The sequence below is a fragment of the Coregonus clupeaformis genome, chromosome 15 (assembly GCF_020615455.1).
Source record: "Coregonus clupeaformis isolate EN_2021a chromosome 15, ASM2061545v1, whole genome shotgun sequence".
Lineage (NCBI taxonomy): Eukaryota > Metazoa > Chordata > Actinopteri > Salmoniformes > Salmonidae > Coregonus > Coregonus clupeaformis.
In genome coordinates, this window is record NC_059206.1 from 14,217,580 (window position 1) to 14,361,758 (window position 144,179).

General features: G+C 41.9%; 7 protein-coding genes, 1 long non-coding RNA gene and 1 other non-coding gene across 19 annotated transcripts in view; 5 read left to right on the plus strand and 4 right to left on the minus strand.

The window, feature by feature from the left end:
* Positions 1–248: 248 nt before the first annotated feature.
* Positions 249–10,643, minus strand: reep5 (receptor accessory protein 5). Its single transcript, XM_041897395.2, has 5 exons — positions 10,419–10,643; positions 10,017–10,110; positions 8,107–8,245; positions 1,757–1,925; positions 249–630 (listed from the first exon to the last, which is right to left on the minus strand). Exons 1-5 carry the CDS (start codon positions 10,543–10,545, stop codon positions 575–577), a joined length of 585 nt encoding a protein of 194 aa, XP_041753329.1. The 5' UTR covers positions 10,546–10,643; the 3' UTR covers positions 249–574.
* Positions 10,644–14,229: 3,586 nt separating this feature from the next.
* On the plus strand, positions 14,230–25,486 carry dcp2 (decapping mRNA 2). 2 transcript variants are annotated; one of them, XM_041897397.2, is made up of 11 exons: positions 14,230–14,495; positions 15,021–15,172; positions 15,468–15,595; positions 15,725–15,823; positions 15,969–16,121; positions 16,248–16,360; positions 18,100–18,204; positions 18,301–18,427; positions 19,983–20,066; positions 23,780–23,831; positions 24,154–25,486. In XM_041897397.2, the coding sequence occupies exons 1-11, from the start codon at positions 14,443–14,445 to the stop codon at positions 24,294–24,296; spliced, it is 1,209 nt and encodes a 402-aa protein (XP_041753331.1). In that variant the 5' UTR covers positions 14,230–14,442; the 3' UTR covers positions 24,297–25,486. The 2 variants fall into 2 exon arrangements, with proteins under 2 accessions (XP_041753331.1, XP_041753332.1); XM_041897398.1 differs by lacking the exon at positions 19,983–20,066.
* Positions 25,487–41,857: 16,371 nt separating this feature from the next.
* Positions 41,858–41,932, minus strand: trnaa-ugc. Its single transcript has one exon. It is a non-coding gene; the product is annotated as a tRNA-Ala (tRNA).
* A 527-nt stretch (positions 41,933–42,459) lies between these two features.
* ca9 (carbonic anhydrase IX) lies at positions 42,460–64,418 on the plus strand. The gene is made up of 12 exons (XM_041897399.2): positions 42,460–43,111; positions 47,952–47,984; positions 52,343–52,513; positions 52,700–52,842; positions 53,504–53,596; positions 55,462–55,528; positions 57,294–57,451; positions 60,324–60,450; positions 60,896–60,979; positions 62,343–62,357; positions 62,621–62,714; positions 63,192–64,418. Exons 1-12 carry the CDS (start codon positions 42,979–42,981, stop codon positions 63,250–63,252), a joined length of 1,179 nt encoding a protein of 392 aa, XP_041753333.2. The 5' UTR covers positions 42,460–42,978; the 3' UTR covers positions 63,253–64,418.
* LOC123492574 lies at positions 57,556–60,316 on the plus strand. 2 transcript variants are annotated; one of them, XM_045224991.1, is made up of 2 exons: positions 57,556–58,885; positions 58,919–60,316. In XM_045224991.1, exons 1-2 carry the CDS (start codon positions 57,644–57,646, stop codon positions 60,020–60,022), a joined length of 2,346 nt encoding a protein of 781 aa, XP_045080926.1. In that variant the 5' UTR covers positions 57,556–57,643; the 3' UTR covers positions 60,023–60,316. The 2 variants fall into 2 exon arrangements, with proteins under 2 accessions (XP_045080926.1, XP_045080927.1); XM_045224992.1 differs by having other exon boundaries at positions 57,557–58,717; positions 58,784–60,316.
* A 23,045-nt stretch (positions 64,419–87,463) lies between the features above and the next one.
* zgc:114200 (Gamma-secretase subunit Aph-1b-like) lies at positions 87,464–101,536 on the minus strand. The gene is made up of 7 exons (XM_041897400.1): positions 101,012–101,536; positions 100,486–100,656; positions 95,399–95,472; positions 94,050–94,172; positions 92,682–92,809; positions 90,655–90,778; positions 87,464–88,119 (listed from the first exon to the last, which is right to left on the minus strand). Exons 1-7 carry the CDS (start codon positions 101,122–101,124, stop codon positions 88,088–88,090), a joined length of 765 nt encoding a protein of 254 aa, XP_041753334.1. The 5' UTR covers positions 101,125–101,536; the 3' UTR covers positions 87,464–88,087.
* A 3,826-nt stretch (positions 101,537–105,362) lies between these two features.
* On the plus strand, positions 105,363–108,718 carry LOC121581963 (E3 ubiquitin-protein ligase TRIM35). 2 transcript variants are annotated; one of them, XM_041897402.1, is made up of 7 exons: positions 105,363–106,142; positions 106,416–106,511; positions 106,624–106,854; positions 106,974–106,996; positions 107,081–107,199; positions 107,408–108,039; positions 108,077–108,718. In XM_041897402.1, exons 1-6 carry the CDS (start codon positions 105,738–105,740, stop codon positions 108,004–108,006), a joined length of 1,473 nt encoding a protein of 490 aa, XP_041753336.1. In that variant the 5' UTR covers positions 105,363–105,737; the 3' UTR covers positions 108,007–108,039; positions 108,077–108,718. The 2 variants fall into 2 exon arrangements, with proteins under 2 accessions (XP_041753336.1, XP_041753335.1); XM_041897401.2 differs by having other exon boundaries at positions 107,408–108,718.
* A 1,717-nt stretch (positions 108,719–110,435) lies between these two features.
* Positions 110,436–111,977, plus strand: LOC121581966. The gene is made up of 2 exons (XR_006003297.2): positions 110,436–111,864; positions 111,896–111,977. It is a non-coding gene; the product is annotated as an uncharacterized LOC121581966 (long non-coding RNA).
* The window catches only part of tpm2 (tropomyosin 2 (beta)), a 34,780-nt gene continuing 1,483 nt past the window's right edge, over positions 110,883–144,179 (minus strand). The window contains exons 2-9 of one of the 8 annotated variants that reach the window (XM_041897406.1): positions 141,725–141,850; positions 128,325–128,458; positions 127,659–127,776; positions 125,980–126,050; positions 124,215–124,290; positions 122,563–122,625; positions 122,264–122,333; positions 110,883–113,125 (exon numbers count right to left, since the gene is read on the minus strand). In XM_041897406.1, coding sequence (XP_041753340.1) covers positions 113,043–113,125; positions 122,264–122,333; positions 122,563–122,625; positions 124,215–124,290; positions 125,980–126,050; positions 127,659–127,776; positions 128,325–128,458; positions 141,725–141,850 — 741 coding nt within the window. In that variant the 3' untranslated portion in view covers positions 110,883–113,042. Of the gene's footprint in view, positions 113,126–117,790; positions 118,421–122,263; positions 122,334–122,562; positions 122,626–123,532; positions 123,609–124,214; positions 124,291–125,979; positions 126,051–127,658; positions 127,777–128,324; positions 128,459–134,733; positions 135,099–141,724; positions 141,851–144,179 lie in introns of those variants that run through there. The other 7 variants (XM_041897404.2, XM_041897411.1, XM_041897408.1 and 4 more) reach the window with 7 other exon arrangements.

A 144,179-nucleotide genomic window follows, 5' to 3' on the forward strand; every position in this document is an offset into this window, starting at 1 on the left:
TTGTAACAGCAAATCAATACATTTCCATTGAAAGTATGAACAGTAAAGTCCATCTTCTATCAGTATCTTTCTTCTATAAGCAGGCCCCAGTTTACAGTGGAGGTTCAGGTAAGCAATTCAAAACAGTATATCCAGCCAAAGTTAGCTTTTGGTCTAGTACTCTCCGCAAACTCTCTGCCAAAAATAGCATTGTAAAAAAGACCATAGACCATTAATTTGAGTAATGAGGGAAAGAAACAATGGAGAAATAACAGCAAGTTTCTTTTTTATTTGGGTACTTAATGCGTAGCAGGAGGGGAAACATCATCACTGGCTCATTACAGCCTTAAGGTACGCAAACAAGTTAAAGGTTTCAAACGGATTTACATCACTTTTGGATACATGACAATCTATCGCAGTTTTTTTTTTTTTTTTTTACAAACAAAGTGTGCAAGACCAAGATACTATCCTTCAGATAATTTATAAAATAATAAACAATAAAAAAAATCCAAGGCAACATTTATTGAGCTGTGTAACACAGTCCACTCCAGAGATGACGATGCTGTTGAACTTTGAACTTTGACCTCGGGGTGCCTTAGGAGTCCTTCTTCATTCCCTCCTCCCACATTAGGTTCGCAGTCGCTTTCTTCGCTGTGGAGCAAAAACATTACACTTAGATGTAAGAAGCCTACCTCAACAACACTGTCTTCCTATCAAGAGGCCTACCTCAACAACACTGTCTTCCTATCAAGAAGCCTACCTCAACAACACTGTCTTCCTATCAAGAGGCCTACCTCAACAACACTGTCTTCCTATCAAGAAGCCTACCTCAACAACACTGTCTTCCTATCAAGAAGCCTACCTCAACAACACTGTCTTCCTATCAAGAGGCCTACCTCAACAACACTGTCTTCCTATCAAGAGGCCTACCTCAACAACACTGTCTTCCTATCAAGAGGCCTACCTCAACAACACTGTCTTCCTATCAAGAGGCCTACCTCAACAACACTGTCTTCCTATCAAGAAGCCTACCTCAACAACACTGTCTTCCTATCAAGAGGCCTACCTCAACAACACTGTCTTCCTATCAAGAGGCCTACCTCAACAACACTGTCTTCCTATCAAGAGGCCTACCTCAACAACACTGTCTTCCTATCAAGAGGCCTACCTCAACAACACTGTCTTCCTATCAAGAGGCCTACCTCAACAACACTGTCTTCCTATCAAGAGGCCTACCTCAACAACACTGTCTTCCTATCAAGAGGCCTACCTCAACAACACTGTCTTCCTATCAAGAGGCCTACCTCAACAACACTGTCTTCCTATCAAGAAGCCTACCTCAACAACACTGTCTTCCTATCAAGAAGCCTACCTCAACAACACTGTCTTCCTATCAAGAGGCCTACCTCAACATCGTCTGTGTCCGTCTGTCTGTCAGAGAAGCAGTCACACAGACAATTTGACAAAGAAATGAATGGTCAAGACCAGAGCATTCCAATTAATGTGATGCTGACCTAAATTGGACATATCGACAATGGCCATTTAAATCTGTCAATGTGAAATGTAGCAGGTTCACCGTTCCTCAATTATGCAACTAAGAAAACACGTTACATTTCCATAAACTGTCTGAACCCATTACTCAAACCTCTTAGAGCTAAAGGCATCACCCGTCAGCTACTTTTAAAGAGCAGATGCTGCACATTTAATGGAAAGGATAAGATCCAAAGGGCAAAGGCAGAGACGGTTTTAAAAAGGAAACAGATGCCTGTGTTCCTACCTTCATCTTTGAACTTGTCAGCAGCCTCTGCCGCCTTGTCCTTGAGGTCCTTTGCTATATTGTCAATCTTGGTCTCGTGCTTGAGGAAGATGGGGCGGATGATCCGCGTGTATATTTGTATGGAACCATTAGAGGGAGTTGGAGCCATGCACCACACCAAGAAGGCACACTGAGGGAAACAAACAACAGAACGTTCTCTCCCAATGCTTCCAGGAAACACCGTCAAGAATAAAAGCCTCTGAGTAAGTGCTCTATGAAATTACACAAGCTGGCAGGCATGAGCTCAGTTGCCATGGAGATGGGAAGGAAATAAGGCCATCTGCTTCATACCAGCACATGATGGACAGATTAAGGAGGGAGATGAAGTTATTGAATCTAGTCAATATAATGTTTTGATTTAACATGCTTAATACCTTAACAATGATCTACAGTGCCTTCAGAAAGTATTCACACCCCTGGACTTTTTCCACATTTTGTTGTTGTTACAGCCTGAATTAAAAATGGATTAAATTGAGATTGTCACTGGCCTACACACAATACCCCATAACGTCATAGTGGAATTATGTAGAAATGTTTACAAATGAATAAAAAATTAAAAGCTGAAATAAAAGAATTAACAGATTTTGATTATTTGGGTTGAATGCTGTAACACAGAATAAAACAATTAATAAAAGTCCCATGATGGTAGTGACTGCACATTACTGCTTATCACTTATTAACCATCATTTAACCTCCCGAGTGGCGCAGTGGTCTAAGGCTGTGCCACAAGAGATCCTGGTTCGATTCCAGGCTCTGTCGTAGCCGGCCGCGACCGGGAGACCCATGGGGCGGCGCACAATTGGCCCGGCGTCGTCCAGGGTAGGGGAGGGAATGGCCGGCAGGGATGTAGCTCAGTTGATAGAGCATGGCGTTTGCAACGCCAGGGTTGTGTGTTCAACTCCCACGGGGGAATAATACTTCTAAAAAAAAGTATGTGTATGCACTTATTAACTGTAAGCCGCTCTGGATAAGAGCATCTGCTAAATGACTCAAATGTAAAAATGTATTCACATTACTTTATTAAAATATTTCAGTTGTGTATATGACATGTTTTATTTGATGACTTAAAAAAAAAACAATTGTAATTTTTACCCCCTTTTTCATGATTACGATCTTGTCTCATCGCTGAAACTCCCCAACGGACCCTAACCCGGACGACGCCGGGCCAATGGTGCGCCGCCATATGGGACTCCGGTCACGTGACACAGCCTGGGATGGAACCCAATGCAGTGCCTTAGACCGCTGCGCCACTCGGGAGGCCCCTTGACTTTATTACAGCTGAAGTCGGAAGTTTACATACACCTTAGCCAAATACATTTAAACTCAGTTTTTCACAATTCCTGACATTTAATCCCAGTAAAAAATTCCCTGTCTTAGGTCAGTTAGGATCACCACTTTATTTTAAGAATGTGAAATGTCAGAATAATAGTAGAGAGAATGATTTATTTCAGCTTTTATTTCTTTCATCACATTCCCAGTGGGTCAGAAGTTTACATACACTCAATTAGTATTTGGTAGCATTGCCTTTAAATTGTTTAACTTGGGTCAAAGGTTTCGGGTAGCCTTCCACAAGCTTCCCACAATAAGTTGGGTGAATTTTGGCCCATTCCTCCTGACAGAGCTGGTGTAACTGAGTCAGGTTTGTAGGCCTCCTTGCTCGCACACGCCTTTTCAGTTCTGCCCACAAATGTTCTATAGGATTGAGGTCAGGGCTTTGTGATGGCCACTCCAATACCTTGACTTTGTTGTCCTTAAGCCATTTTGCCACAACTTTGGAAATATGCTTGGGGTCATTGTCCATTTAGAAAACCCATTTGCGACCAAGCTTTAACTTCCTGACTGATGTCTTGAGATGTTGCTTCAATATATCCACATCATTTTCCTTCCTCATGATGCCATCTATTTTGTGAAGTGCACCAGTCCCTCCTGCAGCAAAGCACCCCCACAGCATGATGCTGCCACCCCTATGCTTCACGGTTGGGATGGTGTTCTTTGGCTTGCAAGCAACCCCCTTTTTCCTCCAAACATAACAATGGTCATTATGGCCAAACAGTTCTATTTTTGTTTCATCAGACCAGAGGACATTTCTCCAAAAAGTACGATCTTTGTCCCCATGTGCAGTTGCAAACCGTAGTCTGGCTTTATGGCGGTTTTGGAGCAGTGGCTTCTCCTTGCTGAGTGGCCTTTCAGGTTATGTCGATATAGGACTTGTTTTACTGTGGATATAGTTACTTTTGTACCCGTTTCCTCCAGCATCTTCACAGGGTCCTTTTCTGTTGTTCTGGGATTGATTTGCACTTTTCGCACCAAAGTACGTTCATCTCTAGGAGACAGAACGCGTCTCCTTCCTGAGCGGTATGACGGCTGCGTGGTCCCATGGTGTTTATACTTGCGTACTATTGTTTGTACAGATGAACGTGGTACCTTCAGGCATTTGGAAATTGCTCCCAAGGATAAACCAGACCCTACAATTCTTTTTCTGAGGTCTTGGCTGATTTCTTTTGATTTTCCCATGATGTCAAGCAAAGAGGCTCTGAGTCTGAAGGTAGGCCTTAAAATATATCCACAGGTACACCTTCAATTGACTCAAATTATGTCAATTAGCCTATCAGAAGCTTCTAAAGCCATGACATCATTTTCTGGAATTTTCCAAGCTGTTTAAAGGCACAGTCAATTTAGTGTATGTAAACTTCGGACCCACTTGAATTGTGATACAGTGAATTCTAAGTGAAATAATCTGTCTGTAAACAATTGTTGGAAAAATGACTTGTGTCATGCACAAAGTAGATGTCCTAACCGACTTGCCAAAACTATAGTTTGTTAACAAGAAATTTGTGGAGTGGTTGAAAAACAAGTTTTAATGACGCCAACCTAAGTGTATGTAAACTTCCGACTTCAACTGTATTTCATTCCAAGTCATCATCTCATCTCTATAGACTGTCTGACAAAATCACTATTTTGTAGTTCTTCAAACTAAATATGGCACACTTTCATTACTGCTGAACACCAACTATCAATCACTTAGATCAGGGGTGTCAAACGTCCGGCCCGCGGGCCGGATCAGGCCCGCAAACGGGTTTAATCCGGCCCGCGAGATGATTTTGAATAAAAAAAAAAAAATAATAATAATAATAATAATAATTTTGTAAAGTATAAAAATGCGCTGCAATTTTTCAATAAAATAAACTGCTGTTCCAATTGCGTCCACTGGATGGCGCAATAGCAATTGTGTTAAGCAAGCAAACTGTTTATACCCGGGCAGAGCAAGTAGGTCAAGCACGTGCAGCCAATGAGCTACTTTGTTTTGCCCGCGATATTTATTACGGCTTCTACTTTTAACATTATGTGCTTTGGCACCCTCATTGCCCCAATATGTCTCTGTCAAAAAAGAGAAAAGTGGACGCAGAGTGCAGAGTGTTCCAAGAAAAATTGTCATCCTATTTATTCACAGAATTGAATGGGAAAGCTGTATGTTTGGTGTGTTCAGAGCATGTTGCAGTGCTGAAAGAATATAACCTTCGTCGCCACTATGTGAGTCTTCATGCCGACAAATATGACAACTTTCAAGGACAGCGGAGATGAGAGAAGGTGAATGAACTGTTGGCGGGTCTGAAGAAACAGCAGTCTATGTTTACTCACAGCCGAGACATCAGTGACGCTGCAGTGAAAGCTAGCTACCTCATTGCTAATGAAATCGCAGTGGCTTCAAAACCATTTAGTGAGGGTGAATTTGTAAAAACATGCATGATGAAGGCAGCGGAGATTGTGTGCCCTGAAAAGCGGCAGGCTTTTGCAAATATCAGCCTGACAAGAAACACAGTTGCAGACAGGATTTCCGATCTTTCAGTGGATTTGGACAGCCAGTTGAAGCAAAAAGTAAAGTCATTTATTGCGTTTTCGGTTGCAATTGATGAAAGCACGGACATTACAGATGTTGCACAACTGGCCATTTTCATCCGCGGAGTTGATGACACATTGACCGTCACCGAGGAGTTCGTGGAGTTGGTGCCGATGACAGATACAACGACAGCAGCTGATATTTTTACCGCACTCGTCGCGGCGCGCTGGACAGGGTCAGAGTGGACTGGTCCCGCGCTGTCAGCCTGGCTACAGATGGTGCGCCCTCAATGATCGGGAAAAAAGCAGGCGTTGTGACAAAGTTCAGAGAGAAAGTGCAATCTGCAAATGGAGGACGTGATTTTTTGACTTTTCACTGTATTTTGCACCAGGAGGCTTTGTGTTGCAAGTCATTAAAGATGGATAACGTCATGAAGGTGGTCATCCAAACTGTTAATTTCATCCGATCCAGAAGCCTGAATCACTGTCAGTTTGACAGCCTTCTCAGAGAGAAAGACCACATCTATGGCCTGCCATACCACACTGAGGTAAGATGGTTAAGCCGAGGTGCTGTGCTGAGGCGTTTCTTTGATTTACGAGAAGAAATTGAACAGTTCATGGAAGAAAAGGGCAAACCAGTGTTAGAATTTCATTCAGCAGAATGGATGCAGGACCTTGCATTTATGGTGGATGTTACAGAGCACCTGAATAACTTGAACAAACAGCTGCAAAGGCGCAACAAAGTTGTCACGCAGTATTATGACAGCATACGTTCTTTCAAGTTGAAGCTGTCATTGTGGGAGACGCAACTTGCCGGTGGTGATGCCGCTCACTTCCCCTGTCTGAAAAATGTGTGCGCGACCCAACATGTGGCAGACATGAAGCGGTTCAAAGATAAGATAACGGGACTGTTACGGGAGTTTGAGCAATGCTTTCAGATTTATGTTTATATGTTTTTCTGTTGATGTGCTATTGTTTTTATTTTATTTGTATATTTAACCTATTCTTGACTCTGTGGTTCTTGCACTTGTTTGGGGAACAGGATTTCATTATTTTTATCTACATTTCTGCCTGAGAAATGACACCCTGATATAGTTCTGTGATATACTTCTGTGAATCACTGAGGCATTGTGTGTTTGTGTGTTCTTTGTCCTCAGAACTTTCAAATAACTTGAGGTGTTTTATGATTAATAGTGATGTTGTGCTTTTGGACACTGTCCTCAGGCTCCAGCTTTATGTTTATATGTTTTTATGTTGATGTGCTATTGTTTTTAATTGATTTTATTTTATTTGTATATTTAACCTATTCTTGACTCTGTGGTTCTTGCACTTGTTTGGGGAACAGGATTTCATTATTTTTATCTACATTTCTGACTGAGAAATGACACCCTGATATAGTTCTGTGATCTGTGAAACAGTTCTGTTAATCACTGAGGCATTGTGTGTTTGTGTGTTCTTTTTCTTTAGAATTTTCAAATAAACTTGACGTGTTTTATGATTAATAGTGATGTTGTGCTTGTACTATTTTGGACACACTGTCCTCAGGTTCCAGCTTTATGTTGTATGTTGATCGTATTAAAACAAAGAAAACAATCTGAAGTTGTTGTTTTTAAGTTATATATATATATACACACACCATGATTTTTCCGGTCCGGCCCACTTGGGAATAGATTTTCCTCCATGTGGCCCCTGAGCTAAAATGAGTTTGACACCCCTGACTTAGATCATGTATTTTCAGGTAGAGATACCTGATACCGCTCACAATCACGCATTCTTCGGTCTCTTCTGTAGCAGGTGTAAAAGAAACAGACCGGACAAGTAGATTTAGCAATGGATTATGGTCATTGTAGTTAATTACCACGTTTTATGCGCTAAACTATGTAGAATATTGGCCTGTTGATCTGATATAGCTCTGAGAAGAAAAAAAGGAACAAAATGGAATTCTAATTATTGAACAGACATCAGTAAATCAGTTGTTTAAAAAACGAAAAATAACCGAAATTTCGGTTAAATCGCTCAGCAATACAAGATAGTGTTTTATTTTTCATTAATTGTTTTACACATTTTTGCATTTTTCTTCCACTTTGACATTAGAGTATTTTGTGTAGATCGTAGACAAAAAATTACATATCCATTTTAAACCCACTTTGTAACAACAAAATGTGGAAAAAGTCAAGGGGTGTGAATACTTTCTGAAGGCACTGTAAGTGTGATTTATTTTAAGAATTCACACCTTTTGGAGGCTGAAAATATTTTGGCCAATTATTTAATTATGGGGTGTGTTTGGATGTTGGTAACTGTGTGCAGAAGGTTTCACAATAGCAGGACCGTTTGTTTGACAAATGAGGGAATGGTTTATGTACACAGCACATCATGCTCTCAATGTTAATCTCACCAAATAGTATCAAAGATTAGGAAACTGCTGTACTTCAGGACCTTGAGGTCAAGGACAAACAAACACCAGTATGCATTACCTTTCCCATGTAGTAAAATGGGAACCAGGACAGGAAGATGTCGGCAAAGAACTCCGCCACGCTGAACACTCCGTACACCACCCAGTAGGTCAGCCATTTTGTGTCGTCATCTTTGGTTTCACTCTCAATGGCTTTGATCCTGCAATTAATGGACGAGTCCATTTTAGCGATTGGATGCGTAAAAGCATAATGGCAAAGTATTATGCAAGATGACATGAACACACTTAGCAGATTTCATAACACAAACACGGACTCGTATTGATTTTATATTTGGGAAAGAATAGCCAGGCTGTCAAGTTACAGGCTAAAGAAAGAAGAACATAATAGATACCATAAGGCCTGGCAACTAGGTTTCCATGGTAATATTTTGACTCAGGAGTGGGAGTGCAGAGCAAATTGTAAGTCTTGTGTCAACGTTTTGCATGCCAAAGAGTCTGAGTGTTCCATTTAATATTTGAACAGCATTCGCATTGTTTCACTATGTGCTGCTGTTTGTAGACTGATCCATATCTAAATAAGTTATGAATTGAATCAAATAACTTGTTGCATGAGGATAACGCTATACGTCAGAGTTCAATTTAACTTTGTCCAGACACGCAGAGTTAATCACAAGAGGCAACTGTGGTTGGGACCAACTGAAATGACTATGAGTCACTTGTGTTTTGTTTCTGTGGTTAAGCATGGGTATCTCAGGATATTCCTCTCTGTGCTCACTGCTCAGTCTCTTGCAACACTGAACAAGAGCAGTAGCCTCAACAGAATCATGGCTGCTTTGCCCACATTTCGGCCAACATGTCGAATAACTAAAATATTGTCCTCATTGCAGATCCATAGACTGCTGTACGGTAAGTGTGTTTGGGAGGAAATATAATCTCCTCACACTGAGGAGTGATTTGATATAATTCATAGATGAGTTTGATTAGATCATCCACACCAAAAGTGTACAGTCAGTCACATAACAGTCTAAGACCTGTAAACTGGGGGAGGGGTTCTACTAAGCTATGTGGAATTGTTTTAAGAAAGTCATACAAGGATCATTTTGCTATTTGATTTATAATTTTAAAAGAACCCTTAAAGTATCAAAAATGAATAATAACAAAATATTTGATGAATAATTATTTTTGGCCCTACTGCAATTAGCCCATACAAACGCTTTGAATAACAGATTCACTACATGGAACAACAGATAGTTCCCCATAAAATGAAAAAGGAAGTTTGTTCTGAAGTGTCTGTCCTATAGCCCAAACCGTTCGGACGCTACAGGCGATTTTGTGACAGATTTGCAGGATGTCTCACCTTTCACCGCAGATGCGGAAGTGTAACATTGTGCAACAATGCAAAAAAACATCTCTAGCTTAAATTGACAGATTTATATGGAGATTTTTGTATTGCGCTAATTACATTTCCGCGGAGGGGGGTAAGGTGATATCAAATCCACACCCGACCTACAGACAAAATTGTCTACAATTGGACCTTAGTTATTACGTAACAACTTGGAGTAAGAAGATGCTGGCACATTGCTGACTATTTTACCAGTGCCATTCAGAGAATCCTGACTCTCAAGCTAACGGCAAGGTAAACATGTACATTGGTCCCAGACATTATTCCTCAACATGGGCTACTGTAGAACTACATAGGTAACACCCATCAAGCTCCATTTGTTTACAATTATTCACAAACCAAATAGGCTCTCTCCGTGCAAGGTGGGTGATTGATTCCCCGTTGGGCCTTGATTTCTGTTGCCAATGTTGAAATAGCATAGTGATGTTGTGCGTGAGGCACAGGAACGGGGTAGGGCGGGTCAGATATGACGCAATTCATTAAAATTGTTCTGCTGATAACAGGGCAGTAACAATTCACACATTGATTGCTGTCCTAAATGACTCATTAAATAGAAGAAAAAAACTTACGATATGTAGGCTGGATAAGCAAATCCGATGAGGTTACACAGTAGGGAGGCTCCATACCCAATAACCAGGTAAATTGCGAGAAAGACGACGACGGCTGCAAGATAATATCAGTTTATTAGCCTATAGGCTACAGATATGTCATCCATTAATATAAGTGATTGTCTAAATATCATCTAGTAAAAAATAAAATGGGTGTATACTCATAAAACGTATTTTATTGACATAAACAATCAAAACGTCCAATCTATTTGATCAGAATCTTGACTTAATTTGTCAAGAGAACAAACTGTGCCACGACCGATGCAGGCTGCGTTACCAGAACTCTTACAGCATACCCTCATTTTCTTTTCAATAAAAATATCCCTTGTGCTCCCCCCCATCTCATAACAGCAAAATACTTACCAATTGCGATATAGGCCCTGTTTACTCCAGTTTTAGCTTCGATCTTTGCCAATGTATCGGTCATAAGATTCTTTTCATGAAGAAACTTGTCGAATCTTTCTTTTATTTCCTGTACCATGGCTGCCATGATGTTCGTGCTGGTTGACTATGAAGTTGGCTATTGAACTGCGACACCCATGCAACTCTATCCTGCTTCTTCTCGCTGTTCAGACAAAACCAATGGAAGCACACTGAGCGATACGTCACTGCAAGATGTCTGCAGCCACACCCAATACTTTGATGACAATGCTATATTGTATAAAATCAAATTGTATTTGTCACATGCTTCGTAAACAACAGGTGTTGACTAACAGTTAAATGCTTACTTACGGGGCTTTCCAACAATGCAGAGAGAGAGAAAAAATAAATAATATAAAAAATAATAACACGCGCAATAAATACACAATGAGTAACGATAACTTTGCTATATACACGGGGTACCAGTACTGAGTCGATGTGCAGGGGTACGAGGTAACTGAAGTTGATATGTACATATAGGTAGGGATAAAGTCACTTGGCAACAGGGTAGATAGTACACCGTAACAGCAGCTTATGTGATGAGTCAAAAGAGTTAGTGCAAAAAGCGTAAATGAAGATAGTTAAATAGTTAACCGGACTAACTATTTAGTAGTCTTATGGCTTGGGGATAGAAGCTGTTCAGGGTCCTGTTGGTTCCAGACTTGCGGTCGCAGAGAGAACAGGCTTTGACTTGGGTGGCTGCAGTCTTTTACCATTTTTTATATTATATATTTTTCTGTTACAGCCCAGTCACACATATATCTCCTTTATGAAACTTTGAATATGCCTATTAAACAGAACATATTTCATTGCAATGTGCTTTATAGATTTATTGATCCTTTAATGTCATATAACCAAATATTTGTTTTATTTTATTCCTATGCATGGTCATTCAAAAAGGTCAATCCTAGGGTTCACTGATGTTCTGCCATTCAAATCCTAAAAGAGCATCCAACTTTCAAATTACTGTCACAAATGAGAGGTTTATTTTGTATTTTTATTGAATTAAACAACTATTAATATCCACACATGTAGACTTGGGCACTAGACTGAATAAATGATTGTAGCTGTATAATGGTTTGGTGCTGTCACAGGTCGCCAGCCTCTCACAATAGAAGATACAGAATATAATAACTTATAAGGGCACGTATAACAATATTATTACTATAACACATTTATATCTTATTCCTACAATAATCAAATTGTGGCCAATGCTATCGCATGTTATTTTTTGTGATTACTGCTAATGAAAAAGTGTTCTAATGCTACTGGAGGTCCGTGTATAAAATGTAATTGACATAGCTACCCAGGCCTTGCCTTTTCCTCTCTGATACCCAAAGATGTCTAGCTGTCTACATATATATATATATACACACACACACACACACACACACACATATATATATATATATACACACACACACACACACACACACACACACACACATATATATAATAATATAAATATATACACACACACACACACACACATATACATATATTTATTAATAAAAAAAAAAATGTATTTAACAGTAACATGTAAAACACAACAAACAGAACAGCCAGATGGATTACACAAAGAAATAAAAAAATAAATATAAAAAAATAACACAAATCCACATTATATCAAATCAAATACAGACATGTAACAAATACATTTTGACATTTTGTTTTGTATACGTTTTAATAATGCTAAATAGTTTCCCAAATCTGATTAAACAAGTTAAAAAAGGGGCTTTTACTTCATACATTTTGATTTGTGTATGATATACTGACGTTCAATTGTGGAATCAGTGTAGTAAAATAATATGTCAAACTTAGATATTTCAATGGTTGTATGCATTTTGTTGCCAATATATAGTTGTACATCAGTCCAGAACACCTCACTATGTAAACAATTTCAAAATAAGTGCTCAATAGATTCAGTTTCTAGTTCACAAAAACTGCATTCACTAGTAACATCAGGTATATATTTAGAAATCAGGCTATTACACTGGTAGAATCTATGGATAATCTTAAAGATCTCCTTTACTTTATTGGTCACCATAAATTTGTGTGGAGTGAGCCAAGCATGGTGCCAGCTTACATAAAACGATGAAGCCCAATAAAATATAGCAGAAGGAATAGAGTTCCTGTAGAAAATATCCCTTAAAAAAGTATTATTTAATTTCTTATCTAGTAAACCTATGCCATTCACTTGGATATCGCTTACAATAGATGTTCCAAAATATGCATTATTCTGAAGTAAAGATTTTATCCCACTAGGTATAGCTTTTAAAACAGTTTCATATTCCTTGCTTGAAACCTCAAAGTTGTATCTTTCCATAAATTCTCTGTGTAAATAGATTCCCACTAATACTAACTCATTGGCTGACAAGGACAATGTTTTTCGAGAACCAGTTACAGTAAAATAACATCTTGTTTCTATGTAATATCGACCCATTATTCCATATAAAACATTTGAGGTGAAAAGTTGTGTTTATACAGCAAAGCCTAGCACATTAAAGCCTGCTTGTGGAAAGCCGCCAATTACACAGGAAGTTTACCCACAATATAGGGACATTGTAGTAAAAAATTAAGCCCTCCGAGCTTCTGAAAAACAAAATGAGGTATAATATTCCAGAAACTATGAGGATTTTTTAAAAGTACCTTTTAACCCAGTTTACTTTTGATATGTGATTAAAGAGAGTGAAGTCTAAGACATTTAGACCGCCATCACAAACCCTGTTGGTGATAACATCTATTTTTATCTTATGTGGCTTGTTTTTCCATACGAAGTTGTACAATAGCCTATCTAAGGTACAGCAAGTGGATTTGGGGATGTCAATAGATGAAAAAAGATAGGATGCACGAGATAGCCCCTCAGCTTTGGATAAAAGCACCCTCCCTTGAAGACTTAAATCCCTCCCTAACCATGAGGAAAATTTATTTTTGATAGATTCAGTTACATGATTCAAATTAAGATCATTCACAGCCTTAAGATTTTTGGTGATCTTTACACCGAGGTAGGTTACAGTATCTTTTTCAGAGATGTTACAGTCTGCTGGATTGACAGCTCCTTTCAGAACAAACATCTCGCATTTGGAAAGATTTAATACCAAACCTGAGATTTTGGAGAACTGCTTCACAATATCCAATGCTAATCTAGTTTGTGACACATTTTTCAAAAAAGTCAGGTGTCATCCGCCAGTTGGGATATCTTGATCTCTCTGGCCTGGAATGTAATGCCTTCAAATTGACTTTGATAAACTAATGAGCATAAGGTTTGAGAAACTAACAAAAATAAAAAAGGTGAGATTGGACAACCTTGTCATATTCCTTTGTAAATGTTAAACCTTGAGGATGTTCCATGACAGAGTTTGATACAGCTATTGCTACCATTATACAGAGTTATAATAGCGTCAACAAAAAATTACCAAACTTCAAATGCTTAAGACAATCAAGATAAAATTGTGATTTTCGGTATCAAATGCTTTCTGAAAATCCCAAAATAAGTTAACAGGGGAGTCATCCAATAGATCACGCTGTCTACTTTTTAATCTTGCTCGAATATCTTTGCTCACCGTTTCCTTGTTTTGTCAACCAAACTTAATCAATTGAGCTCGAGTTATTCTGCGTCGAGTTATTCTGCGTCTTGATTGGTTAGAATATTTTGACAGGCAATCATTTAGTCTAATAAGATACCACATACACAACTTGGCCAGCCTCCCCTGATATACGATTGGATAATAATATTCCTTCACATCATCAACAGTGTGGCGTTCCTACCTTCCTTTTTCGATTGCACGGTGGTGGAGTTTGTTTTTAGCGAGCTAACTTATATTTATTTGTGTAAGTTTAGGGACATTGGACGAACCTGGCAGATATAGTTAGAATGCATTGATTCGTGATTTGAGAAAATAGTAGCTTTGCGCTGTTTATTTTTCGCCTCATTGTTTCGCGAGTTCGGGATGTTTTTATCCTCGACATGGAGACAAAAAGAGGGGAGATTCCCAACGGCGTATTGGACGACCTCTGCAGGTAAATACCGCGTTAGAAGTGGCTAACTTGTTATCAAATATCACGTTTTGATTTCTTACTAGCACTATGTCCCGAGGAGTGTCTTTGTTGTGCTTGTCGTAACCTTGGTTGTGGATAGCTATCTAGATAGTTTAGTCTGTCTCGAACGACAATGGGGTTGATTAAATGAAAGTGCGTTGCATTAGTGTTCTCAGGGTGTATTAATTCCGGCAATTCTGTTACAAAACGTTTCTCGAACGAAACGGGGAGGGACCTACCTGAATTTGTTCAATAGAAATTCGCGTTTTGTTCTGTTTGCTTCCGTTTGGTTCTTTAACGGTAAACGGTTTCGGTAATGAATACGCCCCGTGGTTGCATACAGAACCTCAGGCTTAGCTACCGTCAATACTATCGGGCTACCGTCATGGTGCCTCATTATACTGTGTCGTAGTTTCATAACGCGACATGGACCACAGTATGTTGTCTAATTAACTATGTCCATGTAGTTCTTCTACTGTACTGATTTGCCTCTTTTCTCTTCCACAGTCGATTCATCCTCCACATCCCTAGTGAAGAGAGGGACAATGCTATCCGCGTGTGCTTCCAGATCGAGCTTGCCCATTGGTTCTACCTGGACTTCTGCATGCAGAATGCACCAGGATTACCTCAGTGCGGGATAAGGGACTTTGCCAAGGCTGATATCCTTACATGATAATAATGACGTGTGAGAGAGGGGGGTGGGGGGTTGTTATCATGTTGTTCTTTTTTCTTTGGTTAGTTAATTCCTGATAAAAAAAAAAAAAAGCTTTTATGACCATAGGCCCACTGTGTGAATGGTTATGTACATGTCATCACCTAACATTTCCTTGTTGAACTCGTAAAGACCACACCACCTTCAATTCAAATAACGTCTTGTGAGGAGCGGTACAAACAACTAAACACAATATTCATTTTTTGCAAATGTTCCTTATATTCTCCTTGACTCCATGCTACTTTTTAATCATTGTCCATTCCTGCTGCCCAATGGGGAGGATGTACAGAAGGTTCTAGAACAGTGGAAGGAATATAAGATGGGTGTTCCAACCTATGGTGCCATTATTCTAGATGAGTCGCTTGACAATGTGAGTATAGGACATACAATATAACACTGGATGTGTGTGGCGATACTTCCCGATAAACATTTCATATGTCTTAAGTTGTGTCACGTTTTTTGTATATCCTTTATAATATTTAATATTTATTCTCTTTAGGCATTGCTGGTTCAGGGCTATTTGGCCAAGTCAGGGTGGGGCTTTCCAAAGGGAAAAGTGAATGAAGATGAGGCTCCCCATGTTTGTGCTGTACGAGAGGTAATTGCCTCTTATCTCCGTTTTATAACTCCTTACAATTCTGATTTGGCAAGTGTAAATATTTGCTCAAGACAGAATGGCTAGATACAATATATGACGTTTCATTCAATAATGCTTTCTCATACCCATGTCTGTATTCTCTTAGGTTATGGAGGAGACGGGTTTCGATATCAAAGATCGCATCTGCAAAGACACGTTCATCGAGCAGAAAATCACTGATCAGTTGGCCCGATTGTACATAATACCTGGGGTACCCAAGGAGACGAAGTTCAACCCCAAAACAAGGAAGGAAATAAGGGTACGGTTACCCCCTTAACTTCCTCATCTTTTGTTCCTATTTACAATTTGTATTTATATAATTGTGTATTTCCAATGCCGATAAAGAGAACAACTAGGACTGGCTGTTGTGCTGTGTTTCTCATAGAACATCGAGTGGTTCCCGATTGAGAAACTACCATGTCACAGGAACGACATGACTCCCAAGTCTAAACTTGGACTCGCCCCCAACAAGTTTTTCATGGCCATTCCTTTTGTCAGGTCAGTGTCTTATTGCTCTTCACACTGATTAAAAATGCCCATTTCTGAAAGACTTGGGTGACAGCAAACCGCATGTGATAAAGAGTATCTAGTCAACAGTGAAATAATCCATAGCGTTGCTTTTTCACTTTTGTCAAATATAACCTGTAATTTCAGTGCAGCATGAATAACAAAATGGTAAAACAATTGCACGTTTAGGTTGTAGCCATAGGCGGCGCCTGAGTTTCTAGTTTGGGGAAGCTAATTTTCACTGTAAAAATTCACCTTCTTAACAAAGCATTCCATGCATCACCTCATTTGCAGACTTATGTAAGGTGGCCTACTATTCCTAATGTGGTGAGTAGATTGAATAGTCATGGTTTAGGCTAATAATATAACTCGATCACTGTTCGCAAAAAAGAAAGTTCATTGCATAGCTGAGCGTGTAGTGGCATAGAGGCTATATCCGATACGTTTCTTCTCCTTTTGCATTGGAAAAATGTGGCCTTTTATATAAACTTATTTCATGCAATTCTACTACACTTTTTAATAGCCTGCAATGGAATTGACAGGGTAGTCTACTCTGCTGATACTGACAAACAGATTTATAATAGGCCTACAGGTAGGGGAGAGACACAGACAATGTGAAGTCCATCTAACCTGGAGGAGGACATATTATTGTCCAAAAACTAACTTTCAAGTGGCACTGACCCAACAATGATAGAGTGAATATGTACACTCACCGGGGACATGACCGATGCTCTCCGCTGGTCCCAATAAGATAGGCATACTGTTGTTCGCTCAAGTAAGTTGAGAATTTTGATAACTAAAAGACAGATTAGTCTTTTCATTGTCTTCTCTTTACAGCAATAGCCATTTGCTTCCCAAAACTATGTTTTCCCGAGATTGTATTTTGAAATATTGCCATATGCCTGACTGGGCCTCTCTACTTTTCACTGACAGTCGAAACTCGACAATCGTCTATTTGGTATTGGCCGCGGGCGCTGACCAAATTGCGCGCTTCTGCCTCCCACGTGGCGCTGCGGTCTAAGGCACTGCATCACAGTGCTAGAGGCGTCACTACAGACCCGGGTCGAGGCGGCGCACAATTGGCCCAGCGTCGTCCGGGTTAGGGGAGGGTTTGGCTGGCCGGGATGTCCTTGTCCCGTCGCATTCTAGCGACTCCTCCTCGGTCGCCAGTTGTACGGTGTTTCCTCCAACACATTGGTGCGGTTGGCTTCCGGGTTAAGCGAGCAGTGTATCAAGAAGCTGTGTGGCTTGGCAGGGTCGTGTTTCTGAAGACGCATGGCTCTCGACCTTCGCCTCTCCCGAGTCCGTACGGGAGTTGCAGCGATGGGACAAGACTGTAACTACCAATTGGATATCACGAAATTGGGGAGAAAAGGGGTTTAAAAAATTGCCCTTCCGACTGTAGGCAATGCGATTGAAAACAGTCTGCAGCTTGTTTTTTTGCAAAGAAGCAAATGATCCTCTGTGGCCAAATCATGCTTTCTGGTGTGGTAGCCTATTTTGAATGATTGTATTTATTTCTGTGAAGACGGGAGTAGGCAATTTGAATCAATTTACTTTAGGGGAAGCTTAGCATCCGCTAACCTAATGGATGCGCCGCCTATAGTTGTAGCGACTTGGACAGTATTATTGTGTAACCTTCTATCCTATGTGTATAAAGCTGACATCAGTTTTTAATACCATTAATAATTCAGTCATTGATTCTAGCATGTCTACTTTGGCCTCCACAGACCACTCCGAGAATGGATTGCCAAGCGTAAAGGAGAGTCTACAGACAGTGATGAGGATTTTGCATCCAACGGCAGCACTCCATGCAAACCTCTGGACAAAGCCCGGTAAGACACTTATGCCCATGCTAAAGACAATTTTATATACATTTGGTGGACAATAAAGCTTTTTGAAAATGAATTGAATAATTTCTTCTTCTCTAGCTCCAAGCATAGGCGGGCCCAGCTGTTGCCTGAGGCGTCTCCAGGAGAGGGCTGGGGGAAGCAGAAGCAACCCAAGCCTCTGGGACAGCTGAGCCAATACGAGCTCTCGGAACTCTTGAAAGCCAAGGTTGGTTGGTCTCTGCTGTTTGAAGGGTCTGTTGGGGGTAGTGCTGAGAGATTGGTGCTTTTTGAGGTCTGTTTAGGTTAGATAATTTAAAAAAATTATCACTGTTTTCGATTTTTGTTTTGATAATAACAAAATAAAAACATTAAATGCATTATGAAGTAATGACATTAAAATTATTTTATTTTTTTGAGCTTTCTAATGGAAATTCCTAAGCAAACAATAGTGAACATTCAATTGCCAAAACAGAGAAAATATTCTGTTGTCTCTGTCAGGTCCACATTGGGTAGACATCAATAGGAAATTACTATGAAATAATACAATATTTCAGTTGATTACATTACTTAGTTTTTACTTGATTACTTTGTTATTTGTCGTTCCTTAAAGTCATAATCTCTGCTCGGGCAGTAACAGGCAGCCAGCCAGACAACGTAATCTGTTATCCCCATACTGTACTGTCTTTAGTCATCCTATTTAGCTAGCCTGCCTAAGTATGCTGCAGAGCTGTCTGACAATCATTTTACTTGTTCTTCAAAGTAGATAAGGCACACTTTCACGAACCGTCTCTGTCCCTCTTGTCATTGTGTTGAGTACATTCCTCTCATGCGCTCTGTGTAACTAACCTAACGTAGCAGGCGTAGCAGTGTATCCGTTCAGAGATCGGTATATATTGACGAGATGCTCACGCGTGCTTAACTCAATTTTTTTCTCAAGTCTCCCATTGACATGAATAAATGACTTATGGGAAAGTCAGTTGCGTGGACTTATCTCAACTCTGAATCTGGCCGTATCAGAAAATGTTACTGCTCAGGTACCCCACACTTGCTTCAGCAGACTCCATAAATTGGATACTTTGGGCAGGTATCCACAGATTTAACTTCAGAGTGCTGAGGCCTACTGCTGCTGACGCATTTAGTTTAGACCAAATACAAGATTTGGGGGGGATAGATGTATGAAATGTCTGTGGTACATCTTCAAAAATACTACAACAGATCAACTATCAAAGGCATGACGAACACTCCGAGAGCATGCAATGCGTTTCAACCTATCCGTCTTCCTCGGGCAAAGCCAGATTCTTTATTTGGAGTGTTTTAATTAATGGCAGAGGCAACATTGAGTGTGTTTTTACTTTGTGCTAGGATACTGTAGCATACCAATATCTCTTAGCCTGAGCAAAACAATGCAGCAATTGTAATCCAGCATCAATTCACTCAACGGCAAAAGGTCTGTTTTTGGTTTGTTTTTTTCTGTCACCAGCAGAGGGCGACGTCGGCTTAGTCTTCCCAATTTGGCCTTATTCAGAATCGGGCCTTGTAGAATGCTAAAATATTTCTGTCTAGCCTGCTATGATTTTTTTTAAATCAAGAATTCCCGCTTTTCTGACAGCACCCTCTAATCAAAACTAACCGACCCCTAAACCAAAATCCAAATTGTCCATGTTGTTTACAAGACACTGCAGTAGTTGAAGTGCATCAGTGGCTTCTCAATATATATATATATATTTTTTGAATGTCCAAAGTATGAGTCCCGGTTCTATGGCACATGCTCCTGTCTGCAGAACCCCAATGTGAAAGTCAATGGGAAGAAGCACCAGGATTCTCCCAACCTGAAGAAAAGGACCAATGGAGTCGGCAACCAGCAGGTGAAACTTGACTTGGCTGAAGCTGTGTGTAAAGCCTCACCATAGTTTGTTAGGTGTGCTTGCTGAAAGCAAAAACAACTACTGAAATCTACTTCTCATTATTTGCTTTTCTCTGCCACCTGTAGCCCCAAAACCGTAACACCAAAACTACTTTAAAACGTCCAGGCTAGCACTAATCCCATGTGGTAGATTTTTTTTTTTTGTATATATACAGTGGGGGGGGTAAAGTATTTAGTCAGCCAACAATTGTGCAAGTTCTCCCACTTAAAAAGATGAGAGAGGCCTGTCATTTTCATCATAGGTACACGTCAACTATGACAGACAAATTGAAAGAAAAAAAATCCAGAAAATCACATTGTAGGATTTAATTAATTTATTTGCAAATTATGGTGGAAAATAAGTATTTGGTCACCTACAAACAAGCAAGATTTCTGGCTCTCACAGACCTGTAACTTCTTCTTTAAGAGGCTCCTCTGTCCTCCACTCGTTACCTGTATTAATGGCACCTGTTTGAACTTGTTATCAGTATAAAAGACACCTGTCCACAACTTCAAACAGTCACACTCCAAACTCCACTATGGCCAAGACCAAAGAGCTGTCAAAGGACACCAGAAACAAAATTGTAGACCTGCACCAGGCTAGGAAGACTGAATCTGCAATAGGTAAGCAGCTTGGTTTGACGAAATCAACTGTGGGAGCAATTATTAGGAAATGGAAGACATACAAGACCACTGATAATCTCCCTCGATCTGGGGCTCCACCCAAGATCTCACCCGTGGGGTCAAAATGATCACAAGAACGGTGAGCAAAAATCCCAGAACCACACGGGGGGACCTAGTGAATGACCTGCAGAGAGCTGGGACCAAAGTAACAAAGCCTACCATCAGTAACACACTACGCCGCCAGGGACTCAAATCCTGCAGTGCCAGACGTGTCTCCCTGCTTAAGCCAGTACATGTCCAGGCCCGTCTGAAGTTTGCTAGAGTGCATTTGGATGATCCAGAAGAGGATTGGGAGAATGTCATATGGTCAGATGAAACCAAAATAGAACTTTTTGATGATAACTCAACTCGTTGTGTTTGGAGGACAAAGAATGCTGAGTTGCATCCAAAGAACACCATACCTACTGTGAAGCATGGGGGTGGAAACATCCATGCTTTGGGGCTGTTTTTCTGCAAAGGGACCAGGACGACTGATCCGTGTAAAGGAAAGAATGAATGGGGCCATGTATCGTGAGATTTTGAGTGAAAACCTCCTTCCATCAGCAAGGGCATTGAATATGAAACGTGGCTGGGTCTTTCAGCATGACAATGATCCCAAACACACCGCCCGGGCAACGATGGAGTGGCTTCGTAAGAAGCATTTCAAGGTCCTGGAGTGGCCTAGCCAGTCTCAGATCTCAACCCCATAGAAAATCTTTGGAGGGAGTTGAAAGTCTGTGTTGCCCAGCGACAGCCCCAAAACATCACTGCTCTAGAGGAGATCTGCATGGAGGAATGGGCCAAAATACCAGCAACAGTGTGTGAAAACCTTGTGAAGACTTACAGAAAACATTTGACCTGTGTCATTGCCAACAAAGGGTATATAACAAAGTATTGAGAAACTTTTGTTATTGACCAAATACTTATTTTCCACCATAATTTGCAAATAAATTCATTAAAAATCCTACAATGTGATTTTCTGGATTTTCTTTTCTCATTTTGTCTGTCATAGTTGACGTGTACCTATGATGAAAATTACAGGCCTCTCATCTTTTTAAGTGGGAGAACTTGCACAATTGGTGGCTGACTAAATACTTTTTTTCCCCACTGTGTGTGTGTGTGTGTGTGTGTGTGTGTGTGTGTATGTGTATATATATATATATATATATATATATATATATATATATATATATATTTTAGTATGATTTCTAACTGACTCAACTTGCATTGCTTGCTAAAAGCTTTTGGATTTTGTGTATACTGTTACCATTAGTAATATTAGAAACTATTACCATTTGTTTTAATTGAAGCCCCATAGGCCATCCATTTTGGATTTGCCACTGGTCTTCAACCGTTTGCGCTACAAACACCAAACTGACGTTGACAAGTGCGGGCCGTCTCAACTTAGATTGCATCAATAAAGCCTTTTATAGCTAGCTACCTTAAGATGAATGCACTAACTGTAAGTTGCTCTGGATAAGAGTGTCTGCTAAAATGACTGTAGATGTAAAACCATACAGCGTCCTGTATCCCCCATGTCAATAGGGGAATGCACACTTCCAAATTCTAAATCACTGGTGCAGAATGTTCAAACAAACATTTTGAGAGCTTAAAACACATTCTATTGCTTCTGATGCAATAGTACTCACACTACCCTACTGTCTAAATCCACTATAATAACGCCATACCTACAAACCACCCCAAAATAGCTCCCTATAACCTCTAGCTTTACCACCACTACATTACTGCTGCAGTCACTACTTCCTTTGTCATGTACCAAACTTGCAATATGCAAAACCTTCTACGCACCCTATAGGAGAAGTGTAGGGAATCGGAACACAACCTCGGTCTCTGTCTCCCTTTCCTCTTGTTGTTTTATGCATTAGACCAGTGTTTCCCAAACCTGTACTCCAGTACCCCTAGCCAGTTCACTTATTGATGTATTCCAGAACTAGCACAGCTGATTTTTAAATGGTCACCATATAATCAAGCCCCTCATTTAAAAAAAATCAGTGGACTGGCTGGGTGTACTCCAGGAGATGTTTATCTGTCCTTTTATAACTAGGTATCAAACTACATTTTACATCTAGATCAACTAGACATCAAACTATAACATACCTAGACCCTCTACACATCTTCATCACAGACCAACTAAACCGCTCCGTAAATAAAACCAACTATACAAACTAGACATCTAACTAGTCTAAAGTATAGACCAGGATCTAGACCAACTAGTCTTAAGATTGTGGCCAACTATAAGAACATGGATTAAGACCAGCTAGATTGTAGAAAGCCTGAATGCCAGTCTTTTCACGCCAACTCTTTGTCACTCATTGTCATGTCACTCAGCTTGACAATAACAGCAGTGAAGTTGGCAAGAGCACAAACAGATCTGGGCCCAGGCTAGATGTAATCTAGACCGATACTAACAGCACATCTAACTAGATCTAATTTCTTGTGGACAGATGCAGGTAACATAAATGGTAGTAGCATCTGTCGAACAGACTGTGGCATGCGACGACTAACGAGGAACTTTGTTCCAGTACGCTGATTTTCCTGTCACTGATTTTGCAGGTGATCGCATCTTTCCAATTTTTAGAAGGGACTTGCCCGAAACTGGCTGATAGTTTCCGTTGAGAGGGGTGGAGACTTCGCTAGTCTCGTTAGTACATTTTCTAACATGTCTCCCCCCAGAACTCAATCGAGCATCTGACACAATTACGCAAGATTTTAGTTCTGGGTGTCCCCAAGATTAAACTAGATCGAAAACAAGTGAACTGGTAATACCTGAAGCAAGTACACACATTTTCTAAAGGTTTTCTAGTTATTACCTAATTTAATACAAATCGGTCTCCCATTTTACATTTTAAATTTCAATTATATTCATGTGTTCAGCTGTTGTTGTTTTTTGCATGATGTTTGATCATAGTCTGTTGATTTTTTTTTTTTTTTTTCATGGACATACTTGTTTTCACTAGCAATGCATTTAAAATGGTAAAACTGTTCTTCCAGAAAGAGGAGAAGAGACTTCAGCCCAGGAGACTACAGGACAACTTCGACACAGGTATTGCACAAAGTGAAGATTAGGAATGAGACAGATTTCGGTAGATATGTAACAGCTTTTAAATGCTGTATGAAGCAACTATACATTCATTTTTTTCAGACACATACTGTTATGGGTCCCTCTTTCACTATAGACACTTTTTAAATAGCTCAGGTGTGGCCGAGACTGCTGGAGACTTCTAACTACCTCAGCCCTACAGTTAACACTAACTGTAGGGCTGGGGGGGGAGAAACTTATGTTGAGATGAACTCTCCCTTTTTAAAGTTGATGTTTTCACTGTCCACTGACCTTTTGAGTAAAACTACTCTCTTTATCTTCGTAGATGCAGCATTGCCATCTGACACGTGCAACTCCACCAATGGGCAGCAGGCGGTCTGTAACGGCAACTGTGAACAGCTCTCCTCCAGGTCCTTCCTCAACTTCAAGTTCGACAGGGAGGCCATCATGAAATGCTTTGACTCCTGAAATAGCCGACGGACACCTTGGTCGTGTTCATTAGGGACCAAAAGGAAGTAAACTAATTGAAACGGAGAGAGCCTATGTGGACTTGTCGATTTTTAAGAAATTAAATGTTTTTGCTTTCCGTTGTATGCCCTAATGAACACGACCCTGGAATGGCAGACTAGCAGATACTTCAGTTCTATGGAACGGCAGCCCCTCAACCTTAGGGTTGAGATGAAGAGAACTGTATATATATATATATGCCTTCTGTCGTAGGTTTAATTTTGTCAAGCACAGAAAGGTTAACTAGTTGCCGCTGTTTGTTTATTCAGAGCTGAATCCTTACTTGAGGATTCTTAGTAACTTGGTTTCGCTTCCAGGAAGTCATGCAGTGATGTCAATGGCAAATAGAGGGAGGAAAGGTTAGTGTTCACAGATCTCTATTTAGGATTCACCCCATATGATCCAGATTTACTAAGCATGTACATCAGGTGCAAAGTTTGTACCTGTATTTTTATAGAGGGAATTAATCACAAAGTAGAGGACGAAAAGGTCAAATACAAGGTTCTGAGAAGAAACACAGTGAAGGTAGATAAAGATAGTGTTTTAACTTTGGGGTTTCATCCCCTGTTGACGTGAACAAAGCATATGTTTAGTAAATCTGGCCAGTGAAGTCGGCGCCATAACTTGCCCAGTTACGTGTTTTTGTGTAATTTAATGGACGACATAGTCCAATTTGGTCAGTTTCACCGCCTTACCAACTGAGCTCCCGATTTTTATATGTTTTAGGGCAGTGGTTCCCAACAAGGGGTACTAAGACCCCTGGGGGGTACTTTAGAAGACTCATGAGACCATAGGCCTACTGGTAAAATGCACATGAGGGGGTACTTCAGGTGGTACTCCGGACAGGGTAAAATTCAGTTGGTGGTACAGTAAACAAAAGGTTGGGAACCGCTGTTTTAGGGTATAGCTGGTGTGAACTGATGTGAGGCTAAGCACAGACTACGGTACGTTGTGCTGCTATGCTTTTATCTCCAAGCAGTGTCAGCTCCAAGTAGACTTGTCCTCCTAACTGTGATTCCAATGGCCGCGTTCCAGGTCAACCTTTTTTGCAGTCGCCCATCTCAGAAGATTGCTATATGATACGAATGTGGTTTCTACAATGTTAATGTGATCTGCGCAGCGCGGCTGCAATAAAGACAACCTGGAACGTGTCCTATGTATTTCTTGTCTGGGGTCTGTAGCTAGCCTGACTTCAGAGGCAGATGGCGGAGTTGTAAGACTCTGAAATGGCTTCTGTTAAGATTCCTCTGTGCAAAACACATCTCTTTCACAACGGGCCTGGTTAACTAAGTATCGTCACCTATTCTACATACGGAATAAGACACCACCTTTTACACTAGGTAACATGAACCGTAAGGGGGATAGAATCCTAAGATAAAACCCAAATAAAAGCAGTATCCTGTGTTTTGTTCAAAGGCTTAGTTAATTTGGCCCAATACGTGTGGTACAAAGCATACTGCTAACATACAACTATGAATAAAATCAATTTACCCTTGAATCGTATACAATATGCTTGTTTGAAGTATTTCAGACCTCTGAATCATAGTACCGTGCTGGCTAGGCTACTATACTCAATGTTTTTGATGTCAGCAAGTCATAGAGCCCCCCACTGTGACTGGAATGTAATGTATGATTGAACTTGCGTGTAGTCAAAGGTAGTTCTTTTAGAGAGCTTAAAGGTAACACTTGACTTAATGCTAAGTAATGCGTTGTGGTTATAATGCATGTAATACTTGTCATAAGCATATATGAAACCCCACTATGTTTTAGTAAGTATCATCTCTTAATGATCCTTAATAAGTCACCGCTATTTTCTGTCTGAAGCATTGGAAGGGCTCATACCTGCTCATACCTGCTTATAACAAGTAACAAAGCGTCATACCTGCTGGCATGAAGTTAGTAGAGCGTTACAAACTGTATAGAGGTGGTTATTCAACAGTACATGAACATGGGCTTCTCGTTCAGGAGGGCGCAACATTACAGAATGTTTACGTAGAAATGTATTGTGTAGAACATACACACTTAATGTAGAATCAAGACTCTTCATCATTACATGCCTACGTTGCAACCCACGGAATCAGCCCCATGATTCAATCTGAGTAGGAGACAGTCTCAACATGAACCTGTTGGAGATGTTAGAAGAAATGCACAGCCCCTCTTAGGAGAAACACTCATTGATCTTGTTCTGGTGGCCCTTGCTAACAGGGAAGTCATTTCCCCGTCTCGGTGGTCGGCACTCTGCACTGATAAAGGCTAATGAGCCCAGGTGTGTTGGGGTGTATTTTTGGATTTCAGCTTTTCCAGCAGCAAGCTCTGAAAATGAATAATTTTATACTGGTCAGAAGTGTCCTGTAGCTTCATCACACTTTTATTGGAATAGCTGCTTTTAAAATGGAGTCTCACTGCTGTCTTACGAATAGCTCAAATAGTAGGCTACTTTCTAGTCCTAGAATTAGTCACTGTGTGAGTCCATAACCACATGCTCTCGTCTGTCTGCTCGAGGCAGTGTTTTGTCTTCTGTCTTACAATAAGTCAAGACATTTTGTGGCCCTTAGCGTTTGAACCATAGTTAACCCATGTGCCTGCTGAGAACAAATGGGATAAGAGTTTTGGTATTAGGTATGGTATGCTGATGAACCCGCGGGACTATGAAAAAGCAGGACTTTCCTCTGATTTAACAGTGTTGTATTCGCTGTGTATGGGTCATTTTCATTTGTCTGTAACACATACCTATGAGATCTGGGGTCTGTTCAGGAGGAATAGAAATGTATTGTGCAGAATGGATACGATGGTCTGTCACAGAATAGAGAACCATGTTAGCTCTATTCGTTACATTTAAATCTGCAACGTTCTGCACTTCCTCTGTTGATTGGAGAATTGCATTAGTGGTGTACACCATTGACTAGCACAGTGGCTTGCGAAAGTATTCACCCCCCTTGGCATTTGTCCTATTTTGTTGCCTTACAACCTGGAATTAAAATGGATTTTTGGGGGGTTTGTATAATTTCATTTACACAACATGCCTACCACTTTGAAGATGCAAAATATTTGTTATTGTGAAACAAACAAGAAATAAGACAAAAAAACAGAAAACTTGAGCATGCATAACTATTCACCCCCCCCAAAGTCAATACTATGTAGAGCCACCTTTTGCAGCAATTACAGCTGCAAGTATCTTGAGGTATGAGCTCCAGCTCCTTCAAGTTGGATGGGTTCCGCTGGTGTACAGCAATCTTTAAGTCATACCACAGATTCTCAATTGGATTGAGGTCTGGGCTTTGACTAGGCCATTCCAAGACATTTAAATGTTTCCCCTTAAACCACTCGAATGTTGCTTTAGCAGTATGCTTAGGGTCATTGTCCTGCTGGAACGTGAACCTCCGTCCCAGTCTCAAATCTCTGGAAGACTGAAACAGGTTTCCCTCAAGAATTTCCCTGTATTTAGCGTCATCCATTATTCCTTCAATTCTGACCAGTTTCCCAGTCCCTGCCGATGAAAAACATCCCCACAGCATGATGCTGCCACCACCATGCTTCACTGTGGGGATGGTGTTCTCGGGGTGATGAGAGGTGTTGGGTTTGCGCCAGACATATCGTTTTCCTTGATGGCCAAAAAGCTCAATTTTAGTCTCATCTGACCAGAGTACCTTCTTCCATATGTTTGGGGAGTCTCCCACATGCCTTTTGGCGAAGACCAAATGTGTTTGCTTAATTATTTTTTTAAGCAAGGGCTTTTTTCTGGCCACTCTTCCGTTAAGCCCAGCTCTGTGGAGTGTACGGCTTAAAGTGGTCCTATGGACAGATACTCCAATCTCCGCTGTGGAGCTTTGCAGCTCCTTCAGGGTTATCTTTGGTCTCTTTGTTGCCTCTCTGGTTAATGCCCTCCTTGCCTGGTCCGTGAGTTTTGGTGGGCGGCCCTCTCTTGGCAGGTTTGTTGTGGTGCCATATTCTTTCCATTTTTAAATAATGGATTTAATGGTGCTCCGTGGGATGTTCAAAGTTTCAGATATTTTTTTATAACCCAACCCTGATCTGTACTTCTCCACAACTTTGTCCCTGACCTGTTTGGAGAGCTCCTTGGTCTTCATGGTGCCGCTTGCTTGGTGGTGCCCCTTGCTTAGTGGTGCCCCTTGCTTAGTGGTGTTGCAGACTCTGGGGCCTTTCAGAACAGGTGTATATATACTGAGATCATGTGACAGATCATATGACACTTCGATTGCACACAGGTGGACTCATGACTGTAAGTCGCTTTGGATAAAAGCGTCTGCTAAATGGCATATTATTATTATTATTTAACTAATTATGTGACTTCTGAAGGTAATTGGTTGCACCAGATCTTATTTAGGGGCTTCATAGCAAAGGGGGTGAATACATATGCACGCACCACTTTTCCGTTATTTATTTATTTGAATTTTTTGAAACAAGTTATTTTTTGAATTTCACTTCACCAATTTGGGCTATTTTGTGTATGTCCATTACATGAAATCCAAATAAAAATCCATTTAAATTACAGGTTGTAATGCAACAAAATAGGAAAAACGCCAAGGGGGATGAATACTTTTGCAAAGCACTGTAAGCAGGACGTCCTCCTTTATCTTCGTGTGTAACTCGTCTTTTCAATGCTTATTGTTATTTTGAGATCATAAGCTTTTATTTTAAATACTGTACTGTAGTTTTTTTAAAGAAAGTTGAATAGTTTTTTGTAAGATGGTCAATTGCAGCTCAATTTCATTTAGAAAATCATTTCTCTCAACCATTCGCTATACTTGATGGGTAACACTTTATTTGAAAGTGTACTTAGTAAGGACTTCATAACACATTCATTTCATAAATGGCTATGTCAACAACCACAATGTTATCTGTTCATTATTTCACAGTAATGTCACTTATACTGTGTTTTATTTACTTGTTATTGTTGACATAAGCATGCACTGCTTATTAATGTTTTATGTATGGGTTATGAAGTCTTTATCAAACACTGTGGAGCCTGTTTTTGCATAAAGTAGATCTGCCAATAGTTTTTACTGAAATTGTGAAGTAAATGCAGTCAGATAATTAAGAAAAGCAGTCCATCATGCTTTTGGTGGGTAAAACATTTCATTTATTGTACAAGTTGCTTGTCTCATCTGTTGTCCCCGGAAGTAATCTCCTCCGACTGTTTTTTGTTATTTTTCATTAAAGACACTGTTCTCTTCAGTCAGAATGACCTCTTTCTTCCCCCCGCCCCCATTAACAACATCTGATGTGTCTGTCAATGGAGCGAAACAACATCAGGCTTTTATAGAGTCTACCTGATCTGATGGGAATCACTTCTCATGTGAAACTGGATAACCTCCTATGTCTCTGTTAGTTTAGAGGATTCAAATGTTGACAATACAATTTTTTGTCAGCATCTTTTTAATTGGTGGTGGACATAGTTTTACTGTATATGCTTTACAGACCCTCCTCTCCACCCTCTCCGAGTTGGGCATCTCCGGCGCGGCTCACTCTTGGATTGCGTCCTACCTGACAGGTCGCTCCTACCAAGTGGCGTGGCAAGAATCTGTCTCCGCACCACGTGCTCTCACCACTGGTGTCCCCCAGGGCTCAGTTCTAGGCACGCTCCTATTCTCGCTATACACCAAGTCACTTGGCTCTGTCATATCCTCACATGGCCTCTCCTATCATTGCTACGCAGACGACACACAACTAATCTTCTCTTTTCCCCCTTCTGATAACCAGGTGGCGAATCGCATCTCTGCATGTCTGGCAGACATATCAGTGTGGATGTCGGATCACCACCTCAAGCTGAACCTCGGCAACGGAGCTGCTCTTCCTCCCAGGGAAGGACTGCCCGTTCCATGATCTTGCCATCACGGTTGACAACTCCGTTGTGTCCTCCTCCCAGAGTGCAAAGAGCCTTGGCGTGACCCTGGACAACACCCTGTCGTTCTCCGCTAACATCAAGGCGGTGACCCGATCCTGTAGGTTCATGCTCTACAACATTCTGAGAGTACGACCCTGCCTTACACAGGAAGCGGCACAGGTCCTAATCCAGGCACTTGTCATCTCCCGTCTGGATTACTGCAACTCGCTGTTGGCTGGGCTCCCTGCCTGTGCCATTAAACCCCTACAACTCATCCAGAATGCCGCAGCCCGTCTGGTGTTCAACCTTCCCAAGTTCTCTCACGTCACCCCGCTCCTCCGCACACTCCACTGGCTTCCAGTTGAAGCTCGCATCTGCTACGAGACCATGGTGCTTGCCTACGGAGCTGTGAGGGGAACGGCACCTCCATACCTTCAGGCTCTGATCAGTCCCTACACCCAAACGAGGGCATTGCGTTCATCCACCTCTGGCCTGCTGACCCCCCTACCTCTGTGGAAGCACAGTTCCCGCTCAGCCCAGTCAAAACTGTTCACTGCTCTGGCACCCCAATGGTGGAACAAGCTCCCTCACGACGCCAGGACAGCGGAGTCACTCACCACCTTCCGGAGACACTTGAAACCCCACCTCTTTAAGGAATACCTGGGATAGGATAAAGTAATCCTTCTACCCCCCCTTACCCCACCCCAAAGAAAGAAAAAAAATAACACATTGTAAAGTGGTTATCCCACTGGCTATAAGGTGAATGCACCAATTTGTAAGTCGCTCTGGATAAGAGCGTCTGCTAAATGACTTAAATGTAAATGTAATATCTACAACATACAGATACAGTACCTTCGGAAAGTATTCAGACCTTTACGTTACAGCCTTTATTTTAAAATGGATTAAATCGTTTTTTCCCCCTCATCAATCTACACACAATACCCCATAATGACAAAACAAAAACAGGGTTTTTAGATTTTTTTGCTAATTTATAACAAAAAAAAAAATAATGATTTACATAAGTATGCAGACCCTTTACTCAGTACTTTGTTGAAGCAGCGACTACAGCCTTGAGTCTTCTTGGGTATGACGCTACAAGCTTGGCACACCTGTATTTGGGGAGTTTCTCCCATTCTTCTCTGCAGATCCTCTCAAGCTCTGTCAGGTTGGATGGGGAGCGTTGCTGCACAGCTATTTTCAAGTCTCTCCAGAGATGTTCGATCGGGTTCAAGTCCGGGCTCTGGCTGGGCCACTCAAGGACATTCAGAGACTTGTCCCGAAGCCACTCCTGCGTTGTCTTGGCTGTGTGCTTAGGGTCGTTGTCCTGTTGGAAGGTGAACCTTTACCCCAGTTTGAGGTCCTGAGCGCTCTGGAGCATGTTTTCATCAAGGATCTCTCTGTACTTTGCGCCGTTCATCTTTCCCTCGATCCTGAAAAGTCTCCCGCCGCTGAAAAACATCCCCACAGCATGATCCTGCCACCACCATGCTTCACCGTAGGGATGGTGCCAGGGTTCCTCCAGACGTGACGCTTGGCATTCAGGCCAAAGAGTTCAATCTTAGTGTCATCAGACCAGAGAATCTTGTTTCGCATGGTCTGAAAGTCTTTAGGTGACTTTTGGCAAACTCCAAGCCTTTTACTGAGGAGTGTCTTCCGTCTGGCCACTCTACCATAAAGGCTTGATTGGTTGAGTGCTGCAGAGATGGTTGTCCTTCTAGAAGGTTCTCCCATCTCCACAGGAGCTCTAGAGCTCTGTCAGAGTCACCCTCGGGTTCTTGGTCACCTCCCTGACCAAGGCCCTTCTCCCCCGATTGCTCAGTTTGGCCGGGCGGCCAGCTCTAGGAAGAGTCTTGGTGGTTCCAAACTTCTTCCATTGAAGAATGATGGAGGGCACTGTATTCTTGGGGACCTTCAATGCTGCAGACATTTTTTGTACCCTTCCCCAGATCTGTGTCTCGACACAATCCTGTCTCGGAGCTCTACGGACAATTCCTTCGACCTCATGGCTTTGTTTTTGCTCTGACATGCGCTGTCAACTGTGGGACGTTTTATAGATAGTCGTGTGCCTTTCCAAATCATGTCCAATCAATTGAATTTACCACAGGTGGACTCCAATCAAGTTGTAGGAACATCTCAAGGATGATCAATGGAAGCAGGATGCACCTGAGCTCAATTTCGAGTCTCATAGCAAAGGGTCTGAATACTTATGTAAATAAGGTATTTCTGTTTTTTATTTTAATAAATGTGCTAAAATTTCTAAAAACCTGTTTTCGCTTACTCATTATGGGGTATTGTGTGTAGATTGCTGAGGATTTTTATTTATTTAATCCATTTTAGAATAAGGCTGTAACGTAACAACATTTGGAAAAGGTCAAGGGGTCTGAATACTTTCCGAAGGCACTGAGACTGCCAAAATAAACTCAAACATAGTGTAACTGTAAGTCGCTCTGGATAAGAGCGTCTGCTAAATGACTAAAATGTAAAATGTAATGTGTCTTTAATAGGGTGTTGGGCCACCACGAGCCGCCAGAACAGCTTTAATGCGTCTTGGCATAAATTCTGCAAGTGTCTGGAACTCTATTGGCGGGATGCAATACCATGTTACAATAAATTCCATCATTTGGTGTTTCGTTGATGGTGGTGGAAAACGCTGTCTCAGGCACCGCTCCAGAATCAATTGGGTTGAGATCTGGTGACTGACACCCACCCTTTAAAACCCCTATGCTCCTTTGAGACCCCTCTTTCAAAGTCACTGATATATCTTCTAGCCATGGTAGCCAAAATAATGGGAAATTGTGCATTTGTATACATGAACCTAAGCATTATGGGATGTTAATATCTTAATTACCTGTGTGGAAGCACCTGCTTTCAATATACATTTACTCAAGTGTTTCCTTTATTTTGGCAGTTACCAGTACATGCACGAGGTAGCCTACACATTAATGATAGAATAACAGTTAACTGCAAAACCCAAGCTGATGTCAACGTTGTGAACAAAGTGCCCCATGGTGGCGGTTGGGTTATGGTATGGGCAGGCATAAGCTACGAACAACGAACACAATTGCCTTTTATCGATTGGCAATTTGAATGCACAGAAATACCGTGACGAGATCCTACGGGCCCATTGTGAGGCCCATTTTTTTTCAAGGTACAGTATCTGTGAACAACAGATGCATATCTGTATTAGCTGCTGTGAGAGTAGAGTTACAGTCCTATCAGGATATGTTGTCTGAAGGAAAACATAACTGCTGATAAGTTCCGATGTAAGCGATGCACAGAGATACACTATATATACAAAAGTATGTGGACACCCCTTCAAATTAGTGGATTTGGCTATTACAGCCACACCGTTGCTGACCGGTGTATAAAATCGAGCACACAGCCATGCAATCTCCATAGACAAACATTGGCAGTAGAATGGCCTTACTGAAGAGCTCAGTGTATTTCAACATGGCACCGTCATAGAATGCCAAATTTCCAACAACAAGTCATTTAGTCAAATTTCTGCCCTGCTAGAGCTGCCCTGGTCAACTGTAAGTGCTGTTATTGTGCAGTGGAAATATCTAGGAGCAACAACGGCTCAGCCGCGAAGTGGTAGTCCACACAAGCTCACAGAACGGAACCGGCGAGTGCTGATGCGCGTAACGCGTAAGAATCGTCTGTCCTCGGTTGCAACATTCACTACCGAGTTCCAAACTGCCTCTGGAAGCAATGTCAGCACAATAACTGTTTGTCGGGAGCTTCATGAAATGGATTTCCATGGCCGAGCAGCCGCACACAAGCTTAAGATCACCATGCGCAATGCCAAGAGTCGGCTAGAGTGGTGTAAAGCTCAACACCATTGAACTCTGGAGCAGTGGAAACGCGTTCTCTGGAGTGATGAATCACGCTTCACCATCTGGCAGTCCGACAGATGAATCTGGGTTTGGCGGATGCCAGGAGAACGCTACCTGCCCCAATGCATAGTGCCAACTGTAAAGTTGCGTGGAGGAGGAATAATTGTCTGGGGCTGTTTTTCATGGTTCGGGCTAGGCAGCTTAGTTCCAGTGAAGGGATACTTAACACTATAGCATACAATGACATTCAAATCAAATCAAACTTCATTTGTCACATGCGCCAAATACAACAGGTGCAGACCTTACCGTGGAATGCTTACTTAAAAGCCCTTAACCAACAATGCAGTTCAAGAAAGAGTTAAGAAAATATTTTCCAAATAAACTAAAGTAAAAAATAAAAAAATAAAAATAACACAATAAAATAACAATAACGAGGCTATATACAGGGGGTACCGAGTCAATGTGCGGGGGTACAGGTTAGTCAAGGTAATTTGTACATGTAGGTAGGGGTAAAGTGACTATACATAGTTAATAGACAGCGGGTAGCAGCAATGTAAATAGTCCGGGTGGCCATTTGATTAATTGTTCAGCAGTCTTATGGCTTGGGGGTAGAAGCTGTTAAGGAGCCTTTTGATCCTAGACTTGGCGCTCTGGTACCACTTGCCGTGCGGTAGCAGAGAGAACAGTCTATGACTGGGTTACTGGTCTTTGACATTCTAGACGATTCTATGCATCCAGCTTTGTGGCAACAGTTTGGGGAAGGCCCTTTCATATTTCAGCATGACAATGTCCCCGTGCACAACGCAAGGTCCATACAGAAATGGTTTGTCAAGATTGGTGTGGAAGAACTTGACTGGCTTACACAGAGCCCTGACCTCAACCCCATCGAACACCTTTGGGATGAATTGGAACGTCGACTGCGAGCCAGGCCTAATCGCCCAACATCAGTGCCCGACATCTACATTTTAAAATTTTAGTCATTTAGCAGACGCTCTTATCCAGAGCGACTTACAGGAGCAATTAGGGTTAGTGGAAAGGCTTCCCAGAAGGGTGGAGGTTGTTATAGCAGCAAAGGGGGGACCAACTCCATATTAATGCCCATGATTTTGGAACGAGCTATTCGATGAGCAGGTGTCCACATACTTTTGTCCATGTAGTGTATCTTGCTCATAGAAATGGAGGCGGCACATGCATTTTGGTATAGAATGTCTATGTTCTGCAATTATCCACAATTGAGCTTAAAGAATAAAGACCTGCGTTCCACTGGTCAACCAACATCACTCCTATAGCAGAGGGTTATTCTAAAGCTAGGCTGTTCCATCCATCACTGGCCAACATCTAGGCTACCTGCTTTAGTCTCAACCGTATGCCAATTCGAGAACAATTAATGAATGTACTTCTACTCACTGTTATCATCCAAAAACCTGTATATGATTCCCCAGGGGGGAAATTGTTTCAATTGAACTGCTTAGTACTTAAACGGCTATTTTTTGGTTGCTTTATTTGGAAAGTTTGAGAGGAACATTTAAACTGAATGCATTTGAATTAAGTCACAAATGCCTTTGTCACTACTTACGTAGGGAGGCCACCTCTTTGCAATCCTACTAAAAAGTATGCTACTCGCCTGAGACATTTATGACAATTATTTAACGTCATTAACCAGCCGCATTGTTGCTCCTGTAAAGGCATTGGGTCGGCTCAGTCAAGCGGAAGCCTTGCACAGTCCACGGGGAATTGGAAAGACAGGAGTTATTCATTAAAACTTCCTTCAGGAAAGCGTGAATTTAATGAGGGATTACAACGGCGAACATAGCTTTTAATCCTATTTATATCAGTGTAAAGCAGTGTCAAGTTACTACTAGAAGTTATGAAATCGGGGCACCAGTCCGTTACTGGACAAAATTGGTCTTCTGAGAATGTTTATCTCCCAGGACAAATTAGCTATCAACAGCTAGCTAGCTAAATGTCCAATCTGTCCCCAAATGAATATAGTTGGTTCTCAGTTGGTTTTGATATTTTAATCTGCCTGTCATGAACGCGTCTGGTGGGGATAGACAAAATGCGGATGCACGTGCGGGGTTGGTCGAATATCAAAAAGTAATTAACTTATTTCCTAACCTGATTTTAATTCAAACCAACTTTAATAAGCTACAAGAAGTCAGGTCTCTAAAACAATCTTAGATAAATACTAATACTAATATTCATTCACAGTAGTTATAGTTGTCCAGGGAGGGGTTTGACTCTGTCTACTTGACCGAGCCTCAGATCAGGTGTGGCTGAGTTAGGTTCTGTTCGTAACTGTCTGTACCTTTGTGCAGTCACAAAACCTCTTTCAATGTTTACATTTTAGTAGACGCTCTTATCCAGAGGGACTTACAGGAACAATTAGGTTTAAGTGCCTTGCTCAAAGGCACGTCAACAGATTTTTCACTTAGTCAGCTCAGAGATTCGAACTAGCAACCTGCCAGTTAATGGCCCAACACTCTTAAACGCTAGGCTACCTGCCGTCCAATGTTCATGTCATTTCCTTGTGGTTCTGTGGATACCAAAATGGACATAGTAATAACAAAGCATAGTGATCAGAGCAGAATTACACAATCATTCATTTATAACGCTGGATATCAGAAATAGTCGTTGGCACTCCATGTGTCCTTAGGAAAAAGAGAATGTAAGGTTTTTTGGAAGTTTCCGTGACTTTTCACTGTAGCAGTCTGGTTCCTGGGTGTCATCCAGGGCCTACAATCTGCACATCTCTTTGTTGTGCAAAAGTTGAATAGTCTTCCATTGAAAGCTACTTCCTTTTTTTATCCAACCAGGCCATTTGGCAACATTCGAATCTCAGTTTAATCTCAGTCTAATCTCCATTTGAATGCGGGGGGGAGAAGGGTTCTCAGCTGGGCGCCTTCCTGGATAAGGTGAAACCATTGAAGTAGAATGGGGTCCTCCTTCCTGGTGGAGAGGTGTCTCCATCTGTGACTTTGGAGATTGGTCGGCCTTCTCCATTTTAGTGTTAATTTGTAGATTGGGAGATGCAGATTGGGAGATGCAGATTGGGAGATGCAGATTGGGAGAAGGTGTCCTTCCTGGCCAGACGGTGTGGACGAGGGCGGTGTCAGAAAGTAAACCACTGGGCACAGACCTCAATTAAATGTCTATTCCACGTTGGTGGCAACAACGTTGATTCAACCAGTGTGTGCCCAGTGGGAAGCTATTGTGTGATGAAGAAACAAAGTATATTGCAAACTCTAAATAACTTTTTTTTCCCCTCACAAGCAGATCCTAGGAAAGCGGTCTAGGTGTCTGGCTGCACCTGTCTAACAAGCCACTAGGGGGGGCTGGTCGCCATTGGGATTCAGGAGGAATACCTGCATTTGTCCAACTCTGCAGCCTCGTGGTTAGAGTGTCCACCATGTGATTGGACCTCTATATCAGGTGGTGTGAAAAGAAGGCCCGGAAAATCGTCAAAGACCCCAACCACCCAAGCCATAGACTATTCTCTCTGCTTCCGCACGGCAAGAGGTACCGGTGCATCAAGTCTGACACCAACAGGCTCTTGAACAGCTTCTATCCCCAAGCAATACGACTGATAAATAGCTAACAAAATAGCTACACGGACCGAGTTCACCTTGTATCTTTATTGACCTTTTATTTCAGTATTTATGCACACTCACAGGGCCCTACACACTCACACACACTGTCACTCCAACACACACACAAACACTCACCCCATCATTTTCTCACACACACATAATATGCACATACATTTATACTGACTCTACACACCCGCACACCCACTCACATACAAGCTGCTGCTACTCTGTGTATCTTATATAATGTTGCCTAGCTCCCTTCATCCAATACATACTGTATCTACCTCCATCACTCCAGTATCCCTGCATATATGGTATTGGAACTGACTTTTTAAATATTTCCTGTATATAGTATACTTACTTTATTACTTTATTGTATATTTCTTATTCTTATTTCTTGTGTTTTTTTTTTTGTTTTTTTTTTTCTATCAATACTTTGTTATTGATTATTGCATTGTTGGGTTTTGAGTTTGCAAGAAAGGCATTTCACCTGTACTTGTGCATGTGACATTAAAACTTGAAACTTGAGTCACACCAAAGACTGTAGAAATGGGACCCGAGGCATCTCTGCTTGGCACTCAGCATTAAGGGAGATGGCTTGGGGGTAAGGCCCTGAGATAGACTGGCGTCCTGTCCAGGTGGTGTAGTCGTACACCAAGCTCCCTCATGCTACAGAAACAAGAGATAGGTTACTGCTCCTATGAGGCAAGGCTACCTACTTACTGCCATTTGACTTCCATGCATCCATTATCAGCTTCCATCATCCAGGGGTGACATTTACATTTACATTTACGTCATTTAGCAGACGCTCTTATCCAGAGCGACTTACAAATTGGTGCATTCCCCCTATAGCCAGTGGGATAACCACTTTACAATTATTATTATTATTATTATTATTATTATTATTATTATTATAATTTTCATTTTTTAGGGGGGGGGAGCCCTAAAAAGGGGGGGGGTAGAAGGATTACTTTATCCTATCCCATGTATTCCTCGTGTTGATCTCCCAAATGCCTGCACACTCAGTGACTCCTCAATACCAATAATTAGGGAGGAATAAGTAGTATTGGCTTTTTATAGATACCTCTCTACACAGATATAAATGTTTTTTTCCCAATGATTTATCGGTCAATACTTTTGAAAACCAGTTTAGAAGTTAATTAATTTGATTGATGAATGCAGCATGCTACCTCTATATATAAGTGCCCAAACAGGAGATTAATATGAACAGCCTCATGTACTGTGATATTGGAGTAGGATCAGTTATCTAAGGAATTAATCTGTATGTGTGATTTATTGAGAGACGTGATCATACCGATCCCCGATGACCTCCAGCTGGAGATAGAGTCTGCTCAAGCCCTCGAGGGCCAGAGTAGGGGGGTGAGGGGCGCTAAAGACATCCCACACCTGGGGATGTCCCACACCTGGTTTCCCAGCTCTAAATCAACGTTACAGTGAAAGTACACGTGCGATATCACCGAAACACACGGTTTTCAGATGTACAGTATCACGTGAATTTTGGGGGGATAAAACATGGTTTTGGATTGTCCTAGACCTAGAGTCATCAAACAGTTACCCATTTGCAATGCACATTATTATTTTATAAAGACACTGTATCTGTCCCTGTCTACCTTATTTTATGACTAGAATTGTCACCTGATCATTCCAATACCGAGGGGATGAATTCCACAGAATAGAGGGTGAATGTGTATTCCACAGAATAGAGGGTGAATGTGTATTCCACAGAATATAGGGTGAATGTGTATTCCACAGAATAGAGGGTGAATGTGTATTCCACAAAATAGAGGGTGGATGTGTATTCCACAGAATAGAGGGTGAATGTGTATTCCACAGAATAGAGTGAATGTGTATTCCACAGAATAGAGTGAATGTGTATTCCACAGAATATAGGGTGAATGTGTATTCCACAGAACAGAGGGTGAATGTGTATTCAACATATTAGAGAGTGAATGTGTATTCCACAGAATAGAGAGTGAATGTGTATTCCACAGAATAGAGGGTGAATGTGTATTCCACAGAATAGAGGGTGAATGTGTATTCCACAGAATAGAGGGTGAATGTGTATTCCACATAATAGTGTTTTCCACAGCATAGAGGGTAAGAATGATTCATTTTCTCTACTGAAATTCCATTACTCAGGCCAGTTGCGAAATGCTAATGTTTACAGAAACTGAGCTACAGGTCCCCTAGCTCAGTTGGTAGAGCATGGCGCTTGCAACGCCAGTCTAACAAAAAAGGAAGTAGCTTTCAATGGAAGACTATTCAACTTTTGCACAACAAAGAGATATGCAGATTGTAGGCCCTGGATGACACCCAGGAACCAGACTGCTACAGTGAAAAGTCACGTAAACTTCCAAAAAACCTTACATTCTCTTTTTCCTAAGGACACATGGAGTGCCAACAAGTATTTCTGATATCCAGCGTTATAAATGAATGATTGTGTAATTCTGCTTTGATCACTATGCTTTGTTATTACTATGTCCATTTTGGTATCCACAGAACCACAAGGAAATGACATGAACATTGGGCGGCAGGTAGCCTAGCGTTTAAGAGTGTTGGGCCATTAACTGGCAGGTTGCTAGTTCGAATCTCTGAGCTGACTAAGTGAAAAATCTGTTGACGTGCCTTTGAGCAAGGCACTTAAACCTAATTGTTCCTGTAAGTCCCTCTGGATAAGAGCGTCTACTAAAATGTAAACATTGAAAGAGGTTTTGTGACTGCACAAAGGTACAGACAGTTACGAACAGAACCTAACTCAGCCACACCTGATCTGAAGCTTGGTCAAGTAGACAGAGTCAAACCCCTCCCTGGACAACTATAACTACTGTGAATGAATATTAGTATTAGTATTTATCTAAGATTGTTTTAGAGACCTGACTTCTTGTAGCTTATTAAAGTTGGTTTGAATTAAAATCAGGTTAGGAAATAAGTTAATTACTAACGGTCACTGTGGGGACGTCTGTAGCCATGAAGTGCTTTGAAAGGCTGGTCATGGCTCACATCAACACAATTATCCCAGAATCCCTAGACCCACTCCAATTTGCATACCGCCCCAACAGATTCACAGATGATGAAATCTCTATTGCACTCCACACTGTCCTTTCCCACCTGGACAAGAGGAACACCTACGTGAGAATGCTATTCATTGACTACAGCTCAGCGTTCAACACCATAGTGTCCTCAAAGCTCATCACTAAGCTCAGGACCCTGGGACTAAACACCTCCCTCTGCAACTGGATCCTGGACTTCCTAATGGGCCGCCCCCAGGTGGTAAGGGTAGGTAACAACACATCTGCCACGCTGATCCTCAACACGGGGGCCCCTCAGGGGTGCGTGCTCAGTCCCCTTCTGTACTCCCTGTTCACCCATGACTGCATGGCCAGGCACGACTCCAACACTATCATTACGTTTGCCGACGACACAACAGTGGTAGGCCTGATCACCGACAATGATGAGACAGCCTATAGGGAGGAGGTCAGAGACCTGGCCGTGTGGTGCCAGGATAACAACCTCTCCCTCAACGTGACCAAGACAAAGGAGATGATTGTGGACTACAGGAAAAAAAAGAGGACTGAGCACGCCCCCATTCTCATCGACGGGGCTGTAGTGGAACAGGTTGAGAGGTTCAAGTTCCTTGGTATCCACATCACCAACGAACTATCATGGTCCAAACACACCAAGACAGTCGTGAAGAGGGCACGACAAAGCCTATTCCCCCTCAGTAGACTGAAAAGATTTGGCATGGGTCCTCAGATCCTAAAAAAGTTATACAGCTGCACCATCGAGAGCATCCTGACTGGTTGCATCACCGCCTGGTATGGCAACTGCTTGGCCTCCAACCGCAAGGCACTACAGAGGGTAGTGAGTACGGCCCAGTACATCACTGGGGCCAAGCTTCCTGCCATCCAGGACCCAGGCGGTGTCAGAGGAAGGCCCTCAAAATTGTCAAAGACTCCAGCCACCCTAGTCATAGACTGTTCTCTCTGCTACCGCACGGCAAGCGGTACCGGAGCACCAAGTCTAGGTCCAAAAGGCTTCTTAACAGCTTCTACCCCCAAGCCATAAGACTCCTGAACAGCTAATCATGGCTACCCGGACTATTTGCATTGTCCCCCCACCCCATCTTTTACGTTGCTGCTACTCTCTGTTTATTATTTTACATTTGAGTCATTTAGCAGACGCTCTTATCCAGAGCGACTTACAGTTAGTGAGTGCATACATTTTTCATACTGGCCCCCGTGGGAATCGAACCCACAACCCTGGCGTTGCAAGCGCCATGCTCTACCAACTGAGCTACAGGAGGCCTATCTATGCATAGTCACTTTAATAACTCTACCTACATGTACATATTACCTCAATTACCTCAACTAACCGGTGCCCCCGCACATTGACTCTGTACCGGTACCGCCTGTATATAGCCTCGCTGCTGTTATTTTATTTTACTGCTGCTCTTTTATCTTTTACTTATCCATTTTTTACTTAACACTTATTTTTCTTAAAACTGCATTCTTGGTTAAGGGCTTGTAAGTAAGCATTTCACTGTAAGTTCTACACCTGTTGTATTTGGCGCATGTGGCAAATACATTTTTATTTTATTTTATTTCTCCTCACTCCATCAAACTCCCCCTCTCACACCTCCTCTGGGTAGTCTTCTGGACTTCGCTCTGTACAGCTATCGGAACTGAGAGATAGAAAAAGAGAAAGTGTGACAAGGCAGGAGATTAGATAGGGGCTGTGTGTGTGTGTGTGTGTGTGTGTGTGTGTGTGTGTGTGTGTGTGTGTGACCGACCGTGCCTGTGTGTGGGTCTAGTCCAGCAGAGAGGGAGGGAGAGAGGTGGGGGAGAACAGGGAATGTACCGGGCACCTTGAGCAGCTCCTGGGTTCCTGATTGGTGGCTGGGCTGTCCTCCGAGTTGCCTTTAAAAAGCCCAGCACAGATGACCTGGCCCTGGATCCAGTAACGGAGAAGTAGAGGAGACACAGGTCAACGAGTGGAGAAAGAGTCTGAAGACTGAAGCTTGGCATATTGAAGACAACCGTACTCCTTCTACCTTATTGCTAAATGTGCTCTGTTGAAACCTGCTCTCTTGCCTAGCTGAAGATTTCTCTACTCAGGACAACATTATTATTGAGTGTTTGGTTGATAACTAGCTGGGTACTGTCTCACTAAAGCCTGTTTGAATGAACACAGACAGACAGTAGACTTCATTACATAGTCTAACTGTAGACTACCTAACAGACAGACAGTAGACTTCATTACATAGTTTAACTGTAGACCTGACAGACCATTTCCAGAGAACTGCCACAGTGCTTGTTTGACACAGGAGATCCTACCAACAATACCTTGACCAGATGATTCTCAAGATCTTCCTCACCCTCCTCTTCCTCCATGGTCTGGTGCTAAATGCATCCTCCTCTTCCTCATCCTCCGAAGAGGAGGATGGCGGGAGCAGTGAGAAGGAGAGCGGGGAGCATCATCCTAAAGGTGAGTGTTGCTACTGCCCTAGCAAGGTGGTGTTATTTCAACTGGTCAGATGGGATGTTTTACGATGTTTGGGGACTAGTAGTGTGATGTGTGTAGTAGTGTGATGTGTGTAGTGTGTAGTAGTGTGATGTGTGTAGTGTGTAGTAGTGTGATGTGTGTAGTGTGTAGTAGTGTGATGTGTTTGGTGCTTCAGAAGACATTGGCTAAGTGTTGAATGGACAGTGGACCTGGTTTCAGTTCCTTCAGACAAGGTCTTTGGTATTGCATCATCGCTTCATTTCGAGATTCATTCATGATTCACTTTTTTATTTGAATACTTGGTTAGATATACATGTATTTTTTTTTTTACAATAATGCTTTTTTATTGTAACATCTCAATGAAGACTGCTACTCAAGTTTGTATTCAAAAGCTAGACTTTCCAGCAATACTTTTCACCTTTATGCAAGTCTTATCAAACTGGTTTTGATTACAGTTAATTAAACAATTTTTTAAACCCAAAACATGTGTTTTAAAGCCTGTAAGAGTGATTAGGCAAAGCTGCGGATGTGTGTGGGTAAGCGTTTTAACACGAGGAAAATAGAGCCAGTGTTTTTCACCACTGTCATAATCACTCCTCCAGATCACTTCAAGTTAATTTCCCAGTGCAGATAAGTCTCCTAAATGTGTCAGACGCAATTACCACCTAGATAAACAAGTCCTTCCTTTAGACTTTGGACAATGGATGAGACATACAGGGACAGGGATAGGTGTATATATTTTGTTATAACCTACAGTATTATCTTAAATTTCAACAAATAGTTTGAGGATATTGTTTATGGCGAGTCATAACCAAGAGTACTATATTCCAACAAGTGACGACTTAGTGCTTCCTAGTTCAATGTCTTTGATTTCAACAGGGGGTAGCCTACACCTGAGATTATAACATTAGGCAATATACAGTATTTAACCATTCTATTGTACCATTTGTTTGATTTAAACTAGTTTTTACTTAACACTTATTTTTCTTAAAACTGCATTGTTGGTTAAGGGCTTGTAAGTAAGCATTTCACTATAAGGTCCACACCTGTTGTGGCAAATAACATTTGATTTGATTTGATATGTTCCATCATGAAAAGGCATACATGATTCATCAAAGTAAGGATTTCAAGATTCAAAATCATATTTTACATTCATTTTTCTCATGGCATGTAAAGTTCAATTGTTGGCTCTTTATGAATATGCCATGGCAGCCCAATTTCTAAATTAAAACGATTTAATATTGTCACTGTAAAACCTATTTCCATCAAGTTGTACTCTACTGACAGCTTACAATTAAGTGCTCGGCCCCAAAGAAAATACCTCAGAAAAAAGTTACCCGAGTAGGATTTTCCTCAGCCGACGGTGTTGGCTTCTGTGGTATTTTGTGGGGGATACGGGCACAGTCACTGGGCTACGTGCTGTATTGGGAGTACTGATAACTAAACTAAAGATATGTTTCATCGTGGCTGTCTCACTCTGTCTTTGACAGGAAATCACAAAGTGGGGACAGCAAGACACGTTCTATACACCATGTCTCCACTCATAAGACTAGTGTTGACACTGTAGACTACACACTTGACTTGGCAGCATCTGGTCCCAAATATTGGATCTAGTCAATATTATACATACGATTTTATACACACGTTTTTGATGTGACTGAGAAAGGTTTTCATGAAGAACAAGACTAAAACTAAAACCTTGTAAAGATTATGGATGAACATTCTCTAACTGGATTTATGAAGCAAAATAGGGATGTCAAAAAGATAGCTGTCCCTAAAGGACATGCTGTGTTTTGCTAAATAGACAGACAATTTGGATAGAACATCCCATGCCTCATGTGAGAGAAAAAAAAGAAACGGTTCAATTCTTTCATACAAATAATCAGACCTTTGAAAATACCTGAAGACAAAAACAAGGAATCCTTTAGCTCTTTTAAAACAAGATTGTTGGCATCGATGGAAGTTGCCCAACAAACTTATTAGGGTTTCAGTGTTTACAAATACCAAAACAGTGAGTGTACTAATCCATATTAAGCACTTGTGAGAACAAGCACATCTTCTGTTTATTTTCACACAGAGACATGCTTCCATGGTGGCTGTTTGAAACTAAATTTGGCTGGTATTTTGAACTGTCTAAAGAAAGGTTAAACATTTACTTTAACACATCCTTGTTATGAATAGGAAGGACTTTTATTTCCAACACTATCTTTCTTTTGATACAATAATCAGATGCAGTGGGATTTGGAAAAGTCGTTTATAGAAAAGTATTTACACCCAATTAAATGTTAACCATTGTAGCCTAACTAATCATTTCCAGAATTACCTTAGTTCATCCACCTTATGGGCAATAAAAAAGTCAAATTACAGCTTACCAAAAATAAAAGCAAATTCATGCTTCTTTACCATCTTTTGGCGTAATAATGCAATTATCTCTGATGAGGTGGACTAATAAGGTCAAATGTATTTGAAATGACTCATAAATACTGACATCAGGATCAGGGTTTTAGTTCTACTGACACACTGTGGAAGAAATGACGTACTAAATGTTAGACTGCACATTCCGAATCACACACACATCACATTCTGCCACAAGACCTGACTGTACGTTTTCCAAGGCACGTAGAGGCCCTGGCCCTGGCAAAAGGTGCAGTGATTCAGAATGTGCAGTCCAGCATTTCATCAGCCAATCCTTCCACCATGTGTCAGACTCAATACCAGTAATACACTCCTGTCTTCTGTGTGGCTACCTACCACAGAAACACACAAACCAATAGCATGGTGGCTGTAGAATTAAAAAGAGGCATCACCAATGTTCGGGTAAAATATTGAATTCATGATTTACTGACCAAGTGTTAAACATGGGGTTCTGCCTGTGGCTTTTCTCAGTGGGTGGTAAGTCAAACAGACAGGTGAATCAACTGAACGTTCCCTCCAAACTTGTTGGCGAGGTTGTTATAGTAAACTAAAACTAGGGGGAAAAAGAGAGTAAACTGAAATGAAAATAAAAAAACTGAAACCTTTTGAGAAAATTATATCAAACTGAAAGTCAACTCAGTCTGGCTGTGTGCAGTGGGTGACTTCTCACCCGTTTCTAAATCAAGTCTGAACACGTCACATCACAGAACTACCGGTTTCTTAAATTAAGGGTCACCTCCCTCCCTAAAGTATGTATTTGACAGACACAGTGACGTTTTCATAGTCCAGTCTCACTGCCAGTTGTTCAATGCATCAAACTTCTCACTAAGATTCCTCAGTCCAGTCCTATGGTCTATTCTTAAAGGGGGATAACTGTATTCCAAATTGGATCATGGTTTTAGTGATGTCAGCATTCTGATGATATCATCATCAGGCATGTCTTTAGGTGATGACATGCTCATAATGGTGAAACTGACAGAGGAGCTATAATGGAGCCCAGTCTGTCCCCTCGGCCTCCCTGGTGGCTCAGGGGCCATGTAACGCAACAATGACCCAGAGTTTTACAATCAGGCTGTTTGGATCCGTCTGCCCTCTTAGGAACCTGGCTCTCTGTCCCATCTGATCCCCCTGAGCAAGGCTTAAGGTGTCCGCGTGTTTCTCAGCCAAAACAGTTCGAAATTATTCGTGCATATATTATGACACTTTGTGAAGTTTTGGTTCGTTTTGGATTCAAAAAATAATAATTCAGGCTGTTCGGGCACACATCCATTTTTCTAGAGGCAAGCTGAAATCGGTAGCCGAAGTCTACGCCCCTTCATCGGTGATTGGTCAACAGTAGGGATTCTTCAATAAAGTATTTGTTGTCATTCAACGAGAGACGATTCGTTTTCATGCAAATTATTTCATTGAGAAATACTGCACCAAACATCCTAGTTAGATGTAAAATTGCGTGACTAAGATCTCCTCTGCAAAAAACGTCAAAATTAATGACAGATTTTTTTAGTTATCTTAGATTAATTCTGACTATTTTAAGGAAAGTGTATACTAGCTACGGCGTCTCAAAATGGACAAACAGTACTATTGCCGCTTTTTTCACGTATTTCAAGTGAAAGTCTTTTAAGGGAGTATGCGAGAACACTCATTCGGTTTTCCGCAAGGCGCCAGACGAGCTGAAGCATTCTGACGCCTTTACTGGCAGGCTGGATAATAGACTCATTCACACAAGGGCATACAGTGGGGATTGATAATGGACACGTTCACACAAGAGCATACAGTGGGGATTGTGTGTGTGGCAAAAAGAGTAAAAGCAAATATCTGAGTCATCCAAAACCAAAGTGCTCAGATACATGGCTCTTTCAACTTGGATTAGAATTTGGCTGCTTCCTGTTAACCATTTAAGGCACCTACACTGATGAAATACATCCTGAATGGTTGACCAGAATTGTATGGTTATGCCTAAATATGTACTTTCGTAAATGTATATGTATTGGGTAAGCCTAACACATAAGAGGGGGTTACAGTTGTTCCATGTCCCAGCCTCATAATCCAAGTAATTTTTTTGATAAATGCATTTGTCAATTTCTGTCTGGTTGCTGCAATAGCCTGATATTGCTTAAGCATAATTTGCAACAAACTTTAATAGACAAAATATGTAAAGATCCGCTATTTGCTCCCACATATCTGATCCTGAGACAACCTGTTGACCTGAAGCTTTAACCACTACCAGACTAAAAAATTTGAATTATTATTCTCTAATAATTTCAATTTTTTTAGAGGCCACTTTTTTAGTAACCAGTACAAATATAAGCTCACAAATTAAAATACACATATTCACACAGCTCATATTATTTTGCTGCCTTTCAATACAAATCACTGATTAATTAATCCTCTTCCCTCCTTTCTGCAGGTGTCCCTCATGGTGGACACTGGGGCTACGAAGGTAAATATACACAACCGTTGGTAGTATGAGAATACAGTTCAAGTCGGAAGTTTACATACACTTAGGTTGGAGTCATTAAAACTCGTTTTTCAACCACTCCACAAATGTCTTGTTAACAAACTATAGTTTTGGCAAGTCGGTTAGGACATCTACTTTGTGCATGACACTAGTAATTTTTCCAACAATTGTTTACAGACAGATTATTTCACTTATAATTCACTGTATCACAATTCAAGTGGGTCAGAAGTTTACATACACTAAATTGACTGTGCCTTTAAACAGCTTGGAAAATTCCAGAAAATGATGTCATGGCTTTAGAAGCTTCTGATAGGCTAATTGACATCATTTGAGTCAATTGAAGGTGTACCTGTGGATATATTTTAAGGCCTACCTTCAAACTCAGAGCCTCTTTGCTTGACATCATGGGAAAATCAAAAGAAATCAGCCAAGACCTCAGAAAAAGAATTGTAGACCTCCACAAGTCTGGTTTATCCTTGGGAGCAATTTCCAAACGTCTGAAGGTACCACGTTCATCTGTACAAACAATAGTACGCAAGTATAAACACCATGGGACCACGCAGTCGTCATACCACTCAGGAAGGTGACGCGTTCTGTCTCCTAGAGATTAACTTACTTTGGTGCGAAAAGTGAAAATCAATCCCAGAACAACAGCAAAGGACCTTGTGAAGATGCTCAGCTCGGCGGAGCAGAATTATGGCGTTGGTGATCGGGAGCTGTTGGCTGTTGTCTGAGCTTTGACGGTGTGGAGACATTGGCTCGAAGGGGTGAAACACCCTTTCCTCGTTTGGACAGACCACCGGAACCTGGAGTACATTCAGGCAGCGAGGAGGCTGAATCCTCGCCAGGCCAGGTGGGCCCTCTTCTTCACCCGGTTTGATTTCACACTCTCATACATTTCGGGTACGAAGAACGTGAAGGCAGACGCACTGTCTCGGCTGTATGACACAGAGGAGACGCCCAGAGACAACACCCCCATACTCCCGGCCTCATGCATTGTGGCGCTGGTAGTATGGGCGATGGACGCAGATATAGCGCAGGCATTACGCACAGATCCATCTCCACCGCAGTGTCCAACTGGGCTGCAGTACGTGCCTGCGCTTATCCGTGATCGTCTGATCTACTGGGCACACACGTCACCCTCCTGTGGTCATCCAGGTATCGGTCGTACAATGCGCTGCCTGACCGAGAAGTACTGGTGGCCTACCTTGGCTAAGGACGTGAGGGTGTATGTCTCCTCCTGCTCAGTGTGCGCCTAGAGTAAGGCACCTAAGCACCTCCCAGCTGGTAAGCTACAACCTTTACCAGTTCCACAACGACCATGGTCTCACCTGAGTATTGATTTTCTCACTGATCTTCCCCCCTCCCAAGGTAACACCACGATCCTGGTCGTTGTGGACCACTTTTCAAAGTCCTGCCGCCTCCTTCCTCTGCCCGGTCTCCCCATGGCCCTACAAACTGCGGAGGCTCTGTTTACTCACGTCTTCCGGCACTACGGGGTACCAGAGGATATAGTGTCCGACCGAGGTCCCCAGTTCACGTCTAGAGTCTGGAAGACGTTCATGGAACGTCTGGGGGTCTCAGTCAGCCTGACCTCTGGTTTTCACCCCGAGAGCAATGGGCAGGTGGAAAGGGTGAATCAAGATGTGGGTAGGTTCCTGCGGACCTACTGTCAGGACCGGCCGGGGGGTGTTCCTGCCATGGGCAGAATATGCTCAGAACTCTCTCCGCCACTCCTCCACTAACCTAACACCCTTCCAATATGTTTTGGGTTACCAACCGGTCCTGGCACCGTGGCACCAGAGCCAGACCGAGGCTCCCGCGGTGGATGACTGGTTTCGGTGTGCGGAGGAGACTTGGGACGCTGCCCACGTTCGCCTCCAGTGCGCTGTGCGTCGTCAGAAGGCCAATGCTGGGAGGCCCCGGTGTTCGTACCGGGGGATCGAGTCTGGCTCTCGACCCGGAATCTGCCCCTCCGCCTGCCCTGCCGGAAGCTGAGCCCGCCGGTTTGTGGGGCCGTTTAAAGTCCTGAGGAGAATAAACGAGGTGACATACAGGTTGTTACTCCCCCTGATTACCGTATTAACCCCTCGTTTCATGTGACTCTCCTCAGGCCGGTGGTAGCTGGTCCGCTCCAGGAGTCTGAGGTACGGGAGGTTCCTCCACCTCCTCTGGACATTGAGGGGGCCCCGGCGTACTCGGTCCATTCCATCCTGGATTCGAGGCGTCGGGTGGGGGGCCTTCAGTATCTCGTGGAGTGGGATGGGTACGGTCCGGAGGAACGGTGCTGGGTCTCAAGGCGGGACATCCTCGATCCCTCCCTGTTGAGGGATTTCCACCGTCGCCATCCAACTCGCCCTGCTCCGGGTCCTCCTGGCCGTCCCCGAGGCCGGGGTCGACGCACTGCTGGAGCCGCGCGGGGGGTACTGTCACGACTTTCGCCGAGGCTGCCCCCCCTCCTGGTTCGGGCAGGCTTCGGCGTTCGTCGTCATCGGAGTACTAGCTACTGCCGATCCCATTCTCATCACTCCACTTGTCGTGTCTTGTCAATCACACACACCTGGTGCTCATTCCCCTAATTAGTATGTGTATAAGTGTTCCCTTTGTTCCCCTTGTCTTTGTGAGTGATTGTTTTGTTGTGAGTGTGTGTAGCTCGGTTGAGCTACATTTCACTGTGTTATTGCCAAGGTGGATGTTTTCCCTTGTACAGTTTTGTTTGACGCTTGGGGCGTTTGATTTATGCAAACGGTTTAAACTCTGGATTCTGGATTTTACCTCCTGCGCCTGACTCCTTCTTTCACACCTCGTCATAGCATCATGAGGAAGGAAAAATATGTGGATATATTGAAGCAACATCTCAAGACATCAGTCAGGAAGTTAAAGCTTGGTCGCAAATGGGTCTTCCAAATGGACAATGACCCCAAGCATACTTCCAAAGTTGTGGCAAAATGGCTTAAGGACAACAAAGTCAAGGTATTAGAGTGGCCATCACAAAGCCCTGACCTCAACCCTATAGAAAATGTGTGGCAGGACTGAAAAAGTGTGTGCGAGCAAGGAGGCCTACAAACCTGACTCAGTTAAATCAGCTCTGTCAGGAGGAATGGGCCAAAATTCACCCAACTTATTGTGGGAAGCTTGTGGAAGGCTACCCGAAACGTTTGACCCAAGTTAAACAATTTAAAGGCAATGCTACCAAATACTAATTGAGTGTATGTAAACTTCTGACCCACTGGGAATGTGATGAAAGAAGTAAAAGCTGAAATAAATAATTCTCTCTACAATTATTCAGACATTTCACATTCTTAAAATAAAGTGGTGATCCTAACTGACCTAAGACAGGGAATTTTTACTAGGATTAAATGTCAGGAATTGTGAAAAACTGAGTTTAAATGTTTTTGTCTAAGGTGTATGTAAATCTCCGACTTCAACTGTACATGCACTGTATCCTTCTCTCTGCACAGGGTAATCTGCTTTATCAGTCCAACTATCAGTTACCAACACAAGTTTCTTTTCTATCGCTCAAAGAAAGGCTTATCAAGTCTGTAATAGGAGATAAGCATGTTTTGCTTTAGTTACGGTGGTAAAATAAGATCATAATGTGAGTCACAGGTGCGAACTCTACCATTACTCAAGACACCTTACTTAGCATCTAGTCTTCATTGATATGAGTGGAACATCCCACTGTTAATGTCCACCTCCATGATCGATCTTGTACCTGTTGCTTGGTATTACTCAGTGAGAACAAGCCATAATGTAATTGAATGAGTGAAATTAGAGTGACTTAAGATTGCTTGATAGTTATAAAACAGTTTATTGATAATAATAATAATAATAATAATAATTGTGTTTGCTATTGTTGATCTCTTCATGACTGGTTGTGATCATGAACTTTAATTTATAGCCTCTTGTTACAGGTGTTGAACCAAACACATTAATACTCCCACATCATTAATCAAATATTATCCTACTGGAGCTAAATAAGACGGTATACAGCTTATTCATTACTATTTCCTGGTGTTCATCACTATTTCCTTGTGGTCATCACTATTTCCTGGTGGTCATCACTATTTACTGGTGGGCATCACTATTTCCTGGTGGTCATCACTATTTACTGGTGGGCATCACTATTTCATGATTTACTACTAACTCTTTCTTGCTGGTGTTCGTAGTTTCAGTGACACTTGCAGTGTCATGCATATATGTCTTCCGTGATTTACTGTGTAAATCCCATGTGCAAAAAACTTGTATTCATAAGAAGAGAGCTGTGTCTTATCATTAACTAAGTCACACTGCCGAAGGGTCATTGTTCTGTTAATCATTTCCCCACATCCTATTGACAGATCAAGCGGCCTGGTCCTCCGAGTTCTTGCACTGCAGTGGAAAATCCCAGTCTCCCATTGACATTGATACCAGGAGAGCCGTCTATGACCGCAGCCTGCCACCCATAACACTGGAGGGCTATGATCTGACAGATAGCTCAGCATTGACACTGTTGAACAACGGCCATACCTGTAAGTTCCTGGCTGTCTAATATGCATTATATTGAAGGTACGAGCAACATCTATTAGGCAACATTTTTCCTAATAAAGCTGTACTAAAACGTGGATGGCTTTGCAGAGGGTTCTACACAGGAAAGGATAAAGAGACGGAAGTAGTTCCATGTTGCTTGATGTGTTGTGGTCTGTGTGTGTCTCCAGTGCAGCTGATTCTACCCAACACTATGCGCATCGTCAGTGGGTTTGACAACGAGTTCCGGGCCGCCCAACTGCATTTCCACTGGGGGACCAAAGAGGTGCCAGGATCTGAACACACCATAGATAAAGTCCATTTCCCTGCGGAGGTGAGGAAGTCAGAAATACTGCGGAAATTAAAAATGCCCAGAATTATTGCCGGTTCAATTAGTTTAAACACAAAATCCTTTCATTGTCCATCAAATGTATATGTAAAGATGGGAAATTGTCTTTGGCACGTGGCTCATAGTCAACATACTAAAAGCAACAACACTGACAAGACAACAAGACAACACTGACACGACAACACAACATTTTCTGTATTTTATTAGGATCTCCATTAGCTGTTGCGATAGCATCAGCTACTCTTCCTGGGGTCCACACAAAACATGAAACATGACATAATGCAGAACATAGACAAGAACAGCTCAAGGACAGAACTACAGAAATGTAAAACAAGAAAAAGGTTCTGTACTGACTCAATACTGAGAAAATAAACCTACTATTCTAGGCCTTTAACATTTACATTTTCATATATTACATTTATATTCAGTAGCATCTAGGCCATCACTTACACATAGCCTACATATCAGTACATGCACACAAAATATTTAGGTCAAATAGGGGAGAGGTGTTGCTTTGTCGGATTTTTGAAACCACGTTTGCTGTTCACTTGAGCAATAGGAGATGGAAGGGAGTTCTGTGCAATCATGGCTCTAAATAATACTGTGCCAAACAGTGACTGACATGTTCCTGTGCTTCTCTTCCCAGATCCACGTGGTTCATTACAACTCTAAATATGCAAATCTGTCAGAGGCAGCCACCAAATCAGATGGCCTGGCTGTATTAGGGGGCTTCATCGGGGTAAGTTATTCCAGACATGTTGAATTACAGTGGGGGAAAAAAGTATTTAGTCAGCCACCAATTGTGCAAGTTCTCCCACTTAAAAAGATGAGAGAGGCCTGTAATTTTCATCATAGGTACACGTCAACTATGACAGACAAATTGAGATTTTTTTTCTCCAGAAAATCACATTGTAGGATTTTTAATGAATTTATTTGCAAATTATGGTGGAAAATAAGTATTTGGTCACCTACAAACAAGCAAGATTTCTGGCTCTCACAGACCTGTAACTTCTTCTTTAAGAGGCTCCTCTGTCCTCCCCTCGTTACCTGTATTAATGGCACCTGTTTGAACTTGTTATCAGTATAAAAGACACCTACCTGTCCACAACCTCAAACAGTCACACTCCAAACTCCACTATGGCCAAGACCAAAGAGCTGTCAAAGGACACCAGAAACAAAATTGTAGACCTGCACCAGGCTGGGAAGACTGAATCTGCAATAGGTAAGCAGCTTGGTTTGAAGAAATCAACTGTGGGAGCAATTATTAGGAAATGGAAGACATACAAGACCACTGATAACCTCCCTCGATCTGGGGCTCCACGCAAGATCTCACCCCCGTGGGGTCAAAATGATCACAAGAACGGTGAGCAAAAATCCCAGAACCACACAGGGGGACCTAGTGAATGACCTGCAGAGAGCTGGGACCAAAGTAACAAAGCCTACCATCAGTAACACACTACGCCGCCAGGGACTCAAATCCTGCAGTGCCAGACGTGTCCCCCTGCTTAAGCCAGTACATGTCCAGGCCCATCTGAAGTTTGCTAGAGTGCATTTGGATGATCCAGAAGAGGATTGGGAGAATGTCATATGGTCAGATGAAACCAAAATAGAACTTTTTGGTAAAAACTCAACTCGTCGTGTTTGGAGGACAAAGAATGCTGAGTTGCATCCAAAGAACACCATACCTACTGTGAAGCATGGGGGTGGAAACATCATGCTTTGGGGCTGTTTTTTTCTGCAAAGGGACCAGGACGACTGATCCGTGTAAAGGAAAGAATGAATGGGGCCATGTATTGTGAGATTTTGAGTGAAAACCTCCTTCCATCAGCAAGGGCATTGAAGATGAAACGTGGCTGGGTCTTTCAGCATGACAATGATCCCAAACACACCGCCCGGGCAACAAAGGAGTGGCTTCGTAAGAAGCATTTCAAGGTCCTGGAGTGGCCTAGCCAGTCTCCAGATCTCAACCCCATAGAAAATCTTTGGAGGGAGTTGAAAGTCCGTGTTGCCCAGCGACAGCCCCAAAACATCACTGCTCTAGAGGAGATCTGCATGGAGGAATGGGCCAAAATACCAGCAACAGTGTGTGAAAACCTTGTGAAGACTTACAGAAAACGTTTGACCTGTGTCATTGCCAACAAAGGGTATATAACAAAGTATTGAGAAACTTTTGTTATTGACCAAATACTTATTTTCCACCATAATTTGCAAATAAATTCATAAAAAATCCTACAATGTGATTTTCTGGATTTTTTTCTTCTCATTTTGTCTGTCATAGTTGACGTGTACCTATGATGAAAATTACAGGCCTCTCTCATCTTTTTAAGTGGGAGAACTTGCACAATTGGTGGCTGACTAAATACTTTTTTTCCCCACTGTATACCAGTACCCTCATAATAACTCATCATGGTGACTCAAAGGTTTGAAGTTTTATTAGTCTATTTTCATACACCACTATTGGATAAGATTCTAGGATAAGACATTTGTCTTCGGTTTCACACACTTAAAAACAGACATTAATCAGGAGAATCCTCAAGATTCTTAAATATATTATACAAAAGTAATCACTTTAATAGGATTCTTCCTGACTCTTTTTTTATTTAGATTGGTCTTCATGAGAATGACAACTATGAAAAGATCCTGTCTGCACTCACTGATGTTAGCATTGAAGGTAACCCCGGGATACACCTCTAGCCAAAGACAATGTTTTGTGGCCAAAACATTGTGTACTACCAACGCTAGATGTAGTTTACATACTCCTTTCTTGAAATGTCCTCGTGTTGTCTCCAACAGATTGGAGACTGTTTTCTCATTTATGCTTTCTGGGTCACAAATGAACATAGCAAGAGAATTGACTGACAATTAAAATAGCACTTTATTACTGAGAACCTAATCTCGGAAACCCAGAACTAAAATCTTGCATAATTGTATCAGAGATATATGAGAAAAGATGCTAACAAGATGAGCAAAGTCTTCACCCCCTTAAACAGAAACTCCCAGCAGGGTTGGGGTCAATTCTGCAAATTCTATTCTAATTCAATTCCCGCTCCATGTCAATTCCATTTAATTCAATTAAATTCCAGGTCAGTCTTTGAATTCAGAGATAATTGAATTCCTCTCAATTCAAATGTTAGGTAAATTCCAAGAATTCAATTCCCACTTTAGTATTATCCCCAACAATTCTATGAATTCTAGATCAAATTCAATTCCCTCAGGCTTCCAGGCTGATCATGTTACTTTTCAGACAGCCTAGCTATAATGGAAATATATACATACAAGTTGAAATTATTTAAAACAAATCCTATAGTAAATTGTTGATACTAAGTGCATTAATTCCATTAACTGGGACATTTACTTATATTGAATTCCAATTAAATTCCAATTCAAACAGTCCAAACAGTCTAATTCCAATTCCATAATTTGAAGATTGTTGAAATTCAAATTAAATTCAACATAAATTCTCCACTTCATGAGTGAATTCAAGAATTGAATTGGAATTGACCCCAGCCCTGACTCTCAGCCTAAGCAATGGCCAAATGTCCCCTCCCCTTTCTGAAAAGATGTGAACACCTGTGAAATTGTGATTTGTCCAATAGATCAGTGACAACAAAATCTGTGCACAGCCGATTTATGGCCGTGCAGCATTTACGGCGATTCGACATCTGCAGAAGTCAGAGCAGTCATACTTCTTGCGCTTCGGGGAGCTGTCATGCGCATTCAATAAATTGGTCTGCACCACACCACTCGTAGATATTCAGGGCTAATCTCTATAGCCATCCAGCTAATTACGAGCAACTGGCTAAACGAAAAGACAAGACCTTACCTTTTCTCAGATGTTGGAGTCCATTTCCTGGTGCTTGACGTAGGAACTCAGCCAAGATGGCATTAAGTAAAAAGGCAGCAAAGTTTTCCCACCTGCATCTCCACTTCAAACCTTCATTTACCTTTACGAGCTTGTCCTGCAACTGCCTCCACTTCTTGTGGCAAGCTTCCCTTTCCATAGATGCGGAAAGAGGTCAATGGAACTCAACCAAAACAATGGAAATGCCATGGAAACGCGTTGGGGAAAGATGGATGCAGTGGGAGAAAGATCCCGAACTGCATTACAGTTAAAAATGACTTTGACTACCACCACCGATTTATGTATGCTAGCTATGCTACCAGTTTATGCGAACGGGAGTTAGCATTTATGTGCGTCTGTCCACAACAGATTACTAAGAACCCCCATGGCGTTTCTCACGTTCTTATTGATTAGATTAGGTTAGATAGTACTTTAGTGTCAGTTTTCACAGAAATGTGTATTCCATACAGAAATTGCAGTGCGTTAAAAGAGATTCACAACAAAAGGAGAGACATAAACATTCATGAGAAACAAAATGGCAGCTTAAGGACCCACATGGTCCACACAATTGATTAACTATTTTACACCTTTCCAGAGTCTAACACTGAGATCCCTGCCTTCAATGTCCGTCATCTTTTGCCAAACAAGCTGGATCACTTCTACAGATATAACGGCTCCCTTACCACTCCACCCTGCTTCCAAACAGTCAACTGGACCATGTTCAATGAGACCATCACAGTGTCCAGGAGGCAGGTCAGTAATGATACCATAGTATCCAGGAGGCAGGTAAGTAATGATACCACCATATTGTACAGGAGGTAGGTCAGTAATGATACCACCATAGTGTACAGGAGGCAGGTCAGTAATGATACCATAGTATCCAGGAGGCAGGTAAGTAATGATACCATAGCATCCAGGAGGCGGGTAAGTAATGATACCACCATAATGTCCAGGAGGCAGGTCAGTAACAATACCATCATAGTGTACAGGAGGCAGGTCAGTAATGATACCACCATAGTGTCCAGGAGGCAGGTCAGTAATGATACCACCATAATGTCCAGGAGGCTGGTCAGTAACAATACCATCATAGTGTACAGGAGGCAGGTCAGTAATGATACCACCATAGTGTCCAGGAGGCAGGTCAGTAATGATACCACCAGAGTGTCCAGGAGGCAGGTCAGTAATGATACCACCATAGTGTCCAGGAGGCAGGCCAGTAATGATGCCACCATAGTGTCCAGGAGGCAGGTCAGTAATGATGCCACCATAGTGTCCAGGAGGCAGGTCAGTAATGATACCACCATAGTGTCCAGGAGGCAGGTCAGTAATGATACCATAGTGTCCAGGAGGCAGGTCAGTAATGATACCATAGTGTCCAGGAGGCAGGTCAGTAATGATACCATAGTGTCCAGGAGGCAGGTCAGTAATGATACCATAGTGTCCAGGAGGCAGGTCAACAATGATACCATAGTGTCCAGGAGGCAGGTCAGTAATGATACCATAGTGTCCAGGAGGCAGGTCAGTAATGATACCATAGTGTCCAGGTGGCAGGTCAGTAATGATACCATAGTGTCCAGGAGGCAGGTCAGTAATGATACCATAGTGTCCAGGAGGCAGGTCAGTAATGATACCATAGTGTCCAGGAGGCAGGTCAGTAATGATACCATAGTGTCCAGGAGGCAGGTCAGTAATGATACCATAGTGTCCAGGACGCAGGTCAGTAATGATACCATAGTGTCCAGGAGGCAGGTCAGTAATGATACCATAGTGTCCAGGAGGCAGGTCAGTAATGATACCATAGTGTCCAGGTGGCAGGTCAGTAATGATACCATAGTGTCCAGGAGGCAGGTCAGTAATGATACCACCATAGTGTCCAGGAGGCAGGTCAGTAATGATACCATAGTGTCCAGGAGGCAGGTCAGTAATGATACCATAGTGTCCAGGTGGCAGGTCAGTAATGATACCATAGTGTCCAGGAGGCAGGTCAGTAATGATACCACCATAGTGTCCAGGAGGCAGGTCAGTAATGATACTATAGTGTCCAGGAGGCAGGTCAGTAATGATACCATAGTATCCAGGAGGCAGGTCAGTAATGATACCATAGTGTCCAGGAGGCAGGTCAGTAATGATACCATAGTGTCCAGGAGGCAGGTCAGTAATGATACCACCATAGTGTCCAGGAGGCAGGTCAGTAATGATACTATAGTGTCCAGGAGGCAGGTCAGTAATGATACCATAGTGTCCAGGAGGCAGGTCAGTAATGATACCATAGTGTCCAGGAGGCAGGTCAGTAATGATACCACCATAGTGTCCAGGAGGCAGGTCAGTAATGATACTATAGTGTCCAGGAGGCAGGTCAGTAATGATACCACCATAGTGTCCAGGAGGCAGGTCAGTAATGATACCATAGTGTCCAGGAGGCAGGTCAGTAATGATACCATAGTGTCCAGGAGGCAGGTCAGTAATGATACCATAGTGTCCAGGAGGCAGGTCAGTAATGATACCACCATAGTGTCCAGGAGGCAGGTCAGTAATGATACCATAGTGTCCAGGAGGCAGGTCAGTAATGATACCACCATAGTGTCCAGGAGGCAGGTCAGTAATGATACCACCATAGTGTCCAGGAGGCAGGTCAGTAATGATACCATAGTGTCCAGGAGGCAGGTCAGTAATGATACCATAGTGTCCAGGAGGCAGGTCAGTAATGATACCATAGTGTCCAGGAGGCAGGTCAGTAATGATACCATAGTGTCCAGGTGGCAGGTCAGTAATGATACCATAGTGTCCAGGAGGCAGGTCAGTAATGATACCATAGTGTCCAGGAGGCAGGTCAGTAATGATACCATAGTGTCCAGGAGGCAGGTCAGTAATGATACCATAGTGTCCAGGAGGCAGGTCAGTAATGATACCATAGTGTCCAGGAGGCAGGTCAGTAATGATACCATAGTGTCCAGGAGGCAGGTCAGTAATGATACCATAGTGTCCAGGAGGCAGGTCAGTAATGATACCATAGTGTCCAGGAGGCAGGTCAGTAATGATACCACCATAGTGTCCAGGAGGCAGGTCAGTAATGATACCATAGTGTCCAGGAGGCAGGTCAGTAATGATACCACCATAGTGTCCAGGAGGCAGGTCAGTAATGATACCATAGTGTCCAGGAGGCAGGTCAGTAATGATACCACCATAGTGTCCAGGAGGCAGGTCGGTCACCAACCTACTATGACTCTGGAGATTGATTTACAGATTGACTTGGATCATGTATACCTCCTGGAGAGTTACAGATTGACTTGCATCATGTATACCTCCTGGAGAGTTACAGATTGACTTGCATCATGTATACCTCCTGGAGAGTACAAGCGATCCACAACTACATGTACTGTATGTCTGTATTTTCATGTCTAAAAATAGATCTTCAAACACGAGAGATTTAGACAGAGAATTTAGAAAGAGCACTACTAGATACTGTTTTAATTTGTTCTAGTCATTTATTCAATTCAATTATCTGGTAATCTGTTTGAAAACTGTGTGGTAATGTGGGCTGAACATAACAGTAGAATCTATCTTCAATCTACAATCTGATAATGGATCTCCATGTTGACGGTGTCCATGTTGTGTTGTTCTCCAGTTGGCTGCTCTGGAGGACACCCTGAAAGCAGGCCAACACCAGCACCTGACCAAGAACTTCAGAGCACCTCAGCTTTTACACGGGAGACACGTCCTCGCCTCGTTCACAGACACTCCCACCATAGTCGGTTAGTAAACATCGTCCCCCCCTATGTACACTTGACGTGTGTTCCACCTTAGGCAACCTCGCTGTCAGGTACATACTTCATGTCACATGGGTTCATGCATGACCTTGTAAAGGTTGGGAGTACTTATCTTTCAGAGACAAACTCACCACTCAAAGGCAGAGGTATTGCGTGATAACACACAACCTTCGGCACCAGTTCACAAGAAAATCAGAAAATTCCTTCTACATGAATACATCTCATATTATTGGTGTGACGGTTGCATGAGAGGCCACAGGTGGTCGAATCTAGGGAATTCTGTAATTTATTCATTCATTCATGTTCTTCTCACCACTACACTTTTCACATTGATAGAGTATTGTTATTATTGTTATTAATATTATTATTATTATTGTACTTTCTATCTATTCCCGTTGACATTGAGATAAGTCATTGTTTTTGCTTGCAGTTGCAGGACGTCCAAGTATCTCTATCAACACCTTGTCGGAGACTGATGCCTCTAACAGTGAAGGGCCATCAACTGGGCCATCCAGTAAGCAAAGTATTATAAGTCCAAAGACTATTTTTAGTATGATTTTAAAAAGTCCAACTCTGACGACTCTGGAGTTATATGATGTACAATAGTCCCTTCTCACAGCCGCTGTCATGCGGAGCACCGAGAGACTAGAAATGTAAGGACAACCATTTCGTTTAAATGTGGGCTAATAATCCCCAGTACATCACTAGGGCCAAGCTTCCTGCCATCCAGGACCTCTATACCAGGCGGTGTCAGAGGAAGACTCTAAAAATTGTCAAAGACTCCAGCCACCCTAGTCATAGACTGTTCTCTCTGCAACTGCACGGCAAGCGCTACTGTCTGTTTATTATCAATGCATAGTCACTTTAACTCTACCTACATGTACATATTACCTCAACTAAGCTGTGCCCTCGCACATTGACTCTGTACCGGTACCCCCTGTATATAGCCTCGCTATTGTTATTTTATTGCATTGTTGGTTAAGGGCTTGTAAGTAAGCATTTCACTGTAAGGATAACCTGTTGTATTCGGCACTTGACAAATAAAATGTGATTTGATTTGATAATCGTGTTGACTATGCAGGCACCAATTGTCATCCATTTAAAAAAAAGATGGTAGCCTGATCCCAGATCAGTTTGTGCTATCATTTCAACATTGTTTGGCATGACAAAGAGTGACAAGGAGTTGACAAGTAGCTGACATGAGCACAAACAGATCTGGGACCAGTCTAAAACGTTGGTGGTGCACAAACAGATCTGGGACCAGTCTAAAACGCTGGTGGTGCACAAACAGATCTGGGACCAAGCTAAAACGCTGGTGGTGCATAGGAAAAGGATTGTCTGGACGTACATGGATTTTATAAGGGCAGGTGGCACATGGTAGCCATGCTCCCTTGTCTTAATGTTTCATTGAACATGCTCTTAGGCTGTTTGCCATGCAGATAACTGGAGTCCTGTGTGTGCTATGTAGTGTGTACACAGCACCTTGACTTTTCATTATTGACGCGATAGATGTCACTGGCTTTGATGCCAGAGCTTTGATTTGTAAAGGTACACTGTTATCGGAGTAGAGTGAAGTTGCTCCAAGACACTGATCTTCAGTCAGTTTTACATTTCCCCCATTAATGGTTAAGGTTAGGATTGGGGAAGGGAAAGCTGATCCTAGATCTGTGCCTAGGGGAAACTTTAGATGTAGATTGTACGTATCAGAAGTTAAACAAGGCCTTGTGCTCTGAGCTGATGTTATACGTTCACCATGCTGACCTTACCTGTGTGGCAAGAACACAGACTGTTTATGTGTAGGACAGTTTACTTGTGGGGGTAAGGTCAGTTTTACATGTTTTAATATACATGTCCCTCTCTTTTTCATGTTCCTGAAGAGGGCCTGGCAAGAGGTAAGCTGTGCTCAACAGTAATACAAATCCAACATGCACAACTTCTATCTAAATCTAAGAAATACATTTTTAAACGGTCTAAATACTTTCCAATTTATTCACTTTTTACACAGTATTTAAATGAATTTAAACACTGAATATGTAATTGATTACTGATTATGTTAAACTTTAAAAATTCAGAATTGGTTTGAAACTGCCCTATTAAGGTAGGTTCATAAGTAACATCTACATGGTAAACATCAAATGTATCTCTTGATTTACAGGAGATATCTTGGCCATAGCCTTTGGAGCTCTCTTTGCCGTCACCTTGCTGCTATTCACGCTCTACGCATACCAACAGCGTAAAAAATACTCTGTGTAAGTAAGACTCCTGTTCTTCTCATTTCTGACGAATGATGAGTTCTGGTGTTGTTCCCGGCATTTTCCAGAATGAAGACAGTCTTTGGCTGGCCTGTCCAATCATAAAACCAAATATCCATGGAAAGATTCCTCTGTTTTGGTGTGCAACGTATGTTTATTGCTGAAGACCAAATGTCCTTTGTCAAAGACCAAAATGTATTTTGTCAAAGATTGTTTAAATAAGAATAAGTCGTATCGTGACCCTCTGTTCCCTTGATTCCGGGATTCGTCATGTTTTCTAACGATTGGACCCTCTGCATACTATACATACAGCTATACGTACACATACAGTGTATATAAACTGGTCAATATTGACCATTGTTATGTCATTCATACGGGCTACAAGTACACTCTTATGCCACTGAGTTAAGCAGAGGACACAGGCTGCAGGTACATGTGTTGTAGACTAAGTGTATGTATTTCCTTTCTCTGCAGTATCAAAAAGGACTCCAGACAGAACGTTATCTACAAACCAGCAACTAAAGAAGAGGCATAGATGTCACTGGAAAGGATTCCTATTCAGATTCCATATTCAAACTATTTTCAATAATAATTAAAGAGATTCTCCAGTACTTTTGTAGACCTTTTAGCCAGTAGTTCTGAAAGTAGCTCTCACAAGCCAAAAGTCCCAGAAAATGGCATACTATGTCAGTTCATGTGCAGATGCTGTATGCGCAACGTGTCATCGCTCTGCTGTGGTGCATGATGTGCCTCTTGCTAGCTGTCACTAATATGGCGAGGGGTTGAAGCTCATTGGTTGAAATCAAACTGTCCCACGTGTAGGGAAAATGGACCAGCACAGCTTTTCAAACTAGGGATTTCATGGAAAATTGAGGTAAAACAGTCATTCTGCTCATAGATTATGAATGTATGAACTACACATTGACACATCCAGCCCAATGTGGGATGTTTAAAAAATGCTTAGTAGTCGGCAGAGTTCCGGAGCGTGTCTTTAAAACATTGATGAAAGAGAATTCATATATTGCTCAACCCAAGTTTGACATTTGCTCAGAATGAATGTCCTTGTCTTTGTTGGTTTAACTATGTAATATGTGTATATGGTATGTACAGAATAATAGCTGTAGTTACCACAAGTAGGAATGTATACAATGTGTTCTGTAAAATTGTGGTGTTAAAATTCAAAGATGTTCATGAATACAATCTACCCGTCAATGTTCTAACTCCAATAGAATTGACTTACTGTCAATTAAGAAAGTCAAATCACTTTTTCCCAGGGTGTTCACTTGGTTACAAGTACTAGAGCTGCAAGTGTTATGCTGTATTGTATGTGTTGGATATCATGCAGGAAGTGTTTTATATGAGTATTGTATTGTTATTGCTGTATATGCCCTAATGTATTCACACTCGTCACTAATACTGTTAAGTTGTTTTGTAGTTTACCTTCTCACCTCTCCACAATGGTGTATACTGATGTGCAATTGGACCTTGAAATGTACAATTAATGTGTCATATTCTTATAAAGTCTGTCTCATATGCCATCTATTAACTATGTGCAATACAAATCTACCAAAATGGTGGTTAAATTAAGTCATATAAAATAGTGTGTGATTTTGTTAGGTGGGTCAATCATCAGTAAAATGCCTATACTGTTATACATATTACGGTTCCTCTATGTATTAAACATTAAAAAAATAAAAATAATCTACTGTATTACACATACCATTTATATAGACATACGCAGTATGATCAGGGAATCAAATAGACAACATGTGGTGCCTGTGTGTGTGAATGTCTTAGAGAAGAGTTGGGAATGTCAGCTGAACATGAACCCCAGCTGGCCTGGACCATGTACAGTGGGGAAAAAAAGTATTTAGTCAGCCACCAATTGTGCAAGTTCTCCCACTTAAAAAGATGAGAGAGGTCTGTAATTTTCATCATAGGTACACGTCAACTATGGCAGACAAATTGAGATTTTTTTTCTCCAGAAAATCACATTGTAGGATTTTTAATGAATTTATTAGCAAATTCTGGTGGAAAATAAGTATTTGGTCACCTACAAACAAGCAAGATTTCTGGCTCTCACAGACCTGTAACTTCTTCTTTAAGAGGCTCCTCTGTCCTCCACTCGTTACCTGTATTAATGGCACCTGTTTGAACTTGTTATCAGTATAAAAGACACCTGTCCACAACCTCAAACAGTCACACTCCAAACTCCACTATGGCCAAGACCAAAGAGCTGTCAAAGGACACCAGAAACAAAATTGTAGACCTGCATCAGGCTGGGGAGACTGGATCTGCAATAGGTAAGCAGCTTGGTTTGAAGAAATCAACTGTGGGAGCAATTAATTAGGAAATGGAAGACATACAAGACCACTGATAATCTCCCTCGATCTGGGGCTCCACGCAAGATCTTACCCCGTGGGGTCAAAATGATCACAAGAACGGTGAGCAAAACTCCCAGAACCACACGGGGGGACCTAGTGAATGACCTGCAGAGAGCTGGGACCAAAGTAACAAAGCCTACCATCAGTAACACACTACGCCGCCAGGGACTCAAATCCTGCAGTGCTAGATGTGTCCCCCTGCTTAAGCCAGTACATGTCCAGGCCCGTCTGAAGTTTGCTAGAGTGCATTTGGATGATCCAGAAGAGGATTGGGAGAATGTCATATGGTCAGATGAAACCAAAATAGAACTTTTTGGTAAAAACTCAACTCGTCGTGTTTGGAGGACAAAGAATGCTGAGTTGCATCCAAAGAACACCATACGTACTGTGAAGCATGGGGGTGGAAACATCATGCTTTGGGGCTGTTTTTCTGCAAAGGGACCAGGACGAGAGAGGCCAGCCAGCCAGCCACGGACAAGACAGGCCAGCCAGCCAGCCAAGCACAAGAGAGGCCAGCCAACCAACCAGCCAGGGACAAGAGAGGCCAGCCAGCCAGCCAAGCACAAGAGAGGCCAGCCAACCAACCAGCCAGGGACAAGAGAGGCCAGCCAGCCAGCCACGGACAAGACAGGCCAGCCAGCCAGCCAAGCACAAGAGAGGCCAGCCAACCAACCAGCCAGGGACAAGAGAGGCCAGCCAACCAACCAGCCAGCCAGGGACAAGAGAGGCTCGTGGTTCCACTCCTCAGATTGTATAATATGTTTAATCTTCTATAGGAACCCAATCTGTGACTAATTTCCTCTAAGGACAAAAGGGCATTGATTAATTCATGGTTTAATTGTATGCATACAAAATAGCACCCTATTCCCTCTATAGTGCACTACTTTTGACCAAGGCTCATAGGGTTCTGGTCAAAAGTAGTGCACTATAAGGAATAGGGTGCCATTTGGGATGCAACCATAGTGTGGGCTAGTCCAATGTATGGGAAAGCTCGCTTGGTTTCCTATTTATCCACTTTAAACACAAGAGCGTTGGGCCAGTAACTGAAAGGTCGCTGGTTTGAATACTCGAGCGGACAAGGTGAAAAATCTGTCGATGTGCCCTTGAGGGAGGCACTTAAACCTAATTTGCTCCAGGGGCACTGTACTACTATGGCTGACCCTGTAAAACAACATATTTCACTGCACCTATCCAGTGTATGTGACAATAAAACATATATATATATATAACAAATATATATGTATATATATACAGTTGAAGTCGGAAGTTTACATACACTTAGGTTGGAGTCATTAAAACCTGTTTTGCAACCACCTCACAAATTTCTTGTTAACAAACTATAGTTTTGGCAAGTTGTTTAGGACATCTACTTTGTGCATGACACAAGTAATTTTTCCAACAATTGTTTACAGACAGATTATTTCTGACATAATCTGAGTCAATGGGAGGTGTACCTGTGGATCTATTTCAAGGCCTACCTTCAAACTCAGCGCCTCTTTGCTTGACATCATGGGAAAATCAAAAGAAATCAGCCAAGACCTCAGAAAAAAAATGGTAGACCTCCACAAGTCTGGTTCATCCTTGGGAGCAATTTCTAAACGTCTGAAGGTACCACGTTCATCTGTACAAACAATAGTACGCAAGCCGAAGAACACCATCCCAACCGTGAAGCACGGTGGTGGCAGCATCATGCTGTGGGGGTGCTTTGCTGCAGGAGGGACTGGTGCACTTCACAAAATAGATGTGAATATATTGAAGCAACATCTCAAGACATCAGTCAGGAAGTTAAAGCTTGGTCGCAAATGGGTCTTCCAAATGGACAATGACCCCAAGCATACTTCCAAAGTTGTGGCAAAATGGCTTAAGGACAACAAAGTCAAGGTATTGGAGTGGCCATCACAAAGCCCTGACCTCAATCCTATAGAAAATATGTGGGCAGAACTGAAAAAGCGTGTGCGAGCAAGGAGGCCTACAAACCTGACAGTTACACAAGCTCTGTCAGGAGGAATGGGCCAAAATTCACCCAACTTATTGTGGGAAGCTTGTGGAAGGCTACCTGAAACGTTTGACCCAAGTTAAACAATTTGAAGGCAATGCTACCAAATACTAATTGAGTGTATGTAAACTTCTGACCCACTGGGAATGTGATGAAAGAAATAAAAGCTGAAATAAATCATTCTCTCTACTATTATTCTGACATTTCACATTCTTAAAATAAAGTGGTGATCCTAACTGACCTAAGACAGGGAATTTTTACTTGGACTAATTGTCAGGAATTGTGATAAACTGAGTTTAAATGTATTTGGCTAAGGTGTATGTAAACTTCTGACTTCAACTGTATATATATATATTGTTTTACAAGAACTGAGCCAGAGTGTGAGTTGTCCATCTTCTCTGTTTTAGGACCACATGGAAAGTCATGCTGGAACAAGATACTGTAAGATTCTAAAAGTGATGTTTTTGTCTCCATGCTTACAGCTGAGGTTAAACCACTGAACGTGTCAAAACTCAATCAGCTCCTTCAGTCACCATCTCCAAAACCATTCCAAGTAGCCTGGAATAGTTTGAAAATGAAAGCTTCTCTAGGTGAAGCTATTTATGAGAGAGGATTTGAAGTTACAAAAATAGGCAGAGGAAGAATTCAATATGAAGAAAACGTTATTGTCCCATTATCTTGAGAACGGATATGTGTGTTTCTGCTCACACAGAACCCGAGGGGCTGGCAGCTAAGGGCCAGCTGCAGCTAAGGGCTACAGGACCAGTTAGGCTCAATAACAGAAGGTGGAATGTAGGATGATGAAACCACAAACCCTCCGGTTGCCATTTCACGCTGCACTATATTTTCCGCGTCTGAGCTGGGATTCAAACCGGCAACCCTCTGGATGCTGGCCCACCTCTCTAACCTTTAGGCTACTTCATGGAATTAATGTGGCCTGTTCAGTAGCTATAACTCAGCAAAGAACCTCTCTAGCTTCCTGTGTGTTTTTTAAAAACTCCAGCACATTCCATTACTCTGAGGATACATGTGGCGTGCCAAAGGAAAGCCTGACAGTGTTGCACATTGTTCTGTAACTCCCAAAAGAACATGCACAGGACAGGCCTATAGGAGCCAAGCAGGCAGATTCCAGAGGTGACTTTGATTCATGTGTCTATAATACTTTAATCTACCATGACACACTGTCCATGGACATAGCTACGTACAATACCTTCTAGACATGTACTGGTTGCGTGACAAATTGTTAAGGTATTGTATGAACATTCTGGGTGTAATGTGGTAAAAGAGCTTATTAATTCCTGAGAAACTGGTCAAGTACCGTTAGCTAGCTTCTTTTTTTTATTGAACCTTTATTTAACTAGGCAAGTCAGTTAAGAACAAATTCTTATTTACAATGACAGCCTACTTGTAAAGCCCCCCCCCAGCCAAACCCTCCCCTAACAACGCTTGGCCAATTGTGCGTCGCCATAGGGAATCCCAATCACGGCTGGTTGTGATACAGCCCGGATCAAACCCGGGTCTGTAGTGACGCCTCTAGCACTGTGATGCAGTGCCTTAGACCGCTGCGCCACTCGGGAGGCCTAAAATCCACTAAAATCCACTCGGGAGCTTATCAAATCCACTTTCACGACATCAACAGCTCTAAATGAAGTGTGCCATTCTTATCCATTACTTGGGTACAGTACATGCTTAACTAAATGACATACAGTGGCTTGCGAAAGTATTCACCCACCTTGGCATTTTTCCTATTTTGTTGCCTTACAACGTGGAATTAAAATGGATTTTTGGGGGGGTTTGTATCATTTGATTTACACAACATGCCTACCACTTTGAAGATGCCTACCACTTTGAAGATGCCTACCACTTTGAAGATGCCTACCACTTTGAAGATGCAAAATAAGACAAGAAAACAGAAACTTGAGCGTGCATAACTATTCACCCCTCCAAAGTCAATACTTTGTAGAGCCACCTTTTGCAGCAATTACAGCTGCAAGTCTCTTGGGGTATGTCTCTATAAGCTTGGCACATCTAGCCACTGGGATTTCTGCCCATTCTTCAAGGCAAAACTGCTCCAGCTCCTTCAAGTTGGATGGGTTCCGCTGGTGTACAGCAATCTTTAAGTCATGCCACAGATTCTCAATTGGATTGAGGTCTGGGCTTTTAAATGTTTCCCTTTAAACCACTTGAGTGTTGCTTTAGCAGTATGCTTAGGGTCATTGTCCTGCTGGAAGGTGAACCTCCGTCTGTCACGAGAATTTCTATCTCAATGTTTCAAAAATGAACTTATTACTCAGTCTGTATCCCAGAGGTTGTAAATCTCTAATAATCAGACCAAGTCGCCCAGCATACAATCATCAGGTTTTATTCATGAGAACGTTCTGCCCTTGAATGGGTGCACATTCATTTTTATACACACAAATCATCAGCAAAAGAATCCCACCCCACTTTAGGCGGGCTGTATTTTCCCATTGTACACATAAAAATCATTGTCATATTCTGCAACATGTTCCCTAATCTCCTCCAAACCTAATGGTTTTTTCCCTCCTTGGGTTGGGGGGCCTACATCCTGTTATTAGTTTCACCATTATCACAAGTTGTCTGTAGACAGTCCTCCTTCCCCTTCATTGTCTAGCCTAACTCCTACTCACACTGCTAAACAGTAACACAATGTCCTCATCTTAACTTTGTCCTACGCACACACACTACTAGTTTACAGTTTTAGGATTCCAACACATTTCACACAGTTTTCGGAGTGTAATAATTAGTAACTTCTAAATTCTTCTATCAATCCACTCTTTGACTAAATATTACACACATACCCCTAAAACATACATGGTTATAAAATGAAACACACACATATCGAAGCATATAAGTTGATTTACATATGAAATTGATCACCAGTACATAACACACTACAAAAAATAAAATTGTCTGACATACTGTCAATTTTTTCTCTTCCAATCATAACACTTCTGGTTAGGATTTTCGTTACGATCTTCATTAAAGAGATAGTACACTAGACATTAAAAATAGTCTCATTCAATTGAGGTTCCTCAGGATTGAAATCTTCCACATCATTCACCAAAGCAGGAGGATATAGATATAGCGTTTTTCTCAGGCGTAATTTAATTGAATAATTAGTGCGTTCTATCAAACCAGCTGATTCCGGATGATATGAACAATGTTTCTTCATATTAATATGTAACTTCTGTCCAATATTATCTATTACCTGATTGGAGTATATAGTTTCCGGCAATCCGAATCTAGAGATTATTTCTTGGCATAAAGCCTTCGCTACTGTTAGTGCATCAGCAGAGGAGGTTGGAAATGCTTCTACCCATTTAGTATACTTGTCTATTATGGTCAAACACTATTTATTTCCTTCACTTCTTGTAAGCTCTATGAAGTAAATTTCCAACTGCTGGAATCGATATCTTGCCTTAGGATATTCCCCTTTTGGTGCTCTCTGTCTCCCTTGATGATTACTTTGTGCACATATAACACACCTTGAACAATTTTTTTAAAAGTAATTTTGTTATCCCATAGGCTACGAAGTGTTTTCTAATTATTTCTACCATCCCTCCTGTTGATACATGGTTTAGCCATGTATCAAAATTGCTGCATATCTAAACAGAGATGTTGGTAATATGGGTAATTTACCTTGATACCAAATCCCCTCCTTATTAACTGCTCCTAGCTTTTCCCATTTAGTAACTTCTTTCATTGAGGCTCTTAACTGACTTTCTCTCAGTAAGTCTGTGTCAATACTCACTTCCTCTTTCAGATGTAGCTGAGTGGTTTGGGGTTTGCTGCCTGCCTTCTTCGCTTCCTCATCTGCCTTCCGGTTACCAGGTTACCATTGCTAATACTGTCTTTCCCTTTAGTATGAGCGTCACACTTGCAAATAGCTATCTTGTCTGGTAAGAGAACAGCGTCTAACAAGTTTAAAATCAATTGAGCCTGTGTTATAGGTTTGCCAGAAGTAGTTACCATTCCCCTATTTCTCCATTGTGCAGCGAATACGTGGACTGTATTAAATGCATAAATGGTAACCCGTTTTACTTTACCTAAATGACATGCACGAGTGAGAGCCACTATTTCTGCCTGTTGTGCAGAATAATTTCTAGGTAAAGATTCAGCTTCTAGAACGTCTGTCTCTGTTACAACCGCATATCCTGTGGCATTAGTGCCATCAGGGTTTTTTCTGGATGAGCCATCTACAAACATAGTTATTTCTCCATCGGGCAAGGCTATGTCTGTTAAGTCCGGTCTTGGCAACACAAGCTTCTCAGTTTCGGTTACACAATCATGAGGGCTCCCATCTGTTGCAATGGGAACCAAAGTAGAGGGATTGAGAGTTGTGCATCGTTCTATGGTCAAATTGGGCATGTTTAACAGAATGATCATACAAGATAAGTGTCTAGCTGGTGACATATAGGCCATTTTATGCTCTAATAATAAAATGGACACTGCGTGTGGTACTTTTAACGTTAAGTCATGGTAAAGTACTACTGAGGCCGAATCCTCCACTGCTTGGGCTGCTGCTACCACAGATTGTAAACATAAAGGCATAGCTTGAGCCACTTCATCCAATCTGGAGGAGTAATATGCAATGGGCTTATTTTTCCCCCCATGTTTTTGTGTAAGAACTGATGTCATAAACCCCTGTCTACAATCTACAGTTTGTGTAAAAGGGCGGTCATATCTAGGGAAGGCTAGAACTGTATTTGATGTTAATAGTTTCTTTATGTTAGCAAACTGTACCTCAGCCTCCTCTGTCCACTCGATCTTATCCTTAGCAGCCATTGCTTTTCCATAGATCAGTCCACTTAGCTTCCCCGTATGTAATGCAAAGTGTGGCACCCAAGCCCTGCAGTAGTTAATCATACCCAGAAAACTCATCATTTGTTTCTTGTTAATAGGTTTTGGAGCTTCTAAGATAGCCATCTTCCTAGAGGCATTCAAAATCCTTCCCTCCTGAGTTAGTGTATGTCCTAAATAGATTACTTCCTCCTGTCACAGTTGTAACCTTTTCTTACTGACTTTGCGACCCTGCTCTGCCAAGAACAGCAACAGTGCTATGGTATTAGCCCTGCAACCTTCCTGGGTGGGGTTCGCAACTAATATGTCGTCCAAATATACCAACATTTGGCTGCCCTCCTGATGGTCAAACTGGCCTAAATTCCGGGTTATTGCCTGACTAAATATCTTGGGACTCCCCGAAAATCCTTGGGGGAGACGCAAATATTTCCATTTCTGACCTTGAAAGGTAAAGCCGAACCAGCCTTGACTATCTGGATGCATTAGCTAGATCTATCACTGTAAAATAAGCATTCTAAGGTTTCAATTAGTTCAACAAAGTATGTGGGTCAGGCACACAAGGTGCCCTTGGAATTATACTATTGTTTACCCCTTGCAAATCCATCTCCATTCTCCAATCTGTACTTGGAGCTGCTTTCTTAACTGGGAACAGGGGAGAATTACAAAATGCCTCATCTCCTGGAACGATTACCCCTCCTTTCCTTAACTGTTCAAAAGTTGGAGTAATACCTTTTATTGCTTCTGGTTTCATAGGGTATTGTTTCTGATATGGCCTTTCTGTAGATTGTATCCCGAGTGGCGCAGTGGTCTAAGGCACTGCATCGCAGTGCTAGCTGTGCCACTAGAGATCCTGGTTCAAATCCAGGCTCTGTCGTAGCGCAATTGGCCCAGGGTAGGGGAGGGAATGGCTGGCAGGGATGTAGCTCAGTTGGTAGAGCATGGCATTTGCAACGCCAGGGTTGTGGGTTCGATTCCAGTATAAAAAATAAAATGAAATGTATGTACTCACTAACTGTAAGTCGCTTTGGATAAGAGCGTCTGCTAAAATGTAAAATTTGGGTATCACCTGTACTGGAATTACCCCTTTTATTAATCCTACGTCTGCTGGACCCTGGGACCACAAATGCTCTGGAACTTCTTTTAAGTCTGACTCCTGTTGCTCTGTCAACAGGTATTCCTCTCCTCAGTATCTGCTATTCTCATCTAAATGTACCCCGGGAATTGAATTGGCTCTCCAATTCAATTTCAAATTGATACCTATCCGTGGATGGGCTGTGTTGATCGCCACTCACAATATTGACCGAATCAGTGATCCTCTTACCCTTGGATACCCACTGGCCCATGTCTTTCCAGTCCTCTGCTGGCTCCTTTGCTAGGGACACATGTGGGCTCCATCTCTCCCTGAACAGTCACTGACTTTGGGGCCCTAGTTCCACTTCCACTACTGCGTGGGTGTTGTCATTGTGAAACCATTTCAAGGCTACAGTCCTTTCTGTGGTTTTAAATAATGCTTCCTCATAGATTGCATCTGGACCTGGGTGTTGGTTATACCAGAGAGTACAGTGTAGGTCATCGGGGGGACATTTTAGTGGCGTCTGTTACCACATCATCATTAAGTTCCATTAGGGTTCGGGGAATATCAGTTATTCCCCCCCTTAACAAATCTTGACTATACCAAAAACATGGTTCCCCTTCCCCCCAGACCACCATATTGTCTCTGACTATATGTGCCTTCATTCCCCTCACAGTGGGAGCGACAGCCACATTCAATTTTGTCATTACATCACGTCCTAGTAAGTTTACCGGACACAGCTTAGATATCAGGACGGGTATGGTTGTTTCTCCTCCTGATTGGTCATGTTTTAGGGTTATTGGGGCTGATAACCTTTAGACAAATTGATGACCAGAGGTGGATCGAACTATAACTTTCTCCCCATCAATTTTTACTCCCTCTGGTATATCTGCTGCACAGATTGCTGTCCTGCAGGCCCTTGTATTACATAGGAATTTAATTTTCTTACCCATTACTGTCAATGTCAAATAAGGTTTTTGTTCCTGTTGAAGTGCCAAGTCAATAGTAGCCAATTCAAACACCTGACAATTTGGATAAATGGGTTCCTTAGTCTCCCCTCACTAGAATCTACACTTCCTCCCTCAAGGGCTAGTTACGGCTCATCTTCCTCTTCCTCATGCTCAAAGCTGGGGAATGGACTTCTGTTAGGCTTCTCTCTTTTTTCTTTCTTTCCTTTTCCTTTAGGTTTGCATTGAAGAGAGTTATGGCCTGTCTTCCCACAATATTTACATGGGGCCTCACACTCTCTGGCGAAATTCCCTCCTTTGTTACAATTGAAGCACCTACTTCCCCCGCTGTAGCCTTCACTTTTCCATGTGTTTCTACCTTTACCCGCTATTTCCCCAAGAGTGGCCATTAGGTACTATGCTCCTTTCTGCTCATTCTTGGCTCTGTCCTGTCTGTTATTCTGCTCATGATGGATTGTACAGTGGGGAAAAAAAGTATTTAGTCAGCCACCAATTGTGCAAGTTCCCACTTAAAAAGATGAGAGAGGCCTGTAATTTTAATCATAGGTACAGGTCAACTATGACAGACAAAATGAGAAAAATAAATCCAGAAAATCACATTGTAGGATTTTTAATGAATTTATTTGCAAATTATGGTGGAAAATAAGTATTTGGTCAATAACAAAAGTTTCTCAATACTTTGTTATATACCCTTTGTTGGCAATGACACAGGTCAAACGTTTTCTGTAAGTCTTTACAAGGGTTTCACACACTGTTGCTGGTATTTTGGCCCATTCCTCCATGCATATCTCCTCTAGAGCAGTGATGTTTTGGGGCTGTCGCTGGGCAACACAGACTTTCAACTCCCTCCAAAGATTTTCTATGGGGTTGAGATCTCGAGACTGGCTAGGCCACTACAGGACCTTGAAATGCTTCTTACGAAGCCACTCCTTCGTGTGTTTGGGATCATTGTCATGCTGAAAGACCCAGCCATGTTTCATCTTCAATGTCCTTGCTGATGGAAGGAGGTTTTCACTCAAAATCTCATGATACATGGCCCCATTAATTATTTCCTTTACACGGATCAGTCGTCCTGGTCCCTTTGCAGAAAAACAGCCCCAAAGCATGATGTTTCCACCCCCATGCTTCACAGTAGGTATGGTGTTCTTTGGATGCAACTCAGCATTCTTTGTCCTCCAAACAGGACGAGTTGAGTTTCTACCAAAAAGTTCTATTTTGGTTTCATCTGACCATTTGACATTCTCCCAATCCTCTTCTGGATCATCCAAATGCACTCTAGCAAACTTCAGATGGGCCTGGACATGTACTGGCTTAAGCAGGGGGACACGTCTGGCACTGCAGGATTTGAGTCCCTGGCGGCGTAGTGTGTTACTGATGGTAGGCTTTGTTACTTTGGTCCCAGCTCTCTGCAGGTCATTCACTAGGTCCCCCCGTGTGGTTCTGGGATTTTTGCTCACCGTTCTTGTGATCATTTTGACCCCACGGGGTGAGATCTTGCGTGGAGCCCCAGATCGAGGGAGATTATCAGTGGTCTTGTATGTCTTCCATTTCCTAATAATTGCTCCCACAGTTGATTTCTTCAAACCAAGCTGCTTACCTATTGCAGATTCAATCTTCCCAGCCTGGTGCAGGTCTACAATTTTGTTTCTGGTGTCCTTTGACAGCTCTTTGGTCTTGGCCATAGTGGAGTTTGGAGTGTGACTGTTTGAGGTTGTGGACAGGTGTCTTTTATACTGATAACAAGTTCAAACAGGTGCCATTAATACAGGTAACGAGTGGAGGACAGAGGAGCCTCTTAAAGAAGAAGTTACAGGTCTGTGAGAGCCAGAAATCTTGCTTGTTTGTAGGTGACCAAATACTTATTTTCCACCATAATTTGCAAATAAATTCATAAAAAATCCTACAATGTGATTTTCTGGATTTTTTTCTTCTCAATTTGTCTGTCATAGTTGACGTGTACCTATGATGAAAATTACAGGCCTCTCTCATCTTTTTAAGTGGGAGAACTTGCACAATTGGTGGCTGACTAAATACTTGTTTTCCCCCACTGTATATCGTTTAACCTCAGCTAGCGATGCCAACCCACCAAGGTCTTTTTAATGGTTCTGCTTTTCTCTGGTCTCATTCCACTGAGGAATGCTATCTTTAATTGCCGATGGTAGGGCGTATCATTCCCCAGTGCCTGGTCTGGCTTGGGTATGCCACTGTTTGTATTGAACACATCCCTAAGCCTCTCTAAGTATTGGCTGACAGACTCACTATCCTCTTGTTTACACTCATGTACTTTAGAGAAGTCTGCGTGACGATGGTAATGTTCCCTGAGGCTATTACACAATTCAGTTATTTTCCCAACATACTCTCCTTGATCAGCCCATGGCATGGCATCCCCTGGAACCCACTGGCCTCTAACGACAGCCCAATCCTTTCCTACCATTTATCTCACTGCTCTCTCAATCTCCCCAGTGTTCAACTTGAAACTTGCTGCCATGCCTTCCAGATCCCTTCTAAACCCTTCTATTCCTGTTTTGGGGTAAGTCATTCCTTCTACCGCTCGGGCCACGTCCCTCTGTGTCCAAGGCCTGTATACATCTAAGGTGGCTGGGGCTCCCTCATTCCCTGCCAATGGATTAGGTAAGGCTATTCCCCCCCCACTTCCTCATTTTCTGACTCATACTGACTCTCTCCTGAGCTCAACTCTGTGTCCCCCTGTTCCTGTCTCCTAACTGGACTTTTGTTGTGGGGTTTGAGTCTGCTCAGGGACATGGGTGGACCTGATCCTAGACCAGTACTATGGCCCAGTTCCACCCCTCTCTAGACCAGTACTATGGCCCAGTTCCACCCCTCTCTAGACCAGTACTATGGCCCAGTTCCACCCCTCTCTAGACCAGTACTATGGCCCAGTTCCACCCCTCTCTAGACCAGTACTATGGCCCAGTTCCACCCCCTCTCTAGACCAGTACTATGGCCCAGTTCCACCCCTCTCTAGACCAGTACTATGGCCCAGTTCCACCCCTCTCTAGACCAGTACTATGGCCCAGTTCCACCCCTCTCTAGACCAGTACTATGGCCCAGTTCCACCCCTCTCTAGACCAGTACTATGGCCCAGTTCCACCCCTCTCTAGACCAGTACTATGGCCCAGTTCCACCCCTCTCTAGACCAGTACTATGGCCCAGTTCCACCCCTCTCTAGACCAGTACTATGGCCCAGTTCCACCCCTCTCTAGACCAGTACTATGGCCCAGTTCCACCCCTCTCTAGACCAGTACTATGGCCCAGTTCCACCCCTCTCTAGACCAGTACTATGGCCCAGTTCCACCCCTCTGTCCTTTAACCCCCTTACCTCTTATTACTGTAGTTCCTTTCTCTTTAATTTCAGCAGTCCCAATTGGGTTTGCTGCTGTTGTTCCAAAAAATGTCCTTAGAACCTCAACTGTACTATCTTCCTTTGCCTTATCTTCAACGAAAGAAAGCCATCTAAATATATGGTAGATAAAATTTTTTTTAAAAAGATCTTGTTGAATATTTAAGGTTAGGAGAGACTTTATGCACAAAAGAATGAAAACGGTGGTATGATTCATTCTGAAAATTGCCACATTCTGTTCTTTAACCCCTCCCCCATGGTAATGTTCGGAGATTAATGTACATAGAATTATAACAGGGTGAATAGTGTACAATAGCAGGCTATACCCTCGTCTATTGCCTGCACTAACCATGGAACTGTGTGATGACACAGACAAGTACTGCGCCATGCGTCGGGTTCAAACAGTTAAGGCTTGGCCTGCGCTCCGCTTCATAACGATTTAAATAGCCTGTCTTTTTTTATATTATCAACCGTTACTAATGATCCTCAGCAACAACAACCACATGGCCATGACGGCTTTTACAGAGGAAGCAAATGAAGTTAAACGAAACAATGTATTTAAATGGATGATAATGTAGGCTATACCAACTGAAGGGAACTAACAGTAAATTGGCAGTTGAATATGTGTTGTTATTAGGCCTACTGAAGGTTGATACTGATAGTGGTTCATATTTAACATGATAGAAATAGGAAACAGAGAAAGTTGGGTATCCTATAATTAAGACATTCGAGAGTACCCATCCCTGCAAGTTAAAAGGCCGCACAATTTAAATTCTGCATAATGACACAACATTTCATCAACTTTAGCATGGAAAAGTTGATATGTTGATATGCTTCAGTTTGCTGCCATATGACTGGTTTCACATGTCTCCAGCGATTATAAGGTAAAATAGATCTAAAACAGTTTGTATTTGTATTTGTATTTATTATGGATCCCCACTAGTTCCTGCCAAGGCAGCAGTTACTCTTCCTGGGGTCCAGCAACATAAGACAGTTGCATACAGTTTAAAATACTACATGACATTACATTTCATAACACCTTACTCAACACGTTCAGTGTGTTCCCTCAGGTCACCACTCCACCACCACATATTTACAATGCAATATCCATGTGCACGTGTGTGTAGATTGCGTGTCTCATCATGTGTATGTGTGTCTGTGCCTGTGTGTGTCTCTTCACAGTCCCCGCTGTTCCGTAAGGTGTATTGTTATCTGTTTTTTAAATCCGATTCTACTGCTTGCATCAGTTACCTGATGTAGCCATGGCTCTACGTAGTACTGTGCACCTCCTATAGTCTGTTCTTGACTTAGGAATGTGAAGAGACCTTTGGTGGCATGTCTTGTGGAGTATGCATGGGTGTCTGAGCTGTGTGCTAGTAGTTTAAACAGACACCTCGGTGCATTCAGCATGTCAACACTTCTTACAAAAACAAGTAATGATGAAGTCAATCTCTCCTCCACTTTGAACCATGAGAGATTTACATGCATATTATTAATGTTAGCTCTCTGTGTACATTTAAGGGCCAGCCGTGCTGCCCTGTTCTGAGCCAACTGTAATTTTCTGAGATCCCTCTTTGTGGCACCTGACCACACGACTGAACAGTAGTCCAGGTGTGACAAAACTAGGGCATGTAGGACCTGCCTTCTTGATAGTGTTGTTAAGAAGGCAGAGCAGCGCTTTATTGTGGACAGACCTCCCCATTTTAGCTATTGTTGTATCAACATGTTTTGACGATGACAGTTTACAATCCAGGGTTACTCCAAGCAGTTTAGTCACCTCAACTTGCTCAATTTCCACATTATTTATTACAAGATTTAGTTGAGGTTTATGGTTTAGTAAAAGATTTGTCCTAAATCCTTGCCACCCATTCTGAAACTAGCCCCATAGTTTTTTTGTTTGTGTCTGTGTCTGTGTGTCTTCGCAGCAGGGACTCTCAGCTTCCCTATTGGTACGCTGAAAGAAGGACACACATTTACGTCATTTAGCAGACGCGCTTATCCAGAGCGACTTACAAATTGGTGCATTCAACTTATGATAGCCATAGCCAGTGGGGGGGGGTTGAATGATTACTTTTATACTATTCCAGGTATTCCTTAAAGAGGTAGGGTTTCAAGTGTCTCCGGAAGGTGGTCAGTGACTCCGCTGTCCTGGCGTCGTGGGGGAGCTTGTTCCACCATTGGGGTGCCAGAGCAGCGAATAGCTTTGACTGGGCTGAGCGGGAACTGTGCTTCCGTAGAGGTAGGGGGGCTAGCAGGCCAGAGGTGGATGAACGTAGTGCCCTCGTTTGGGTGTAGGGTCACTCCACAGAGCGATGTTGATAAATGGAGAAGGACTCTGCATGATCCTAAACCCTAGTGACGGAAGAAGATTCAGAGCTAAAGGGGCCCTACATCGTCACCCAGTCTACACCAACGGATGTACGGATAGAGGGGATATCGACCTGGTATCATGTAAACCACTGCAACAGACTACTACGAGGAAACCGACGAGATGAGGATAATGGATCTGACAAGGATCAGGTGATGGGAGACGATGTCAAGGGGAATGCTGTCGATGAGCTACGTGTCCTGGCTGATTACCTCGGTGGAGGGACAGACCTCTAAGAACTTCAAGATCTTCCAGATTTTCAGGAATCACCTGACTGTCACACCATTCAGTTCTAAGTCTGTGGAGGGTTTACCTAACAGAAATTGGGGAGTATATTAGAAATTGCTATTGAGAATAATTGGTAAAACATTATAATTTGTAATATAGTCAATGCTTATATGGATTGCTTGGATTAGAAATGAAATCAAAATCAATCTAGTGAGGTAAATACAGATGGTGTCTTGATGCATAGCAGGGATAATTTGGCCTAGAATGGTGTGAACCTAAAAAAAAAATGTTTTTAAAACTCTGACCCGACTGAAGATGAATATCAGCGGCGTTGAAGACGTTCCTATACAGTACCACTTCTACATGCAACCGGTCTACAACAGCCAATCGAAACGATCAACAGATTTTCTCTCATGTTTTTATCTTGAGGGAGTGGGACAGGAGTCCAACATTGAATGAGAATGGAGAAAGATATGTTCAAATACAACATTTCTAATGTTGTTGGTATAATGGTTGGCAAATGGACAAGACACAATGAAGTTGTAGGGATGGTGGTGACTCGGATGAGACATTATAGTTATGACATTGAAGCTGTCTGAAGAACATAATGAAGAGACGCCAGAAGATTTAAGTGCCGGAGAGAAAAGGGGTTGCTTAGCTGTGTTGATAATACATTTGGATTTATCTAAATTTGCTAATTTGGGTAGGAGGCACTGTATCTACACTGCTAAATTAATAGTATTAAGAATGCATTGAGATAATGATCTGTATTTATTCTCAGAATGAGGAAGGTCATAATAGGATTATGGATATTTATACTGTATGTTAATATAAGTGTACATTCTGACAGTTGTAATGGGTGCTAAAAGTTGAGGGTTTTAATTTTGATTGATAAGTACCAAGTGAATCAATAAGAATTGTCATTTTAAATTTGGTTGAGTTAAGTAATTTGGTTTTGGTTATAATTTATAAGATGACTGAGTGATTTAAGTAAATCATTAGTATATATTAGTATAAATATTTTCAGCATGAAGGATATTACTTGTACAATTGAGATAACTGTCTTATATAGATAGATATTAGGTGTTAAACAGCGATACATTATGGTAATGTCTTAGGATACACTTATATGATTTATTTGGAGTAGACATTTTTGAATCTTAATGTTTGAAACATGTAAGTTAATGTAATGATTGTGACTGATATCATGAACATGTTGATTATTAAGTTACCATATTCACATATTAGTCACTATATACATTTGAAGTATTGGGAGGTATTGATGTGGATGTTTAGAGTGGTACATATCGCTGTTGCTAGGCAAGTACTTAATTGGGTCCTATCATGGGGTTTTGGTATTTGAGACATAGGAATGTTTATGCTATTTTCATCTGATCTGACTTTGGTTGAATTCCTCAATCCTAACTAGTTCAGGGATGTAGTGATTTTACAGGGACTGAAAACAGAGTGTTATACTGTGTATCTCTACTCAAGCATATTATCAGAACAGAGTAAGGGTTTAACAGAATTGAAGATGGTACCTTTTAACAGTCATGGGTTTTCAAACAATTGGTTCTGAAATGTCACTTATTGGACACTATGCAATTGATAATCGCATAGCATTGGATGCTATTTGTGTAGATAAAGGGGGAATGTATGTGATTATATGGGGAGATGCACGTTGTACATACTTAACATCAGGATTAGGAAGGTGTTGTGAATTTAACTAAAGCTATGGGAAATATTAGAGACATACAGGAAGGTATTAAGAGTACTAATTATTCATCTATATCATCTTATTCCAGTGTAGAGTTCATTGATAATGTTGATTGAGGAATGGGGAATGTTAAGTTGGAACTGTACAACGTGGAATTTAGGGTTTACAGGCTTGAAGATGTGGAAACAAGACTACCTCATTCGATCAGATAGCGCTCCAAGTGACCAGAGAAAAGCTTGGGGTTCCTCTGAATGAACATTAATGAAGAAGACTGACGTTATTTTTTATTGAGATATATCCATCTGAATATATTATAATATCCATGTAACTTAGAAAGTGTCACGTATCATTGTATTTGTGTGGATGATGTCATGATGTTAAGAATGTATTTCTATGTATGTTTTTCTTGGCAGCATGTCTAAGAGGATGGGTATATTTGAAAATAATGTATACAAGGGTGTCGTTTAGACAATAAGGATGTTCTATGTGGGATTTTTTCCTTATACATCAGTAAGGTTTTGACTACATAGATTTTTAGCATGAATATCTAGTAGTTAATCATGTATCTATCTTTTACTCAGATTGACTACATAAAGGTTTGAGAGGTTAGATTGTGCATGAGATAGATGACTGAGAATGTAATCCTTTGTTGATTAAATATATTGAGAATCTGGTTGGATTCAGGTATAGAAGGTAGATGGGGATGAATACTCAAGTTATCTAGCATAGTTTAGGATCTAATCATGTATACTACTGATTGGAGAACATTTTATTTTATATGAAGTTTTATGTGAATAGTTGAGTTAAGTAATGTTATATCTGAATAATGTTACTTACCACAAAGAAATCAAAAAAATGAAGGATTGTTCTGATGTCATTTCATAGTGTTGTGGGAACCAGGTTACATTTTGTAGATAAGTGATTCTGGGTGCCGCACAGTCTGAATACCAATGAGTCCAGTATGTCAAGGCAGCTTACTGAAGTTTATCTTAGAATGATTGATGGACATGAGATACAGACTTGGGGTACAAGGTAATAACATCAAAGAAGGGAGTGCCCACTGATGGTTAACAGATGGCGTTGAAGAAACGTGTAACATGACTTATATAAACTGAGAGGTTTTCTTTGTCTAGTAGTTTGAATGGCAAGAGGCGAAGCACGTGCCTTTTGTTAGACGAACCCGGTACCGAATCTATTAAATATTTGTATGAACTCTCCATCTAAGTGTTAAATATCTTCTTGCATCATGAATACCCGAGAAATGCATCATAACAGTGGCCCAACCAGATCCCGGACTTGAACCGATCGAACATCTCTGGAGAGACCTGAAAATAGCTGTACAGCAACGCTCCCCATCCAACCTGACAAAGCTTGAGAGGATCTGCAGAGAAGAATGGGAGAAACTCCCCAAATACAGGTGTGCCAAGCTTGTAGCGTCATACCCAAGAAGACTTGAGGCTGTAATCGCTGCCAAAGGTGCTTCAACAAAGTATTGAGTAAAGGGTCTGAATATTTATGTAAATGTTTTTTATTTTTAATAAATTAGCAAAACTTTCTAAAAACCTGTTTTTGCTTTGTCATTATGGGGTATTGTGTGTAGATTGTTGAGGGAAAAAAACGATTTAATACATTTTAGAATAAGGCTGTAATGTAACAAAATGTGGAAAAAGTCAAGGTGTCTGAATACTTTCCGAAGGAACTGTATCTGTAGACATACCACCTCCATTTATTGGATCTCCACTCAAAACGAATAGCGGGTGAACAGCATGCTATTCTCATGCTTAAGTTCAAGGTCAGAATATATAGAGAGAAAAGTGCATAAAGGGAGATACGTTCCATTTACGCGTGCTTAACTTGGGTCGGAATCGGGCCCTTCATGAATATGGGTCCAGGAGTAGACTGAACCTTGGTCTGTCTGGAAAACCGGCCCATACTTAGGCTACAGAATGAATTTACTATTGTGGAATGGAGTCCTGTCAATTATATGCACAACACGAAGCTCAGATAATACTACACAATATCATAATGTTTTTGTACAATACATCTTTATTTATTACAACAACAAAAAAGCAAATGTCAGAATGTATACCCATTTGGCAGATTTAATTATACATTCTCTACATCATTAAAGGATCATATTTATTGATCAAAATCCCTATAAGCATCGACGATGAGAGAAATTCACATGCAAAGATGGATAGTAATCAAATATGATATAGCATAATCAAAGTTAAATACAGATATCTGGAAATTGAGTCAACTCGGACAATACAATAAGATGAGACATTTGGTACCGGGCAAAAATTCTCCTCATTCTTTGTTTTGCGGATCACATCATGACAACATGAAATTAGGGACATTTGGTGCAATCCATTTCCTGACAATTTACATTTACATTTTAGTCATTTAGCAGACGCTCTTATCCAGAGCGACTTACAGGAGCAATTAGGGTTAAGTGCCTTGCTCAAGGGCACATCGACAGATTTTTCACCTAGTCGGCTTGGGGATTAGAACCAGCGACCTTTCGGTTACTGGCACAACGCTCTTAACCACTAAGCTACCTGCCGCCCCGTGTGACCTGCCACAATTGTCGGGGGATGGCACCCATGGTCCACTAACACTCCAAAACAGAGTTGAGTAGGAACACTGCATCAGTATACAACACAAATAAAACATACTCATTGGAAAAGATTTGATGGCATATGCCATGTGTCAGTGATTTTGAAAAACCATTGTAGATATGCACAATCTTGGGAGTGCTGGATCGCCCTACAGTACCGCAGTAGTGCGTCAGTGGGATTTTTCCACAATGTGAGTGCTGGTGTGTGTGGGGTCACTTCAGTGTGACTTCACAGCGAGATAGCGCTGCCCTCTCTCAGTGCAGCCAGGAACACGGTTCTTGATTTACACTACGTTTATGTCCCAAATGTCACCCTATTCCATAGAGCTAAGTAGTGCACTACATAGGAACAGGGTGCCGTTTGGGACACATACTGCATTTCTGGGGCCAGCGGCACTGTGCTGTACTGCAGGCTCGGTTGAGCTGGTGCCTGGCGGTTGGCAATGGTTTCCGGCCAAACAATGGCTCACCAACCAAACTACGTCAAAGCAGACCTTGGCACCTCTCCATCGCTCGACTGGTAAACCCTGGAACAGAGCAAGTCTACCAAACCATTAACCTTTGCCCCCCCCAGTACTCAGAGAGCACCCTCCAATCACACTTACAGTTGAAGTCGGAAGTTTACATACACTTAGGTCATTAAAACTTGTTTTTCAACCACGCCACACATTTCTTGTTAACAAACTATAGTTTTGGCAAGTCGGTTAGGACATCTACTTTGTGCATGACAAGTAATTTTTCCAACAATTGTTTACAGATTATTTCACTTATAATTCACTGCATCACAATTCCAGTGGGTCAGAAGTTTACATACACTAAATTGACTGTGCCTTTAAACAGCTTGGAAAATTCCAGAAAATTATGTCATGGCTTTAGAAGCTTCTGATAGGCTAATTTACATCATTTGAGTCAATTGGAGGTGTACCTGTGGATGTATTTCAAGGCCTACCTTCAAACTCAGTGACTCTTTGCTTGACATCATGGGAAAATCAAAAGAAATCAGCCAAGACCTCAGAAAAAATGTGTAGACCTCCACAAGTCTGGTTCATCCTTGGGAGCAATTTCCAAACGCCTGAAGGTACCACGTTCATCTGTACAAACAATAGTACGCAAGCATAAACACCATGGGACTACGCAGCCGTCATACCGCTCAGGAAGGAGATGCATTCTGTTTCTTAGAGATGAACGTACTTTGGTGCGAAAAGTGCAAATCAATCCCAGAACAGCGAAGGACCTTGTGAAGATGCTGGAGGAAACAAAAGTATCTATATCCACAGTTAAACAAGTCTTATATCGGCATAATGTCTTTGGCTAAGGTGTATGGAAACTTCTGACTTCAACTGTGTGTCACAACATGGGTACGTATGCAAAAAGCAAGAATCAAAGCCATCAAAAATAATAATAATAATAATAATGAAACCAATGGAGAGGACCTGCATTGAACTGGCTGTATGATATCAGATAACCCTGCCGTTCATCAATAGTTATTTAAATGATATATTATTAGAAAACCCTGCCGTTCATCAATAGTTAAACTGCAGAGACTTGAATGCATTGGGGTGAGCTGAGCCCATCTCAAGTCTTTCATTAGGAAAGATGGTGAAATGATGGGTTTAATGGAGTAACTCGCCAATGGGGATCCTAACTAACTTAATCCATTCAAAATGGGAACATCGAGACTAATGCCCTTTCACACTAAACCGATCTTAGTGGCTGGAACTGTGCTTGAAAGGCCAGTCAGTGTGAAAAGAAAATACCAGAGCTGGCCAGCACAATAGTGTGGAAAGGCTATTTTTTAAGCAATAATGCACGAGGGGGTGTGGTATATGACCAATGTACCATGGCTAAGGGCTGTTCTTAGGCACGACGCAACGAGGAGGCCATATACCACAAACGCCCCGAGGTGCCTTATTGCTATTATATACTGGTTACCAACGTAATTAGCGCAGTACAAATAAATGTTTTGTCATACCCGGTCTGATATACCACGGCTGTCAGCCAATCAGAATTCAGGGGTCTAACCACACAGTTTATAAAACGCTGTATCCAACAAGCAGTCATCTTAACACGCATCGTCCAAGACACTTGGCCAAGCAGCTTTTGTGGTGAAATACAAAAAGGGTAAATATACACTTGTATACAACATCCACGATTCAAACAAATCGCAGGGTTGTAGACAACACAGCCTTTAAAGGCAACGTTCCTGCGTTCGCTGAGATCGTATTCACGGTAAACGCTGCATGTCAGCCACCAGGGCCTGTATGGTTCTGATCTGGGATCAGGTCTTCCCTATCCATATAATCCTATTCATTATGATCCAAAATACAAAACTGATCCTAGATCAGCAGAAGTCCTACTCTGAGACGCTTTTTGAGGACCCAGAGGTTTAAAAAAAAAGATACAAAACTCTGCTGAGGTATTGCTGCCGATGGTAGTAATAATCTTTACTCTATAACCACTCAGTCAAGGTTGGAAAAAGGCCACCATTTAGTGACTGACCAATCATAATACTATTAGAGCATGGTCATATTCATTAGTGCACACCGTAGCAAAACATTTTGGAATGAAAACGAGTTTCTTATTGGTTCAGGTAGTCCCGCCACTTTTCCTTCCGTCTAGTGTCTAGTGAATACTATTCTTTTTTTTTTTTCACCTGTATTTGGTGGATCAAGGTCGTCCGCCAAATGACAAGAACATTATCAGCTATTTGCATAAGAAAACATTAAATACCTTACATAATGTGTACCAGTGGAGGCTGCTGAGGGGAGGACAGCTCATAATAAATGGCTGGAATGGAGCAAATGGAATGGCATCAAACCATGTGTTTGATGTATTTGATAACATTCCACTGATTCCGCTCCAGCCATTACCACGAGCCCGTCCTCCCCAATTAAGGTACCACCAGCCTCATGTGATGTGTTCATGTGTCCTACATCTGTCTTGCCAGGGCAGATAATGCATAATATAGTGAAGTTGCATACCTTTGTATGTGTGTGTATAGCAGGGTTTCCCAAACTAGGGGCGCTTGGTTCATAGAACCATGGTTAAGTCCGTTTCCTTCCTACAAATGTGGCTCCATCTTTTGAATGGTTTAAACTACAAAATCTTATAACCCCATCACTGAACGATAAGGCTCTTAGGTACACGTACGGTTTCCCTATGCCCACAAGCCATTAGAACCGAGGGGACAAGACCAGGCACTAAATCAGACTGATGATCAACAACAAGGTTCTTTTCTACACAGAAGATCATACATAATTGCCTGATGATCTTCCGAATTTCCTAATACATTTCAGTCACTTCAAACCACATGGTCTTCAGATTGAAATACTGTCAGACTGATTTGTAATAGACTGTCATAGCTCAAATAAAAAAAAAGTTAACATTGTCCATTGATTACATTACTTTTTTTACATGGTGAGTCGTGAGTTTTTTTTTGATATATCAAAATCATAATTCAGTAAACCAAAGATCAATACTTGATGCGAGGGAGAGAATTGATTGAAAGTCCACACAAAATCAAAATCAGCAAAGAGATGAAAAACGTTACAAAAAATAAAACGGTTGTTTCCTTGCATTGAAAAGATCTTACACGTGCCTAAGTGTGTGTAAACTAGTGTCATTCAGGCTATATGCAGTATGAAGGATTTCCCTTGGTCAGCTCCATAGGTCAGTGGAGTGCTGGTTTCTGGGCTCCGATTCAGCCCATCCGTATTATGTGGAGATGTGGAGACGGTGTAATCTCTTGATTGGCTGCTTGGGTTTGTACACAGCACTGCAGCGATAGAAGCTCCTATTGCCCTTTGACCTCTGAGAAATCAACATGGAATGTGAATTATGACGAGGTCTCCGTATTACTTTTCCTACCTGCAAAACAGACAGACAAAAGAAAAAACTCTCAGTATGGTTGGGGGTCAAGAAGTACTTTCTAATTAAGATGACATTGACCTGATCCAGTTATGCTGGTTAGGTAGTAAATCACAAGCTTGGTATGTTTGGTGACTGGTGGGTCACAGACTAACACATTAACATGTTGTCTTAACGCCACCTGACTATACAATGAGTGACCGACCACGGCCAAACTTGTGACCAAATTTTTCAGGATTTGATGTGCTCCTGACCAGTTGAGAGAGGATCTCTCACAGTAACCACCTCACTCCAGTTTGGTGCGTCGGTTCAACTTGGTAAAATGTTCAACTTTATAGCTCTCCTTAATAAAAGGTCCAACTTTATAGCTCAACTTAGTAAAGGTCCAATTTTATAGCTCTACTTAGTAAAAAGGTCAAACTTTATAGCTCTACTTAGTAAAGGTCAAACTTTATAGCTAAACTTAGTAAAGGTCAAACTTTATAGCTAAACTTAGTAAAGGTCAAACTTTCTAGCTCTACTTAGTAAAAAGGTCCAACTTTAGAGCTCTACTTAGTAAACAGGTTCAACTTTAGAGCTCTACTTAGTAAAGGTCAAACTTTAGAGCTCTACTTAGTAAAGGTCAAACTTTAGAGCTCTACTTAGTAAAGGTCAAACTTTAGAGCTCTACTTAGTAAAGGTCAAACTTTAGAGCTCTACTTAGTAAAGGTCCAACTTTCTAGCTCTACTTAGTAAAAAGGTCCAACTTCCTAGCTCTACTTAGTAAAAAGGTTCAACTTTATAGCTCTACTTAGTAAAGGTCCAACTTTATAGCTCTCCTTAAAGGTCCAACTTTATAGCTCTACTTAGTAAAGGTCCACCTTTATAACTCTACTTAGTAAAAAGGTTCAACTTTATAGCTCTCCTTAAAGGTCCAACTTTATAGCTCTCCTTAAAGGTCCAACTTTATAGCTCTCCTTAAAGGTCCAACTTTATAGCTCTCCTTAAAGGTTCAACTTTATAGCTCTACTTAGTAAAAAGGTTCAACTTTATAGCTCTCCTTAATAAAAGGTCCAACTTTATAGCTCAACTTAGTAAAGGTCCAATTTTATAGCTCTACTTAGTAAAAAGGTCAAACTTTATAGCTCTACTTAGTAAAGGTCAAACTTTATAGCTAAACTTAGTAAAGGTCAAACTTTATAGCTAAACTTAGTAAAGGTCAAACTTTCTAGCTCTACTTAGTAAAAAGGTCCAACTTTAGAGCTCTACTTAGTAAACAGGTTCAACTTTAGAGCTCTACTTAGTAAAGGTCAAACTTTAGAGCTCTACTTAGTAAAGGTCAAACTTTAGAGCTCTACTTAGTAAAGGTCAAACTTTAGAGCTCTACTTAGTAAAGGTCAAACTTTAGAGCTCTACTTAGTAAAGGTCCAACTTTCTAGCTCTACTTAGTAAAAGGTCCAACTTCCTAGCTCTACTTAGTAAAAAGGTTCAACTTTATAGCTCTACTTAGTAAAGGTCCAACTTTATAGCTCTCCTTAAAGGTCCAACTTTATAGCTCTACTTAGTAAAGGTCCACCTTTATAACTCTACTTAGTAAAAAGGTTCAACTTTATAGCTCTCCTTAAAGGTCCAACTTTATAGCTCTCCTTAAAGGTCCAACTTTATAGCTCTCCTTAAAGGTCCAACTTTATAGCTCTCCTTAAAGGTTCAACTTTATAGCTCTACTTAGTAAAAAGGTTCAACTTTATAGCTCTACTTAGTAAAAAGGTCCAACTTTATAGCTCTACTTAGTAAAGGTTAAACTTTATAGCTCTACTTAGTAAAGGTAAAACTTTATAGCTCTACTTAGTAAAGGTTAAACGTTATAGCTCTACTTAGTAAAGGTAAAACTTTATAGCTCTACTTAAAGGTTAAACTTTATAGCTCTACTTAGTAAAGGTCAAACTTTATAGCTAACATAGTTCATAGACTGCACCAATCACCCATCTGTCAAATATTACCATGGTGATAGTGGACACTCAATTCAGTAGAAAGGGTATTAAGTAAGTATTATGCATATATAACAGCGGTGTCGTCAGGCCCACTTTTATGAACCAATAGAGGTACATTCTAATTACAAGAAGAGTGCCAGTCCACATGAACATAACCTCAATGGTTTCATTGTTTATTTCAGCCAGGTGGTTCATTTATCATTTTAATGAACCCTTATTTTACAAGGCAAGTTGACTGAGAACAATGACCTGGGGAGGAGCAGCAGCAGAGAGGAGATGGAAATAATCTGTTTAGCTACATATCCTCTACCAATGCTCCACTGGAGTGACATTCAGCAAACAAAGTGGGCCTTCAGACCGGTAACCACAGAGCCGTGTTCATTTGGGCACACCGCTACAAAACATATTGCAACCAAAAAAAAAAAAAAAAATGAGGGGTTTCTTATCGGACAACTTAAGGTAGTCCCTCCCTGTTTCAGGAAGTGTTCTTCTGTATGGTGCCTAATGAACAGGACCCAGGGCTTAGTACAGCTGCTGTATCAGATAGGCTTGAGGCGGGTCTTACACGTCCAGAGAAGAGTGATGTTGTGCAGGGAGCCACCAGAGGAGAAGAAGGCCCAGACAGCCATCAGCAGCATGATGGCGTAGACCGGGGGAACGCTGCCCACGTAGAACGGGTTCAACAGAGACTGGCACCGAGAAAAGAGAGATATCATGAAAACCAGAGACACCAGATTCAAGAAATCAGGGCTGTGTTCACTACGGAACACTGTAGCAAAACTTTTTTGCAATGTCAAATTAAAACCTGTTCGTATTTGAGAGTTCACTAGGTTTTAAAAACGTTTTCTCCCTACTGAGCATGACCCAGATTATTAGCTAAGCACCAAACGCATGTCTAGTATGAGCAGAGGTTATACACATAGTGTGGGAAATTATTAATAAAAAGCTAAATGTACTGCTTTTTAAGAAAAACAAATATTCATGCATATTTTATGAACGCAGACGCCACACTCAGGATGATAAAACAGAATCATAAGTCACAATTTATTCAGAAGTTATTCATTAACCATTTTTCTGTCTTTGACGTGGTCAAATGGCCTGGACTGTAATATTTCCCACATAGCACGCCAGGGACTTATTTTATAATTATTCTGACGCAATTACAAGTGTGTCTGCCAACAAGTGTACTAAGCATGACATGACAAACCATTTTGATTGGAGCCCCAGACCACATTCATCACATTAGGTAGTAGCAGCATTAATACAATGAGCTCTGTAACCCTTGGTAAACGACAGCCTTCGGTGCCTGCAGTAGAATCAGTGAAGGGTGAAGTTGCCCCCTTAGACACTGATCTTGGGTCAGTTTCGCCACTAATGGTTAGGATTGGGGGGGAGGGGAAGCGGATCCTAAATCTGGAAAACTTCCCCCTGGATGAGTAGAATCCCTTATAGAGGGAGAACAGAACATTCCTGTGCAGTGTCCTGGAAAGATGTCCAGGCTCAGGTTCTCTGGTCAAGGAGAAGGGCCCCCCCCCCATTGCCCAACACGAAGTGTCTACAACCCAAATGGCACTCTGTTCCCTACCTATATAGTGCACTACTTTTGACCAGGGCCCTTGTAAAAAAAAGTAGTGCACTATATAGGGAATAGGGTGCCATTTGGGACGCATACAGCGCCTTCCATACAGCCATGAAACGCAACAAAGTAAGCAGCATGTATATAATGAGTTACCGTCTTTCTGTGACCCTATGGACAGAATACAGTGCTGGGTTTTTTTTTGTGAGACTGGAGATTGTTCATCTACAACATGGGCCCCAGTTTAAATTTGACGAGTCATCTAAAATGTAGTGTCAACCTCTAGAAATATGAATTGCCAGTGAGCGGTGACAAAGTTAACGGTCTAATTAATCATATAAAGGTGTTGACTACAAACAGAATTAGGATTCATGAGGAACCCATTCAACAAATTCTGAAATAAATAAAGACAAACATCATAACTTTAACTCATTTAGTCTTCAGTTGTATTTTTTTTGATAATCGCTTCAAAATGGACAATACAGTCAGGTATAGAGTTGTTAAATATAAGCTAACAACTCCCTCCTGTGACTGATTCATGCTAGTGCAACTCTGTCATGATGGCATGGGTGTGGGCGCGTCTATAGACGGGTTGTCTGACAACTTCACGAAAATGACGTGCGGCACTTCGATGGGGCTGGAAGCCTTGGCTTGTTATGATTCTGAACGGTCAGATCGCTAGCAATAATGACAAGAAGCTGCCATGTGGGGAATCGTAGGTGGCTCGTTTCAGCTAGTTGTATCTTGTTCTTGATACCATGTTTTGAGTTGTTTTGACTGATTTCACGTCAATGCTAATATGGCTCAAATTCGCTAGCTAGCTAACCAACAACACTAACAATGTATTTGAGAGAACAAGTGCTCATTGAGAAAATGTATTTATGTTTGGAGACCAAATATAGTTGACATGTTGTCAACAATCTAAGGCAACCTAGTCTGTTTTGCCCCATAGTTGCGCACGCATCGTTTTTTTTTGTGCTAAAAAAACAACCGTGTGTGTGTGTGTGTACACTCACCAGGCTGGTGACCATCAGGTGGAGACAGAGCACCACAGCGATCACCCACCATCTCTTCCTCTCACAGCCCTCAAAGAACACCACGCCCCAGAAGGTGTGGAGCAGCGTCAGCGCCAGGGTCATCAGGGCTACAGGGGGGCAAAGGTCAAAGAGACGTCACCACACACACACTGATACAGTTACAAGTGCAATATTTCAAATGTTCAAAAGTTATTCTATACTTGTCTATTTATTAAAAGCACACATTGATTGCAAAGTAATACAAGGTTTGGGTGTGGACAGTATACAGCAAGTAGATAGATTATGAGTGACTTCCACAGGAATATAAAGGCTGCCACAGACAGACCAGTGATCGTGCAGACAGTGGCAAGTCAAATTCAAGGACTCCAAGTACTTTTTCCAAGCACTAATATTTATTTTCAAGGACCATCAATTTGTAATAGTTTCTATTAAGCAATTGCTTCTAGTCACCACCAGAAAGCAGTGTATCACACCACAACTGCATAAAAAAATATATTAAGAAAATGTACCTTTAAGTTCTACTCAATAATACGTGTTTCACTACTTATTTATATACAGATGAGTAGTAAGTCAGTACTGATGGTGTAATTTGAGTAGTGATGAGCAGAGTTTTGGGACATGCCTACTGGTGAACACACATTTCCTATTCGCATTACTACACAATTCCAATTAATGACTGTATTGTATTTTTTATTGGGCATTTACTACTTAATAGCTACGACTGGCAGCTTTTCTGTCGCCGGTCGGGAGAAGGGCGGGTGGGCTGTGTGAGCTGTGTGAGGAAAACTGCACATGAACGGCCACCAGAATGGCAGGAGCACGGCTGCCGCTTGATAAAGCGGAATATCGCGGGCGCAGTGATAAAAAAAAGGTGAGTAAACTAAACTGAACAAAAATATCAAACGCAACATGTAAAGTGTTGGTCCCATGTTTCATGAGCTGAAATAAATTATCCCAGAAACTTTCCATACGCACAAAATGCAAGATTGAATCTACATTTGTATTTTAGCTACCGGCGCCTAATCAGTAAGTTCTGTACATGCCTGGCTGAGTGGCAGTGTAAGTGGAATGAGCATGCTTGCCTGACAACCAGAGTGCGAAACACGTGAGGAAATAAAACTCGGAAATCTGCCTGGAAATTAATTCGTAAAACCAATACATTTTTCTAATATTTTTCATATTAACATATGATCATTTTCTGTTCTCCTCATTTTTTATTAAAGTACATTTGAAGTACCAACTTGAGAAAATGTCTGATTTTGAAGGTATTCCAGTACTTTTTCAGTGTGCCAAATTCAAGTACTTTAAGCACCTTGTGCGAACCCTGACAGACGGACAGACACACACCTGAGGTGATGAAGTAGTACTGAGAGTCTCCAAACAGGCCCACTGTCCCTGGGCCCAGAGAGTCAGAGAGGGTGTTGATCATGGAGAAGGCTCCGCTCATGATGCCAAAGCCCAGTCCAGACACTGTAGAGATAGACAAACAGTCAACTGCTAGGCCTACATAGTCAACATCCTCACAGTCAACTGCTAGGCCTACATAGTCAACATCACTACAGTCAACATCACTACAGTCAACATCACTACAGTCAACTACTAGGCCTACATAGTCAACATCAGCACAGTCAACTGCTAGGCCTACATAGTCAACATCACAGTCAATGACTTGACATGCAGTATATAATTAAAATTATTTGACAATTTTTATGACATTTTCATCAAGTTGTCGATCTAGAGCTTTTAGAGTTTCTTGCAGGATTAAATCTTCCTATTCTGGAAAAAATAAATACATTCTCAATGTTGATGACTAAAATGCTTAAAATCATATCTAAAACCACACCGACAATAATGTTCACTACAGTAAGCTCCAACTGACATTTCACCTCAGCGGTGTCTTGCAGGTCTCAAAGTGATTGCACATCAACAGGGCATATACAGGCTTAGGTAGGTTTTATTGTGCTAACAACACAAAGATCTGATTAGAGAAGAGACATTTAAAATCTTACACTGACTCACTTTATGCCTCAATGCCAAAGTACATGTCCATAAATACTGGCCATTGCCATTTCCTTAGAAAGTCTGCCCTAAAAGTAACCATATTAGCTGTTCAGTTAAAGAACCACACAGATAATAATATAATAATATGCCATTTAGCAGACGCTTTTATCCAAAGCGACTTACAGTCATGTGTGCATAAATTTTTACGTATGGGTGGTCCCAGGGATCGAACCCACTACCCTGGCGTTACAAGCGCCATGCTCTACCAATTGAGCTACAGAGGACCACCTATGTGCATGAAATGAAAGGACAAATACTTAATATTGTGGTTTAATTGAGTTTAGTATGGTCATGAAGCTTTGCCTGGGTTCACCTGGCAACAGGCACAGTAGTAGAGGGTCAGATTAGTTCAGTGCTCTCACTGTTGAGCACCAGCCAGAGGATTAGTCAAATTCATATCACCTAACATTCCGAGGACAATGATAGGCTACATGCGCTTCCACATCATATCTGATTGGCCCACAGTGGTAATACAACTCTGAACTGTCCACATAAAGAGGATATGTTCTTAAATCAAGTAAAAGGTAAGATGATAGCTCTGTATCTATACACAATCTGTCACATATATTTAAATCAGTTAATGAAGTAATTAATATGTTAAATAAAATACAAGTAAAGTAAAGATGATGGTATACCATAGGCCATTTCTCGGACTGAAAGGGGTGGGCCGTCTTCTTCACTGATGGCTGCCAGTCCTTCATTTGCCTTCCTGATGATACAGTGGAAAGAAGATGTTAATAGCAATAACACAGTGGAAACTTTATCACAAAATATCAGTGTTTTTGTGTTCTGAAAAAGTAGCAACGTAGCCTACTTGTACTGATTAGTATTTACTTTGTAGTCAGAGATGGCCAAGTATGGCGCCTCGCCTCCAACTCCGATAAAACATTGCAGATTTATACTTCAGTCCTGCATGTTGGAACTCAAAGCCTAAGATTTTCACACTACCCTGCAATCACACCTGCAACCCTGTACATGTGACTGTTCAACACTGAATCTGAGAATTCTCCCTTTAGAAGTCACACTGTACAGGATTGATGACAAACCCATAACTTTAGATGCTGTAAAATGGCAAAGATGCTAACATGTATAATGCACTACAGCTTCCTCATCCCTGGTCACGCAAAGCGTAGCAAAACAAAAATAAGTGTTTATTGGACAAATTCAAGTAAGTCCCTCCCCGTTTCAGCCTGTTTGCTTCCTAGTGAATACTCCCCTGGTTGTACATTAACTAGGGACATTGATACTTGTGCAGGCCTGTTAAGTCATAGTGATGGGGCAAAAAATCTATACTGTTACATATCACAATATTATTTTGGGGGGTGATATTATATCAATATTTGACTCCAAGTAGCTAACGCTGCTGTAGGTAGCATTAGCTAGCGCTATTCGGTTGTACCGGCACCAAAATGCCAGTATTTTTCATCCTATCGCTTGTTCTCCATCTTTTTAAATAACTAGCCAACATGTTTTCAACACTTATTTCCATGTCGGATCAAAACTAATTTGCTCATGCTCTCTCGTCTCTCTGCAGCAGACTTATAGTGAGCAGCTGAATCAAGAAAAGACCGAGGTACTTATTGTTGGAGCCAAAGCACAGAGAGAATCTGTCCGCACATTTGAATTAACGGGCAATAAAGATAAAAACACCAGGTAAAAAAACCTATAGATTCTGAACTCAATATCGAATCACACATTAGGAATGTGAACAAAATAGCTTTTTACCACCTGAGGAACATTGCCAAGTTGTGGCCGTTTCTCTCTCAGGCTGATACAGAGAGACTCATCCATGCTTTTATTACAAGCAGGCTTGACTACTGTAATGTTCTCCTGTCTGGTCTACCTAAGAAAGCCATTGGTCAACTGCTAAACATAGAGAATGCAGCAGCACGGGTACTGACCAAGACCAGACGGAGAGCACACATTACACCGGTTTTAAGGTCTCTGCACTGGTTGCCTGTGAGTTTTAGAATTAATTTTAAGATTATTTAAGATTCCACGATTGTGCACCTCAATACATGTCAGACATGGTTTTAAGTTGTGTACCCAGTAGGTCCCTCACGTCCTCTGGCACAGGCCTTTTAATTATCCCAAAGCCTAGGACCAAGAGGCATGGAGAGGCAGCCTTTAGTTACTATGCCCCCAGCCTCTGGAATAGCCTGCCAGAGAACGTAATAGCCCTGCAGCCCCCAGTATCACTCCTACTCCCCAGGAGCTATCATTTGTTGACTTCTGTAACCGTAAAAGTCTTGGTTTTCTGCACATAAATATCAGAAGCCTCCTTCCTAAGTTTGAGTTATTCACTGCGTTAGCACACTCCGCCAACCCTGATGTTCTAGCAGTGTCTGAATCCTGGCTTAGGAAGGCCACCAAAAATTCTGAAATTTCCATCCCCAACTATAACATTTTCCGTCTAGATAGAACTGCCAAAGGGGGTGGAGTTGCAATCTACTGTAGAGATAGCCTGCAGAGCTCCATCATACTATCCAGGTCTGTGCCCAAACAGTTCGAGCTTCTACTTCTAAAAATCCACCTTTCCAGAAATAAATCTCTCACTGTTGCCGCTTGCTACAGACCCCCCTCAGCCCCCAGCTGTGCCCTGGACACCATATGTGAATTGATTGCCCCCCATCTATCCTCAGAGTTCATAGTGCTTGGTGACCTAAATTGGGATATGCTTAACACCCCGGCCATCCTACAATCTAAACTAGATGCCCTCAATCTCACACAAATTATCAACGAACCTACCAGGTACAACCCTAAATCCGTAAACATGGGTACCCTCATAGATATCATCCTGACTAACTTACCCTCTAAATACACCTCCGCTGTCTTCAACCAGGATCTCAGCGATCACTGCCTTATTGCCTGCGTCCGTAACGGGTCCGCGGTCAAACGACCACCCCTCATCACTGTCAAACGCTCCCAAAAACACTTCAGCGAGCAGGCCTTCCTAATTGACCTGGCCCAGGTATCCTGGATGGATATAGATCTCATTCCGTCAGTAGAGGATGCCTGGTTGTTCTTTAAAAGTAATTTCCTCTCAATCTTAAATAGACATGCCCCATTCAAAAAATACAGAACTAAGAACAGATATAGCCCCTGGTTCTCCTCAGACTTGACTGCCCTTGACCAGCACAAAAACATCCTGTGGCCTACTGCATTAGCATCAAATAGCCCCCGCGATATGCAACTTTTCAGGGAAGTTAGGAACCAATATACACAAGCAGTTAGGAAAGCAAAGGCTAACTTTTTCAAACAGAAATTTGTATCCTGTAGCACTAACTCCAAAAAGTTTTGGGACACTGTAAAGTCCATGGAAAATAAGAGCACTTCCTCCCAGCTGCCCACTGCACTGAGGCTAGGAAACACTATCACCACCGATAAATCTACAATAATCGAGAATTTCAACAAGCATTTTGCTACGGCTGGCCATGCTTTCCACCTGGCTACCACTACCCCGGCCACCAGCTCTGCACCCTCCGCTGCAACTTGCCCATGCCCCCCCGCTTCTCCTTCACACAAATCCAGACAGCTGATGTTCTAAAAGAGCTGCAAAATCTGGACCCCTACAAATCATCTGGGCTAGACAATCTGGACCCTTTCTTTCTAAAACTAGCCGCCGAAATTGTCGCAACCCCTATTACTAGCCTGTTCAACCTCTCTTTCGTAACGTCTGAGATCCCCAGAGATTGGAAAGCTGCCGCGGTCATCCCCCTCTTCAAATGGGGTGACACTCTAGATCCAAACTGTTACAGACCCATATCCATCCTGCCCTGCCTTTCAAAAGTTTTTGAAAGCCAAGTCAACAAACAGATCACCGACCATTTCGAATCTCACCGTACCTTCTCCGCTATGCAATCCGGTTTCCGAGCTGGTCATGGGTGCACTTCAGCCACGCTCAAGGTCCTAAACGATATTATAACCGCGATCGATAATAGACAGTACTGTGCAGCCATTTTCATTGACCTGGCCAAGGCTTTCGACTCTGTCAACCACCGCATTCTTATTGGCAGACTAAATAGCCTTGGTTTCTCAAATGACTGCCTCGCCTGGTTCACCAACTACTTCTCAGATAGAGTTCAATGTGTCAAATCGGAGGGCCTGTTGTCTGGACCTATGGCAGTCTCTATGGGGGTGCCACAGGGTTCAATTCTTGGGCCAACTCTTTTCTCTGTGTATATCAATGACGTCGCTCTTGCTGCTGGTGACTCTCAGATCCACCTCTACGCAGACGACACCATTTTGTATACATCTGGCCCTTCATTGGACACTGTGTTAACAAACCTCCAAACGAGCTTCAATTCCATACAACACTCCTTCAGTAGCCTCCAACTGCTCTTAAACACTAGTAAAACTAAATGCATGCTCTTCAACCGAACGCTGCTTGCACCCGCCCACCCGACTAGAATCACTACTCTAGACGGGTCTGACGTAGAGTATGTGGACAACTACAAATATCTAGGTGTCTGGTTAGACTGTAAACTCTCCTTCCAGACTCACATTAAGAATCTCCAATCCAAAGTTAAATCTAGAATCGGTTTCCTATTTCGCAACAAAGCCTCCTTCACTCATGCTGCCAAACATGCCCTCGTAAAACTGACTATCCTACCGATCCTTGACTTCGGCGATGTCATTTACAAAATAGCCTCCAACACTCTACTCAGCAAATTGGATGTTGTCTATCACAGTGCCATCCGTTTTGTCTCCAAAGCCCCATATAATACCCACCACTGTGACCTGTACGCTCTTGTTGGCTGGTCCTCACTACATATTCGTCGCCAAACCCACTGGCTCCAGGCCATCTATAAATCACTGCTAGGCAAATCCCCGCCTTATCTTAGCTCATTGGTCACCATAGCAACACCCACCCGTAGTCTGCGCTCCAGCGGGTATATCTCACTGGTCATCCCCAAAGCCAACACCTCCTTTGGCCGCAATTCCCTCCAGTTCTCTGCTGCCAATGACTGGAACAAATTGCAAAAATCTCTGAAGCTGGAGACACTTATCTCCCTCACTAACTTTAAGCATCAGTTGTCAGAGCAGCTTACCGATCACTGCACCTGTACACAGCCCATCTGAAATTAGCCCGCCCAACTACCTCATCCCTATATTGTTATTTATTTTGCTCATTTGTACCCCAGTATCTCTATTTGCACATCATCTCTTGCACATCATTCCAGTGTTAATACTAAATTGTAATTATTTTGCACTATAGCCTATTTTATTGCCTTACCTCCATAACTTGCTAAATTTGCACACTGTATATTATATGTATTTATGTTGTATTTTTGACTTTGTTTTGTTTTACCCCATATGTAACTCTGTGTTGTTGTTTTTATCGCACTGCTTTGCTTTATCTTGGCCAGGTCGCAGTTGTAAATGAGAACTTGTTCTCAACTGGTTTACCTGGTTAAATAAAGGTGAAATAAAAAAAAAATAAAAAAAAGTAAGGGGGGCCGAAACTGTGGACATTTTTAAAAGAGATCTTAAAAACACACATTTTTAGCTTTACCTTTCCTTAGGGTGCTTTTTAGTCGTTCAGTTTTTTTTTTTTTTTTTTTTAATCCTCGTGTTTGTTGTGTAGTAAATATTTCCGTTTTTATTTTAGTTCACACACACACACAGACAGAGACAGACAGAGACAGACAGAGACACAGACAGCATGATAAAGACAGCAAGAGAATGAGATGTGTGTGTGTGTGTGTGTGTGTGTACTGACCTGAGCAGCCTGTAGTACGCGAAGCGGAACACCTCCTGCAGTATGACCGAGAACAAGCAGCCAAATATGAGCAAGTCTTTCTGCAGGGTCAGGTCCTGGGCATTGGTGGCCTTTGTGGCTATGAACCACACCAGAGAGGACAGCAGTAAGGACACCAGCCAGAAGAAGGCCCTGGAGAGAGAAAGAGAAACAGTTGCCATTGTTGATGCAATGAAGCACACCAGTGAACATTTCACTAACTAGCTTCCAAAAACGTATCATGGCAAATTTAACATACTTTTTTCAAAAGAGTGTTTATGTACTTATGGATGTAATTATAGGGTTAATAATTAGGGAAACATTTAGGTGACCATTATTCTTATCGCAAATTACTACAGCAAATGGCCCTTGATCAATGCACTACACAATTTCGAAATTCCTTTTTTTTTTTTTTATCAGTTTGGAACCACTGATCTAGGTCTATTATTATTTGTCAAACAAACTTTAAATACCAAATCCACAAGTTGTCAACAACATAATAGCTTACCCTGCAATTAGAATGATGACTCGCAATGGGTCTTTGGCGATAGTGAAAATAAAAAGGGAAAACGCTGGCCCAAACGCAATGAAAGCACAACCAAAAAACACTGCAGCAGTCATTACAACTATCTTAACTTGGCTAGCCCCTTAAAATATTTAGCAAGGTAACGTTGGCAGATTAATAACGTGGTGAAAGGATAATTATCGTAACAATTAACAAACCATAGAGCTAGTTAGTCTCTTGACAATGTAAGTTATATCAGCAAGTTTGTTTCAAAATAGCGGGCTATCTATTTTTCTAGCTAAAGGTACCGTTAACGTTAGCTATCCGTGCAGAAGATAAACTTAATACCGATATCCATTGCTATCTAGCAATACATTTACTATAATTTAGTTGTATTTTCTTTCGCATAAATCTTGAAGAAGTAGCTATATTTCCTTTCGTTCAGCGCTTTTATTGATCTAAATGTTCTCTTTTCCTAGCTAAGCTTTTTGTTTGTCCAATTTTGTACTTCCGTGTTTGATCATTTGCAACCACGTGACCTTTTGGCCAGTGCCGGCGTTGGAATACGACAAATATCATCCTATTTTAATTTTATATTTTACTGTTCTTCGACGAGGCATTGTAGAAGTGGCAGCAACAACTTCAATTGGGAGTTCAACTTACATTTTAAATATTAAAATTGTGAACACTAACTAAATCACAATAACCAAACACAATCATTAAAATACATCAATAAAATACATGTTCATCATAAGCTATCAAGCAGGCTGGGATGGTGCTGCAAAGGAAACGCTCAGTCCTGCAGTGTATCAGATTCAATTTAGGTGAGTGGGTCTGGTGTAGACTAACATACGATAATTGTGGCGTGAGCATATGGCAGTAGGGCTCGGATTGTAGTAGAGAACTTGTAAAAGGACTTTGGGGAGACATTCCCTTTAAGGAATACCTGGGATAGGATAAAGTAATCCTTCTACCCCCCCTTACCCCAACCCAAACCAAACCAAACCCCAACCCAAAAACATTGTGAAGTGGTGATCCCACTGGCTATAAGGTGAATGCACCTATTTGTAAGTCGCTCTGGATAAGAGCGTCTGCTAAATGACGTAAATGTAAATGTGGAGTGATAAGAGATCCATGGATCTAAGTAGAAGGTGTAGTCCGTGCCCACGATGACGCATAGTGCTCATCTGGATCCCCGTCGATGGTGTCTGGTTGAATGATTGTTTGTCCCGCATGCTACACTGGGAAAAGGAGGAACTAGACTTCGGTTGGCCTCTTTATAGATCTCTACCTGTTCTACTTGTGTTGAACATCTTAGATTTCTATGGATGTATATTCCTAGGATCTTGATAACCTGTAGGCTACCCTCTGTGTTGTTATTTGACAGGGGTCGTAGTACACGTGGAGTACTTTAGACTTCCTTAAACATCAGTTAATTTGTAGGTTTCCTATGTCATAGGGGAAGTGGGAAAATCAACACCAAACCGGGAGGGGGCAGAGGTAAGCGTTGCGTTTTGGGACCGATTCCCTGATTCAATGGACCCCCAGCCCCAGCATAACAGCGAATGCCTGTTTTATCTCAAAAACACTGTTTGTAGAACGGTACCATCCACTCAGTAATGAGTGGTGAGAAATGCATTTGACACCCACATAAACTGAGACTCTCCTCTCAACAGTTACAACAGTAATTGCATTACAATCATTGTTTTTCTGGCGATTGCGTTTGGAAATGTTGCGCAACCGTGTGCTTGGGTTTACCAGAACACATCCATGCTTGGCCTATATCTCTTAGAAAACTGAAACTGCAAAGGTCATAGGTGATGGTGGAAGCGGAAGCACTGTTTGAGTTGGATGGCGCGTTGAGGAAAGTTAATGGAAATTAGTGGAAAACTGTAACATTGGTGAATGGAGCAAAACAGGCTAAGGTTGTTCATGAAGATAGGCCTCGATCTTATAATGCCTCGTTCCGTGTTGGAATGGGTTTCATGGATAAGGATGTGTTTTTGGGAGATCCATTTGCGGTCAAGGAGATGGTGGAGGACGCACTGGGAAAGGTGGAGTCAATGAAAGTGACCAGGACCCGGTTTCCCAAAAGCATCTTATAGCTAAATTCATCGTTAGAACCTTCGTAGTTGCATCATTAAATCTCTGAGCTGTTTCCCAAAACCAATGATAATGAAATACACTTCATGTTCAATCGAGTTGTGTTTTGCTACTTGTAGGCTACTGTCTGTAATTTGTCTCAATATATTTCATGATGTGTAGCCTAACGTGCACAATGATGTGCCAAATCTGTGATTTAGTGAATCTTTCATGGGTAAACATTAGAATAAGCCCTCTCAATATTTGCAGCCATAGGTGGTAATATCTCTCTAGGAGCTGATCCGTCTTCAGTATTGTGAAATAATTATAAAGATTTTAATGGAGAAAGCTTATCCAAAAGCAGCCCTCCCTTTCTTTCGATCCTATCAGTGTCGACACATGCTCAAACGATGCACTTAGCGATCGTTCGCTCTGTTTGTTTTGGGGAAAGCATTTTACATCTTCGGCCATTGTAGGAACCCTTACGAAAAAAGGAGTGCAGTAGAACTGCAGTATGCCGCAAATACTGCGTCCAAAATAACAGTTTTTTTTTCTTCAAATCAAATCAAATTGTATTTGTCACATGCTCCGAATACAACAGGTGTAGACCTTACAGTGAAATGCTTACTTACAAGAACTTAACCAACAATACAGTTTTAAAGAAAAATAAGTGTTAAGTAAACAATAGATACAAAATAAAAGCAGTAAAATAACAGTAAAAATGGATTACAGCATTACCCCGAAAATGGAGGAGGCTGGTGGCAGTGGGAGGAGGTAGGGAACTGCCCAATATAAAGGATCAAAACTGGCGGAGGAATAAAAAATAGCATAAATCGGAAAGTATACCAGTTTCATTTGAAGACCAGGATGTTGACAGCTGTGCCATACAGATTTTGGGGCATAAAATCATCGCATCTCTGCAGATTTTGTTGTGAGGATACAGAATCAATAGACCATTTGTTTTGGTATTGCCCTCAGGTAGCCAGTTTCTGGTCTCCGGTTCAGGAATGGCTGAAAATGGATGGAGGGGCAGCTCTTGGGGAACTGTGGGGGGGATCTTGGAGAGCTGGTGGCCTGGCGGTTGGGAGCTTGGGCCGGTGGCTGATGGGTTGCTGGTTCGGGTCCCCGTTTTTGACCTTATGGGAGATCTGTCGACGTGCCCTTGAGCAGGGCGTTGACCCTGGTTGCTTCTGTGGGTCGCTCTGGATGGGAATCTGTTAGACGACTAATGTGGTGTAGATGTTGAGCAGCTTCACTGCAAGTAGATTGTATGTTTTAAATATTTAAAACAAACAAAAAAATACATTCAAAAAAACAATAACAGTCATAACAGTAGCGAGGCTATATACAGAGTCAATGTGCGGGGGCACCGGTTAGTCGAGGTAATTTACGTAATATGTACATGTAGGTATAGTTAATGTGACTATGCAGTAATTTTGCAGTGTAACTGCAGTTCAACTGCAGTACACTGCAGTTATTCTGCAATTACTGCGTCCAAAATACCACAGTCGACTTTTACTGCAGTTTTCAAAACTGCAATCTTTTTTTGTAAGGGAAAGATGCATCATTAAAACACCCATAAGCCTAAATTCCATCGCTATCGGGGAACCGGCCCCAGGAGTAGTATGGTGTTGATGTGGTATGTTGTTGATTTATTGTATGTCAGAAGAACAAAAGGAAAGTGTTTCTTGGGAGAATTTAAGAATATAATATATTATAATATATTCTTAGCGGAATATAATGTAGAAAGCTTAGATTTTCTGAACAGGGCACCGGTAACAAGGTGTCGTCTCTGGTGTCGCGGTGAAAATTGAGGCTGAACATCTAAAGCACCACATACCAGGAGTAGTGGATGTACGTCGATTGAACCGTATGGTGAATGGAAGGAAGGAGGAAAGCCTATAGGATGCTATTGCTATTGGATGAAGAACATCCTCCGACACATGTAAAGCTGGGGTATATGAGATACGCAGTGAGGGCTTATGTGAACAGACCGTTGCAGTGTCTTAAATGTAAAAAGACGGAGTATATATGTTGTGTAAGAGTCAGTGGATACACAGTGCTGCTAACAAACAAATGGAAGAAACTTGATTGTGAATGTAGCAAAAAGGTTTTGGGATCTCCAGGACTTTACGGCTGAAACATTGCAGGGAACACTGTCCGAAGACGAGCTTCCATCTCAGGCCCCAGAGCCTGTAGGGATCGGAGTTAACATTTAAATCTCACTAAAGGAGTACATTGATATTTTTTATTATTTTTCTTCCCCAGTTTTCACCCCACACAGTAGGTGGCGGCATGCACCTCTAACGTATGCTCTGCAGACCGCCATACTATCAAAGAAGAAGAAGAACTGCAAAGGTCCTCCCCTCATACACGTGATACAGGAAGTAAAAGTCAGTGAAGCCATTTCAAATGTAGCTAATGTTCAGGCCTCTGCTGTTTATTTGCTGTTCTGTTCAACAAGGACAACATACAGGACAGGACCTATTTCTCATTACTAGATTAATGTCAACATTTCAGAGCAGATACTGAAGGAGATAAGGAAAGCCCCCTCAACTTTAGTGCTCATTTAATAAGGGTAAAAGTACATTGCTTCTTAGGCTATTACAGGCCATTATAGAGAAACAAGTTTGACAGATTCAGAAAAATGGCTTGCGAATCGTCTCTCCCAGAGGAGGATCTCTCCTGTCCTGTGTGCTGTGACATCTTCAAGGATCCCGTTCTCTTGTCTTGTAGCCACAGCTTCTGTAAAGCCTGTCTGCAGGAATTCTGGAAAGAGAAAGAATGGCAGGAGTGTCCAGTTTGCAGGAGAAGATCGTCAAGGTCTGAGCCTCCCAATAACCGGGCTCTTAAGAACCTGTGTGAGGCCTTCTTACAGGAGAGGCGTCAGAGAGCTTCAGCAGGGCCTCAGGTGCTCTGCAGTCTGCATGGAGAGAAACTCAAGCTCTTCTGTCTGGAGGATAAACAGCCTATCTGTGTGGTGTGTCGCGATTCAAGGAAACATAAAAAGCATGACTGCATCCCCATAGATGAAGCTGTACAGGAACACAAGGTAGAGTAAAACAATGATTTTGTTAAGTCAGAGCGTAATGCGGAAAGTTAACAATAATTTCAACTTCACTGAAAGTGAAAAACACAATAGGCATACAAGTACATTTTTTTGCTGACAATATACATTTATGAACTTCATTTTCGTGAGAGTAGGTATGTGATCTGGAGTTTTAAATTTGTAACAAAGTGACTATCCCTCAGCATTTTTTATTCAGTCTTAACTGGAATAAGTGTGCGATATGGTATTGGACAACAACCTAGTGTTTAATTCCAGGAGGAACTCAAGCCTACCCTGAAGTCCTTACAGGAGAAACTGGAAGTCTTTAAGAAAGTCAAACTCACTTGTGATGAAACAGCACAGCATATCAAGGTGAGATGCTGAGAGATGTAACACAACTGTACAGAGTTGACTGTTCATCCGTATTACAATGATCGAGGTAGTATTTTTTTTACTTCAGAGTTCTGGCTCTCTGTCTCTCCAGAGCCAGGCTGAGGACACAGAGATAAAGATTAAGCAGGGGTTTGAGCAGGTTCACCAGTTTCTACGAGAGGAGGAGGAGGCCAAGATAGCTGCCCTGAGGGAGGAAGAGGAGCAGAAGAGTCAGACGATGAAGGCGAAGATTGAAGAGATGAGCGGACAGATATCATCACTTTCAGACACAATCAAAGCCATAGAGAAAGAGCTGGAAGCTGAAGACATCTCATTCCTGCAGGTACAGATGTCTGTACCCATAATCATTGAATATTATTAAAGCTGTATTCCAGAATGAAGACTGATTGATCATTTCATTAATATCATCGATAACTAAGCTGCTCTTTTGTTACTTTGCAGAACTACAATGCCACAGTGAAAAGGTAAGTGATCTGCCTCCTGTCTCTCTCTTCTCTGTGGTTCTGAACCCAACCCCACAGCAGCACTGACTCCTAAATGTTCTTCAGAACCCAGTGCCCACTGCCTGATCCAGAGAGGGTTTCAGGAGCGCTGATCGATGAAGCAAAACACCTGGGCAACCTCAAGTTCAGAATCTGGGAGAAGATGCAGGAGATTGTTCAATACAGTGAGTTATATTTATTCCAAATAGATTCAATGATCTCTTGACATGTAGGCATAACGCATCATTTATTTTGTTCTCTGGTCAGTTTTGATGTGGTGTCTCTGTTTGATGTGGTGTCTCTGTTTGATGTGGTGTCTCTGTTTGATGTGGTATATCTGTTTGATGTGGTGTCTCTGTTTGATGTGGTGTCTCTCTCTCTCTCTCTCTTCAGCTCCTGTGGTTCTGGATCCTAACACTGTGCACCCGAAGCTACTTTGTTTCATGACCTGGGTGGGGTACGATGATTGCGTTATATGGGGTGGTGAGTTCCAGCAGCGTCCTGACAACCCAGAGAGGTTAGGCCAAGGATGGGTCATGGCCTCTGAGGGCTATACCTCAGGCACTCACAGCTGGGACATGGAGATTGATGACGAGTTTTGGTTTGCAGGTGTGGCCACCGAGTCTATCAATAGGTCTCATCCTAGTGATGAAGTCTGGGGTGTTAGCCATGTTGATAGTTTTCATACAGATTATAAGGAAGATTTCAATTATGTATATGAAGTAAATTGCCCACATACTGAACCCATTTACCTCCCCGTGAGACAGGAATCCAGGGTCAAGGACAGGATCAGAGTTAAGCTGGACAGGGACAGAGGAGAGCTATCATTCTACGACCTTGATAATAACACCCATATACACACTATTACACACACTTTCACTGGGAGAATATTTCCAATTTTTTCAGTGCATGATGGTCTGAGGATTTTACCAGTTGAAGGCCTCTGTAACAGTGGAACAGCACAGTTAGGGCTGCCGGAAAACGTGTGGTGAGCTAGCGTTTACCCCAGTCAGTTTCATCGTGTGGTGAGCTGGCGTTTACCCCAGTCAGTTTCATCGTGTGGTGAGCTGGCGTTTACCCCAGTCAGTTTCATCGTGTGGTGAGCTGGCGTTCACCCCAGTCAGTTTCATCGGGTGTCGCAGCACTCCACTACTGTTCATTTCGTTAAAAATAAAATATTGACAAAAAGTGTGGAAACTACAGTTTTCTTTTGTTATTAGTCAACTTGTACACCGTTGATCTGTGCTTCAGTTGTGTGCATCTAAACCAATCACATCCAGGCTCTCCACTTTCCTCTGGAATTTGAAAACAGATCACTCCCAACATAAATAAGCAACTCATTACATTTGAGTCATTTAGCAGACGGTCTTATCCGGAGCGACTTACATGAGCAAGGCATTTAACCTTAATAAGTAACTTAACACTCTTAACCACTAGGCTACCTGCTGCCCCATTTTCATTTTAGACATGCTATGCATCTAAACATTAGCGATCTGACATGATGTATGGCATGAAAACTAGATGCTTTTTCAGTCAAACCAACTGATGTCAGGAAAATGTGAATGTGTTCAAATGTGATTTATTAAAGATTCAGCATGACTACTTAAGACTTTTAATTCCTTTTCAATCAAAATGATTTACTGCCGTGTAGCTCAGTTGGTAGAGCATGGCGCTTGCAACGCCAGGGTTGTGGGTTCGTTTACCACGGGGGGCCAGTATGAAAAAATGTATGCACTCACTAACTGTAAGTCGCTCTGGATAAGAGCGTCTGCTAAATGACTAAAATGTAAATGTAAAATGTAAATTAACCCCTATACACAATATTGGACACAATATTGATGACATACTTCTATGTTTTATTTTCACAACTATAAAAAACTATAAACCTCTCCTGCACATGTATTTTTGTTTCTCTTAATTCTCATTTTGTATTTTTTCTTGCGCGTAAATCTGTAAATAATCTGTAAATACAGTAAATGGACTGTGTGAGTAACTTCCACAGATATTCATACAAATCTTCTCATAAAGCTCAGCCCTTCTAGTTTATATTGTCTAATTGCAGTTGTGTGCGGGCGTGTAAAGAAAACTCCCGTCTAGTTATTAGAATAGAATTCATATGAACAAGTACAAGGTTGCTGGTAGTCTGGTTTATCAAGTATTTTTTTAATGATATGAGCTGATAAAAATCATAGCCCATACGAATGTTTTACAACATTCTGATTGTGCCCATATTTTCAGACATGCATCTACACATTGTATTAAAATGTTTTTCTTATCAGTCCACTGGGTCTGCACTGTGACCACATTTCCTGGTCCCTCCCTGTATGCAAATTATGAGATATTCTTTCAAAATAATATTTATTAACTTTATTGACACATATTGATGACATAAGTCAATGGTGCCACCTGTCAATGATTTTAAGAGGGTTTTGATGATTTAAATTGTTTTACTGTCCAGATCCGTCTACACTTGTAATACCCAGACACAGTGTGTGCCTGACTACTTCCGAAGGTGGTCAGGAAGATCTGATCACAATCAGATCACAATGAGTCTTTTAATCATCTACATCCAACATAAAATGTCGGCACAATCAGAATGTGGACAAGATCAGAACAAAGGACGCATGTTAGCACCAGGTATAAATGGGGCTTATGTCATACCCTATGGGCAACTGGCAACCCTCTGATCAATCACCCCCCACCCACCCCACTTTAGACCAGGGCCTATATTGTTTTTACACGCTGTCTGCCGTCTGCCCGGTACAGTTGAAACCGGGATTGATCCGTGAAGAGCACACTTCTCCAGCGTGCCAGTGGCCATCGAAGGTGAGCATTTGCCCACTGAAGTCGGTTACGATGCAAAACTGCAGTCAGGTCAAGACGACGAGCACGCAGATGAGCTTCCCTGAGACGGTTTCTGACAGTTTGTGCAGAAATACTTTGGTTGTGCAAACCCAGTTTCATCAGCTCTCCGGGTGGCTGGTCTCAGATGATCCCGCAGGTGAAGAAGCCGGATGTGGAGGTCCTGGGCTGGCGTGGTTACACGTGGTCTGCGGTTGTGAGGCCAGTTGGACGTACTGCCAAATTCCCTAAAACAACATTGGCGGCGGCTTATGGTAGAGAAATTAACATTAAATTATCTGGCAACAACTCTGGTGGACATTCCTGCATTCAGCATGCCAATTGCATGCTGCCCTAACTTCAGACATCTGTGGCATTGTGTTGTGACACAAAACTGCACATTTTAGATCTTTTGTCCCCAGCACAAGGTGCACCTGTGTAATGATCATGCTGTTTAATCAGCTTCTTGATATGCCACACCTGTCAGGTGGATGGATTATTTTGGCAACGGAGAAATGCTCACTAACAGGGATGTAAACAAATGTGTGCACAAAATTGGAGAAATAAGCTTTTTGTGCGTATAATTTTTTTTGTGATCTTTTATTTCAGCTCATGAAACATGGGACCAACACTTTACATGTTGCATATATTTTTGTTCCGTGTAGATGTGACAAAGGTTAAATGTACAACCTTGTTAGACATTTCTGCCATGATTGTTTGCGCATCATGCTTTGGCAATATCATGGGTAAAACTTAATCTGAAGCTACCATCCTGTTGCTGCGGAAAATTACACAAAAGCAGTTACACCACAATTGTTACACCAAAACTTCCAACAAAATTGGTCACTTCTACATCTACCAAATGGTACAAAGTGGTAGCCAGCCTCTTTCAAAGAAACCAAAAAGTTGTCTTGATCAGTTCACCATACCATTGTAAACAGTAAAGTAAAGTAAAAGCGCTATATGAGCCTTTATTGCACTGTAATCCAGCCTAATGAAATCCTGGAAGAAATGTACAAAACAACCATTTATCTTGCCGTCAATCTTTTAATCGTCTTAAAGAGCTCACACAGTTAATTCATTGCATAGGATACATGAGTAATAACGTTTTTAAAAAGACAACTATTTTAATACCTCCAGAATATTGAATAATTCCCCCCAATTAAAACCTTCAGACCAATAAGCATTCTGACTACTCAGAAGTATTGACACAGGTGCATTTTAAGATATAACATGGAGCTTGAATCAACCTTACAAATACAAGTTCACAGCTGTAGGGTAGTTCTACAAAATGAGGCCCTTTTGCATCCCTTTGATATTTTAAGTAGACATTTTGCACCAATATTGGATTTTAAAAGCCTGCTATATTAAATGAAACACCATTTAATATAGACCACATGGAAAATTCAATAAATCCACTTGTTTTTGTATATCACTAAAGACTTAAAAGTGCCAACATTCAGCATTTTGACATGTCCCTCTGCACTCTGACTTCTCAGAACATTTTAACCCACTTAACCCTAAAGTAATTTTGCTGCTTTGACAAAGTAATTTCAGAAGATTATCCATTTCATGTGATTAGTGATTCATTGTAAGGTAATTTTTAAAAAACATTTCCCTCATTTTAAGCTCAATCCTGTTACGTGAGCTGAACTCTCGTTTTAATAAGGTGAATATTTAATAATATTTTTGTTTTCAAAAGAAACATTGAACATCTAATAATCAAAATCAGTGTAAAAGCAGGTGAGCTGGTTCTACTCTTTTTGGCCATTTTCTGGTGTTTTGTGGTGACAAACAGTGGGTTGGGCATAACACATCAACCCTGTTACCCATAGATTAAGTTACACTACTCAAAAAGGGACTTGTTTCTTTGAATGACCCCTGTAACAGCTAAACCTGCTGATTATTGAGAGGGTGTTTCAAAATTAAGGGACGTTTCAGATTCTAACAGCTACGGGCATTCTCAAAATCTTTGTCAAGGAAAAAGGCAAGTGATTAGAATACATGAGGTACCACATCGTCATGATTAGAATACATGAGGTACCACATCGTCATGATTAGAATACATGAGGTACCACATCGTCATGATTAGAATACATGAGGTACCACATCGTCATGATTAGCATACATGAGGTACCACATCGTCATGATTAGAATACATGAGGTACCACATCGTCATGATTAGAATACATGAGGTACCACATCGTCATGATTAGAATACATGAGGTACCACATCGTCATGATTAGAATACATGAGGTACCACATCGTCATGATTAGAATACATGAGGTACCACATCGTCATGATTAGAATGAGGTACCACATCATCTCTAATATTAGCCTATTATCCAAACCCCCAAAAGGTCACTACAACAATTCTGAAAATTCAAAAACTTAGTCAAAAGAATCCTGTGTAAGACATATTGGTCTAAATGAAGTAAAATGTCCCTATTGTATTTAGTTTGTATTACATTAATTTGATACCTTTGCTAGTAATTTTGAACCATATAAACTAACCTAAACGTACATTTAACAAACTGCTATTTATCCTATATAGTCAAAATATTATGTAGAGGAAATTAAATTTGAAAGCTAGTCTTTTTCCCTGTTTGGGTCAGTTCTACACAAATAATATACTGTATTAATTTAAACAGTGAGTGGCACATGATCTTACCAAACAGTAAGTAAGGAATATGTTTACCATTTGTTTCGAAGGATTACAAAAAAACTTAATACAAAAAAATAACAATAAATTGATTTGGGGGTAACATCAAAGCAAATGGAATTTCATTTCTTCAAGGAGGCCTCAGAGGTCAGATTAGAAAATAGACGTCAACTTTAAGACTCAAATCACATGCTAAATACAAACAGCAACCTCAGTAGCATACAACTCTATGCTGTTCAACTAGTTGTTCTGCTGATTTACTGAACCATGTTAACTTCTGTAGCCAGCATGCGTTTGCCATTAATTAGCATGTGTGCAAAAGACCCTCATATTAACTAAAACGGAATGCCTTGTTCATAAGCCTTTTGCTACTATTAAAGCCAAGTGAAGACTGTCCTGTTCCCAAAGGGGCAAGTCAACTAAAGGATTTGGTCAAGTGTGTATCAAATGAGCATTATAAAAGCTTTGCGTTTTTCTTTGTTTTAGGACTGTTGTTCGTCGGTCCAGACAGACGGAGCTCTCTTTATAGATTGTTGAGCTCCAGGAGGGTTTGGTCCAGGGTTTGGTGCATGTCTAAGTTCTCCTCTTTAGCTGTAGCCAGTTTCTCTGATGATGGGGAAACAAAAGCACAGGTGAAGCACCCCGACAAGCAAGGTCTCAGTTGGCTCAGGAAACAGGACAATGAAACATGGACATCAAAATTAAAACAGCACTGTCTAAACATTGTGATTCAAAAGCATCCTGTATTTTACACATTCATATTATCAAGTGTGTTCATGTAAATTGCAGTAATACGTTTGTGTCAGTTAAACAGCGAATGTGGTCGCTAAGAAGCACAGGTGGGAAAAAAACACAAAAATAGATAAAGACTGTTGAAAAGATCCAAGTTCTATAATAATGCAGTGAGAGGGGAGATTTAAGGTTTCCAGGACAGCCAATCTAATCTAGACTTTTGTTTCATTCTTAGTTCAGACGTCTTCTACATATTGGTGAGCCACCATAGAGAGTGCCTTCCCAGACCCAATGAGAGGACAGTGCTCCTTGTGTGCACAGAATGTCAGGTGAGGTTTCAATTTCAGTGTGCACAATGGAGCGTTACCATAGGACAGCAGATGCTTTCTGTTAGTCATGCCACTCAAAATGGGCCAGGTGGTGAGGGAAGCTAAACGTGAAGATACTTGGTGCAATGAAAGTAACGCTAGTCAATACAAGCAGGCTAAAGATGTATATTTAGGCCAGCTAACTTGTGGTAAGTCATGATGTAAATTTAGCACAACTTGGAATGAGCCAAATTCGCTATAGCACAGCATGCAAAATAGTGAAGTTACTTAGGGAAACACCCAAAGAAGGAATCTATGTAAACGAATGGGTGTGGATATAATTAGGGGTAACTTTTAGCGAAGCCAAGTGGAGAAACTACAACCCCAGAAATGTAATACTGCACCCAGTGCATACTTCGTATGTATAAGTATGTTTAAGTACTATAATACTTAAATGATAATAAAAAATAAAAAAGGTGTTTCATCACACTAAACTACAACTCTACCTTTGAAGAAATACATGAACCTGGGTAGTTTCAAGCCTGTGTAAAGCTTAACAAAGTTTACATTTCATTGACTTTGGATGCATACATATAACAGTCTGAGCAATAGCGAAACGAGGCAGATGTCATGCCATTATATGTATTTTTGGCTAAGGTATACCATTATCTATACATGTAAGTCTACAGGCTTTAGAGTATATACAGTGGGGGAAAAAAGTATTTAGTCAGCCACCAATTGTGCAAGTTCTCCCACTTAAAAAGATGAGAGAGGCCTGTAATTTTCATCATAGGTACACGTCAACTATGACAGACAAATTGAGAAAAAATATCCAGAAAATCACATTGTAGGATTTTTTATGAATTTATTTGCAAATTATGGTGGAAAATAAGTATTTGGTCAATAACAAAAGTTTCTCAATACTTTGTTATATACCCTTTGTTGGCAATGACACAGGTCAAAAGTTTTCTGTAAGTCTTCACAAGGTTTTCACACACTGTTGCTGGTATTTTGGCCCATTCCTCCATGCAGATATCCTCTAGAGCAGTGATGTTTTGGGGCTGTCGCTGGGCAACACAGACTTTCAACTCCCTCCAAAGATTTTCTATGGGGTTGAGATCTGGAGACTGGCTAGGCCACTCCAAGACCTTGAAATGCTTCTTACAAAGCCACTCCTTCGTTGCCCGGGCGGTGTGTTTGGGATCATTGTCATGCTGAAAGACCCAGCCACGTTTCATCTTCAATGCCCTTGCTGATGGAAGGAGGTTTTCACTCAAAATCTCACGATACATGGCCCCATTCATTCTTTCCTTTACACGGATCAGTCGTCCTGGTCCCTTTGCAGAAAAACAGCCCCAAAGCATGATGTTTCCACCCCCATGCTTCACAGTAGGTATGGTGTTCTTTGGATGCAACTCAGCATTCTTTGTCCTCCAAACACGACGAGTTGAGTTTTTACCAAAAAGTTCTATTTTGGTTTCATCTGACCATATGACATTCTCCCAATCATCTTCTGGATCATCCAAATGCACTCTAGCAAACTTCAGACGGGCTTAAGCAGGGGGACACGTCTGGCACTGCAGGATTTTTTGTCCCTGGCGGCGTAGTGTGTTACTGATGGTAGGCTTTGTTACTTTGGTCCCAGCTCTCTGCAGGTCATTCACTAGGTCCCCCCGTGTGGTTCTGGGATTTTTGCTCACCGTTCTTGTGATCATTTTGACCCCACGGGGTGAGATCTTGCGTGGAGCCCCAGATCGAGGGAGATTATCAGTGGTCTTGTATGTCTTCCATTTCCTAATAATTGCTCCCACAGTTGATTTCTTCAAACCAAGCTGCTTACCTATTGCAGATTCAGTCTTCCCAGCCTGGTGCAGGTCTACAATTTTGTTTCTGGTGTCCTTTGACAGCTCTTTGGTCTTGGCCATAGTGGAGTTTGGAGTGTGACTGTTTGAGGTTGTGGACAGGTGTCTTTTATACTGATAACAAGTTCAAACAGGTGCCATTAATACAGGTAACGAGTGGAGGACAGAGGAGCCTCTTAAAGAAGAAGTTACTGGTCTGTGAGAGCCAGAAATCTTGCTTGTTTGTAGGTGACCAAATACTTATTTTCCACCATAATTTGCAAATAAATTCATTAAAAATCCTACAATGTGATTTTCTGGATTTTTTTTCCCTCAATGTGTCTGTCATAGTTGACGTGTACCTATGATGAAAATTACAGGCCTCTCTCATCTTTTTAAGTGGGAGAACTTGCACAATTGGTGGCTGACTAAATACTTTTTTTCCCCCACTGTAGGTAGGATTGCATGCAAACAATCTGAAGTTTTACAGCGAACTGTGCAATCCTGAAAACCATTATTCCAGATAAGTGCTAATTATTCCACATCCTGTGAAAGCTTTGAAACTTCAAGTGTGGGATGTGTCCAGTCCAAAGTGCTACATTTGCTCCATTAAACTCCCTCAAGTCTTAGCAGTGGAACTCTACAATGTGCAGCAAGTGAGTATCCTCAACTTTGTGAAAAACTAACTTTCCTAATTCTGAAAAACTTGGAACCAAATTTCATACAAAAAGGTGACATGATTTTTTTTTTTTGGGGGGGGGGGATCAATTAATGTACTAGTACCCAATTATACACAACACCCCAATTTTGGGGCAAATTCATTCTCACTCAATTCCCTTGATGAATTTGAAACACATGTTCATATGATTTGTCAATTACTTGAATGTCATGATTGCAAATTACTTCAATGTAAACATATATATATATATATATATTTTTAAACACACTAATGAAAGCATACTGAACAAAGTACGACCAGTCCCTTCTAGTGGGGTATGAGAAAATCGGTTCCAAGTTTAAAATCAGAGACAAGTGCATATTGGAAGAGTGGGATAGTGGAAGGAAGTTTGCAAAAGCTTCTGTCCCAGACTCAGCTGTTAAGCTCATTCAGAACAACCCTCAGTTCGTTACTGAGAATGCGGGTTTTCTCCACCTCCTTGTGATAATGTTCTGTGGCGCCAGAAGAGTCAATGAAAGCCAGTGTGAAGATACAGAAAGAGAGAGAAAAGGAAGAGAAAGAGGGAAGGGTTAGTGCAATAAAAAGGTCACAGGGCAATGAAAGACAAGAAAAAAAGAACAGCCGGAAGTTGCTTTTTTTTCGTCTGACAGAGGTAATCAGCATCTATAGCAATTACAGCTCACTTGACAATGCTTGAATGTCTTGAATTGATCAATCACTACAAGACATTAAAGGAAAATTCCACCCCCCCAAAAAACTATATTTTGGTATTTGTTTCATTAGTCCATGGTTGACATAGTCCCAAAATGTTTTGCTTGTCAGCAATCAAGTTAAGATATGTAATTATCAAAATACGATACAAAACATAGCAGCATCATGCAAAACGCAGCGTCATATGATGCAAAACGCATCATACAGGGATGACTTCTGTATTTTCAAAAAGTTACATATCTTGAAAACTTGATTGCTGACAAACAAAACATTTTGGGACTGTCAACAATGGACTAATGAAACAACTACCAAAAGATCGTTTTTGGGTGTAATTTTCCTTTAAGCAACTATAGTAGGAAGCAATACATGTTCATATTGCTGGGGTCAGGGGATAAGTAAGGTGGTAAAAGAGAGATAAAGCAAATCCCTTCTAAGATTCTCCAAAGTACTGAGCCGAAGGTTTCTTTAGACAGGATAATTCTCAATTTAAAACTTAATTTCATGTTCCCTTAATCATTAAGAGAGATAATTGGTTCAGTGGTTATAAATCAGATGAATTGTTCAGATTTGTTTTGATGCCCCGTGTCAGGGTTGGTCAGATAATGACAGATTAAATGTTAAACCATTAATATGGTGTGGTGAGAACAGTACTGAATTGAGATTAATTCACACCGATTCCCTTGTACCTTCAAAGAAGTCATTCACCAAATAACTTGTGTATCTTCATCGTAACATTTTACAACAGTTCAGATTTAATCTAATATGAATCCTGAATATTTTAAAATTCTCTAAAACGGTAAAGGTAGTCAAAAAAAATGTAGGCTATATTAAATTTAGCCAAATAAACACCATGTACCCTGAGTATAGTCAGGTAAATTGGTATGGCAAATATTGTGGCTTAGTTAGTGGATTGTAACCGTCGGCAACCAACATTCTAAACTTTATTAGGTGATTATGATGAGAATCCAAATGCAGATAATGACAGAAAACAGGAGCAGTATCAAGAGAAGTGTTTCAGGACATTTATTACACAGGAAGAGAAAAGGAAACTACGGGACAAGTATATATATATATATATATCAATACAGAAGACCAAGCCTAACCCAGATCTTTGGAGAGGTATGGACCCTGTGGGGCTGGGGCTGGGTTGTCCTATATGCATCTATAGAAATGTACGAGGATCACTGAACAATGCTGACACCTGACAACAGTAGGGAGCGAAACTAAAAGGAAGGGGGAATGGGTTTGACACAGGGGTGGGGGGGGTCTGCCTGGGGCCACATTTATATCCCTTGGTATTTTGAAATCAGCAAGTCTTGTAAACTTAGTTACAACTTTTTTTTAAATTTTATTCGCCATTCACATTTCGTAACCAAGGGTATTGAGAGAAAGAGATCGATCACAGTTCTGTCTGAAAAGTTGTGGAATGAAAAAAAAGGACAGAAAGGAAGTGGAGGATGTTTGAACCCCAGGAGTGCCAGATGGAGGTGGAGAGCGTCAGAGAGGAGGAGGAGGAGGAGGAAGAGGAGGAGTGAGGGAGGGAGCGTCTAGAGTGTGGTCATGTCGTTGAGAGCCAGGTCAAGCTCCTCACTGAGGGCTTTACCCTTCAGCTTCTGAGCGTACACCTCGTCTGGAGGGGGGGATGGACAGATAGATGGACGGACAGAAAGACGCACAAGATGGAAACAGAACAAGGTGAGTGATAAAAAAAAAAGAGTTCAAGAAAGTAAGATAACTGATAAATCATAACTTCAAAAAGGATGATTATGCATATGTAAAGAACTGATAATAAAATGCAAATTCCAAAATAGCTTTTCCACCAAATTCCCTAGGCAGTAGCAATCCGACAATCAAATACTTTACAAAAAATTTAAAATAATAAATAAAATCAACCAAATTACAAAAATGTTAGAATATTAATATGGTGTGCATCATTAACACAGAATCAAACGGTTAACACAACACACTCCAGTTTAAATCAACTAAAGCTCAACGTTCACCAAAGACTTAGAAAGTGTTTGACCAAGTTTGGGAAACCATGCACTAGGCTTATCTATCTGCAATCAAAAGCTGTATCTCGCAATTTCTTGGCTTTCAATGTCTCGCAACTTCAGTAAAGCAGGGCCTATCATCAATGAATAGGCTAGGATATTCTACACGCAGCAGACCGAAGACTGAACACACACTCGCATAATTAGGGAAGAGAAGGAACAGGGGTGTAATCATTAGTCCAAACAGTAACTAAAACAAGAGTTTCTATTGGACAAATTCAGGTAGGTCCATCCCAGTTTCGTTTGCTTCAGTTTAAGAAATGTTTTGTAACGTAATCGGCGTAATGAATACACCCCAAGCGAGCCAGCGCGAGGGAGAGAGCGCAGGGGGCAGGCAGAAGAAGAAAAAAACTAAACGTGGTGAGCATATCGCAAATTCACCAAAGTAGCCTAAAGTTCACCTCTTCCTTTGGTTTTATCTAAATTCCACAACTTTCCCCAGGCCTTTATATCCTATCCTCTAGTTACAGTGAGGGGAAACAAGTATTTGATCCCCTGCTGATTTTGTACATTTGCCCACTGACAAAGAAATGATCAGTCTATAATTTTAATGGTTGGTTTATTTGAACAGTGAGAGACAGAATAACAAAAAATTAATCCAGAAAAACGCATGTCAAAAATGTTATAAATTGATTTGCATTTTAATGAGGGAAATAAGTATTTGACCCCCTCTCAATCAGAAAGATTTCTGGCTCCCAGGTGTCTTTTATACAGGTAACGAGCTGAGATTAGGAGCACACTCTTAAAGGGAGTGCTCCTAATCTCAGCTTGTTACCTGTATAAAAGACACCTGTCCACAGAAGCAATCAATCAATCAGATTCCAAACTCTCCACCATGGCCAAGACCAAAGAGCTCTCCAAGGATGTCAGGGACAAGATTGTAGACCTACACAAGGCTGGAATGGGCTACAAGACCATCGCCAAGCAGCTTGGTGAGAAGGTGACAACAGTTGGTGCGATTATTCGCAAATGGAAGAAACACAAAATAACTGTCAATCTCCCTCGGCCTGGGGCTCCATGCAAGATCTCACCTCGTGGAGTTGCAATGATCATGAGAACCGTGAGGAATCAGCCCAGAACTACACGGGAGGATCTTGTCAATGATCTCAAGGCAGCTGGGACCATAGTCACCAAGAAAACAATTGGTGTAACACTACGCCGTGAAGGACTGAAATCCTGCAGCGCCTGCAAGGTCCCCCTGCTCAAGAAAGCACATATACATGGCCGTCTGAAGTTTGCCAATGAACATCTGAATGATTCAGAGGAGAACTGGGTGAAAGTGTTGTGGTCAGATGAGACCAAAATCGAGCTCTTTGGCATCAACTCAACTCGCCGTGTTTGGAGGAGGAGGAATGCTACCTATGACCCCAAGAACACCATCCCCACTGTCAAACATGGAGGTGGAAACATTATGCTTTGGGGGTGTTTTTCTGTTAAGGGGACAGGACAACTTCACCGTATCAAAGGGACGACGGACGGGGCCATGTACCGTCAAATCTTGGGTGAGAACCTCCTTCCCTCAGCCAGGGCATTGAAAATGGGTCGTGGATGGGTATCCCAGAATGACAATGACCCAAAACACACGACCAAGGCAACAAAGGAGTGGCTCAAGAAGAAGCACATTAAGGTCCTGGAGTGGCCTAGCCAGTCTCCAGACCTTAATCCCATAGAAAATCTGTGGAGGGAGCTGAAGGTTCGAGTTGCCAAACGTCAGCCTCGAAACATTAATGACTTGGAGAAGATCTGCAAAGAGGAGTGGAACAAAATCCCTCCTGAGATGTGTGCAAACCTGGTGGCCAACTACAAGAAACGTCTGACCTCTGTGATTGCCAACAAGGGTTTTGCCACCAAGTACTAAGTCATGTTTTGCAGAGGGGTCAAATACTTATTTCCCTCATTAAAATGCAAATCAATTTCTAACATTTTTGACATGCGTTTTTCTGGATTTCTTTGTTGTTATTCTGTCTCTCACTGTTCAAATCAACCTACCATTAAAATTATAGACTGATCATGTCTTTGTCTGTGGGCAAACGTACAAAATCAGCAGGGGATCAAATACTTTTTTCCCCTCACTGTAGGCTTTAACATGGAAAGTAATATGTTTTGTGATAACTGCTCTGAGATTCTAACTTTGTGTGGTGGGTGGGGGGGACGACCAAAAAAGAAAACATTGTTTTGGGTTTTTTCTTAATGTTAAGGATCCCAATTTCATTTAAATGTTTTAAACGGTCACACCCCTACTTCAAACTCCTGGAACAATACACCATATAACACCTACTCACACTCATGCATGACACATTTCCAAAGTCTGTCAAAAACGCAACAAGACATTAAGCTCTCCACAACAAGCCCATTCTCGTTGCTAAATAACAACTAAATTGATTGAGTAACTGTGTGGATGAATCAACAACACCCTTAGGTAAGTCAGAAATAAGGCAAAACCTTGGAAAAAAACCCAAAGTTGCTCGTAGTCCAAGTACTACAACTCAAATCTAACCTTCAACTGAGTTTTCAGTATTTCTTATAGAATCTAATCGATCAGTCAAACTGATCAATATAAAAATTAAAATAAATCAATATGAGATAAGGCAACACTAATCTGCATAACCAGACAGGATAAGCAATCGAATGTGAATCTGTGGCTCCACAGTTAGGCTGCATTCACACAGGCAGCCCAATTCTGATCTTTTGCCCAATTATTGGCAAAGGAGCTGATCTGATTGGTCAAAAAAGTCCAGCTAGTGGAAAAGTTCAGAATTATAGGCTGCCTGTGTAAACGCAGCCGTACAGGCACACTATTATTCTTGAGCTAAAGATTCAGAATCTACACATTTGTCTATCTGGCACAATCATACGGAAAGCCCATCATTGGTTTCAACTGCAATCTGATCCAATTGGATCCCTCGACAACAGAGCCAGGTTAATGGGGGTTAATCTACAAATTAATTGGTTAATCTATTAAACCAATATATTAATAAATCCATTCACATCGGAGCACCTTTGTTTCTAATGGTCCTCAAAGTTGGAAGGTAACTTGGAAATTACTATCTGCAATGCTGCTCGATTGTATTAAGGGACTTCATTAATGATTGAAACTTACAGCTATGTTACCTAATGCTAAAATACACTACGAACAAGTCATGCGAAGGTACCCAACAGGCTTCAGTGTTACAACTCATGGTTATAGGAGCAAATCTTTCTGTTAGTGAAACATCTGTCACGCTTTCACAAAGTAAACAAAAGTGTGCGTCCAAATGGCGCCCTTTTCCCATAGGGCTCTGGTCAAACGAAGTGCACTATATTGGGAATAGTGTGCCACTTGGGATGCATTTAAAGTGAAAATGCAGTTAGTGGCGTCAGCTACAGGGAACTCCAAGAGGAGGAGTTAATGGTTGTGAATGAAAGGAGCGTTGAAAACGTACCTTCCAAATCATCAATGGTCTTCTCAAGCTTAGCCACAGACCTCTCTGCAAACTCAGCACGGGTCTCAGCCTGAAAAAAAAAAAAAAGCATCGGAGCACAATGCGTTTCAAATACATTTTTCCAAGCACCAAATTACGTTGTATCCACGTAACATGTTGGTTAACATTGGGTTATAGAGTGGGAAGATTTAAAAAAGAGAGGCTTTAAGATACCATTTGAAGCACCATTCATACTAAAATTGATTTCATAGAAAATATTAGATTTTCTCAATTAGCTATGGTGATCCTACAGTACCCACCTCTTTAAGTTTGTCAGTAAGAACTTTGATTTCCTCTTCGTATTTGTCCTCCTTTTGTGAGTACTAGAAGTGAAATAATGGAGATTCATATTAGCACAAGAGCTATGACGAGTGCTTCTCCTTAAAAATTCACAACTTAAAATATACGCCAATATTCTAGTTAAAATATAGACAGATCGAATAAATACATAAATGTAAATTGACTATGACGTCTACAGTGTAGCATTCAATTAATAGCCTACTGTTCACATCCACTAAAGTAAACAGTATTGGATAGACATTCAGTTAATTAAATTGAGGAGGGCTACAACAAGAGCTGAAAGGTTGGCTAGGGAGAAGAGACTACAACACAAGAGCTGAAAGGTTGGCTAGGGAGAAGAGACTACAACACAAGAGCTGAAAGGTTGGCTAGGGAGAAGAGACTACAACACAAGAGCTGAAAGGTTGGCTAGGGAGAAGAGACTAAAACACAAGAGCTGAAAGGTTGGCTAGGGAGAAGAGACTAAAACACAAGAGCTGAAAGGTTGGCTGGGCAGCTTCCTTCCCCTCGCTCCTCCTACAGTACCTTCAGGCCCAGCTTCCTTCCCCTCGCTCCTCCTACAGTACCTTCAGGCCCAGCTTCCTTCCCCTCGCCCCTCCTACAGTACCTTCAGACCCAGCTTCCTTCCCCTCGCTCCTCCTACAGTACCTTCAGGCCCACCTTCCTTCCCCTCGCCCCTCCTACAGTACCTTCAGGCCCAGCTTCCTTCCCCTCGCTCCTCCTACAGTAACTTCAGGCCCAGCTTCCTTCCCCTCGCTCCTCCTACAGTAACTTCAGGCCCAGCTTCCTTCCCCTCGCTCCTCCTACAGTAACTTCAGGCCCAGCTTCCTTCCCCTCGCTCCTCCTACAGTACCTTCAGACCCAGCTTCCTTTCCCTCGCTCCTCCTACAGTACCTTCAGGCCCAGCTTCCTTCCCCTCTCCTACAGTACCTTCTCAGCCTGGGCCTCCAGAGACTTCAAGTTGTTGGTGACATTTTTCAACTCTTCCTCAAGATCACCAGATTTACTGTGCAACAGCAAGAGAGGGAGGGAGGAGGGGAAAATGAGGGTAGGACAAGAAAGGAGAAAGAGCGTTTTGAGGGATGAGAGGACATGGCAGAGGAGACCCTGGTCTGGATACTCAAACCCAGTCCCTATTAGGGAGAGTGCCTTGGCAGGAGAGTGCAGGTGCAAAAAAAAAGTATATATATAACTTACCTTAAGGGGTTAATGTCACACTTACCTGAAGGGGTTAATGTCACCTACCCATCAGATGAAAGGGTTAAATCAGGATCCTTGATGGACAATATCTGACAGATATAAAATCGTATACTCTATGTATAGGAAATATATAAATACATGTATAATCTCAAGTATCACATCAAGGATCCCATTGGCTTTAGGTTGAAGGTATAGTGAGGGACAGTATGGCTTGTAGGACATTGGTCCTTTTGTACCACAGCAATACTGTCACGTCAACCACCAGGGAAGCCCTCCATAGAGCATAGCTGCGAGGCAGAGAGGCTTGGAGGGAGGAGTCAAGAGCACAAGCCAGAGGAGAGGAGAAAGGAAGCAGGTAGTGAAGAGGTTTGGAACCGGGACGTTTGTCCTGGTACGGGGGGGCAGACAGTACCTCATCCTCTCCGCACATCATGGACTTCAAATTCTGGTCCATGAGTCTAAGCTCTTCCTCCAGCTCCCTGACTCGACTGGGTTAGTCCACAGCCAGGTAGGTAGGGGTGTAGGGGGAACAGGAGGGGGTCAGGGAACCCACACACAAGGTAAGGTGGTCCCAGGTGGAGGGGTGTTGGTGGTGTTGGATTCAGGCATGCATGACATAAAACACAGGGGAGAGAACACACACGAACATCCAGGAGCCCTGTTGTTGTTAGTGCATCCGGTGTATCCCATCCTCTCGTGTTTCCCACATGGGGGTGAAAAAAATAAATGTGTTCTATCACATTGACCATATTATTGACCAAATTGGAAGCCCAATTGATTCTGAGTTAGGGCATATACCGTTTATATGTGAAAACTATTTCTAAGATGCATAATTTAAAGATTTTCCAAACTCACTTCCTTGTTTAAAATCACTTGCCCTGCTCGTGTTTTTACGTAACAATGTAGGGGGGAGGTTCTAAGGGTTATATTAGATCAGGGATGGGTAACTGGTGGCCTGCGGACATTATATATATTTATTCAGTCGGGGTCTCAACTTACTGTTCAGAGTTAGAATAATAGAATACACAAGGTGCAATTTAGAAATGTGGTTGTGCCTCAGCAGTCACTCAATTAGCCCAATGTCAGCTAAAAACTTTAGATTGGTAAGTTAGTCTAGCGGCCAGCTAACTAAACTTGTAGTAAGCATGGTCGCAGACCCACGAGCCACTGCAGCCCCTCATAATGGGTTCCAGTTTTTTGTGGCCCCCAACCCCATCAAAGTTGCCCATCCCTGTGCTAGATGGTAATTGGTGATGGACAGAGATCAGCCAACTAAAACCAGCGTTTTGTATTTTGTTTCATCTACTCCTGCCATAGACTTCCAGTCAAGTCCCGTTCTGAGGCGCTGTGAAAAGACGGTTCGACAAAGAGAGAGACTGCTGGTGGACAAGGTTAGGACATTAATGCATCATGGGACTACCTGGGAATAAATACGTTTTGTTGTCAGTTAAAGGGATGGCTACTGGACTCCCCGTTGTAAAGCCAATCGAAATCAATTCACCCACTGCGGTCATTAGCTAGTTTCAGTTGCCATCCAATCATGCGTCATTTTATTAAACAGGAAGGCGGGTCCATGCAACAATTCAAATGAACATTAACATCATTTTTCAGGAGAGGCCTCATCAACGTATATTTCAAAATGCATTAGAAGGTAAAATATATGCATAAATTCCCAAATGTGCTCGAGTAAGTAAGAGATGGGGGGGCTAGTAAATGATGACCCATCAACATGTCATTCACATGTAAACAACACATTTGACTTAAACAACCACATTTCAATGGAACTTAAATACAAGGAATTTGTTGGTTTTAACAAAGTTGTTGAAGTGTGATGTCCAGCGCTGCGTTTTCATTCTCCACCCTTCTCCCAAAGTGTGCACTTGGACACTTTCTTGCATAAACTTAAATGGTGAAAACTCACTCCAGCCAATGCTTACACCAATCATATGCTGTTAAATCCCTGACGGGGAGTGTGCAAGTGCACACTTCTGGATAAGGGTGCAGAATTGGGACTCAGCCATGGACATTTCCATTCTATTCCCTATATAGTGCACTACTTTTGACCAGATCCATATGGGCTCTATGGGCCCTGGTCAAACGTAGTGCACTATAAAGGGAATAGGGTGCCATTTGGGATGCAGACGGTGTGTGTCAGTAATGAAGGAGGTTAAACTTACGCCTCAGCCACCTCAGCACGCTCCTCAGAGCGCTCAAGGTCACCTTCAAGGATCACCAGCTTACGGGCCACCTGTAGTCAGACAACACACACACACACACACACACACACACAGGTTACAGTACACAGGACAAACGCTTCCAACAAACACGCAACTTTTCCCATGCAACATCTGAGCAGAGATGGTGGCACTGAGAACGTGCAGAAACAGACCTTCAAGCTGGCACTAGCGTCCAAACACGTCAAACTAAATTCTGTATTGAACAGTACGTTCAATAGTCAAAAACAAGATGAAGAGGAGAGGGAGAAAAAAATGAGATTAACTTTAAGATTTTAAGAGAAATCTTTAAATAAAAATGTAATAAAAAGTTCTTACGATGAGGGGCGGTAGCGGTGGGTAAAAAAAAAAAAAAGAGCAAAAAAAGCATAGATAAATTGCCTAATGCCCAGCATACTGTAGGCCTATAACCCCCATAGGTTGCCCAACAAACTGTAGGCCTATATACTGTGTACCGGAAGTGGCAGGTCTACAACCCCCATGATAAACTGTGTGGCCAGCTCCCAGGGTGTAGCTGGTGCCGTCAGTGGGGAAGTGCACTAGACTGGCTGAGAGAGAGATCCGAGGGAGGGCCGTCAATTACAGGTCTCATTCTGTATAAGTCCATTAGCCAGCTACTTTGTCTGTCAGTGTAATCCTCTGGGATGTGGGCTCATGTGACCTCCAGGTCTAAGCCCCGGGCCAGGAGCAATCAACATATGCTACAGGCTAAACTGCTAATCAGTTCCCCCTAGGTACAGATCTAGGATCAGCTTCCCCTTCCCCAATCGTGACATTAACCATTAGCGGGGGAAATGCTAAACTGGCCCAGGATCAGCATCTAGGGGCAACTTCACCCTATACCGTGGTACCGGTGTATGACCTTTAGCTAAGCAAGCTAAATTTAGCTCTACACTAGGCGGCCGGTTTCCAGGACCCAGATTAAGACTAATCCTGGACAACAAAAAAATCACATTCAACTGAGATTGACCTTGCGTTTTAGTCCAGGACTATGTTTAATCTGGATCCTGGGAAACAGAGTGGTTATGCTGAAAACTACAAGTTTACTGTAGAAATTATGAGTTTTCCACATATCAACACATATTGAAAATAAATAATATTGAGGCAAGGAAAATACCAAAAAGGTATGTTTAAGACCTGCTAGAATCCTTGGTAATGTATCTTGCCATGTTAAGATAATGAGGCCTGGGCAGAGGTAAGGATGAGGGGCCTCTACAGAGGAGTCTCCTTTGATCTCTGACACCACATGTAGCAGGCTAAACTGATGCTACAGGGTAGAAGGGGTGTGTAGTGTGGGTGTACGTGTGTGTACTGTTATAAATAAACACCACAGGTGTTACCGCTACCATGAAGGGAACACAACAGATTCCATTTTCCAAACAATTTCAGATTTTAATATGCTTGTGAAAGGGGCTAAAAGTCGTGAGAAGTGGTGTATTCCAACATGTATGACACGGCTCTACAGTAGTCTGGCTTTAGTCAATGGGCACGTTCCAGGTTGTCTTTGTTGCAGTCGCACTGTCAAAGGTAACATCTCAGAAACTAGAGTAAACATGATATAGCAACCTTCAAAAAAGACGACCTGGAACGCAATCAATACTTAAGGGCAGAAGGACACCCACCTCCTCATACTTCCTGTCAGCCTCCTCAGCAATGTGCTTGGCCTCCTTTAGCTGCATCTCTTGGATCTCCATCTTCTCCTCGTCTTTTGACGCCCTGTTCTCGATCACCTTCATTCCTCTGGAGCAACAACACCACAGGGTTAGCTACAGTATGGACCTCCATCTCCAACCCTGTTCTATATCACCATTCCTCTGGGGGACACCACAGGCAACAGGACAGAGAGATGTCATGGGTGATGGTGGGGGAAACATACTTTCGATGTGTACTTTCTTTCATATCAAAAATACTTTCTGACCCGTCTACTCTTCTATGCTAATGGTAACTGCTGTGAAGGGAATTCTGAAAAACTATTTGGGCTTGTTGAATGTCTTAGCTAGCTTTTCCTCCTACTTCCTTCCACAATTACTAGTCTGAAATAATCGGGAAACCCTGCTCTAGAGCAGAATGGCTGGACTATGGTTGTGCTCTCCTGCTCAGACGTTGCATGACATCAACCAATGGTTGCATGCCACGTCATCAACCGTGCCGTCGGGCATCAGATTCCTAGAACACATGATGTGGTCAGCTGATACGTAAAATACCTATCCAGGTGTTGTAACATTTGGCATGCATGAGCAACGTCGGCGCAGGGGAACATGACCTATAACAGGAGACGGAAGTCCCACCTCTCGCTCTCATCTGCAGCCTTCTCTGCCTCCTCCAGCTTCTGCAGCGCAGTGGCCAGTCTCTCCTGGGCCCTGTCCAACTCCTCCTCTACCAGCTGGATACGCCTGTTCAGGGAAGCCACCTCAGCCTCTGCCTGTTGGGGGAGAGAAAACGCTCAGTCAGCCACAATAACATACTGTAGCATTGTAGCACTAACCCCTGCACAACACCACTGGCCTATTTAGGAGGGTGCAAGGTTTGAATATAAATTGTTTCCTGGGCCTTATTTACATCACCCACAGTCATCATATCTGTTCTACATAAAACAGTGTTAGCTTTATTCACTCCATTATCGGAAACGTTCAGAACGTTTCATGTCACTGAATGCACACTAGCTTGCACAAAAAAAGTACAATGTACGCAGTACATACATTTCATAACTTTGTCAGTTAATCCCACAGGAATTGGGTACCGTCAACCAAACTGATGTGGACGCCACATCATAGGCAGATGACAGCTTTCTAGAAAGGCATTATTTGTTTTAAAGATAACACTGCACTGTCGAGTTCATTCACTCCAAATGAGCATCTGGGTTGCCAATTGCCCCCATTTATTCCACATTAGAGATCTTTCTAAGCCTGGTTGGTGTATCATATCACCCAGACACCCAAACTGAGCTGCCAGGGAGGAAGGAAACCTATCAGGGATATGGTTACTAGGCTACATGTGGTAGGCTTACAGCTGACGTATTTATCAAATCATTGCAGTGTAAGCAACCATATCAAAGTTTCCTACTGCAAAGGATAACCTCCTTCAATATGCCCTTGGGTTCATCCATCTAGCATACATTTATTTCAGGTGTCCCTAGTTGTCGCCATTGAAATACAGTGAGGGAAAAAAAGTACTTGATCCCCTGCTGATTTTGTAAGTTTGCCCACTGACAAAGAAATTATCAGTCTATAATTTTAATGGTAGGTTTATTTGAACATTGAGAGACAGAATAACAACAACAAAATCCAGAAAAACAAATGTCAAAAATGTTATAAATTGATTTGCATTTTAATGAGGGAAATAAGTATTTGACCCCTCTGCAAAACATGATTTAGTACTTGGTGGCAGTCACAGAGGTCAGACGTTTCTTGTAGTTGGCCACCAGGTTTGCACACATCTCAGGAGGGATTTTGTTCCACTCCTCTTTGCAGATCTTCTCCAAGTCATTAAGGTTTCGAGGCTGACATTTGGCAACTCGAAACTTCAGCTCCCTCCACAGATTTTCTATGGGATTAAGGTCTGGAGACTGGCTAGGCCACTCCAGGACCTTAATGTGCTTCTTCTTGAGCCACTCCTTTGTTGCCTTGGCCGTGTGTTTTGGGTCATTGTCATGCTGGAATACCCATCCACGACCCATTTTCAGTGCCCTGGCTAAGGGAAGGAGGTTCTCACCCAAGATTTGACGGTACATGGCCCCGTCCGTCGTCCCTTTGATGCGGTGAAGTTGTCCTGTCCCCTTAGCAGAAAATCCCCCCCAAAGCATAATGTTTCCACCTCCATGTTTGACGGTGGGGATGGTGTTCTTGGGGTCATAGGCAGCATTCCTCCTCCTCCAAACACGGCGAGTTGAGTTGATGCCAAAGAGCTCAATTTTGGTCTCATCTGACCACAACACTTTCACCCAGTTCTCCTCTGAATCATTCAGATGTTCATTGGCAAACTTTGTTTTCTGTCTGTCACAGTTCAAATAAACCTACCATTAAAATTATAGACTGATCATTTCTTTGTCAGTGGGCAAACGTACAAAATCAGCAGGGGATTAAATACTTTTTTCCCTCGCTGTAACCATGGATACTGATTAACACATTTGTTGACTGTCTTTTCATTGTTTTCTTCAGAACCTTTTCAAAACATTGAAAGCTTTAGAAAATAAATCTTCTTGACACAGAATGACTATGATTCATTGGATTAGCAGAGGCCTTCTGATGGATTGTACATTGCTCTATGGGGAAGTCAAGTGGCATACCACAGTTAATGAGAAACGCAGACAATCCCAGCATTGAGGCAGTGGGAGGAGGAATGTGTTCCCTTATGTCACAAGGGACAGTAAAGACAGTGCCATAGTTTTATTTGTCCAGTTAGGGCCCCTTTGAGCTTCTCCTTACCCCTGAACCACTGTTTGTTGCTACTGTAGCTTTGGCCTTCCTGAGAAAATAACTCTGCACTTTTTGATACCTCAAGTGGGTGCTTTTGGGCTCTACCTTTTGTCTTGTAGTAAGAATGTGTAATACTAAGATTGTAGGCCTCCTAATAACAACAGACTGTTGGCCTAACAAAGGGGTTGCTGTAAACGTTGAAAATGGACAGCAGCACGTGAACTACATTAGACTCAGCCACATGGATATCAGTAGAACAGTCCATTTCCACGAGGCAGCGACTCTCCAAAGACTTGCAGGTGGGGGGCTGATCAAGCAGCGAGTCCATGACTAGATGATGATGACAGATGATTGGATGGCGAGAGCACCACATTCTTAAAGTTCACACTGGGGGATACAGACGGAGTTGCCGGCGAAACAAAAAGAGCCATTGTCCCCCCTCGGCAGCAGAAGACAGCTAATCAGACCCCCCTCTCGGCCAAATCCCAGAAATCTGTTACCATTCTGCTGGGCCTTCGTCGGGGAAGCCGTGGAATGCCATCTGTGACATTCCAGAGCCTTTCACTCGGACCGGTTAATACCGCACTTCATTTGGCTCAGTTTAGTCAAATAATTGATATGTGGCACTCGTGCCAGGCAAACTGTTAAGAGATTACCGCTTCAGAGAGAACCACCACATTCTCAGTGTAGATTGTTTGGCAATGGGACCGAACAGGAACAATAAGCTTATTACTCTTTTGTTGAGCAACTTTTATATTTCTGTCCGAGGCCCTAAGCCATACCGTAGTATGATTGACAGTCAGTGTTCCTCCCCTTAGGTGAACTTGGCCCCTTACTGAAATATGTCCTAAAATCCGTGTGTATGAGTGCACTTCAAAGCCGTTTACGTTAATGATAGTCATATTCCCATCATGGTGGGCAGAAAGGTTGAGGTCCAGTTGCTCTGTTAAAGGAGTTGTTCCACTATGTTACATGATTTTAGACTACTTTCAAGGTGAGGAACCATCTATGCGCCAGGAGTAATTGTAATCCATGGTTCGGTTTTCATTAAACAGCCACTAATCAATGGTAATAATAGGGGCATGTGAACATGTTTTTTTTAATCAACTTTAAGTAACATGTAAAAAAATAAAATAATGGAGTTGATTTCAGGTGATTTTGGTCCCAGGGGATCACAGGCTCCCTATCATTATCATTGATCTTTCGCTAGCTGTGGCTAAAGTTAGCTGAACATTGAAGTGGCTGTTTAAAGAAAACCAAACTATGGATTACAATTTCTCCTGACTCACAGCCTACTTTCAGGGTAAGGAACCACCTAACATCATGTTGTAAAATAGTGAACTACTCCTTTAAAATGGTAGAGTGACTTTGAGCTGACCGAACAGACCCAAGGCCATTTTCTCTCAGCTAAAACTCTGGTCAGGAAAATGATTAACCTGCTCAACTGCCAGAGGTTAGACAGAGAAATACAGACAGCGACTCTGGCTAGACAGGGAGTGGAGTCAGGAAGAGAGACCTGCTCAATAAAAGCGGCCCTCGTCCTTTCAGCTCCCTACACTGGCTCATTTCCCAGTGATTTGTTCAATTTAAATGACCAGCCATCAATTATAGTGTTCAGGCGAGGTTTATATCTAATTGTGTGGAAAAGATTGAATGAACCATGGATTTCTTTCATGTAAAAAAAAAAAAAAAACTAGAAAGAGCAGATAATACATTGAGGACTATGCTATTTTGTTAAGGGCTCATTACAGCCAAACATTATCAGCTTATGTGCAGCCACTTCTCTATACGTATTCATGCTCTGTACACCTTAATTCCCCTTGACAGCCCAATACCCTTGTGGAAGGTGGGCAATAAACGGATTAGCCTACTGAGGCGCGCTCATTCAAGGGCAGCAATCTCAACAGCCAGCATTGGTCTCTAGTGTAGGCATTACGATGCATGTCCATTAGCATCATGGCTCACCAGAAACTAACTTTTTACAGCGTCTGATGGAATAGAGACCATGTCAAGGTCTAGCCTGCTTGCTATGGGAAAACAGCACATCAATAACACTACTTCATAAATGACAGAATCGTAGGCAATCAAGAGAGCAAATTCCATGCATATACAGTGCATTCGGAAAGTATTCAGACCCCTTGACTTTTTCCACTTTGTTACGTTACAGACTTATTCTAAAATCGATTAAATTAACTTTTTTTCCTTATCAATATAATATGCCATTTAGCAGACGCTTTTATCCAAAGCGACTTACAGTCATGTGTGCATACATTTTTACGTATACACACACAATACCCTATAATGACAAAGCGAAAACATGTTTTTATAAATTTTTGCAAATTAATAAAAACAGAAATAGCTTATTTACATAAGTATTCAGACCCTTTGCTATGAGATTCAAAATTGAGCTCAGGTGCATCCTGTTTCCATTGATCATCCTTGAGATGTTTCTGCAACTTGATTGGAGTCCACCTGTGGTAAATTCAATTGATTGGACATGATTTGGAAAGGCACACCTGTCTATATAAGGTCCCACAGTTGACAGTGCATGTCAGAGCAAATACCAAGCCATGAGGTCGGAGGAATTGTCCGTAGAGCTCCAAGACAGGATTGTGTCGAGGCACAGATCTTGGGAAGGGTATCAAAAAAATTCAGCTGCATTGAAGGTCACCAAGAACACAGTGGCCTCCATCATTCTTAAATGGTTTGGAGCCACCAATACTCTTCCTAGAGCTGGCCCCCCGGGCCAAACTGAGCAATCGGGGGAGAAGGGCCTTGGTCAGGGAGGTGACCCAGAACCCGATGGTCACTCTGACAGTGCTCCAGAGTTCCTCTGTGGAGATGGGAGAACCTTCCAGAAGGACAACCATCTCTGCAGCACTCCACCAATCAGGCCTTTATGGTAGAGTGGCGAGACGGAAGCCACTCCTCAGTAAAAGACACATGACAGCCCGCTTGGAGTTTGCCAAAAGCCACCTAAAGGACTCTAAGACCATGAGAAACAAGATTCTCTGGTCTGATGAAACCAAGATTGAACTCTTTGGCCTGAATGCCAAGCTTCACGTCTGCTGTGGGGATGTGTTTCAGCGGCAGGGACTGGGAGACTAGTCAGGATCGAGGGAAAGATGAACGGAGCAAAGTACAGCAAGATCCTTTGATGAAAACCTGCTCCAGAGCGCTCAGGACCTCCGACTGGGGTGACGGTTCACCTTCCAACAGGACAACGACCTTAAACACATAGCCAAGACAATGCAGGAGTGGCTTTGGGACAAATCTCTTTATGTCCTTGAGTGGCCCAGCCAGAGTCCAGACTTGAACCCGATCAAACATCTCTGGAGAGACCTGAAAACAGCTGTGCAGCGACGCTCCACATCCAACCTGACAGAGCTTGAGAGGATCTGCAGAGAAGAATGGGAGAAACTCCCCAAATACAGGTGTGCCAAGCTTGTAGCGTCATAACCAAGAACACTCGAGGCTGTAATTGCTGCCAAAGGTGCTTCAACTAAGTACTGAGTAATGGGTCTGAATACTTATGTAAATGTGATATTTCAGTTTTATTATTTTTATACATTTGCAAAAATTTCTAAAAACCTGTTTTTATTATGGGGTATTGTGTGTAGATTGAGGGGAAAATATATTTGATCCATTTTAGAATAAGGCTGTAAAGGTACAAAATGTGGAAAGAGTCAAGGGGTCTGAATACTTTCCCAATGCACTGTATCATGGCCAACACCCACCCTCCATTTTGAAGGACTGCCACTGTCCACATTCAAACTGAATAGAGGATGAATAATAGAGTATGATAAATAGTAACTTAAGTTAGCAGGCTATACAGGGACAGATATCAAATTGCAGTCTCCTTTATAGGGCATCTTTCAATTCAATGCAAGGTGTTTACATCCAGTTTTAGTGAAGTATTGAGTTCATATGGGAGTATACTCTGGCATATCTAACGTTTGAAGAACATTTGCCAAGAGCTAGTCTACTTTAACTGGTATTAACCTTACGTGGCTCTCTCCAGGACTATGACCATGAGTAAGCTAAAACATGGAGTAATTTACTAGAGTATGCTGACTCCGCTGTAGCTTTCCAAATGCACACTTTACGTAAAACACTCCACATTTTCAGCCCCCTGTGTACCAGCAGAGTTAGACTTTGCGATATTACGTAATTGTATTCCGTGTGTAAACAATTATTTTGTGGGCTGCATTCATGCTCCCCTAGAAATGGTGCATCATAGGCTGCAACTCGGATTAATCGGTTTATTCCAGGCGTCTCTTACCCGCTCTCTGGCCTGTCTCTCCGCATCAACCTCTCTCTGGAGCGTTTCGGCACGGTCCTCTGCATCATCAGCTTGTTGCTGCAATGTCTGAATTTTCCTTTTCACGGCTTCAATAGATGTTATTCCAGCCATTGCAACTGTATCTATGTAACAATTATATTCAATAGGCAAAGCTGCAACTAATGCGACGTTGTCGCGTTGCCTGAGCGCTACAGAGGCACCTTGATTGTTGAGTCACGCGGTTTGTAGTAGCGACCGCCCAGTGATAGTCTACAATGTAGTTATTTTGTGCGGCTTATATTCATATGCAAGCCTAAACGATCTTGTTCATTCAGCGACCTGCTTGCACTCTCCTGCCTGCTTCTGCTAATGCCTTATCACAATTCTGTACCTAGGGTACAAAGTTACTGAATATTTTTCTCCGCCTCCTCTCCTCTCTTATCTTTCAGATGATGTCACAGGTCGGCCGCATTTTAAAGGAATAGCAGCAGTCTAGAAATAACGTTATTCCACTTTTGAAGAGCAGCATTTTATTTTGCTGGGCATCTCTTTGTGTTCTATTAAAAGAAAGGATGTGTGTCTCAATGCTGTATGTCCATTCATAGTACCACTGAAGAACCCACTAATACAGCCTGGTCTCATAGACTAGACATAATATAGTAAACGTAAACCCGGGACACCTTAATTAGTATGATATGTTACATTTGGTATGGTTACATAAAACAGATGGTTACTTAAGGCAAAAACGAAGGTATAATGCAAACGTCTAGCAACCCGATGGTTGCGAGTTCGAATCTCACCTTGGACAACTTTAGCATTTTAGCTCATTAGCAACTTTTCACCTACTTACTACTTTTTAGCTACCCAAGAAGACTCGAGGCTGTAATCGCTGCCAAAGGTGCTTCAACAAAGTACTGAGTAAAGGGTCTGAATACTTATGTAAATGTAATATTTACTTCTTTTTTTATTGTTATAAATTAGCAAAAATGTAAAAAAAACAGTTTTTGCTTTGTCATTATGGGGTATTGCGTGTAGATTAATGAGGAAAAAAATTAATTTAATCAATTTTTGAATAAGACTGTAACCTAACAAAATGTGGAAAAAGTCAAGGGGTCTGAATACTTTCCGAAGGCACTGTATTTACATTGTTATGTTATGTCCATTGGGTCATCAACGTTTAAATGTAATGTTATTTAGACTGAAGGATAGGCTACCCTACTTTGATAAGGTGCACATACGAACATGGCCAGATTCATTCAAGAATCATAATATACCCCAGTGGTGGATGTATAGCCAGCCACACTCCATTACACTTTATTTTGTTTGTTGTGGCCAAATTATTTCCCCTGTTTCCTCTATTAAAACCCTTTCCTGCAGTCACGTGACCACATCGCCCTCTAGTGGCCTCATGGGTGGAATGTTATTCATATTTTTCATAATTTCATAATTAATAAACTTTTCTTTTTTTTGAACGCAGAAAATCCAGTGTTTCTATGTGAAACTGTTTAGTTATATTTTGTGATGTATATAATGTGTAATATTGGAATGCAAACTCAAAATTGAATATATTTCAACTCTATATCTGACATAGTACAGGTGTCTTCTTTTTTTAAGCCCATAACCATGTGTTTGAGGTGTATACTTGTGTTTCAAAGTAAACATCAGAGGAAGCTCACTAAGCCCACTACTGGACAATAGGGGTAAAAAGATAACCTCTCAAACAGATACTTTGTGACAGATCTTTGTGACAGATCTGTGTGCAGAGCTGAGCATAGCCTGCATGCGTGAGTGTATATGTCGCACAGGAGAAAACAGGTGTAGCAAGTAAACTTGCTGAAGAGAGACGTTGATGAATGAGCTTCTACTTTGTTATTGTAATTTAGGTGGCATGGCATACACATATACATTTCTAATCAGCTGTGTCTATGCACATTCAAAAATATAAAGCTAAATAATATTATTCTAAATAAATATAGAGGTTTTCTGTTTGTCAATCCTACGTCAATATTATTGGTGCTAACATTTCTGAGCTTCTGTAAAGCTATTAACTGTATGAATATAAAAAATCACTCCTGTTTTTGTGGTTAAGGGGGCTTTAGATTAACTTGTGACTGGGGGTTTGAGAGTCAATCAGTTAATAGTCTTAAAAAGTGTTTAACTGTAGCCTACTAACCATTATTTAAACATATTTATCTAGAATAACAGTATATGAATGATCAGGATTTATTTGTTTCAACGTTTGAGATCTAAACTGTGTACTTTAGTAGCTAGCTACTGTTTTGTCGTCAAGTATTTTCAGATTATGTACCTGTTTTTCCTCCATGAAAGGGCTTCAATAGGACAAGCTACTTAATGGTGATCTTGTAATTATTTACTTGTGTGTGGTAGACTATTGCATAATTATCCTATTTCAAAGCTATGGAATGTGCTGTTGATGGTAACCTCAGAAAAATACCTATGGCTTTTAGTTGTATGCATTTATCATCAGTTGAATATGTAACTTATCATTATAATTTATTTGAGTGTATCCAATGTGTGTTTATGTAATACAATTTAGTTGACAAGAGGTCTGACTCCTTAAACCTGTCGAGAGAGAGCGAGAGAGAGAGAGAGAGAGAGAGAGAGAGAGAGAGAGAGAGAGAGCGAGAGAGAGCGAGAGAGAGAGAGAGAGAGAGAGAGAGAGAGAGAGAGAGAGAGAGAGAGAGAGAGAGAGAGAGAGAGAGAGAGAGAGAGAGAGAGAGAGAGAGAGAGAGAGAGAGAGAGAGAGAGAGAGAGAGAGAGAGAGAGAGAGAGAGAGAGAGAGAGAGAGAGAGAGAGAGAGAGAGCTTTGTCCAAACACTGTCTGAAAGATAGACTATTTGTGAAGCTGTGAACTGGAACTGGACTTCACTTCACTATAAACAAGACTGCATTCTTTCAATTATTTTCCTTCTTTGGTAACATTATAATGTTACAAGTTAAAGGTTTTTGAATGTGAGATGTCTGATGTCACGCATGCTTAAGATTTACACGAGTAACATAATTAGTAACATTGTAATTTCTGTGTGTTTAAATATGTGGCATAATCAACTATAGGCTACATAACCCATTGCTTTTTCAATGGGTTTGCCATTGAAAAAGCATCCCGTCTCAATTATTGAAAATAATTATGTATAGATAACTAGACTTTACATATTTAAAACCAGTAGTGTCTGTCAGGTTTCTATTATGAGTAAGTCTGAAAATTAACTAATCATCTCTCTCATCAGGTATTGCCACAGTCTCTAAATAGATCAGTGACAGCTATTGGTGACTGTCCTCTTTGGCACGGGTTACAACTCTGGTGACATCATCACAGTGGCATGATGATGGAGCGGGAAGAGGAAGCGGTCGGGAGGGGTGGAACGTCAGCGGAAAGAGGAGGCGGGAGGGAGGGGTGGAACTTCAGCGGGAAGAGGAGGCGGTCGGGAGGGGTGGAACGTCAGCAGAAAGAGGAGGCGGTCGGGAGGGGTGGAACGTCAGCGGGAAGAGGAGGCGGTCGGGAGGGTGGAACGTCAGCGGGAAGAGGAGGCGGTCGGGAGGGGTGGAACGTCAGCGGGAAGAGGAGGCGGTCGGGAGGGGTGGAACGTCAGCGGGAAGAGGAGGCGGTCGGGAGGGGTGGAACGTCAGCGGGAAGAGGAGGCGGTCGGGAGGGGTGGAACGTCAGCGGGAAGAGGAGGCGGTCGGGAGGGTGGAACGTCAGCGGGAAGAGGAGGCGATCGGGAGGGGTGGAACGTCAGCGGGAAGAGGAGGCGGTCGGGAGGGGTGGAACGTCAGCGGGAAGAGGAGGCGGTCGGGAGGGGTGGAACGTCAGCGGGATGAGGAGGCGGTCGGGAGGGGTGGAACGTCAGCGGGAAGAGGAGGCGGTCGGAAGGGGTGGAACGTCAGCGGGATGAGGAGGCGGTCGGGAGGGGTGGAACGTCAGCGGGATGAGGAGGCGGTCGGAAGGGGTGGAACGTCAGCGGGATGAGGAGGCGGTCGGGAGGGGTGGAACGTCAGCGGGATGAGGAGGCGGTTGGGAGGGGTGGAACGTCAGCGGGAAGAGGAGGCGGTCGGGAGGGTGTGGAACGTCAGCGGGAAGAGGAGGCGGTCGGGAGGGGTGGAACTTCAGCGGGAAGAGTAGGAAATGATAAGCTGTGTTTTTAGGAAGGATTTTGAGAACAGGTATTCTAGAATGCTGACAGTCCTTATATGGACATGGTGAAACGGGATTGGAACTCTGAAGCATAACAGTACTGTACAGAGTTGAAATTAGCCTGGTCCCAGCTATTTTAGCCTGGACCAACTCTCTCGGAGAGGGCAGCTGCTGCTCAAACTCTACACCCCAATCCAAGTACTCCGTTCTGCCACCTCTGGTCTCTTGGCCCTCCCACCCCTACGGGAGGGCACCTCCCACTCAGCTCAGTCCAAGCTCTTCTCTGTCCAGGCACCCCAATGGTGGAACCAACTTCCCCCTGAAGCTAGGACAGCAGAGTCCCTGCCCATCTTCCGAAAACATCTGAAAACCCTACTATTCAAAGAGAATCTTAAATAATCCCATAGCGCACCCCCTTCTCAACCCCCCCAATTAATAATAATAATAATAATAATTGTGAACTAACACTTGTACTTGACTCTTTTCCCCCTTACTAGCTCTGCCTTTGCTGATAGCTACTTTATTGAGGAGAAATGTACTTACTATGACTGTGATATGTGGTTGTCCCACCTAGCTATCTGAAGATGAATGCATGAACTGTATAATGTACTCCATTGTCAGATAAGCCAAACATTTGGCATGACAATTCCATAAGGTTTTGGCAAGAGAGCAGAAACCGGCACCCAGGCTAAATTGAAATGTGAAATTGAGAATATTTGGCTGTGTTTACACAGGCAGCCCAATTCAGATCTTTTGACAATTATTTGGCATATCTGATACCTATCTGATCTTTTCCCTAATGTGTAAACAGCAACAACAAAAAATACGGAATCTGATCTTTTGACTGCCAATTTATACCACCTCCATATGTGGATCTCAATCCTGATACAATTCAGTCTGGATGCTCAGATCTGATTACTTTTACTCTGAAGTGTTTTCTTTTTGCATATGCCATGCCGTTACCACAACAACTACCCCAAAATATTAAGGAACAGTGACAGGAAATGAGCATTGCATCTGTGTACTACTTCGGATGCTACATCAGTGTGAATGCGCAAATCTGATATGGGTCACATATAAAACTGAGTGTGGACATTCAGAAAAAAAGATTGGATATGAATAAGAATAAATCGTAATTGGGTTCTTAGGGTGGCTGGCTTTTCTGTGTTACAGGTTGTCTTGCTACACTCTTAGAGAACCCTTTGAAGAACCCTATTTGGTTCCAGGTAGAACACTTTTGGTTCCAGGTAGAACCCTTTTTGGTTCCATGTAGAACCCTCTTTGGAAAGGGTTCTACATGGAACCAAAAAGTGTTCTACGTGGAGCCAAAAGGATGATCCTATGGGGACAGCCAAAGAACCCTTTTGGAACCTTTTTTTCTAAGAGTGTATGTAGCCCTACTCAATGGGGAAAGACCTATGATGACATAACTTGAATGCGTATACCAGATCATATATTATCATATGATCATAAGAAAGGTTATGAGACATCATTAACAAACACATCATGGAGGCCTAAGGTACAGTATGAATGATGACAAAAAGTTATACAAGCAACTGAATGTTTACTTAAAGTTTACTACCACTGCTAATCTGGCCTAAAGGTTGCCTGCAGTGCACCGTATTAAACGGTCTGACACCATGTTGACACATTAGACCTGTATTTGACCGGAGTCGGGCAAAGTGCGGACCAGAGAACACGGCAATCAAAGAAACTCAAACCAAATCATTCACTGCATTCACTCCAAGGTGCTGACAAGCTTTATGCTGCGTTTACAACATGTGATACAGGTCGAGGTTTCGGCACTCTCTACGCCGCAGCTGTCAACAAGCAAGGTCGCCTGCTCAGTGGCGTTCCAACTGGGGATGGTGGGAATGGCCGGAGAGGAGGGGTTGGTGGGAATGGCCGGAGAGGAGGGGTTGGTGGGAATGGCCGGAGAGGAGGGGTTGGTGGGAATGGCCGGAGAGGAGGGGTTGGTGGGAATGGCCGGAGAGGAGGGGTTGGTGGGAATGGCCGGAGAGGAGGGGTTGGTGGGAATGGCCGGAGAGGAGGGGTTGGTGGGAATGGCCGGAGAGGAGGGGATGGTGGGAATGGCCGGAGAGGAGGGGATGGTGGGAATGGCCGGAGAGGAGGGGATGGTGGGAATGGCCGGAGAGGAGGGGATCTGGGGTGCGTCCCAATAATATCTCCTTCGGTGGAGGCCTGGGTTGGTAGGAGTTTCCACCATATTTCTCATATTATTCATTTCCTTTCAAAATCAGTGAGGGGAAGTGAACAAGTGCTCACTTTGGGAGGAAGGTGAGATATTTGGGACAAAACTTGGGAGGTTTGACAGAAGCCTACTGCCCACACGGTGCAGTGCAGGTTTGTTCCACCAGGGGGAGACAATGGGACCTAATCCTGACAGCCTGCTAATTTATGACCTGACATTTAGCTGTGTATACTTTTACATAGTATAACATTACAAGTGTGCTGTAATGACAGCCAGCAATGGTGAAATTGTGAAAATATATGGCTAGAGGATCTAAAAATCCAAAATCCAAATGAAGTGTTTGATTTCTAGGTTAATTTATTGCAATAACTTAGGGGGGGCATATGCTGACATATTATTATCTAAATGACCTGTTAAGATAAACAAAGAGGAGGGAATAATGTAGTCTCTGGAGTCAGTTGCTCGTCTGAGCACTGCAGTGATACATTACCTTAAAAGCACTACCATGTCCACCATACCTGTAACTGGGGTATGTGTGTGTATGTGCCTCAATGGTGCGTGTGTGTGTGCGTGCTTTGACGTCAACGTGGTCCTAGTGACCCCTAGTGTTGCCCTGTGCCACTCACGTCTGTGGCCTTCTTCTCCGCCTGCTCCAGCTTCTCCTGGGCGTCCTTCAGCGACTCGGAGTATTTATCCAACTCATCCTCCACTCCCTTGAGCTTCTTCTGCAGGGCCAGCAACTCCTCTTCCAGCTAGGAGACACACACACACACACACACACACACACACACACACACACACACATACACGCACACACAATAATGTCAGAGAACCAATCAATTTTGTCTATATATTTGTTAGAGAGTCAAATACAATAAGATAAATAACCGATTCAATAAGATAAATTACCGTTTCAATAAGATAAATAACTGATTCAATAAGATAAATAACCGATTCAATAAGATAAATAACCGTTTCAATAAGATAAATAACCGATTCAATAAGATAAATAACCGATTCAATAAGATAAATAACCGATTCATATCAAACCAACTCTAAAGAGCATTCACAAAGTCCTACTGCATAAAGAGTGATATAACAGCTCCTTATATATGATGCGTTATATGGCACGGTCCTTGATGCCACCTTTAGCATATCATTTACTTATGAAGCATCTATATAGGGTTTATGAAGGGCTTATGTATGGTTTATAAAGGGTTTATGAAGAATTTATATAGGGTTTATGAAGGGTTTATGAAGGGTTTATAAAGGGTTTATGAAGGGTTTATGAAGGCGTCAGTAAGCCTTAAAAGCTAATTCCTTTTTAGTTTGAAGTGGGACCCATACTGCATATAGATTGAGTTAGCGGTACAAGAACTGTCCTTGTTGAAGGTTATAGCCTATCCTCCAGTTGATGTGTCTGTGTATAATAGAACACTGCCATAAATCTGCCTGTGGCTGACTGTCAGGGCAGGTTGAGCCAGGCATGAGGACAGACTTATAAAGGGAAAGCTGCCATAGTGTCCCTCCAGAGTCCTAGGTTATTTTCCAAGTGGCACCCTATTCCCTACATAGTGCACTACCTTTGACCAGTGCCCATCAAAAGTAGTGCACTGTGTAGGGAATAGGGTACAATTTGGGACTACCATAGTCTCAGCGTGACTGGGGCTGCAGCTGCTGATGTTCCCTCAGTCTCCCCTTTCAACGGGCATCAAATAAACCCCTGTGTATTATCCACAAGCCTGGCAGCCAGGACATAGCTCCCTGCGCGGCCTCGTAAAAGCAGACGGCTATTAATTGTAGTCTTGTGACAATAGCGACTCTCTGCTGGTACTGTTTATTTAAAAAGAGAGGAATGGTGAGGTGGTGCCCTGGTAATAGACTGAAGCTGTTGAGAGATGAATGTAGCTGTAGGACGGTTGCTTGTTTTGGGGGTCCCCTGTTCAACTCATCATATCAAAGTTCTTGCTATCTTTCCCAGTGTAAAAAAAAGTAATCTGCCTGACGAGTGTTAAAAATGGCTAGGCTACAACCCAAGAAGCTTAATGTGATTAGGATCGTCGTTAGAAAAGATCCCCTCTAACCTATAAGAAGCCCATTGTGAATGTGAATGACAGTGACAGTGTGTGAACAGTTTACACTATGTCCTCATGATGAATGTCATTCTTTTATTACATCTGACAGATTACACGGGTCTTTTGGGCTCCAGCTATGCGAGGGGGCTGATCCCAGGCCTGCTGCTCTTCCATGTTGTTTCGGATTCAGCCTTGATCCCTTTCTTCTTTGTTGAACAACAATTTAAATAGACATGCCACCGTCAAGGCTGCTCCAAAGACAAATGTCGGTGCTGGAATCAGAATAGCCCAAGGTGTGCTCTTCTGCGAACAAATATATGTGAGGGAAGACTACTATTATTCACAGAGAGGCTCCATATGGCTCTTGCTGACCACGTCAATTAAGTATGATAGATGAGTAGAATGGAACATTTAGACGCCAACAAAAGCTGAAGCGATTAGACCATTAGCTATTGGTCGCCACAGAAACAAATGTTCTTCATGGTATCACAAACACACACCAGGGGGATAGACAAATGTTCAAGGACGGGGGGTTCTATTTCCATTCCATTCCAAGCCACTGATGGCTTTAGTTACTTGGGAACTAAACGGAAAGAGAGGACTCACATAACATAATGGGTAATGTTAGTCAAGTATAAAGTGACCAGAAGCTATTTGGTTCAGTACTGTACGTGTCCATATAAGCTCAAGCTATTTTCTATTCACGAAGAGGATCCATTCCAAATCTTGAGTCAGCTGAGGTATGAAGTAGCTTCATAACAGGAAAAAGGAGGTACAGTAGAATGAGATGGTGTATCTTCTCTTGTCCAGGTCCAGGTCTTGGCTACACATTCAGTTGTTGCCAAATCTGTCAAGTTGTGTAGGTAGGGCTGATTTCACACAATGGCGCGGCTCTGAGGGTGCATTTGCCTCCCATAATTTTCTTCCAAATGCTCAAGACAAAGCAGAAGGATGGTTTTCTTGTTCCCATGGGGGATGGTAGGGAGTAGCCAATGTCCAAAGGCAG

Coding starts and splice junctions, on each gene's coding strand:
- ca9 (XM_041897399.2), top strand. CDS start 42,979: ATGATTCTCAAGATCTTCCTCACCCTCCTCTTCCTCCATGGTCTGGTG. Junction 43,112..47,951: donor CGGGGAGCATCATCCTAAAG/GTGAGTGTTGCT, acceptor TCCTTTCTGCAG/GTGTCCCTCATGGTGGACAC. Junction 52,514..52,699: donor GTTGAACAACGGCCATACCT/GTAAGTTCCTGG, acceptor GTGTGTCTCCAG/TGCAGCTGATTCTACCCAAC.
- LOC121581963 (XM_041897401.2), top strand. CDS start 105,738: ATGGCTTGCGAATCGTCTCTCCCAGAGGAGGATCTCTCCTGTCCTGTG. Junction 106,143..106,415: donor AAGCTGTACAGGAACACAAG/GTAGAGTAAAAC, acceptor GTTTAATTCCAG/GAGGAACTCAAGCCTACCCT. Junction 106,512..106,623: donor AAACAGCACAGCATATCAAG/GTGAGATGCTGA, acceptor CTGTCTCTCCAG/AGCCAGGCTGAGGACACAGA.
- LOC123492574 (XM_045224991.1), top strand. CDS start 57,644: ATGTCCAGGAGGCAGGTCAGTAACAATACCATCATAGTGTACAGGAGG. Junction 58,886..58,918: donor CCATAGTGTCCAGGAGGCAG/GTCAGTAATGAT, acceptor TCCAGGAGGCAG/GTCAGTAATGATACCATAGT.
- reep5 (XM_041897395.2), bottom strand. CDS start 10,545: ATGGCAGCCATGGTACAGGAAATAAAAGAAAGATTCGACAAGTTTCTT. Junction 1,926..8,106: donor CATTTTACTACATGGGAAAG/GTAATGCATACT, acceptor TGTTTCCCTCAG/TGTGCCTTCTTGGTGTGGTG. Junction 631..1,756: donor TGACAAGTTCAAAGATGAAG/GTAGGAACACAG, acceptor TTTGCTCCACAG/CGAAGAAAGCGACTGCGAAC.
- dcp2 (XM_041897397.2), top strand. CDS start 14,443: ATGGAGACAAAAAGAGGGGAGATTCCCAACGGCGTATTGGACGACCTC. Junction 16,122..16,247: donor AAACAAGGAAGGAAATAAGG/GTACGGTTACCC, acceptor TGTTTCTCATAG/AACATCGAGTGGTTCCCGAT. Junction 20,067..23,779: donor ATGGAGTCGGCAACCAGCAG/GTGAAACTTGAC, acceptor CTGTTCTTCCAG/AAAGAGGAGAAGAGACTTCA.
- zgc:114200 (XM_041897400.1), bottom strand. CDS start 101,124: ATGACTGCTGCAGTGTTTTTTGGTTGTGCTTTCATTGCGTTTGGGCCA. Junction 100,657..101,011: donor GTCATCATTCTAATTGCAGG/GTAAGCTATTAT, acceptor TTCTCTCTCCAG/GGCCTTCTTCTGGCTGGTGT. Junction 95,473..100,485: donor GCGTACTACAGGCTGCTCAG/GTCAGTACACAC, acceptor CTGTATCATCAG/GAAGGCAAATGAAGGACTGG.